The sequence below is a fragment of the Coregonus lavaretus genome, assembly GCF_964263955.1.
Source record: "Coregonus lavaretus genome assembly, chromosome: 13".
In the NCBI taxonomy this organism is placed as follows: Eukaryota; Metazoa; Chordata; class Actinopteri; order Salmoniformes; family Salmonidae; genus Coregonus; species Coregonus lavaretus.
Window position 1 is genome coordinate 27249059 of NC_140000.1, and position 144179 is coordinate 27393237.

A 144179-nucleotide genomic window follows, 5' to 3' on the forward strand; every position below is an offset into this window, starting at 1 on the left:
GATTAAGGCCACTCCAGGACCTTATTGTGCTTTTTCTTGAGCCACTCCTTTGTTGCCTTGGCCGTGTGTTTTGGGTCATTGTCATGCTGGAATACCCATCCACGACCCATTTTCAATGCCCTGGCTGAGGGAAGGAGGTTCTCACCCAAGATTTGACGGTACATGGCCCCGTCCATCGTCCCTTTGATGCGGTGAAGTTGTCCTGTCCCCTTAGCAGAAAAACACCCCCAAAGCATAATGTTTCCACCTCCATGTTTGACAGTGGGGATGGTGTTCTTGGGGTCATAGGCAGCATTCCTCCTCCTCCAAACACGGGGAGTTGAGTTGATGCCAAAGAGCTCGATTTTGGTCTCATCTGACCACAACACTTTCACCCAGTTCTCCTCTGAATCATTCAGATGTTCATTGGCAAACTTCAGACGGCCCTGTATATGTGCTTTCTTGAGCAGGGGGACCTTGCGGTGCTGCAGAATTTCAGTCCTTCACGGCGTAGTGTGTTACCAATTGTTTTCTTGGTGACTATGGTCCCAGCTGCCTTGAGATCATTGACAAGATTCTCCCGTGTAGTTCTGGGCTGATTCCTCACCGTTCTCATGATCATTGCAACTCCATGAGGTGAGATCTTGCATGGAGCCCCAGGCCGAGGGAGATTGACAGTCTTTTGTGTTTCTTCCAATTGCGAATAATCGCTGTCACCTTCTCACCAAGCTGCTTGGTGATGGTCTTGTAGCCCATTCCAGCCTTGTGTAGGTCTACAATCTTGTCCCTGACATCCTTGGGTCTTGGCCATGGTGGAGAGTTTGGAATCTGATTGATTGATTGCTTCTGTGGACAGGTGTCTTTTATACAGGTAACGAGCTGAGATTAGGAGCACTCCCTTTAAGAGTGTGCTCCTAATCTCAGCTCGTTACCTGTATAAAAGACACCTGGGAGCCAGAAATCTTTCTGATTGAGAGGGGGTCAAATGCTTATTTCCCTCATTAAAATGCTAATCAATTTATAACATGCGTTTTTCTGGATTTGTTTGTTGTTATTCTGTCTCTCACTGTTCAAATAAACCTACCATTAAAATTAAAGACTGATCATGTCTTTGTCAGTGGGCAAACGTACAAAATCAGCAGGGGATCAAATACTTTTTTCCCTCACTGTAGAAAGAATTTTCAGGTATTAATAACCTGATGTGAGCTTGTACTGACCCAAGCAAAGGATAATGTTTATATCTACCTCTCCTCACAAACAAAACAGCCAGCTGGAAAGGCCAGCGTTGTATTTTTCAAAAAGTGCAACCAGGAGACGATTGATGGTAAAATAAAGAGGTTATCTAAGAGAAATACAGTTCCTCATACGTTTCTCTTTGGTGTTTCATAACTTATCATCTTTCATATTATGTGAAGAGTACTTAATAGTTCCTTTGGGAGTTGAACTCTAAACCTTTCGTTCCAAATTTCTATTTTTCAGAGTGGGCATTTTGATGGGCTCATTTACCATATTCTCTGATCTGAGGCAAAAGGCAGCCTCTGAAAAAGATACAGCTTGACGGGGGAAAAAACTCAATTTCCTTTGAAGCAATGAAAACTTGTCAACTAATGTTTGAAGACTCTGATGGGACTAAACAAGGGGAACGGGTCAATTTTGGTATCTTTCACAACTCACTATCACCCCAATATTATCTCTTTCTTGGCAGTGGCTATCTTTTTTTCTAGTTCCGCACATTAGGTTCCGCTCAGATAAGGTGGACCAATTTAGCTTGCTCCATTGAAATATATGCTTGGCTCGTTGCTAATGAAGTTTTGCTCTGATCTGAAAGTTTGATTGAGGAGCAAGCTGGATCCTTTAACTCTGTTTCTCACACAGTTGCCTGATATGATGGCAAGACGCCATTAAACTTTGCCCATGAAAATATAATGCTAATGCTAATTAGCAATGCTAATGACAGTGTTATTTTGAATAGCAATTTGATGTCTTTCAACAACTACAAAAACAAACACACAGGATGTGAAGCCTCATCTCTGGTAGCCTATGGTTGGTAAGTTAATTAGGTTGTAACAATTTTTTGTTTACAAGCAAAATACATGTTCGAGTAATGTACGTGCATGCTCGCAACAAAAAGCCCTGTAGCAGATAGCTATACACTGATGTCGGGATCTTGAGAAACTTAGCAGTGAGTGAGTCATGACCATGAAAACACACAAGACTGATGTCTATAGATATGCTCAACATGTATATATTTTTTCTGGCTTTATCTAGCTCTATTTGTGATATTGTACCTTGCCTCGTTGGCTTGCTAGCTTGCTAGGTAATCAAGTCTCAAAAGACATTTGCAATGTTGTAATGTAGATGATAACCAACTGATTACGTGTTTGCTAACTTCCATGAGCTGCATCTGAATTTGGACGTGATCGTATTTACTTCCATGTAAACAAACCACTTTCTGATTCGGAACTGCGCTTGCAACTTTTCATGACGTAGCCGGGAAACAGGTCTATAGGCAGGCATGTACAGTGTGCTGACCTTGCAAAGCCTGTGTTTATAATTCTTATTAGCCCTAACAAGAATGTTTCACATGTACTACAATACTATGCACCACGCATGAAGTAGGGAAGGTTTTGCAGCACCCAAGATTAATTTTTACCCAGAGTGAACAGTAATTGATCTAATTGTCTTACACTGAGCAGCCTCTTCCTGCTTCCCCCACATCTGAGGCCCACACTTCGTCCCTGCGAACTCACATCCTCCAAATGACACTTCCTCCCATCACCCCCTTGCATTTGAATGAGGTCTTAATGGGTTTTTGATTAGAAAATGAATGTAAACAGCTGCCATGGCCGGCCGGAAATGATGGATCTTCTCAGAGTACTTTTGCGTCTATTAAGGTCTATTTCTGTTGCTTTTGCAAGTGTCTGAAAAGGTGAAAGCAACCTTTATTTGGAATACAGCTGGAGCAGTTTACTTGAGGAAGAGGAGGATGTTGAGTGCCATCTTGACAGTGGATGGGTGCCATATTGGAGAGAGTTGTAAAAGAGGGGAGTTGTAGGACCACTAACTCATTCATCAACATGGTCTCATTAGAATGTCCAAATAGTGGCATTTAACCATTGTCGCTATACAGTATGTCACCTAAGCTGACATATTAGTTATGTGTCACCTAAATTGGCATATCACTTGTATGTTACTACAGTGGTATGTTAATGACATTACTGACTGACTGATCACTGGTTTGTATGGTAAGGGGAACCAAATCCTCCATTACAACAGGAACTAATAAAGCTGGTCTCTTCAGCTGCTTTGTTCTGGCATTGTCAGTCCAGTTATTCTTAGTCAGACTGTCACTGGTGGTATATGATGAGAAGAGGGGGCTGGCAAGTCCAGCTTGCATTGTTTACTGATATGCCAGAGGCAGGTGTGGACAGTAAATGCTTATAAATAACCCCCCAACCTGACACACAAAGAGATGGCCTTGGATGAAGCCTCTTAGTGTCTTTTTAAACCTTATCACTCAGCATTGAACCATCTGAACACAAACACGCATACATGCTTGTGCACGCACAAACGCACAGACATGCACACACACTAGAGCTGGGACGATAAACCAAAAATGATCGACACCGACCATACCAATCACTTATTGCAGGCATTTTGCTGATATCGTTCATTATTTCAGTAGCCTATACTAGAGAAATGTGAAGTTTGAAATTAAATACGTTTGCTAATATGGGTGTTGTTAATGGTACAGTTGATGGCTACAACCATCAAGCTAGTAGTTAAAAGGATCATTTAAATAAAATCGTGGTGTACATTAATGTTAGAAATGTATCTTTCTATTTCTCGTTAACACACACACACTCTCTCTCTCTCTCTCTCTCTCTCTCTCTCTCTCTCTCTCTCTCTCTCTCTCTCTCTCTCTCTCTCTCTCTCTCTCTCTCTCTCCTCTCTCTCTCTCTCTCTCTCTCTCTCTCGCTGTCTCAGCCAGTCTGAGCTCCATGTTTAATGAGACAGAACAGTGGACAAGCTCCAGGGACTAATCAGAGATCACTGTAAAAGGTTACAGAGAAGAGGGGGGGAGTGAGGGAGGAGGGGAAGAAAGAGAGAAACTTGGATTAGGGGAGGGACAAAGTGTAGACAGTGAGTGGAGAGGGGAGGGAGATACAGGCAGAAGAGGGGGGTTGATAGACAAAGAAATTGACAGAAAAGTAGTGTGAGAGATAAAGGGAGAGGTTTGAAAGGAGGACTGGGATAGCTGGATCTCAGGTGCGCCCTTAATCATGACCTTATAACCCTTGTTCTTTGGGAGGGTGTTCAAGGCCAGTCTTTCAAAAGGAGAGACCCAGACTGTTTTATCTAGGCTCTTTCTTTACCCATCTCGTCCTTGGTCTCAATTATGAGACAAGGCCATTATGGGACCAGATGAAAAGGAACAAAGAGAATGGACTAGCCCCTACCCTGTGAATGTTCAACTAACAATACATTTAGGATAATCTGGTTATATAGACACATTCACTATAAAAAGTCAACCATATATTCACACTCATCCCAACATGACAGTTACTGATCAGACAGTTGGTGGAATACCCTAGGCATAATTTCCACTGTGGCCATTCCAGCTGTTGCTTTCAGCTGCCCAGATCATACAGTACAGTCCACTCAATCCTCAATCCTATTGTGTTGTTCTATTGTTGCTACTGTGGCATCCTTGGCCGCAGGTCTGTGCTGACTGTAAGTCTATCTGGCTGGATGGCATTGATCGGTGTGGGTGGGGGTTGGGGGTTGGGGGTTGGTGGTGGGGGCACCGAAGGGGACGTGTCAGTAGTCTATATTTAACACCTTGAGTGCATTGTGTTGGGCCACATTCTCTTCGTGAAGGACACTTTGTGTCCAGGGCCAGGTTCACCTTCACTGCTCATACAGGGAGAGGCAGAGTGAGGAGCATGGGAGAGACAGAATAGAGAGAGGTACTGTAAAGAGAGGTAAGATTAAGAGAACGTGAGACAGCAATTGAGAGGGACAGACAGTGAAAGGTGACAGGGGACATAGAGAGAGAGAGAGAGAGAGAGAGAGAGAGAGAGAGAGAGAGAGAGAGAGAGAGAGAGAGAGAGAGAGAGAGAGAGAGAGAGAGAGAGAGAGAGAGAGAGAGAGAGAGAGAGAGAGAGAGAGAGAGAGAGAGAGAGAGAGAGAGAGAGGTAAGGGAAAGAGAGGGAGGGAAAGAGAGGGAGGGAAAGAGAGGGAGAGAAAGAGAGGGAGAGAGAGAGAGAGAGAGAGAGAGAGAGAGAGAGGGAGAGAGAGAGAGAGAGAGAGAGAGAGAGAGATAGAGAGACGTGTGTCCTTCATGCTCATTTTGAAGGCCTGTGGAGTATAACCCTTTCTTCAAAGACAAACGTAAGTGGCTTTTTAATTCACCCTTGTGATACACCGTGATGTCATGATGTAATCACTTCCTGTTTTCTTTCCAACATAGTCTCATCCACAAGGACGTGTTACGGATACATTACAAGGGTCATAAACGTCACATGAATACCAATACCGGGAAAGTAACCCAATGGCAATTAGCATCTGGTGACTTAATAAGTAAATGAGAATGATGGACTTTTAATATAGCCGAAGGCATTGGTGTAAAGTACATTCCTAATGAAAATAATGTACTTTTTACTCCATGCATTTTCTCTGACACCAAAAGTACACGTTACATTTTGAATGCTTAGCAGGACAGGAAAATTGTCCAATTCACGCACTTATCAAGATAACTTCCCTGGTCATCTCTACTGTCTCTGATCTGGCAGACTCACTAAACACACATGCTTCATTTGTAAATGATGTCTGAGTGTTGGAGCGTGCCTCTGGCTATCCGTAAATTAAACAAAACAAGAAAATGGTGCGGTCTGGTTTGCTTAATATAAGGAATTTGAAATGATTTGTACTTTTACTTTTACTTTTGATACTTAAGTATATTTTAGCAATTACATTTACTTTTGATACTTAAGTATATTTAAAACCAAATCCTTTTAGACTTTTACTCAAATAATATTTTACTGGGTGACTTTCACTTTTACTTGAGTCATTTTCTATTAAGGTATCTTTACTTTTACTCAAGTATGACAATTGGGTACTTTTTCCACCACTGGCCAATGGGATGGCATATGTGTTTCTGATTTTTTTTTAACTATGTTTCAGTGTTTGTATTATTTCTACATTTTTCCTCAAATTCATGTGGTAGAACGTCCTCCTCTTCCTCCATGAAGTAGCCTCATCTGGCCTCTATATGCAAATAATGCATGTTACTATACTGCTGAGCTTTGCATACTCTAGGATATTTCCTTTTGTCTGCATGAGATAAGTCTTTCTTTGCTGGTTCCTCAAGTTGGTTGAGTGTCAAAAGAGTCTCTACTTTTGGCAGCCTTCATGGATATGAGTTGAAATTACTCTTTCAGGACGATCAGGTAAAGCTCTCATGTGGTGTTCAGACAATCCATGATCTACCAAATAACAAATAATTAATCCCCATGTTGCTTTATTGTCTTTTCTCATCAGAGAATTGGACTGTGCAGTCTACTTCAAGACATAGGGAAACTGCACTGTGAGCAGAAAGAACATTGCTCTCCACTCTCTCCACGGGGTCCGGGTATCCAGTCACACACCAGTTAAGACAGATACATTTTAATACGCTGGAGGTTGACCTTTTTACCACCTGTGTTCAAACAATCCTTTTGTCTTGCATGACAATGAGCCGTGAAGGGAAACCAATGGGGCTGCTAGCCTGTTGAAGCATTAGCCATTAGCCATTTGCTAACATCAGACCAGCAGGCTCACCGCAATGTAATTCAAAGCATTAAAGCGTTAGGCACTAGCCGCTCGCTAACGTTAGCCCAGGCCATCCATTGTAATTCGAACAGACCAGAAGGAAAAACAAAGGTGTTTATAATGCTAACATGCTAACACGGGTGATGGTTGCTTGTGGGAGTGGGTAAATTAACTTATCACTCAGGCTCTGGCCTGATTCTGTTGGTTGGGCGAGCTGCAGTGTCGGCCTCCCCAGAGCAGAGAGAGATTAATGACTGCAAGGGTGGCAGGCAGCGGCATGGTGGCAGACCTGAACTAATTAATAATAATTCGCTCAATGGCCCACAAAGAGACAGTTCATTTAACAGAGGCCTGAAGCACACCTTTCTCCATGCCAGCAACACCTGTCTTTACTTCAAACATAAACAACTCATTGGATTTTGTTGTTGTTGTGCTACTATGAAATGAGGAAATTAGAAGTCTTTCAGTTTCTCACTGGAACACTTGTAGCTCTGCCTACTATGATATTACATATTTTGGATGCATTTCCATTGACACCTGGCTATTTGAGATCCACCATGAGCACAATTACTATGGTCTTAAATTGACATATTCCTCACAATAAAAGTGAAAAGAGATCTCTGTAGCATTCCTTTCCGAGTCTCCATCAGGTCAACCCTCAGAGTGGTCCTACTGTGCAATGACAGATCCTCCATCCTACTCCCTTCATCCCTCCCTCATCTCTCCTACCTCCTTCCTCCACAGGTATTGGTCAGGGTTTCACCATGGCAACCAAGACACTGACGACACGGGTCCAGGAGCAGCAGTCCCACCAGATGTCCCACAGTATGGCGCTGGCCTCGCAGATCAAGAAGAAAACCTTCACCTCCAGGTAAAGGCATACTGGCACACACACCCTGCTTCGTCAACATACCATAGATCATGTTCATCCAAATAGATCATGTTCATCCAATGTTCACACGCACACACACACACACACACACACACACACACACACACACACACACACACACACACACTGACCTTGCCTCATCATAACATAGATCATGTTCATCCAATGCTTGTTATAAAAAATTTGATAGAATAAAGAATTTCCAGAAGATATCAAGTTACATATGGTGTTCTGTATATACACTATATATACTAAAGTATGTGGACACCCCTTCAAATTAGTAGATTCGGCTATTTCAGCCACACCTGTTGCTGACAGGTGTATAAAATCGAGCACACAGCCATGCAATCTCCATAGACAAGCATTGGCAGTAGAATGGCCTTACTGAAGAGCTCAGTGACTTTCAACGTGGCACCGTCATAGGATGCCACCTTTCCAACAAGTCAGTTCGTCAAATTTCTGCCCTGCTAGAGCTGCCCGGTCAACTGTAAGTGCTGTTATTGTGAAGGGAGCAACAACGGCTCAGCCGCGAAGTGGTAGGCCACACAACTCACAGAATGGAAGGGGAAGGCCCTTTCCTGTTTCAGTATGACAATGCCCCTGTGCACAAAGTAGGGTCCATACAGAAATGGTTTGTCGAGATCGGTGTGGAAGAACTTGACTGGCCTGCACAGAGCCCTGACCTCAATCCCATCGAACACCTTTGGAATGAATTGGAACGCCGACTGCGAGCCAGGCCTAATCGCCCAACATCAGTGCCCAATCTCACTAATGCTCTTGTGGCTGAATGGAAGCAAGTCCCCGCAGCAATGTTCCAACATCTAGTGGAAAGCCTTCCCAGAAGTGTCCTGCATTGGAGAAAAGTAGATGTTGACCATCCAAGTATTATGTTTTGATCACGTTCATCCATTCCTGGTTTTAGGTTTTAGTGGATGCAAATAGAATTCTAAAAACCCAGTTTCCTTAGCACACTATGTCCTGTAATGTATTCATCCACTTGAAAACTGCTTGCATGGGAGTAAAGTACAGTCGATGTTGACCATCCAAATATTACAGTATGTTACCGGATATGTGCATAGCTAGTCAGATGAAAAGTGCCCTGTATGTAATGGAGTCCTTGTTTGTTGTGGGTTGTGGGATGACATTACAGCTTTTTAAACAAGGACATGGAGTGGGTGGCAGTTATTCTGAGCTCATTGCGACACCAGAGCCGTGACGCAGTGTGTGTCCGAGAGCAGTGTGTGTGTGCGTGTGTTGAAGGGCAAAATTAGAGTTACACTTACGTTACAGTTTTTTCCATCTGCTTACACACGTTTTCAAAACTATGCCTCCTTTTTTCAAAACTCTACACACAATTCCCAAAACTGCACACACAAAATGCAAAATGCCTCACATCTCCTTCAAAATGTAACACGGCATTCAAAATGCCATAAACACATGTCAGAATGAAGCATTTGCATCAAATGGCTGTCACGCCCTGGCTCTGGGGACACTTGTATGTTGAGCCAGGGTGTGAGTTTCCATTAGTTTTCTAGATGTTGCATTTCTATGTTGGCCAGAGTGGTTCCCAATCAGAGGCAACGAGTGTCAGCTGTTGCTGGTTGTCTCTGATTGGGACACTTGTATGTTGTTTGGTTCGTATATTCATTAAAATAAAGTATGTTCACCTTCAACGCTGCGCCTTGGTCCTCCTCTGTTCCCGACGAGCGTGACAGAAGATCCCACCAAGACTGGACCAAGCAGCGGGTCCAGGAGCCATCGCCAGGGAAATCTCTGGCGGATATCCAGCGCCTCCTCGACTGGGTCAAGCCGGGTGAGCAAGAGAGGGGCTTGACGTGGAAGCAGAAGGGCGAAAGGCTGGCGAGAAGTATGGAGACCTGGTCCACGGGTAGGAGAGAAGCCCAGAATTTTTTTAGGGGGGGGCTAACGCCGTGGACGACGGGGCAGCAGGAGACCGCGGTTGAGCGGCCCAGCGGGTTGGCAGAGGAGGCCGCCAGGTTACGGGGGCCACTGGTCAAAGAGGTGAAGGGGGACGTGTTACCAGTCCGGTCCGGGGGTGTGTTACCAGTCCGGTCCGGCCCGTTCCTGATCCCGGCGTAAGGCCAGTGGTGTGTGTCCCCAGTACGGTCCGGTCTGTTCCTGTCCCTTGCACCGAGCCTATGGTGTGCGTCGCCAGCCCGGCCCGGCCTGTTCCTGCTCCCCGCACCAAGCCAATGGTGCGCGTCGCCAGCCCGGCCCGGCCCGGCCTGTTCCTGCTCCCCGCACCAAGCCAATGGTGCGCGTCGCCAGCCCGGTCCGGCCCGTTCCTGCTCCCCGCACCAAGCCAATGGTGCGCGTCGCCAGCCCGGTCCGGCCCGTTCCTGCTCCCCGCACCAAGCCAATGGTGCGCGTCGCCAGCCCGGCTTGGTCCGTTCCTGCTCCCCGCACCAAGCCAATGGTGCGCGTCGCCAGCCCGGCCTGGCCTGTTCCTGCTCCCCGCACCAAGCCAATGGTGCGCGTCGCCAGCCCGGTCCGGCCCGTTCCTGCTCCCCGCACCAAGTCAGTGGTGCGCTTCGTCAGCCCGGCTCGGTCCGTTCCTGCTCCCCACACCAAGCCAGTGGTGTGCGTCGTCAGTCCGGCACGGCCCGTGCCGGTTCCACCGGTGCCTGGTCCGGCACCGGTCAGCTGCTTCACGCCGGAGCTAAAGCAATCCGCTCCACCAGTGTTCAGTTCAGCTTCGGTCAGCAGGGCCAGACCGGACCAGGGGTACTTTGGGGGGTTAGAGAGGGAGTGGGGATCATGCCCGGGGCCGGATCTGCCGCCTAGGCGGGGGGGGGGGGGGGGGGGGGGGGTAGTCACCAGTGCTAAGCTACGCTTCATCTCTTCTCCGGGCTGGGTCTGGCCACAATACTTCGTCCACATCACAAGATAGGTTTTCTCTTGCCAAACATCGAGGGAAGTATCTCCTAGCATGGCATATCCAACCTTGGACAGAGGCAACCTCTATGTCCCCACATGCGTCCTCCATTGCCTGGAGAAGCGGCATGCGGGCATAGGGTTGGCGATCCTACACTTTCCAGCATCAGGCTGAGAAGAATTCCTCTATGGGATTTAGAAAAGGTGAATATGGGGGTAGGTACAAAACTACAAATTGTGGATGGGTGGCAAACCAGTTTTGGACCAGAACAGCCTGGTGAAAACTAACATTGTCCCATATAACCACAAATCTAGCAGGCTCCTGATCTGGATCAGGGATAAGCATTGTGTAAATTGGATCCAGAAAAGTGAGCATATGGCCGGTGTTGTACGGACCCAGTGTGGCATTGTGATGGAGGACCCCGTTTTGAGTGATGGCAGCACACATAGTTATATTACCCCCACGCTGTCCAGGGACATTGGTAATTGCCCTCTATCCTATTACATTTCTTCCACGGCGCCTGGTTTTGGTGAGGTTGAAGCCAACCTCATCCACATAAATAAATTCATGGCGAATTACATGGGCATCCATCTCCAATACTCTCTGTAACAGACAAAATGATATACAGATGAGTAAATATTGTATGTCTGAAGTACTGGAAGTCATGTCGCAGATTCTTGACTCTGTCAGAGTTTCTCTCAAATGGCACCTTGTAAAGTTGTTTCATCATCACTTGGTGCCGTTGGAGGATGCGTTGTATGGTCGACAGGCTTACAGCATTGATGTTGTTAAATATGGTGTCATTATTCAAGATATGCTCTCTTATCTCTTGAATCCTAATTGCATTGTTGGCCAAAACCATATTTATAATTGCAGTCTCTTGTACATCTGTAAACAAGCGTCCTTGTCCTCCATGATGTCTTTACCTTTCCACTCTGTACAGAATTCAAACACAGTATGTGTTCAGCATAGGAACTGTAAACAATGTACAAAAAAATGTAGTACAGCATGATAACCAACCTCATTCATTCAATGCAGTGCAGTAAATGGATGGCTTAGAGTTACAAATGTTTATGCAATACTATGCAGTCATACATATTTTACAGTACATTACTGTAATGCTAAAATAGTCATTAGATAGTTGCATACCTGTTCTCATTTCTGAAGGTTCGAATTATGAACGCCAATTAGTTTTTGCACATGTGAGGAGTGTGTGTGTGACCTAGTGAATAAGTGTAGCATTTTGATTGGTTGTGTTTGGAAAAGGAAAGCAAGTCACTTCCTGTTAGATTTTTGTGTTTTAGGTTTTATGCAATTGACAACTGAGTCAAAGGCTGAGAAATAGCTTATGGTTTTGGAGATTTGGTGTGTAGTTTTGCACTTTAAGTGAGAGGTTTCAAAAATCGTGTGACATGAAAAGATTTTGTGTGTAAGCAGTTGGAAAAAAATGTATACACATGCTGTACACACAAGTCCATGTGGATAAAGTAGCCTATAGATATTGCATTACACTCATATACTGTACATTCACACATCATTGAGACCCTCTCCAGAAAGAGAGACACATTGCTGCTTTTATTGAGTTGCCTCCGGATGAGCAGTCAACCTTGTCTGCCTCTCCCTGCCAAAGTCAGCCTTCAATCCCCAGAACAGCCCTGATTCACCACAGAGCTCACCCATGCTCATATAAACACCAACCAACCAACATTGACTCACAGACTGCCCACACACTCCGCACACAAATACTGCACACACATACAGATGACTCACCAATAGACAAACAAACACACACACACACACACCATACCATACAGATGTAACAGATGTTATCGTACTTCGAAACTCTCTTGTGTTGTGTTTTTGAAGAAAGAAATACCCAGCCACCGGTAACAGTTGATTGGTGTTTATTCTGATGATAGACATAAGGAAGCACATTAGATATGCAGGACAACAGTATGTTGATGGCTGTAGATTCGTGATTCGATGCTTGCATGTCAATATCAGACTGGATATTTTGTATTCAAACATCATAGCAATGACAAAAAATGTACAAAATACAATAAATGTAAGTACCTGACGATGAACACAAGGAAGCACATTAGATTTGCAGGCTGTAGATTCGTGATTCGTCTGTTAGCATGGAAATAACTGTGAATTAGCAGGGATCTAATGTGACCATTACAATTAGAGCATGCTAGCTAACTCGTTCTTATAACAATAACATACAAAAGCCCCCAATCTCTAACAGGTACCATACACATATACAATATATACACATCAGGACATGTACAGTGGGGAAAAAAGTATTTAGTCAGCCACCAATTGTGCAAGTTCTCCCACTTAAAAAGATGAGAGAGGCCTGTAATTTTCATCATAGGTACACATCAACTATGACAGACAAAATGAGAAAAAAAATTCCAGAAAATCACATTGTAGGATTTTTTATGAATTTATTTGCAAATTATGGTGGAAAATAAGTATTTGGTCAATAACAAAAGTTTCTCAATACTTTGTTATATACCCTTTGTTGGCAATGACACAGGTCAAACGTTTTCACACACTGTTGCTGGTATTTTGGCCCATTCCTCCATGCAGATCTCCTCTAGAGCAGTGATGTTTTGGGGCTGTCGCTGGGCAACACGGACTTTCAACTCCCTCCAAAGCTTTTCTATGGGGTTGAGATCTGGAGACTGGCTAGGCCACTCCAGGACCTTGAAATGCTTCTTACGAAGCCACTCCTTCGTTGCCCGGGCGGTGTGTTTGGGATCATTGTCATGCTGAAAGACCCAGCCACGTTTCATCTTCAATGCCCTTGCTGATGGAAGGAGGTTTTCACTCAAAATCTCACGAAACATGGCCCCATTCATTCTTTCCTTTACACGGATCAGTCATCCTGGTCCCTTTGCAGAAAAACAGCCCCAAAGCATGATGTTTCCACACCCATGCTTCACAGTAGGTATGGTGTTCTTTGGATGCAACTCAGCATTCTTTGTCCTCCAAACACGACGAGTTGAGTTTTTACCAAAAGTTCTATTTTGGTTTCATCTGACCATATGACATTCTCCCAATCCTCTTCTGGATCATCCAAATGCACTCTAGCAAACTTCAGACGGGCCTGGACATGTACTGGCTTATGCAGGGGGACACGTCTGGCACTGCAGGATTTGAGTCCCTGGCGGCGTAGTGTGTTACTGATGGTAGGCTTTGTTACTTTGGTCCCAGCTCTCTTCAGGTCATTCACTAGGTCCCCCCGTGTGGTTCTGGGATTTTTGCTCACCGTTCTTGTGATCATTTTGACCCCACGGGGTGAGATCTTGCGTGGAGCCCCAGATCGAGGGAGATTATCAGTGGTCTTGTATGTCTTCCATTTCCTAATAATTGCTCCCACAGTTGATTTCTTCAAACCAAGCTGCTTACCTATTGCAGATTCAGTCTTCCCAGCCTGGTGCAGGTCTACAATTTTGTTTCTGGTGTCCTTTGACAGCTCTTTGGTCTTGGCCATAGTGGAGTTTGGAGTGTGACTGTTTGAGGTTGTGGACAGGTGTATTTTATACTGATAACAAGTTCAAACAGGTGCCATTAATAAAGGTAACGAGTGGAGGACAGAGGAGCCTCTTAAAGAAGAAGTTACAGGTCTGTGAGAGCCAGAAATCTTGCTTGTTTGTAGGTGACCAAATACTTATTTTCCACCATAATTTGCAAATAAATTCATAAAAAATCCTACAATGTGATTTTCTGGATTTTTTTTCTCATTTTGTCTGTCATAGTTGACGTGTACCTATGATGAAAATTACAGGCCTCTCTCGTCTTTTTAAGTGGGAGAACTTGCACAATTGGTGGCTGACTAAATACTTTTTTTCCCCACTGTATATAGTGAACTCATACACATTGTTAATATGTAAATAGAATGCACAATTTCAGAACGTGACCTGACCTATCTGCAAGCGTAACTAATGGTATAACACCTTATGGTTCAACACCAACCAAGAGGAATACATAAACATTGAATACATATTTCTGCAGTGTCAAGCGGAAACATAACCAAACCTGTTACACAGACAACCCAAATACTGAACACCAATATAGCTCTCTCTCTCTATCTCACACACACATACACACACACACACACACACACTCCTCATAGGGTAAATCCATTTGATTTCAATCACTTTTTGACAGCATCCCTTTTGATTTTAACAAAACGGGTCCACTTTTTGGACCTGATTGCCAAAACATTTGGGAGATCGAGGTGCTAGAAGTTTTGCATACCCCACCACACCATGAGACATCTATGTCTTCATCACTGGAAAAGATAAACGGTTGAGTTTGATATAATTTAAAAGCTTACAAACAGGCTTGTTAAACTATTGTATAATTTTTTGATTTTTTTTTTTTTACCTATCTAAAAATGCTTAAAGCTGCAATATGTACTTTTCTGGGCGATCCGACCAAATTCACATAGATATTTCACTTATATATATGTTATTCTCATTGAAAGCAAGTCTAAGAAGCGGTATATCTGTTCTATGTGCGCTATATCTATGCTTCCCGTTGTTACAGTGGCTTGCAAAAGTATTCACCCCCTTGGCATTTTTCCTATTTTGTTGCCTTACAACCTGAAATTAAAATTGATTTTTGGGGGGTTTGTATCATTTCATTTACACAACATGCCTATCACTTTGAAGATGCAAAATATTTTTTATTGCGAAACAAACAAGAAACAAGACAAACAAAAAGAAAAAGCTCAATTTTAGTCTCATCTGACCAGAATACCTTCTTCCATATGTTTGGGGAGTCTCCCACATGCCTTTTGGTGAACACCAAACATGTTTGCTTATTTTTTTCTTTAAGCAATGGCTTTTTTCTGGCCACTCTTCCGTAAAGCCCAGCTCTGTGGAGTGTACGCCTTAAAGTGGTCCTAAGGACAGATACTCCAATCTCCGCTGTGGAGCTTTGCATCTCCTTCAGGGTTATCTTTGGTCTCTTTGCTGCCTCTCTGATTAATGCCCTCCTTGCCTGGTCCGTGAGTTTTGGTGGGCAGCCCTCTCTTGGCAGGTTTGTTGTGGTGCCATATTCTTTAAATTTTTTAATAATGGATTTAATGGTGCTCCGTGGGATGTTCAAAGTTTCAGATATTTTTTCATAACCCAACCCTGATCTGTACTTCTCCACAACTTTGTCCCTGACCTGTTTGGAGAGCTCCTTGGGCTTCATGGTGCCGCTTGCTTGGTGGTGCTCCTTGCTTAGTGGTGTTGAAGACTCTGGGGCCTTTCAGAACAGGTGTATATATACTGAGATCATGTGACAGATCATGTGACACTTAGATTGCACACAGGTGGACTTTATTTAACTAATTATGTGACTTCTGAAGGTAATTGGTTGCACCAGATCTTATTTAGGGGCTTCATAGCAAAGGGGGTGAATACATATGCACGCACCACTTTTCCGTTATTTGTTTTTTAGAATGTTTTGAAACAAGTTATTTTTTTCATTTCACTTCACCAATTTGGACTATTTTGTGTATGTCCATTACATGAAATCCAAATAAAAATCAATTTAAATTACAGGTTGTAATGCAACAAAATATGAAAAACGCCAAGGGGGATGAATACTTTTGCAAGGCCCTGTAAGACCAACAACAGACACCACATGCTCTTGAATATAGGGTGGGTAATTTCAATCATAGAAATATAATTCATAAAATGGACCTATCCCTTCAGACCACTGCAGTTTAGCTGGTACACCATTGAATTGAACATTTAACTTCTAATTACTACCACAAAGATGGCCACCGGTCCACCCACCATTAAATATCAACAAAAATGGTCATTTCTATTCTATTATCTGTATTTCTATGATTTCAATAGGTTTCCTATGAAGGATTGACACTATAATTTAAAACAACAGACATTCCCATTCAAGTCGACATTCTCTGTTGTGTGGACCTCCAACCATCTTTGTGGTACCATTTGAAAGTTGAAATGTAAATGTTATTCCCATTTTAGTGCATTTATCAGCCAAAACATGACACCCACCCTGTATTCAAGAGCATGTTGTCTCAACCGATGGCGGGCACAACACGAAAACCTTAGATTATGTCAAATAGGGTCTATGCTACAACATATGCGAGTTCACACGTTTTTGATAATTGATGTTTAAGGTAAAAAAATTACAACAAATGTTTTAAAGAAATTATAAAATAGTTTGACAACACTGTTTGTAAGCTTTAAATAATATCAATCTCAACCGTTTATCTTTACCAGTGATGAAGACATGGATAGCTCATGCTATGGTGGGGTATGCAAAATAGGTCAACTTTGAGCACTTTTATCTCCAAAAGGTAACTTTCTGAGCACTTCTACAATGGGCAAATATGTGTGGAATGTTAAGTTCAAATCAATTTACCCCATAGACAAAACACACTTACACATACTCACTAAGACAACCTAATTAAAGCATCAGCTGTCCTCTTAGACCAACAGTAAGGAGAACACTTGGCAAGTCGAGACAATAAAGTTGGAAGGCATCTTAAAGTAATAGGAGAGGTGCTAACTTTTGCTCCATTACACTTTAACAAGAGCAATTACAGCTGCATTCAGGAGATATTTTGAGAGTAAATGCTTGTATCAGGTCTTGTATGGGCTGCTTGGCCAATATTTGAGGTTTTGAATTCTCCCACTCCACAAAACAATTCTGAAAGTCAGAACTTATTTCCCCCCCAAGTGAATATAGCCAGCTAATATATGTAGCACTGCCATATTGCTTGAGGCACTCCTTTCAGAAAGACAGCCTACTTCTGATGACAATGCAAATTGTTGTAACTTCCCATTTTATTTTGTTTATTTGCTGGGACAGTTCCCCATTTCACAGAGCTCAGAGAGAGCAACTTCTGCTTTTTCTTTTGTTTAGTTCCTGGACCGTTCCGCAGCGTGCAGAGAGAGATTGATAGGGTGTCGTTAAATAATGTAGCATGGAGCCTAAGGCTGGACAATACCACTCTGGCTCCGGTCCACTCAGCACACACAGTAAATAGAGGCCTGCTGCATCTGAAGAAAGTGTGCTGGAATGTGTGGTTTCGATATTGATATCATTACTCCTCAAAATGTTGTTGAAAAACAACACGACGGGAGAAAATAGACTGGCAAAACTTTACAGAGTCATAGTATAAATTCATAGATTATATGTATTTCAAAGGGATCAATATTTATGCATCTCTTTCCAATATAGAACAAGACACATGGGCATCCTATGAGATACACTACATGACCAACATTTTGTGGACACCTGCTCGTCCAACATCTCATTCCAAAATCATGAGTATTAATATGGAGTTGGTCCCCCCTTTGCTACTATAACAGCCTCCGCACTTCTGGGAAGACATTCCACTAGATGTTGGAATATTGCTGCGGGGACTTGCTTCCATTCAGCCACAAGAGCATTAGTGAGGTCGGGCACTGATGTTGGGCACTTAGGCTTGGCTCGCAGTCGGCGTTCCAATTCATCCCAAAGCTGTTCGATGGGGTTGAGGTCAGGGCTCTGTGCTGACCAGTCAAGTTCTTCCACACCAACCTCGACAAACCATATCTGTATGGACCTCGCTTTGTGCACGGGGACATTGTCATGCTGAAACAGGAAAGGGCCTTCCCCAAACTGTTGCCACAAAGTTGGAAGCACAGTATCGTTTAGAATGTCATTGTATGCTGTAGCGTTACGATTTCCCTTCACTGGAACTAAGGGGCCTAGACCGAAAAATTAAAAACATTATTCCTTCTCCACCAAACTTTACAGTTAGCACTATGGTAGCATTTTTATGGCATCCGCCAATCCCAGATTCGTCCATCAGACTGCCAGATGGTGAAGCGTGATTCATCACTCAAGAGAACACGTTTCCACTGCTCCAATGGCGACGAGCTTTACACCTGATCTTAGGCTTGTGTGCAGCTGCTCGGCCATCTAAACCCATTTCATGAAGCTCCAGACGAACAGTTCTTGTGCTGACGTTGCTTCCAGAGGCAGTTTGGAACTCGGTAGTGAGTGTTGCAACCGAGGACAGACGATTTTTACACCTTACGTGCTTCAGCAGTTGGTGGTCCCATTCTGTGAGCTTGTGTGGCCTACCACTTCGCGGCTGAGCCATTGTTGCTTTTAGAAGTTTCCACTTCACAATAACAGCACTTACAGTTGACCGGGTCAGCTCTAGTAGGGCAGAAATAGTTGACGAACTGATTTGTTGGAAAGGTGGCATCCTATGACGGTGCCACGTTGAAAGTCACTGAGCTCTTCAGTAAGGCCATTCTACTGACAATGTTTGTCTATGGAGATTGCATGGCTGTGTGCTCGATTTTATACACCTGTCAGCAACGGGTGTAGCTGAAATAGCCGAATCCACTAATTTGAAGGGGTGTCCACATACTTTTGTATATATAGTATAGTGTATGTAAAAAATACAAGTAAAAAGCTATATTCATGTAAGTCTTTCCAACACAGAACAAGCCACAAGGACATCCTATTATGTAAAATATACCAGTAAAATATCTTAATTTGAGCCAGGTTGCTACAGCAGTAAAACAATCCTGCAGCAACAGGAAATGTGAATTATTATGTGGATTATAATTAATATACATTTTTTTGATACATTTCATCATTTTTGGGGGGGGAAATGATAAACTTTAGAAGCATTTTGAAACCTCAAATACTGTATATGGAGAAAGGCCTTACATGTGTTACTTAAAAGCAAAAGATAACATCTTCAAATCTTACATTGAACAGACTTACACAATGTGTCCGGAGGTGATCTCACAAATTGCACCATTTGAGAAACCATTCAATAGTGACTACTGACTAGTGAATAGAATGCTGCCTCTTCGTTCCCTCCCTTCCTTTATCCTGTAGCCAGTTGCTGTTCCAAATAAAGGCCTGTAGTCCGATCTAGGCTGTAGAGCTAGTCAGGTAGTTTGGCCAGCAACATTGACATCGTTATTCACAGAGGTTATCAGTCTCTATTGTCAGGCTCAACTTCAGCTCTATCTCAGCTGTTAATATTGCCCTTGTTTCTATTCAGCTGTTATTCTCAACAGCATGTTCTGTTGGTAAGTAATCTAACTCCAAATTAGTTTGACAATTTCTGAGTGTCACAGGAATAGGAAATAATAAAGGCAAATGTAAGCAATGTTTCCACATTTCATTTGAAATTTACATTTTAAAAGCCAAAAAATAAATATTTGAATAAAACAATGTGATTGGAATTTAGTTTTGTTCTTGAAAGGCAGCCTCTGAGCGGAACTCCCTCTGGTTGTGTGGCCTCCCCTGGTGATCAGATTCACAATAGCAGGACAGTTGTAACTACACTTGACTTGAAGCTTCTCATGATTAATTTGATCATTTATTTAATTTTCAGATTTCTACTTTAATTAAAATACCCAATTAATCTAATATGTTGTTGTTGTTTGTTCTATGTCCCTGTGATGCACCAGTGATGAGGAGGCTTCCTACTCTGAGTTCTATCCCATCATCCCTGGTGATGTGATGTCGGTCAAGGAGATCCTGAACATCGGCAAATTCCCACGCCACAGGACATGGTATGTTGAAAAGAGTTACAAAGGTTTTAGGGTGTAAGGTATATACAGTAACACAGTAAGCCTTGTCCGAACCAGAACGGCGCATAGGGCAGGATCCTATGTCCTGTTTCTGTAGCGTGAGGCAGCTTGATGTACAAGCACACCCCTCGTATAGGACGCTAGTCAATACAATACAATTGGTACAATTCCTGACAACTAAATTATGATTTTGAAATGCATTAATGCACCAGCAACTGCCCGTTGAAACAAGAGCACCCTGAGGTAAGATCAATGAATGAATGTATTAAGAAACAATGTGTCAAATTGGTGGCAAAGTCAGAGTTGAGGCGAAGTTCAAACTGAACCGTCTCAACCTGCAACACTTCAGCGAGCACAAAGCAAAGACATCTCTGCTGCATCTTCTCCTGACTAATTCATCCCTACCTGGCAGTGTTTCCAGGCTTATCTCTCCTCTGTAGAGCAGACCCAGAGTGAGGTGTGGGGTGGTCTAGCAGTCTAGATCGCTGCCTCCAGAATACATGTACCGGTGCTCACATGGGTTTGAATCTGACCGACTGCACACTCTCTTGTTCTACTTTTCCTGTTGCAATCACTTCTATATAATAGAGAATAGACTCAGAGCATGACTCTGCAGTCAGCACAATCTCTGACTCTCTGTGGACAACTATCTGTATGATTCATACCATAGCCCTCTAAGTTAGCAACGTCAGCTATAAAAATCAATGGGATGCCATGAAAAGCCAAAGCCAAAGCAATCTCTGCATTCTCCCGCTCCACCATCCATGAGAAAGATAAGCTCAAGTTCCACTGGCGCTGGGCCTTGAGTTCAAGGGCCGTCCTTTTGAAGCATCAGAGATTGACAATAAACCAAGATTCCATTAATGTCTTTTTTTCTCTTCACTCTTCTTCTTTGTCATTTAAAACTCCAGCTGCTCTATGACCTCATATACTGGCTCAATAATTTTATATGTGATGCCAATAAACTAAACAATAATCCCGGATGACAATTTAGTTGAGGGCTTATTAACGAACAAAGACGTTATAGAGGAGGGAGGGAAGAGAAATGAGCTGCGGAGGAGGTGAATGTGATGATGTAGGGTGCATCTTTCATTTAAAGATTACATCACAAGCTTGGGGATTTAATAACCAGCTGTCATGGTAGAGGATGTTATACATCTCAAAATAAATAGGGCTCCAGACTGGAAGGTTTAGGTCACAGTAAACAGGAAGGCAAGGGGGAACATGGCGTCTCATAACACGATTTGCTTGGCAGAAACCCTTATCCAGGGGCACCTTGCCATGTCCCTATTTTTCATGTGGCTGATAATGTGATTCAATGTGATTCAATATCAGACTCAGGCAACAGTTCATTTTGCAGGAGCAGAGGGTGTACTTTACTTCAGCTTGAAGCTGGGGTTTTGCTAAGCCCATTTAAAAGGATTAGATTTGGCATCTCCAAGTATAATGTAACTGTAGAAAATGGTTGAAACAAAAAATCAAGACCTTTTAGGCCCTTGAGGACCTCAACTCTAACAACCGGTCAGGCCATGCCATCACAGTACATTATTGAAAGTATGTTGACCAGTAAAAATGAATGAACTAATCTTTGATAAACAAAAAATATGCTTGTTTGATCTATTCAAGGTATGTCAAAGCAGTATGAACCACGAAAAGTAAACGCACTGAAGTGAACTCTCACACAGTGCTATGAACTCTGCTTCCTCTCTAACTAGAAAGCCAAGAAAGTTAAAGAAGCTATCTGGCAGTCACTTGCAGTGGTGAATAGACAGATCGAGTGAAGAGGACCTTTTCTCCTTTAGAAAAGAGGACGTGTTTGACAGCAGGAAGATAAAGATGCAGACTGAGAGGAAGTGTAAAAAAGAAAGGAAAGTTCACTTGCGAGTAAGCCCATGCATCTGACAACAGTACTAAACCTCAGCTGTGCAGACGTGTTCGCATTTCGTTGGCATCTGAGTGGCATGCTCTTTCATGCCCTCTCGTCCTGCCATCAAGTGGAGTGCCATCCAGACCTCAACCTGCTAACGTGCTTAGCTCTAATTCAAAGGCCCGGGCTCACCTTTTTATTTCTCTGCCTAGTAATCCCTTTTGCTCAGACATTAACAAGGTCTTTCTCCCTTCCGAAGTATATTTGCTGCATGGAAACCTAAAGCCGTTCCCCCCAGGAGAGGTGACGGATAGAAAGGGGATATTTTTGGGAGGAGAGAGTAAAGCCAGGAATTATGAAATCCTCCTTGGGTGAATTTGGAAGGATATGGGGATGGATTCTAAACCCCTTCATGGATTCGTTGAGTCTATTTCTGGGACACCTGAACGAACACCCCGGGATACGAGATTGGCATGACATTTGTTTTGATTCGATAACAATGCGAACACGATGCTCTCGCTCTCTCTCTAACCCCCAATTAGAGGTGTGAGAAGATGATTGACATGTTTACTCTTGTTTCACTTCTCTCTATTTCCCTCTCTCCCTCGCTCTTTCCTGCAACTCCCACCCTCCTGTCTGAGAGGAGAGTGTAAATTCAATACAGTATGTATATTCGCTGGATGACTCAAAGGACTTAGCTCTTTTGACTGGAGGTCAATACATTTCCAACACTGTGAAATGATCTTCAAATGTCCACTTGGATTAAATTAAGCCATAACACTGCAGTTTCAGATGGATGTATTTATTGCCCAGCCTCGACTGACATCCACACAGTCAGAGATAAAAAAGGTCTGGCTGTTTAAATCAGCCCTGCAGCACTGAGTGTTTGTGTGGCACGTGTGTGAGTGTGTCTGTGTGCGTGTGAAATACATGCATGCATGCGTGCTTGTGTGTGTGTGTACATGAGTGCGAGTGTGCATCTGTGTGAGAATGTGTGATCACAAGTACATACACTGACTGTACAAAACATTAGGAACACCTGCTTTTTCCATGACATAGACTGACCAGGTGAAAGCTATGATCCCTTATTGATGTCACTTAAATCCACTTGAATCAGTGTAGATGAAGGGAAGGAGACAGTTTAAAGAAGGAATGTTAAGCCTTGAGACAATTGAGACATGGATTGTGTGTGTGTGTGCCATTTAGAGGGTGAATGGGCAAGACAAAATATTTAAGTGCCTTTGAACGGGTTATGGTAGTAGGTGCCAGGCGCACTAGTTTGTGTCAAGAACTGCAACGCTGCTGGGTTTTTCACGCTCAACAGTTTCCCGTGTGTATCAAGAATGGTCAACCACCCAAAGGATATCCAGCCAACTGTGGGAAGCATTGGGTTTTTCACGCTCAACAGTTTCCCGTGTGTATCAAGAATGGTCCACCACCCAAAGGATATCCAGCCAACTTTGGGAAGCATTGGGTTTTTCACGCTGAACTGTTTCCCGTATGTATCAAGAATGGTCCACAACCCAAAGGACATCCATCCAACTGTGGGAAGCATTGGAGTCAACATGGGCCAGCATCGCTGTGGAACTCAATATTAGGAAGGTGTCCTTAAAACCTGTTAAGGATCGGACCCTTTTTTTCAATTTTCTCCTAAAATGACATACCCAAATCTAACTGCCTGTAGCTCAGGACCTGAAGCAAGGATATGCCTATTCTTGATACCATTTGAAAGAAAACACTTTGAAGTTTGTGGAAATGTGAAATTAATGTAGGAGAATATAACACATTACATCTGGTAAAAGATAATACAAACAAAAAAACTTATTTTAAACTATTTTTTTCATCTTTGAAATGCAAGAGAAAGACCACAATATCATATTGCAGGTTAGGCGCAATTTAGATTCTGGCCACTAGATGGCTGCAGTGTGTGTGCAAAGTTTCAGATTGATCCAGTGAAGCATTGCAATACTGGACTATTTTGTATCAAGTCTGCCCAAGTGTGCCGAATTGGTCAATTGGTACATTTTCAAGTACATAACTGCTCCTGTAAGTCGCTCTGGATAAGAGCGTCTGCTAAATGACTAAAATGTAAATGTAAATAACTATAGAGAACATATAAAAATTATATGGTAATACAAAATGTATGTTTACACACTACCAGGAATGTCATACATGATGGATAATTAGCTTATACACTAACTTTCATACATCTAGATGGCCGGGCGGGGTGGGTGTGGAGCCAGAGACAGCAGGGATTCAAACTGTAGAACCCATTTCCTACATTTGAATATAAAAATTGATTTTAACAAAACTATGCTACATTTTATATCTGGGACCCTTAGGATGACAAATCAGAGCAAGATTACTGAATTACATTACATTATTTACCTTCAGAGGTGAATGTATCAAACCAGTTGCCGTGATACATTTTCTGTTGTTGTGCACTCTCCTCAAACAATAGCATGGTATTTTTTCACTGTAATAGCTACTGTAAATTGAACAGTGCAGTTAGATTAACAAACATTTCAGCTTAAGAAATGTCTATGTCCTGGAAAGTTTGCTGTTACTTACAACAGTCATGCTAATCACAATAGCGCACGTTAGCTCAACCGTCCCGTATACGGGACACCGATCCCGTAGAGGTTAATGTTTGGTACACTCAGTGTATGTGCATGCATGCATAAATGACCACTTTTACAATCACGCATGTGAAAATGAGTAAATGAGTGTAACTGAAAATGTGTGTGTCGCAATGTGTGTGTGTGTTCACACTACCAATCTCAGAGGACTATCATTGTCGGTCAGTCAGGACACCAGGATCGACACCCCTCTGTAGATGAGAGAGCCTAGGAGTGTGTGATAAAAGACAGATGGAGACCTTGATCGGGGCATGTGTGGGGAGGGATGGGCCACCAATCAAAGTGAATAACTGAATATCAACATATCAACATTGCATAAGAACCAGGGCAATGACACAGCAGTCTTGACTATAATGTAGCACAGCTCAGTAGTGATTCTCTTGAAATAAAGCTATAGACCAATGAGGCTATACACTGATTGTACAAAACATTAAGAACACAACAATATTGAGTTGCACCCCCTTTTCCCCTCAGAACCGCCTCAATCCGTCTGGGCATGGACTCTACAAGGTGTCTAAAGCATTCCACATGGATTCTGGCCCATGGTGACTCCAGTGCTTCGCACAGTTGTGTCAAGTTGGCTAGATGTCCTTTGGGTGGTGGACCATTCTTGATACACATGGGAATCTGCTAAGCGTGAAAAACACATCAGCGTTGCAGTTCTTGACACAAACCGGTGCACCTGGCACCTACAAACATACCCCGTTCAAAGGCACTTAAATATTTTGTGTTGCCCATTCACCCTCTGAATGGCACACAAATACAATCCATGTCTCAATTGTCTCAAGGCTTAAACATCCTTCTTTAACCTGTCTCCTCCCCTTCATCTACACTGATTGAAGCAGATTTAACAAGTGACATCAATAAGGGATCATAGCTTTCACCTGGTCAGTATATGTCATGGAAAGAGCAAGTGTTCATAATGTTTTGTACACTCAGTGTACATCCAGCATATTGAGCATCATTTTCTCTCACCGAATCTCCAGGGACTGACATGTGCTATCTAAAAAAAACAGATCATAAGCAGATATACAGTATGTCAGATTGTTAGATTCCACCCCAGGAGATTTTCCTGGGCTAATGTTAGCTCATGTTGAGTCGCAACATGCTTTTGTAATACTTCTGCAATGCTGCATTTATCATTATTGCATTGCTGCTTTTGATTGTGTTTCATGTGTGTTCTGGGTTTCATTTGCATAGAGACCTGTAAATGAAGCCTGCAAGGCTATTAACCTCTTTAATGACTACAAATGACAATCCCAACAAGCTCTCACAATCTCACGTCACATTTAGACGTTCATCCATGTTTCTCAAAAGTCAAATATCGAAGTTGTTCCAAACGTCATAGTGTTTAAGTTTAAGTTTAGGCATTAACTCCGCAATTTTAAGGTTAGGGTTAAGTTTAGGCATTAACTCAAAATCTTAATGTTAGGCATTAACTCTGAATGGTTAAGGTAAGGGTTAGGTTTGGGATAGGCTTAAAATTTAAATCTGAAAAACAACTTTGTATCGCTGGATTCGAACATGCAACCTTAGGTACCAGAGGCAGATGCTTAAAACAAAAATCTCAAAAACTACTTTCAATTGCAGGATTCAAACAGGCAACCTTTGGCACCAGAGGCAGATGCTTATGCATATCAAACATTCCTGTCCACAATGCCTTAGCAAAACCAAAACCTATTTGAAGGTGATATATTGTATAGGCTGTATTCTTTGTGCTTTGTCCAATTTGTCCTTTCCTCCTTCTTCCTTCAATGACATCCTCACAGCTAAACTGTAATCTCAGAGAGGCTGCAGTGTTGCCTTGACAACAACATTTGTTGTTCATGGTCTTGTTTCTGCCCTTGGCTTTTTGGGGTGGCTTGATCAGTGCGTTTGTCAGCAGACAACAAGAAAAATATGTGTATTGAGTCTATATGAGTGCAACACAATATAACTACAGTATTGGCAAACCTACAGTACATGCACCAATACTACAATATCAGTGATCTATTATAAGATTGTGTATATGTAAGGTGTCCATATTAGGACCATATAAATATAATTATAAACTGGGTGGTTCGAGCCCTGAATGCTGATTGGCTGAAAGTCGTGGTATATCAGACCGTATACCATGGGTATGACAAAACATCTATCTTTACTGTTCTAATTACATTGGTAACCAGTTTATAATAGCAATAAGGCACCTCGGGGGTTTGTGGTATATGGCCAATATACCACGGCTAAGGGCTGTATCCAGGCACTCTGCGTTGTGTTGTGCATAAGAACAGCCCTTAGCTGTGGTATATTGGCCAGATACCACACCCCCTCATGCGTTATTGCTTTTTATATTTTTATGATTAGAACAGCGTGTCACAAGGAGTTGGTGTATGTACTGTATGTACGTTTGCCAATATACCTTTTCTCAGAGGTTTTCTAACAGAGAATGTCTTGGTGCTCTGGTCCAATAGGGATGTCCTGAAGGAGACCATGGCAGCGGATGAGCAGGGTCTGAGAACTGGAGAGAAGTGGACCCTGTTTGGAAATGAGGCTGAGAAGGTGGAGGTGGAGGTGCTCAGGGAACAGCATTATATCCGCCAACGCTGTGACCGCATGGCCTTGCGTAGGCAGGTAAGAGTCTGCTCTGATCTCATCACATACAGATATACACGGACACTCCGGACAGTGAATTATAGGCCTACATTATTGTGAATTCAGTAAGGCCAAATGCATAAAAACAGTTGCCCAGTTGAAAATCAACATGGTCTCATTTAACCTTTGTCGCTGACGCTGACATTCCTACATTTCCCCATGGCTTACTGAGATTTTGAAGTTTTTTTGCCTTATGTCAGTTGACCAGTAATTGGTAGTACTGTAAGTGCACTTGAATACCAGCTGTGTCTATCTGTGTTCCAGGCTGAGCAGAAGGCTTCCATCCATTTGAAGTATCTGGAGGACCTGAGTCAGAAAGCCCCAGACTTCCCTATCCCGCTGAGAGCCCACATGGTGTGGGAGAGCATGGGGGTCAAACTCTCCTGCACCGTCCAGGGATGCCCACCCCCACGGGTCACCTGGTGAGCACTCACATTGAAAATCTCTGAAGATGGATAGGTTATTATATAGCTACACAGGTTTTGTCATGTTAACCTTTGATTCCTGAATGGAATATTGCTCTGATATTTGTGGGTGAAATTACCTGATTTGCTTCAGTATTAGCCTTGGCAATGTGTGTAACTGTCACCCTTGATAAGTAGATGCACTAAAAGACTAGCTGATGAAAAGAATATGTGTTCAGTATTCATGACCTGAGCATAGTCAGAGCTGTGGATCAGATGACCTGCAGATCATTAGTTTAACAATCCCAGATGGGACACATGCATCCCAATGAGCTCCAAGAGTCTTGACTTGACTGAGACGAAGCTCAAGAAGAAATGTGAGATCAAAAGCCATGTATATGCTAAAGGTGTCATGTTAACTGATGCATAGCATATATTAGCATAATTAGCAACGGGCAGGAACATGGAAAGCATAACAGTGGTCATGTTTAAATTTCATTGGGATTTTTGTTAGTTTACACCTAGACACTGGGACTGTTATTAACTCTCTCCTTCCCAGGTACAAGGACGGGGAACCTCTGAGTGCCTATGGCCAGGCCTGGAACTATAGTCTGAAGCAGAAGTTTGGCCTCAACACGCTGGAAATCAGAAGGTAACTGAAAGGATTTGCAAATGTATGCGTTTAGCACCCTGCTGTTCATTACGTTGCAGTTACTTCCACTCCCCTCTTCCATTTCCTCCCCCTTCCTTCTGAGTGAACTATAGTGTCTTCAGAAAGTATTCACAACCCTTGACTTATTCCACATTTTGTTGTGTTACAACCTGAATTCAAAATGGATTAAATATTATTTTTTTCTCACCCATCTACACATAATACCTTGAGTACTTAATGCCTTGTTGCAAACAGGATGCATGTTTTGTAATATGTTTTATCCTGTACAGGCTTCCTTCTTTTCACTCTGTCAATTTGGTTAGTATTGTGGAGTAACTACAATATTGTTGATCCATCCTCAGTTTTGTCCTATCACAGCTACTAAACTCTGTAACTGTTTTAAATCACCATTGGCCTCATTGTGAAATTCCTGAGCAGTTTCCTTCCTCTCCGGCAACTGAGTTAGGAAGGACGCCTGCATCTTTGTAGTGACTGGGTGTATTGATACACCACCCAAAGTGTAATTAATAACTTCACCATGCTCAAAGGGATATTCAATATCTTTTTTTTTTTTTTTTACCCATCTACCAATAGGTGCCCTTCTTTGCGAGGCATTGGAAAACCTCCCTGGTCTTTGTGGTTGAATCTGTGTTTGAAATTCACTGCTCAACTGAGGGACCTTACAAATAATTGTATGTGTGGGGTACAGAGATTAGGTAGTCATTCAAAAATCATGTTAAACACTATTATTGCACACATGCAACTCTGTGCAACTTATAATGTGACTTGTTAAGCACATGTTTACTCCTGAACTCATTTAGACGTGCCATAACAATGGGGTTGAATACTTATTGACTCAAGACGTTTCAGCTTTTCATTTATAATCAATTTGTTCACATTTCTAAAAACATAATTCCACTTTGACATTACGGGGTATTATGTGTAGGCCAGTGACAAAACATCTACATTTAATCAATTTTAAATTCAGGCTGTAACACAACAAAATGTGGAAAGAGTCAAGGGGTGTGAATACTTTCTGAAGGCACTGTACATGAGAATGTTGAGAATGTGATTTAGCTTTGGGCTCAGCCTGGAGCCAAGATGGCGGCACAAACACATGAGTCATCATTCTTCCCCCTCCCCAGGTGCTCTGTTGAGGATGCTGGGGTGTACAAGGTGGTTGCCAAGAGTTCTCTGGGTGAAGCTACTACCATTGCCACTCTGGTGGTCAACTGTAAGTAGCTGCTGATTCTGACAACTTTCATGGACACATTATTCCTAATATGGACACCGTACATGCAGATTGCTCCTCTGCCTCAAATGGGTAACCATGTCACATTTTCCCCTTTGCTGCTCCATACTAGTCCATACTTGTTTTACTCATGTGAGACAACCTAAAGGGATGCTCATTCATACTTCTATGGGATCTAAATCACTATTCATCCTTACCAATTATTTCCAATTAATCTTGATCCAGTTTCCATCTGTACTGATGGTGTGCACCTAGAGGACTGGGGTTCTATACCATATCAATAGCCTACACCTTCAATCTAAACTAATTAGTGCAATACATAACATGTCATTATGAGTAATAAAACACGTGTAGCCTAGCGGTTAGCCCGTTGGGCCAGTAACCGGAAGGTTGCTGGTTTGAATACCTGAGCAGACAAGGTGAGAAATCTGTTGATTTGCCCTTGAGCAAGGCACTTAACCCTAATTTGCTCTGGGGGTGCTGTACTATTATGGCTGACCCTGTAAAACAACCCATTTCACTGCACCTGCAAAACATTGTATTATTAAGACCAAAAACCTACAGTGTCTGCAGTCTACTGCCCACATGAACAGAACTTTGGGCCATTTGCTACACCACCACAACAACACTGTTGACAGCAGGGATGTTAATAATATTACAAGATGAATTAATTAAACTATGAATCTTTTCCTCCAGCTTCTTAATGGCCTTTTCTTCCTAGAAACAGTGTGAGGGTGCCCTGACAATACCGGGCTACTCCTTCTCCTCGTAGATCAATTAAATGGCGAAGGAGTAATGAGACACTTCAAGGGGCAAAGCGCTTCTATTCACCTATCATCCATATTTCACATGCTCACATTCTCCTTCGATTGTTTAAAATAGGTTAAAGGGAATATTAGTTGTGACGTGTATAAAAGTGGCATTTGCCAGGATTGATTTGTCTCTCTTTCTCTCTCCTTTCCCTCTCTCTCTCCCTCTGCACTCTCCCCACCCCTCTCTCTCCTACTTGTTCCCCCACTCCACAATTCAGCATATCAAGGAGCCGAGGCCGCAATCGAAAAATCCTGGACCCCAAGTAAGTTTCATGAAGCGTCTAATGAAAAATGTCCTTTTAAATTTCTCTGCTACCTTTTGAAGTTCCCTCTCTTCTCCTACGCAAAGACTGAGCCTTTGAAAAGACTGACACAACTCTGAGGCTCTGCTGCATGTGCTCGGAAATGTTTTGGCTGACTGGATACAAAGATGGGTTGGATGGCAAGGGGATGCTTATGGTTCATCGGAGTGTGTGTGTGTGGGGCATGTGTGTGTGTATGTGCTTGTGTGCATGAGTGTGCATATGTGGGCCTGTATATAAAGGAGTTGTTGGGAGGGGTAGGTGAATGAATCGCTACATTTCAGCGCCAGTCAGAGTCATGTATATTTCAGCACAGAGAGAGAGTGTGCGATTTGTTCACTTTTGCTGGCAGCTTTGGCGCCCTATACATATTGGCTATGGCACTCTCCCACCAAGATATTTAGCTAGTAGAGAGGCTGGTTGCACCCACAGGGAGACCATGAGTAGTGATTAGACACTGACTAATAACCAACATAATATTCATCTAGATTGTTTAGCACTGCTGTTTTGCCTTAGTAAATGACTTGCTCTTCGTAGATTGTGTCAGCATCACACACAACTGGATAAAACTGTTATTGACAATTACAAACTCACTGTATCACACACTGTTTAAAGTGGTGTGCAAGTCACAATCAATGGACTCAGACAGTGGTGTCCACTGCATTTTTTTAAATGAAATAGCGAACGTTCTGAATGAAGCTTTATCAGCATGTAATGCCAACCATACCCACTTGCTGAGGAGAAAATGGGATTTGAATTGCAGAATGACATTAGCGTGGTGCTGAGACTTCATTATGCCATGTGGAGCAGGGAGATGGATACTATTATCCAATGTGGATTACCACCTAAAAAAAAGAGCAACCCCAGCACATTTATCAGAATCATAACGGGGACATGCAGGGAATGATGAAAAAGAGAGAAAGTTGGGGAGAGACGGGGAGTTATTAATTTGATGTGCATCCGAATGATTGCCCTGGTCTGTTATTTAGAAAAAATATCATTATGGAAACATGTCTGCGACCTTCCAGATCTGTCGGTGGGAATGGGATCTGACAAGGCCTTGTAGTTTTCAGTTTTATCTCACAATTAGGGATAGATGCTGTTTTGTTGACGGAAAAGGAGAGCTCTGGAAATGAAGAGTTTCATGTTGGTAAATTAGCTTTTAATGTTTAAAGAAATTAGGAAAGATATTGGTGTGTTATTTCACTATTTAATCTTGGCATGGGGTTGTTCAGTGACAGACATGTATTTGTTTAAAATCTATCACTTGATGGTTTCGTTTCAGAGAGACAAATAATCATGTTTTTTGCTAAATGCTATACTGTATATCCACCTCACTCTCAGATAAATAAGTAGTACTGATAGGTTTAACACAGCCATTTGTAACAAATAACTAAATTGTTTATAAATGACTGTACAAATGATACATACAATATTTAAACCATGTTTTTAAAAACATTATTCAAAACATTAATATGAGATCTGTATGTAAAACATTTTTATTTTACATTTTAGAAATTTAGAATATGCTCTTATCCAGAGTGACTTAGAGTAAGTGCATTCATCATAAGATAGCTAGGTGAGAAAACCACACATCACAGTCAAATATACAGGATACAAACATTCCATTCCAGCTAAACAATGGATATATAGTGTTTTGCGAAAAACACATTTTCATACGCATCTAAATTCTATGGATTAAAAAACTGTAATATTTTACACACACATGAAGGTACACGTAAGCAATCATTTATAATGAAAAAACACAAATGTGAAACATTTTGGGATATAGCGTTTTGGAAAAGAAACTCTTCATATAATGTCTCAGGAATAATGTACCTTTTCAGAAATTGTAAAATGTTTCTCTCAATCGCATGTCTCTCATTAATCCTTTGTTTATCCCCTTGTGAGGGAGGCCATTTCAGGACAAGGGTGCATGCGTGCGAGAGAGCGAGTGAGTGTGTGTCCGTCCTTCGTGCGTGTGTGCCTGTGTGCGTGCATGAGTTCCTGAAGATGGAACTTCCAGTTGGCGTATCTGGGCTTTCGTCCAGTTAATTAAGGTTCCTCTTTGCAACACTAGTGTCCTCCATAGCAATGAGATGGCAAACCTCAACTTCATCTGACATAACGTCATCATGAGACTGGAGATGTTGGGAAAAAGAGTTCTCATCCCTGTGGATTATTTCCCATCTATATGTTTGTTGTTGCCTGTCGCTTATTTCTCTTCTTCTTTTTCCTTCTCCTCCTCCTCTTTTCACCTAATGTTCCCACCTCCACCTCCTCCTTTTCCATCTCTTCCACCTCCTTTCATCTCCCTTTCCCTCTTCCTTTTCATCTTACCCTTCATCCTTCCCCCCACCCCTCCTCCTCCTCCTCTCCTCTTCCTCTGTAGTTGCAATGCTGGAGCGGGAGGCTCTGTTTGAGTTCAGCTTCCCTCCGACCTGGGTGAAAGAAGGGGACAACCTGACCGTGCAGTGTGCCTTCTCCTCGGCCCTGCTGCCCTTCCAACAGGACGTGGCCTGGTTCAGAGATGGTGAGTGGAAGTGTTTATTAGCTTGTTCCCAGATCTGTTTGTGCAGTCTTGTCAACTCCTATCGACAATGACCATAGGAATTGGCAAGACAGTACAAACAGCTCTAGGACCAGGCTAGTTTGAATCCTTCCCCAATGTCAACTAGTATTGGCATTGTTGGCTGTGTCGTCTGAACTGTTGAGAAAGCACGCAAGCCATCCCTGTGGAATACCTTCCTAATATTGAGTTGCACCCCCTTTCACCCTCAGAACACCCTCAATTTGTCGGAGAATGGACTCTACAAGGTGTCGAAAGCGTTCGACAGGGATGCTGGCCCATGTTGACTCCAATGCTTCCCACAGTTGTGTCAAGATGTCCTTTGGGTGGTGGACCATTCTTGCTACACATGGGAAACTGTTGAGCATGAAAAACCCAGCAGCGTTGCAGTTCTTGACACACTCAAATCGGTGCGCCTGGCAACTACTACCATATCCCATTCAAAGGCACTAAAATATTTTGTGTTGCCCATTCACTATCTGAATGGCACACACAATCCATGTCTCAGTTGTCTCAAGATTTAAAAATCTTTCTTTAACCTGTCTTCTCCCCTTCATCTACATTGATTGGAGTGGATTTAACAAATTACATCAATAAGGGATCATAGCTTTCACCTGGATTTACCTGGTCAGTCTATGTCATGGAAAGAGAAGGAGTTCCTAATGTTTTGTAAACTCAGTGTAAATTCAGGTTATATGATACTGTCTCAGCTAAGATTAATAAAAATGAGAAAACTAGTCAGGTGTTTTATTGCGACCATCATCATCCTCCTGTTAGGGTGTCGAGTTCATCTCCAAAATACATTCCTCACTGGGCAGAGACATCAATTCAACGTCTATTCCACGTTGGTTCAACAGAAATGACGTGGAAACAACATTGATTCAACAAGTGTGTGCCCAGTGGACTGTTGTTTGCTGCCTCAGCTTCTTTGTATTATTATGATGCACATCACTTGCTAGAGGGTGCTGGGCCCAAGACAACTTGTATAACCCGCACACACAAATGTTCCACCATATAACTAAACCAGGCTAGTACTGTAAGTGCACAACATTTTGATCCAAGAGTGGATCTTTGTTAGCATCTACAGTATCTCACTGAATATCTCTCCATCTCCCTTCCACAGGAGTCAAACTGTGCCAGTCCAGCAGGGTGGAGCTTCAGACTGCCCTTCGCTCCTCCTCCCTCACCCTGAAGGGCGTGCACAAGGAGCAGGAGGGCATGTACATGGTTCGTCTGCGTACCTGGGAGGGGGTCAAAGAGCATAAAGCTTACATTTTTGTCAGAGGTAGGGATGTTTCGTGTGTACTTGTGGGTCTGGTGTGAGATGGCATGTTCCCTATAACATTCAAAATGGAAACTCTGAGTTTAGAGTATTCATAGTTTTGCTGGTGAAAATGTGGCCACCATACCTTTGCTGGCAGCGGTGGGATTTCAGTGCCAGCAGGGGCACTATACAAACATTAAGGCAATAATAAGAAACCATAATGGCAAGAGCAAGGCAGCTGCCAGCTGACCTGTTATGATCTTCAAGCAACTAGCCAACACTACAATACAAGTAGCTTCTTCCTAAAGTTGCCTTGAGGCCTTGAGATAAGTCTGGGTCCCACAGGTGTCTGTGGTTGAGCTTAGCAGTAGTGCATTTGGAAACAAACCTAACAACTTCACAGTCACGTCCACTGACTGTTTCATGACTCCAGTCCCCCACACCTCTCCACCGCCTTATCCCTCCTCTCTCCCTCATCCCCACCACTGCAAACTCCCAGCCAGAGTAAAACCTCAATGTCACTAACAACCATTTCACTGCATTGTATTTTCTGTCTTATTAAATAATCTTCTGCCTTAACTCCTGCTAGAGTTAGAGTCATTAAGGAGTCTGGCTAACTCTGAGGCATTACAAATGGGAGGTAAGAGAGAAGAGACAGGGGCCGTGTTTGGTTTAGCCTTATAGCTTATCAGAGAGAGGGAGGGAAGGAGAGAGATAGAGAGAGAGAGAGAGAGAGAGAGAGAGAGAGAGAGAGAGAGAGAGAGAGAGAGAGAGAGAGAGAGAGAGAGAGAGACGCCACATGTAGGGACCTCTTCACCGCTGTGTACAGCCAAGTAAAATTACAGACTGAGGGTGTCTACTAGTTCAACATGGTGCATATCAGCTGACATAACTACAACGTTTATGTCACTATTTTGAGACTCTAGAATATGTCAAAATAGTGACATAAACATCGTAGTTATGTCAGCTTATATGCACCTGTGCTGATGTATTAGCTAGTTATCTGTGATAGAGCCATAACATAATATTTGGTGACATATAACTACAATGGTTAGATGTCAAACATTCTGACATTTAATGAGAGACATTTGACCGCAAGGACATTTATGAACAGTCATACTGATACCTAGGCAATTGGTCATGACTCATTGGCCTTAAAGCTGAGATCCGCGAAAGGTGAAACAGCTCCACTGGTCGCCCAAGGCGCATTTGTTATTGTTTTGTTTAACAAACGGAAGAGATTAGCATCCAGCGTCGTGATTAAAAAAATCGTAGTACATACTCTGCTGTTCTATGGCGCATGCAATGATGTGCAATGATGTCCGAGAAGAAAAAAAAACAGTGTTCGTTGTTTGAAGTAACGTCTTTTGTTGTTGTAATATCGCAAATGGACGTGGCAGTTTCACCTCAACGGATTTCAACTTTAATTTCTCACACTTGCAGCATAAACTGTAAGAAAGTTGGAAAGATATTTTGCCTGACATTTCTCTACTCTTTTGTTGGTGCAAAAGCAACAGTCCCTCAAGCCTTAGAGAATAGAAAACGGGTCTAAGACATGTCACATCTTATCTCTTTAATCCTCTTAACATAATTCCCTCATTCCTTCTCTCACTCCTATCTCTCTTTCTCTGTCTCTCTCTATCTCTCTCTGTCTGTCTGTCTGTCTCACTCTCGCTCTCTTTTTTCTGTCTCTGTTTATTGCTCTTCTTTATAACTAATGGAGATTTGATGACCTGTTAATCTTACCTCCAGACAATGCATCACCCTTCCCTGGCCTTGCATTCACATGGCTGCTCCAGACAGACTTCGTGGGAGGGTTTAATTGAACTTCTGTGGAGTACATTACCTTGATTGCTTTTAATCCTCCCTCTCTCCCTTTCCCCCTCTCGCCCCCTCTAATTTGTACACCTTCTCGCCCTCACTTTCTCTGTCTCTCTCTTTCTCCCTTTGTCCGTCCCTCTTTCCCTCTGCGTTTCTCTCCATATCCCTGTCACCCTCTCTTTCTTTCCATGTCCTCCCTCTCCACCCTTTCTCCCTCCCCCTCCCCCTCACCTTCTCCCTCCCTCCCCCTCCCTCTTCTCTTCTCTCCCGCCTTCCCCATTCCCTCGCCCTACTCAGATGCATCTGCAGTAGTGTCTGGTGGTCCAGGCTCTCCTCTGGCCCTGAAGGTTTCTGATGTACAAAAGGACTATGTCTTCCTCACCTGGGAGCCCCCCAGTGCTGATGGAGCCTACCAAGTGGAGGGTTACTTTGTGGAGAGGTGCTTTTCAACTGTAACACCAGTGTTTCACTAGTGTATACACCCTTATGTTTTGCTAGGGAAATTGTGTTTCCAATGTTAGGGCTGACAGTGAGGACAGAATCAACAACCACTGCATAATCAAAACAATTGCTTTGTGAGAAGGTGTTAAAGTTCACAGTTAGCCATTGTTATGTATATGAAATCTGAAAAGTACCAGTGGCCTGGCTTTGGCCCCAAGTGAGAGCAGGTCCACTAGAGCCATGGCCCAGTGAGAGATGGGTGCCGGCCCACGTAGATGGAAACAGAAAAGTCTGAGCCTTTTGGGTAAAACACTGGGGTAAATCCAGTATGGAAATGCTCCATTAAGAGGGGCCTTTAGGGCTTTGTATGGATACCGTTACCAAGGACATACTGTAGGTTGAGGACTCGGATAACCTTTTCACACTACTGAGCCAAGCTGGCCTGCTTACATGAAAAGAAAACATCCAGGCCAAAACAGTATGGTTTGCATTGGCACAATAGTGTGAAACATACGCCCTCAATATATCACGGATAATGAATAGATCAAATCAAATCAAATTTTATTGGTCACATGCGCCGAATACAACAGGTGCAGACATTACAGTGAAATGCTTACTTACAGCCCTTGACCAACAGTGCATTTATTTTTAACAAAGAAAGTAAAAATAAAACAACAACAAAAAAAGTGTTGAGAAAAAAAGAGCAGAAGTAAAATAAAATAACAGTAGGGAGGCTATATATACAGGGGGGTACCGGTGCAGAGTCAATGTGCGGGGGCACCGGCTAGTTGAGGTAGTTGAAGTAATATGTACATGTGGGTAGAGTTAAAGTGACTATGCATAAATAATTAACAGAGTAGCAGCAGCGTAAAAAGGATGGGGTGGGGGGGCAGTGCAAATAGTCCGGGTAGCCATGATTAGCTGTTCAGGAGTCTTATGGCTTGGGGTAGAAGCTGTTGAGAAGTCTTTTGGACCTAGACTTGGCACTCCGGTACTGCTTGCCGTGCGGTAGCAGAGAGAACAGTCTATGACTAGGGTGGCTGGAGTCTTTGACAATTTTGAGGGCCTTCCTCTGACACCGCCTGGTATAGAGGTCCTGGATGGCAGGAAGCTTGGCCCCAGTGATGTACTGGGCCGTACGCACTACCCTCTGTAGTGCCTTGCGGTCGGAGGCCAAGCAGTTGCCATACCAGGCGGTGATGCAACCAGTCAGGATGCTCTCGATGGTGCAGCTGTAGAATTTTTTGAGGATCTGAGGACCCATGCCAAATCTTTTCAGTCTCCTGAGGGGGAATAGGCTTTGTCGTGCCCTCTTCACGACTGTCTTGGTGTGTTTGGACCATGATAGTTCGTTGGTGATGTGGACACCAAGGAACTTGAAGCTCTCAACCTGTTCCACTACAGCCCCGTCGATGAGAATGGGGGCGTGCTCAGTCCTCTTTTTTTTCCTGTAGTCCACGATCATCTCCTTTGTCTTGGTCACGTTGAGGGAGAGGTTGTTGTCCTGGCACCACACGGCCAGGTCTCTGACCTCCTCCCTATAGGCTGTCTCATCATTGTCGGTGATCAGGCCTACCACTGTTGTGTCGTCGGCAAACTTAATGATGGTGTTGGAGTCGTGCCTGGCCATGCAGTCATGGGTGAACAGAGAGTACAGGAGGGGACTGAGCACGCACCCCTGAGGGGCCCCGTGTTGAGGATCAGTGTGGCAGATGTGTTGTTACCTACCCTTACCACCTGGGGGCGGCCCGTCAGGAAGTCCAGGATCCAGTTGCAGAGGGAGGTGTTTAGTCCCAGGATCCTTAGCTTAGTGATGAGCTTAGAGGACACTATGGTGTTGAATGCTGAGCTGTAGTCAATGAATAGCATTCTCACGTAGGTGTTCCTCTTGTCCAGGTGGGAAAGGGCAGTGTGGAGTGCAATAGAGATTGCATCATCTGTGGATCTGTTGGGGCGGTATGCAAATTGGAGTGGGTTTAGGGTTTCTGGGATAATGCTGTAGATGTGAGCCATGACCAGCCTTTCAAAGCACTTCATGGCTACAGACGTCAGTGCTACGGGTCGGTAGTCATTTAGGCAGGTTATCTTAGAGTCCTTGGGCACAGGGACTATGGTGGTCTGCTTGAAACATGTTGGTATTACAGACTCAGTCAGGGACATGTTGAAAATGTCAGTGAAGACACTTGCCAGTTGGTCAGCACATGCTCGGAGTACACGTCCTGGTAATCCGTCTGGCCCTGCGGCCTTGTGAATGTTGACCTGCTTAAAAGTCTTACTCACATCGGCTACGGAGAGCGTGATCACATAGTCATCCGGAACAGCTGGTGCTCTCATGCATGCTTCAGTGTTGCTTGCCTCGAAGCGAGCATATAAGTGGTTTAGCTCGTCTGGTAGGCTTGTGTCACTGGGCAGCTCGCGGCTGTGCTTCCCTTTGTAGTCTGTAATAGTTTTCAAGCCCTGCCACATCCGACGAGCGTCAGAGCCAGTACGATTCAATCTTAGTCCTGTATTGACTCTTTGCCTGTTTGATGGTTCGTCGGAGGGCATAGCGGGATTTCTTATAAGCGTCCGGGTTAGAGTCCCGTTCCTTGAAAGCGGCAGCTCTACCCTTTAGCTCAGTGCGGATGTTTCCTGTAATCCATGGCTTCTGGTTGGGGTACGTACGGTCACTGTGGGGACGACATCGTCGATGCACTTATTGATGAAGCCAGTGACTGATGTGGTGTACTCCTCAATGCTGTCTGAAGAATCCCGGAACATGTTCCAGTCTGTGCTAGCAAAACAGTCCTGTAGCTTACCATCTGCGTCATCTGACCACTTTTTTATTAACCGAGTCACTGGTGCTTCCTGCTTTAGTTTTTGCTTATAAGCAGGAATCAGGAGGATAGAGTTATGGTCAGATTTGCCAAATGGAGGGCGAGCTTTGTATGCGTCTCTGTGTGTGGAGTAAAGGTGGTCTAGAGTTTTTTTTCCTCTGGTTGCACATTTAACATGCTGGTAGAAATTAGGTAGAACGGATTTAAGTTTCCCTGCATTAAAGTCCCCGGCCACTAGGAGCGCTGCATCTGGATGAGCGTTTTCCTGTTGATTTATGGCCTTGTACAACTCATTCAGTGCAATCTTAATGCCAGAATTGGTTTGTGGTGGTAAATAGACAGCTATGGAAAATATAGATGAAAACTCTCTTGGTAAATAGTGTGGTCTACAGCTTATCATAAGATACTCTACCTCAGGCGAGCAAAGCCTCGAGATTTCCTTAGTATTTGATTTTGTGCACCAGCTGTTGTTTACAAATATACACAGACCGCCACCCCTTGTCTTACCGGAGTCAGCCGTTCTATCCTGCCGATGTAGCGTATAGCCCGCTAGCTGTATGTTATCCATGTCGTCGTTCAGCCACGACTCGGTGAAACATAAGATATTACAGTTTTTAATGTCACGTTGGTAGGATAACCGTAATCTTAGGTCATCCAATTTGTTATCCAATGATTGAAGATTGGCTAATAGGATTGATGGAAGAGGCAGTTTACTCGCTCGCCGTCGGATCCTTACAAGGCACCCCGATCTACGTCCACGATATCTCTGTCTCTTCCTCACGCGAATGACGGGGATTTGGGCCTTGTCGGGTGTCTGTATGATATCCTTCGCGGCCGCCTCGTTGAAGAAAAAATCTTCGTCCAATACGAGGTGAGTAATCGCTGTCCTGATATCCAGAAGCTCTTTTTGGTTATAAGAGACGATGGCAGAAACATTATGTACAAAATAAATTACAAATAACGCGGAAAAACACACATAATAGTACAGTTGGTTAGAGGGCTGTAAAACGGCAGCCATCTTCTCCGGCGCTGTTACTACTCAGGTGAACGTTCAATCTAAACGATAAGAGTTATCTTCGATAAAAGTTATCGTTGTTTACTCCATATCAACAACACACAGCAATAAACTTACTCTGCTGTGTCTGAGGAAATTGAAACGGGCAGATAAAACCCCAGCCAACTTTGATGTAATATCCATTTGGCAAAGCCCAAAGAAGATGGATGATATGCATGATAATAATTAAACATGGAACACAGTGTTAACAGCATCAAAGCCCTCTCATATTTAACAGGTGCTCACTAATCACTGAAGCTGATCAATGCGCGTACGTGCGCGCTCGTGTGTGTGTGTGTGTATGCATACTTTCATCATACTTAAACATCTTCTCTATTAAGCATGCAGAGGGCACATTAAAGACTAATGTTAGGTCTCTCTCTGATGTATTATATTATATAGAGTATATACAGTATATATATATATGTATATATACAGTACCAGTCAAAAGTTTGGACACACCTACTCATTCCAGGGTTTTTCTTTATATTTGCTATTTTCTACATTGTAGAATAATAGTGAAGACATCAAAACTATGAAATAACACATATGGAATCATGTAGTAACCAAAAAAGGGTTAAACAAATCAAAATATATTTTATATTTGAGATTCTTCAAAGTAGCCACCCTTTGCCTTGATGACAGCTTTGCACACTCTTGGCATTCTCTCAACCAGCTTCTTCATGAGGTAGTCACCTGGAATGCATTTCAATTAACAGGTGTGCCTTGTTAAAACTTAATTTGTGGAATTTATTTCCTTCTTAATGCGTTTGAGCCAATCAGTTGTGTTGTGACAATGTAGGGGTGGTATACAGAAGATAGCCCTATGTGGTAAAAGAACAAGTCCATATTATGGCAAGAACAGCTCAAATAAGCAAAGAGAAACGACAGTCCATCCTTACTTTAAGACATGAAGGTCAGTCAATACGGAACATTTCAAGAACTTTTAAAGTTTCTTCAAGTGCAGTCGCAAGAACCATCAAGCGCTATGATGAAACTGTCTCTCATGAGGACCGCCACAGGAAAGGAAGACCCAGAGTTACCTCTGCTGCAGAGGATAAGTTCATTAGAGTTAACTGAGATTGCAGCCCAAATAAATGCTTCACAGAGTTCAAGTAACAGACACATCTCAACATCAACTGTTCAGAGGAGACTGTGTGAATCAGGCCTTCATGGTCGAATTGCTGCAAAGAAACCACTACTAAAGGACACCAATAAGAAGAAGAGACTTGCTTGGACCAAGAAACACGAGCAATGGACATTAGACCGGTGGAAATCTGTCCTTTGGTCTGATGAGTCCAAATTTGAGATTTTTGGTTCCAACCGCCGTGTCTTTGCGATACGCAGAGTAGGTGAACGGATGATCTCTGCATGTGTGGTTCCCACCCTGAAGCATGGAGGAGGAGGTGTGATGGTGTGGGGGTGATTTTCTGGTGACACTGTCTGTGATTTATTTAGAATTCAAGACATACTTAACCAGCATGGCTACCACAGCATTCTGCAGTGATACGCCATCCCATCTAGTTTGCGCTTAGTGGGATTATCATTTATTTTTCAACTGGACAATGACCCAACACACCTCCAGGCTGTGTAAGGGCTAGTTGACCAAGCAGGGTGATGGAGTGCTGCATCAGATGACCTGGCCTCTACAATCACCCGACCTCAACCCAATTGAGATGGTTTGGGATGAGTTGGACCGCAGAGTGAAGGAAAAACAGCCAACAAGTGCTCAGCATATGTGGGAACTCCTTCAAGACTGTTGGAAAAGCATTCCAGGTGAAGCTGGTTGAGAGAATGCCAAGAGTGTGCAAAGCTGTCATCAAGGCAAAGGGTGGCTACTTTGAAGAATCTCAAATATAAAATATATTTTGATTTGTTTAACACTTATTTGGTTACTACATGAGTCCATATGTGTTATTTCATAGTTTTGATGTCTTCACTATTATTCTACAATTTAGAAAATTGTACAAATAAAGGAAAAAACCCTTGAATGAGTAAGTTTGTCCAAACTTTTGACTGGTACTGTATATATATATATATTATATGCATCAGAGAGACCTAACCTTCCAGTCGCCTAGCAACACATACACAGCTTAATTTTCTCTTATGCTATTTGCTTTCTTTGTTTGCTTTTCCAGGTGGCATTGCTTCATGATCAGTATTGATTTATTGGCATTCGACAGCTGCTTTTCTTCTTCACACTTTCTTATAAATGAGTTGTGAGACTTGTTATTTTGAGATTATGTATTTGGGTTGAAACATGATGGTCCTTTGTTGGCTGAAATCTGTTTTTCTTTTATGCAATCAAAAATGTTTACAACTGTATTTCATAATGACAAAATTGTGTTTCATGGAGATATAACACAACTAGGGAAAGTTGCAGAGTGCTAAAAACTATTTTGTAAGTCACAAAGTTCTGAATTAGATTTTTTGAAATCTCGGACCTTCTCCTATCCCTTCTCATATGGTCTCTTTCTCTCTCTCTCTCGCTATCCCTTGCTCTCTTTCACTCTCTCTCTCCCTCTTCCTAGGTGTGACATTGGTAGTGGGCAGTGGGTGCGTTGTAATGACACCATTCAGAAGGCATGTCACTACCCGGTGAGGGGTCTGAGTGACAGCACCATCTACCAGTTCAGGGTGTGTGCCGTCAACCAGGCAGGTGTAGGACGCCCCTCTAAGGCTACCGAGCCTGTCATCACCACCGACCCTTTAGAACACACCAGAACTATGGGTAATCTGCACACTCAGATCTACACACCGAACACACTCTGGGTAGAGGTCATTACATAGAGAGAGACATAACATTGGCTAAATAGAACACATACAGTATGTATAGTGTGTGTGTGTGTGTGTGTGTCTGTGTTTCTGTGTTTCTGTCTGTGTGTGTGTGTGTGTATGTGCTAAGTTCATGCACAAGAACATACAGTATGTGTGCGTGTGTGAGTACGTGCGTCCATGTGTGCGCTGTGGGTGGGGGCTATGAGAGAGTGAGAGGAGCGGAGAGGACAGATGGGTGCGCTGGTCAGATGCTGTGGATCATTAGGCACAGATGAAGGACGGCCAGAAGGTTGTCTTTCCTCTGACTGTTTCCCCCATCTCTCTCTCTACCTCTCTCTCTTCTGAGCCCTAGCATGCTGGCATTGTATGGACGGTTTCTTCCATGTTATCTACTCATTGTGCTATCATGCATTTCATTTCTTTATTTTTCTCTCTCTTTTTCTTCTCAATCAGTTATCAAGGTGGACAGAGGTAGAGAGATCACCATCACCAAAGACCAGCTGGAAAGTGAGAAAGCACATATATCATCATTGTAGTACTATTACTAATAGTGTTTGTAGCTATGGTACTACAGCATTTTCAATGGTATTCCCAAGCGACTTACCCTAGACCGAATAGTTACGCTACAGTATCACTGCATATTAAACACATGTTCTGCAATTCTATACAGGTTGACATCACTTATCATTCCTCTCTTGAGGGATATTATGTTTTGTGGGGGGGGGGGGGGGGGATATTTTGAAAACACAGTAGAAGTGGAAGTGGAAAGTGATTTTCCTTGTTTTGTTTTGGTAAAACCTAATTTTTTGGGGGGGGAAAACAGCTAACTTCAACACATTTTGCCACGGGGCAGAAAGAAAATGTTGCAGTTTAAAATTGTTAAATTTTTCTACTTCATATTCATCATCTCCAGCACCAATCTAAACATATGTGAAAATTGCGTGTTTCTATGTTTTGTAGTAAAAAATATAGAGAAAGATAAGTGTTTCCAATGAAAGGCAATGCCTACTAACAATTGGTCAAAATCACACGATGCACACCGGTGTCATTTGAAACACGTATCTTTTTTTCTATAAAACCCCCCGTGGCAATTTCGCCGATGGTATTTAGTATAACAACGTTATGTTTCTTCATATCTTTCATCATGTAATAGCGTTGTGGAGGCAATGTACTTTGCTAGGTGGACTATTCTCTATGGTGTCCTAGTAAATGCACATTATAGCCCAGGGTGACATGCCCCTGATGTACCTCAAAGAGAGAGGAGGAGGCAAACACCATGGAAACACCAGGGAATGGTGAACTATTATGATGAGAAATAAGGTACTATCTCAGCCTCATAGACTGCCATACTCTATTTTTCAAGGCACCCTGGTACAGCTTTAGGTTTCAATGAATCAATAACTGTGTGTGTGTGTGTGTGTGTGTGTGTGTCATGACACAGTCTGTGCATTTCTCATTTCAAGATATTTTATATCCGACCCTCTCCACTAATCTATTTATGCTTGGTCATGTGATCCAAAGCTCTGGGTCTTGTTTAGCAGGGTACACCGTAGCAAAACAATTTGCAAAGGAAAATGAAAATATGTGTTCCTATTGGACAAGTTCAGATAGTATACCTCCCCGTTTTAAAATGTTTTCTCCTTACTGAACATGACCCTGTTGTCTTTACTATCTTCTACACCCATCCTCCCTTCTTCCCTCTGACCTCAGGTCAGATGAAAGTCCCGTTCCCTCCCACTGGTGTCCATGCCTGTGAGGTGAGTGACAGCTACGCCGTGCTGAGCTGGACCGAGCCGGAGCCCAGAGGCAAAGAGCAACTTACCTTCTATGTGGAGCGGGTGAGTTAAGGCCTGTGCTCCTACTCATACACACACTACAGAGACACAGGTACACACACACACACACACACACACACACACACACACACACAGACCACCCAAACACTCATTAAAACGCAGGTCCAATGAACCCTCAACCCGGCCATCTTAGTGTGTGTAGTGTCAACCCCCAGATGCCCATTAATCTGTTTTACTGTTGTGGTTCTGTAGACCAACTTTAGAATCGGGGCCAAATTAATGAAGAGCTCTAACCACTATGCTAATTAAAGATTAAAGGGGAGGAAAATATTCCTTCAAAGTCCCACCAAGCATACACAGAACATGGTTGCCATGTTCTCAGAACATAAGATATGAATAGTTAAATGAGAACGTTGCAAGAATTAATTACACATCACGTATTGATGCCGAGCCAATCAAGGCACTGATTGGTGAACCGCTGATCCATTCATAGCTCTTTGTCTGTTGGCAAGGTTCAGGATACTTACACACAGGTGCTTTTAACATAGTGTTTTCAATTTATATATTTGACACACATGATTACATTGTGCATGTTCTTTTATACAGTAATTATTCTTCAACATGTCCTCACCTGGGATTTGAACTCACAACCTCTTGGTTCACGGTACCTCTATCTTCCTGATGCACCACCATGTCCACGTCAGGTGTCAGATAATCTGATTATTCTCTCATCATTGATTTTATTTACTTATTTCAGCAATTCAAAGGCTTTCTGTATAGTTGTCTAGTGTTGGTGGGGCATATTAACCTGTTTTAATTACCTGTTTTAATGATACCCCTGAATCACTTTGATCAATAAAATATTTTCTTGAGTGTACTTTTAACAGAGCTGAGATTTACTTCAAAGTGTATTCACTGAACCAGTTGTTTCAGATCTGCACAAGTGCCTAGGGAGGAGGGATTCAGGTTTCTTCTGGACAGGGCCTCTGGCCCAATAAGCACATGCCCTAGAGATATCAAAACGTTGATGGAATATTCTCCTAACCCACGAAAACTGAACGCATGAATGTTCTTGCAACGTCCCATAAAACACTTCTAGAACGTTAATGTTGTATAATCTGAGAACATTGTAACCACATTCTTGATAAGTTCTGTTTGACATTAAGGGAATGTTCTCCTAACTTTAACACCAAAACATGCTAAAAAGGTTCTCAGAAGGTTTTAGCTAACATAGATAGAATGTTCTCCTAACTAACGGAAAACTGGACTCTCAAACATCAGGGGAACATTACGTGTAACATTACAAAATGTTCTCTCTCACTAAAATTGTTAGCTGGGTCAAAGCTCTCTCTCTGGGTGATTAAAAGTATAACTCTTGGTTTTATAGGTTCACAGTTGTGAATTTGTTCTGGTTTAGTTTTAACGTCAAGGAGGTTTTGTGGGTGTGTTCGTACATGGCCACCAAACTATGCAGGACACAAGTGTTCCTATTTTGATGAATGTCTTACAATGACTAAAGTTTGTCAAAGTTGTGGTTTATCAAAATGGCCGCCCAGAAAATAAAACTTTTGCTAAAGAATTAAAGTGCTGGGAGGGATCATTCATTTTACATCTTCCCCAAAGTGCCCCAGTTCTTCAATATCAACCAGGACTATGTATGCTAGATGCCCAACAGCTTGCAGTTCCAATAATGAGAAGAAAAGTGGCAAACTGCCACAGGAAATTGCTTTTTATTGGACTTTTATAAGTAACTCTGTAATAAAACTGTCCAATCCATCAAAAGCATCTGAAATTACCAAGATCTCCTGCTTCTGTTCCACCCAGGAATATTCAAATATCCTCGGCTCGCCCTTGGGCTTGCTCTTTATAATCGCTGATCTCCATTCAAACACTGGGTTTTATTCCAATTTAAATTTAAAAAAGGACTAAAAGATATGGGAGCCAAGTTAATGGAGCAGAAGAAAAGAGAAATAAAAGAACATACAGGTGATAAAATAACAATTGCATGACAGTGAGAAACTATTTCATTAATAGAATTGAGTGATTCACTGTATGTCTGTCTGTCTGTCTTTCTGTCTACTTCTTTTCCATCTACCTCTCTGTGTCTCTTTTTGCCTGCATGCCTGTCTCTCTCTCTGTTCGTACTTCCTTCTGTCCATCAGTCCATTGCAGGGAAAAACAGTTGGCAGCTGGCCAGCATGGACATCACGGTGGGCTCTCCCAGGTTCCCCATGTTTAACCTACAGAAGGGGAAGTCCTACTGCTTCCGGGTGCGCTCCGTCAACAAGTTTGGCGTGAGCGAACCCTCAGAGCCGAGCCCTCCAATCTCACTGGGACAACCACAAGGTGAGGGAGAGGAACAAACATGTATTATTTCTTTAATGTTATACTAGTTACATTGATATGGATTGGTGTATACTCTGGTTCTTCAATTAACCCTTTTCATCCAGGATGGTTCTTCCTTCAGTACCTTCTCTATGGAAGAACGTTTTCTAAAACAGTTCTACCTGTAACCATAAAGGGTTCTCCTACAGGGATGGCTGTAGATAGAATGTTTTTATTTTCCCAAAAGTGTGGCAATCAGCTGAGCTCACTGTGTTTTTCGGTGTTATCCTGTTAGCTGCTCCTGCTCCAGCCACCTCCGTCTTGGCCATCCGAGACACAGATTCTGCTGTCCTGCTTCAGTGGCAGGAGCCCAAGGAGAAGGAGGGCATTCTGGGATACTACCTGTACTACAGCGAGGCTGGGAAGCAAGAGTGGAGGACAGTCAACAACAAACCAACCACCAACACCAAGTACAGTACTGAACGCACTGTGCCATTTAAATGAACTGAGCTCCTCTTTTTTGAGTACTGTTTCTATTGTGTGTTGGATAAATATTGTTGTTTGTTCTCTTGCCACTAATTCTACAACAGAACATGATAGGACCGTTTCCAGGACACAGATTAAGCCTAGTCCTGCTCCATTGACATTTCCAGTGAAATTGCTTTTTAGTCCAGGGAACCAGCACAATGTAGAAAGCAATGCTTAGGCATTAGGACTATATGAATAGTCAAATTTGACATTGCGTTGTTTTTCCTCTCAGATTTACAGTCCATGGTCTGAAGTCGAAGAAGGAGTATGTGTTCAGAGTGAAGTCTGTGGGGCGAGCTGGGAACAGTATCTACTCCAACGAATCTCCCCCTATCCTGGTCAAAGCAGCTCTCAGTGAGTACTAGACAAAAACTGCGGACTGACCCACAATGGTGGACATGCTCCTGGGACATATTCATTACGGCAAACTGAAATAATTTAACAAATAGTGTTTCAGATAGTCTCTCCCTTTTTTTCCGTCTGTTTTCCTCCATTTGGTGCCTGATGAACACGACCCTGCTATCATATCAAACAGTTATACCTGACAGGGACGCAGGGAACCATGTTTATAGTTGTGAATGCTTTCGTAGTGATCTCTTATTCACACTTTCACTGGCTAATTTGACGGGATAAGGAGGTGTAATGTGAAATATTAAGTGATCATGTAAATTAGTTGGGGTCCATTTTCTTTTTCAGTCAGTCTTCGTTAGTAGCCAAGGCTTGTTTCTCTGTATTCTCCGTTCTCTTCATCAATCTAGTCCTGATCTCAATTCACCATTAGTTCATAACAGCCTCATGAACCCATTACGTGATGACAGGTATTAGATCTAATGGGTAGGCTCATGATTTAGTATTTTGGTTTGGTTTGTCCACAAACACAGTGAAATAAATAGAGACTTGTGATGAGGCAGGCACCTGATGAATAACTACTGACCCCTCTCACTGCTGTCTCACCCTATAACAGCATGTCTGATGATAATAATAATGATAATATGCACTCTGCAGCCGGCTACATTGTAATGACCGCTCATTTTAGCTGCCACTCACAGTGATGCCAGATTCCGAATCTGGTCTCGGATCAGTTGATGATATGACTGAAATCCAATACTTTGTGTCTGAAACCCTGTGTGGCCTTACATTAACTGACCTGATACACGGATGTGGCCAGAATAGAATAGAATGGAATGGAATAGAGAAGAATAGAAGCTGATTTGCCATTTATTAGAAACACTATCCATCGAAACACTATCCATCTAAACTATCTATCTAAATGTAATACTTTTTTTGTTTGTCTCTGGGCAGGCTGAGGAAAAGTCTAGTATGCCCGAGCTTTGTTTTCCAATACATTTTCTTGGTAACATGCAAGTTTACAGAAGGGGAAATCTGACAGAACTCTCTAACTCACTTTTTCACATCTGCCCTTCCCAGTCGCCCCATCCCCTTCCTCTGCCATCGCCCTGCTGCTCTGCACTGGCTCTGAGATGATTCTCACCTGGAGAGCCCCTGCTAACAATGGAGGAGACCCTGTACGAGGCTACTACCTGGACCAGATGGACAAAGAGCTGGATTCCTGGAGAAAGGTCAACACCAAGCCTGCCAAGGAGAGGCAGCACAAGGTGAGGAAGGATCTGGTACCAGTACCCAGGCGTCACTGTCGTTAGAATGTTGGGTCAAACTTGACATGACAAAGGCCCTCTACCAGAGTAATGTTAAGTAAGGGATAAACGCTGATGCTCTGTATATTATCTTGTAAATAATTGTGTTAATTAGTTCCAAGATAATGTACAGAGTGGAGGCGTTTATCCCGCTTATACCACAGTTGCCAAAGAAAACAATACTGAAGCACATATTTACCAGTAGAAATTACATGTTTTAATTGATATTTTAATTTTGAGAAGTCAATTCATACTTTTTCATCCTCCCACCAAACCTGGTCGTTAGTTCTGTCGGTCAGGTAGCCAACATAGCAGGAGGAAGATAAACGTCTGAGCAGAGTTCCCACATCCGGTTTTCAGAACATCTGGTTGTTGGCAACTCCGCTAAGGCTAGGTTGCCACAAACATGACCCAGTTGTTAATTCTTCACGATTTTGCCTGGCATTGAAAAGTTGCTTTTTCCTTAAGGACGCGCTGTACATTACAGTAGAGGAGATCACATTGCATATCAAACAGTAGGCTAGAAGCTACTGTGGCTAAATAGTTTGTTGCTAGCAAATCTGCCAATATGACAAACAAATTCAACAATACCAGTTGCTGAAAACAGCTGGTCAAACTAGAAACATGTGGGAGGATTTGACAGCATAGCTCATACCTGCCAACCTTTCAAAAAACCTTGGAGTGAGATTTTGTCCTGGGTCCGCCTGGGTCCTGCAGTCGGTGAAAAGCAATTGCACTGCCTGCGTCTCAGAACTGTGGCCGCCTTGATCTCATGAGGTTATCGTTGCCCACATGACGTCAGAGAAAGTCGGGATCAAGTCGGACACAAATCTAACCAGCATGCATTGGGCGGTGATCGCCGGTGATCGATTCTGCGCAGACCTGGCTCATCTCAAATGAGCCTCTTGTCTATGATCTGTCGGCATGGTTATACTGGCCTGTGGCCTTCTTGGAGGCCTTGATGATATCGGAGGGGTGCTCCCATTTGAAACAGGGCTCCAGATTGGCCATCTTTATGGTCATTATTGAGGACAGGGTGCCATCCAATGCTAGGCTGTTTCTTCTCTTGGTTTTGTTCAGTCCCACAACTGAAAACACCCTCTCAGCATCTGCGTTTGCATGGGGCAACACCAGGACAAGCTTGGCGACGGCAGCAAGCCTCTCGAATTCTTTGGCTCCTGTCACCTATGGAAAATGCACCAAAACACAATGGAAAAACATACCTTGATTTTTGATTGATTAATGCTGTAAGTATACTGTAGGTTGATCCATTAACAAAGTTCAGATAAAAACATGCATAATTTGCAACATGCATGACACATATATGCATGCAACAATTTTAAGCAACAGATGTAGCCAAGCCACACCTGCCAAAAGGAAAGACAAAAAAGGAAAAACATTTTACCTTATGCTTCCGGGTTGCCATTTCAGCCCAGAAGCTTTTCATTTCAGTTTCGTCCTGCAGGGATATCATTGGCATGGTCTGATAATTTAGAAACTCCTCACCCAGAAGGTCATGCTCCTCTGGCCCATGGTATGGGAGGAGATGGGGAAACCTATTTATGAAAGTAGAGTTACTAGTTGTTACCTTTTAGGTATATAGTCATCAACCAGCAGCAGCTCATACACATCTTTGAGGAGAAGCCACATAAGAATATCTCATGTGCAGTTTAGGAGTGAACACACCTCATCATAAAACACAGGATATTTTAGCTAAGATGATAGACAATAATTAGAGAGAAAAAACTAACCTTTCAACAAAGTACAGGACATCTTCGATGTCACTTTCAGCCCTCTGCCGTACATCTACAAATTGTGCGTGCTTGATTAAGTGCATAGTCCACAGCACTTGTCAGGAAACACAACACAGCTTCATGGAATGAATCCACCTGCTGTGGTGTGATGTCACCCTCGTCGAGTAATCTGTTAAGTTTAGCCCTGGTTGTGAACCCAATGTTCAACTTTCTTCCTGTTACAGATACAGCATATCGGTATAAGGTACAAGGCTAAATATCACATATCACAGTGTTTGATCATAATAATAGTCAAATACTAACCTGGTAAATGGTTTGCCTTTTCTTTAAAGGCAATTTCACAAGGCTCCTCATGGCACTGCAGAGCTGCTGGAACTATAAACTTGGAACATAGCTTGCGTACGAATTTCACCATCTATAACAGACATTTACAAAAATAGTAGGTGAAACCTGTTTTAGAGGATCCCTGCAGATATCAGCAAGAAACACAGAATGGAAAAAAACAGCAAAATCCAATCCCACCTCATCATGTAACAAAAATATTGATGACTGCTCTCTCTGAAGCAGCAAGTTGAAAGAAGTGAAAGTTGGTACGGTGGCTTGGAAGAACAGCAGGTACACTTCTGTCATGGGGTCAGTGAATGTCTGCACAAGTCTCTTGAACCTGGCCTGATTTTCATCTTGAATCAATAAATAAATAACATAAAATAAGAGGTTGTCATTAATACAAGTATGTGACTAACAATCCATGTAGTTGCTGCATAATGAAATTGAAAATTGATGACCATACTAGCAGATTTGTAGTAGCTGGCCAGAGGTTCATACAGCCTCAGGATCCTGGTCACACAACGTTCAAGGCTTAGCCAATGGACCGAGACATGCAGGAGGACCTCCATGTACTCTGCTTCATGGAGCTCACAAAACTCTGTTTTAGACATTAAATCCATATCATATATTTTCTACAGCTCAGCATTTCAGTATTATCAAACATGCATACCTGTCAGGTATCCTTTCCGATTTGTGCTACCCTTGAACCAGTAACCGATGTCCACTACCATATCCTCCAAATCAAAACCGGACACCTGCAATGCATAAATCAATCATAACACATTCAGTCAATGCACGTAATTAGGATACAAATAAAAAGTTACATGTAAAGATAAATCAGGCCTTAACTCACTTTAAAAAATCCCACTCCTGCAGCTTTGGCGGTGTTATGTACCACATGACAAGGACAACCATGAATATAGGTGTTGGGATGCTTCTGGAGCACCCTAGAGGCAATGGAATTACGTGGTCCAATGTTCACAGCTGCATTGTCAACTGAGAGACCAATGCAGTTCTCCCAAGGGATGCCATGCTCCTCTATGGTGGAGTTAATTTTGGTGAAGATCTCACTTGCTGTCCCACAGCTCGTCCCACTTGTTGTGCACATATTTAAAAACTGGTGGACAACTTTTCTGCCCATGAAGACCCGGACAGTAAGCGGGTTCATCTTTTCCACTCCTATAATGACAAGTTAGAATCATACAGATGTTCATGTTATTAGATGTTTAAAAATACACAAAGCACATGTTTTGCAGAGGAGAAAAATCTCAAATAGTTTGTGAAATACCAGTGTCATTCGACCCATCCGTAACAAGGGTATACGGGGCTTTTTTCATCTCCTTCACAAGCTCCTGTGTGAAATATGGTGCGAGTGCTTCATTGGTAATGCAGGATGACTTAGTCCTGGCACACCTGTACTCCTGCGCTGTCTTCGAATCTCCGAAACATTCTTTTAGGAGAGGCCCCAGGTGGTCCGCAAAGGATAGGGGGACGTTGTGAACTACGAACCCAGCTGTCATTTTTACCTCAGCCCTTCTTGTCTGTAAGAAGAAGAAAAAAATATTAATCCTCCCAAAAGACCATAGTTTATTTAAAATAGACGCCTGCGATAATAGGGCACAGGTAAAAAACACATTCAGCAACTAAGATCTCAAATTAAGAAAACTGGACTGTACTACACTGAAATACAAACCACAAATTAGTCAAAACTATCAACCATGACTTTACCGTGATCAACTAGAACACAAAACTCTTGACTGAACCTTGACAGAATCATTACACATATCATACCTTAACCTCTTGTGCAGACATACCCCCAACAGATGGAACGGCCATTGCATATTGGGATATTGTGGCTGTGGACTGGAGAGCTCGTTGCTTATCTTGGTGGCCTTTGCTTTTTATATGGCGCACTACATCTTGCTTGCATGTTGCTGCTCCAGCCAGAGCACGACTCTTCTGGCCCTGCTGTTGGATTGGGGGGGTCTCTTCTGTCTGCCCCTCTGTGTCTACTTCCATCTGCCCTGTTGGTTGTTCTATTTGTCCTGTCTGTTGCTCCTCTGCATGTGCGTCAATCTGTCCTGTCTGTTGCTCCTCTGCTTGTTTGTCAGTCTGTCCTGTCTCCTGCTCTCTCTGTCCTTTGTGTTGCTCCTCTGTCTGTTGTCCTGTTGTTTCTATCAATCATTCTGGCTGTTCTGTCAGTGTGTTTGTCTGTCTTTTCTCACTTGGCTGGTTCTTTAAATAAAATAAAGGTTTCGCTTTTGTCCTGGCAAAGGTCTCTTACGGGACATCTTTGAAACCTTAAACAATTCAAATGGTCATGTTGGTTTAATAACTCTACTCTCAGTTACAAAAACATACCTACTTCTATTGCACACATTTCCTGTATTTATGTTAAATTCTTTGGAATACATCTTACCTGTTCAAAATCAGCTGAGTTTACATTCACCACACTAAATCATGTTCACACGCACAAACAAATAATTTCTTTCAAGATTTAAAGTTTAAGAGAGTGAGTACTCAATTGGACGACATTTCATTGTTACATACCTAGTCTCAGCTCAGCTTCTTATCAGACTTCTTGAGGTAGTGACCGTTTCTTCTCCTGTTGTCTTTCGCGGCAATGGTATGGTGATTCTGAAATTGCATTTTTGTCCTCCCCAGTTTTATAATTGGAATGTGATACAAAACAAGGCAACGGTGTGCTTTAGGACCATGCGGACGCCTCCGAGCGGCCGGGTAGGCTGTTTGGAGTGTTTATCTGACTGGATATAGTACAAAAAATAATTATTATGTCCCCCCCACTTCTAAAACCAAAGTTTCACCCCTGATAACCAATAATAATTATGTATGTAATAAGCCAGTAAAAAAACATTTAGCTCTGGAATACACCACATTAGAACTAAAAAATTATTAGTGGTGGTCAGAGAGCTGAACATAAGGCTCTGGTGGAGGTATACTGGAGGAAAAAAACACATTCCCTCTACTACCTTAGCTGTGTCACTAGGCAACGAGTGGTGGTGTCCATGGAGACTAATGGAAAGTTAAAATTGTCACCTGTCTCTTTTTGCAACAGAAATTACAAGTGTGCTGTAATTTTATGGCATGCAAAATAGTTATATTGTTGTTTTTAGACTCAACAGAACAAAGCAATTGAAAGTCTGCCATACTGCAAAATAGTTTAGAAGTGTGGAGCAAACCGTGCTTTTTCACTGACCAGGGTCTTGTTCAGGAGGCAGAAGAAAGTAGACTGAATCAGGGATGTAATGTCCAATAAGAAACGCTTGTTTTTGTTTTCCATTGCAAAACATATTGCTACGGTGTGCCCTAATGAACATGTCCAATGTATTTAACATATAAAGCCATTGATCTGCTTGCATGTATTTATGAAAACACAGTGGTCACAGTGGCCCCGTGTAGCTCAGTTGGTAGAGCATGGCGCTTGCAACGCCAGGGTTGTGGGTTCGTTTTCCAACGAGGGGCCAGTATGAGAAAGAAAATGTATGCACTCACTAACTGTAAGTCGCTCTGGATAAGAGCGTCTGCTAAATGACTAAAATGTAAAATGTAAATGTAAATGTCACATGCAGTGCCCTCTGTTGGGCGAAACCAGCCACTACAACTGCCCAGTCTCCTCCAATAACAGTGCCTCCCATCTCTGAGTTTGCTTTTTGCTCTTATTTTTACAAGCTGCTCACTTGCTGCCTCCATGTAAATGAGATTTATTAGAATATTGATCCAATGGAGGCTTCATGCTCGGGGCAATTTGGTCTTCCTTCTTGTGTAAGCCAATGTAAATGACTTTACCCCCTGAATCCTTTCCTTCCACAACCACCGGTTTAGCAGTCACCTATCCAGCCTTATTAGAAGAATGTCTGAGATGTGAACCCTTAGGATTTTTGGTTATCTCGCTTAATTTGGAATTCCACCTCCATCTCCACCGCAGTGCCTTTACTTCCACTGATTCAGAATCAGGTGAACTGATGTCATCTGGTGGCGATAAGTTGAATCGAAAGACACTTTGGGACAAACGCCCCTTCTCCCCTGCCCCCGCTATATTTCACTGCAGAGCTCCAAGCAGCACTGTTTAGATATTGATTTGATAAAGAGGCTTTGTTGTCCCTAGGTATGGCTAGCCTAGTGACCAATCTATAAATATAAGAGGCATAGTCTTTCGATGGTGTGATTTCTATCACACTTAAATAAGCCCATCAGGTTTGTCTATTGATAGCCATTGTCCATTGGCTCAGTCCCCCTAAAGCAGAATAACTTCATACGCGATAAGGACCTTAAAGGCTAAGTGACTGTGAATTAAAGTGGCTGGGATCGATGATCTGAATCCCCTTCCTAAAGCCAGCCTCTATGGGGCTTTTCCAAACTACACCGGTATAATGTATACTTTGCTTTACAGTATGTGGCTCAGTTAGGATTAGCTGAGGTTTTCTTAGCTGCACAATGTACAGTGTAGTTGAGTGGAGACGAGAGTGTGTGGACTGTATCTCTGACTACATCGAGTCGCTGTCAGTCGATACTTCTAAAAATGTAAATACTTAAACCCTTACCGTGTACCTATGTTTGTCTTCTGTAGCTGCGTGCCTTTCTTTATTTGGTGAAATCCTTCATTTTTAATAAAACGTTAATAAATTACAACCACCGACTGTTTCCTCGTCTCGACTGACAGCGTCTCGATGTAGTCGGAGGTACACTCCTTCCACAGTCGTCGCAACCCAATTCCACTGACATGTCCATATGTGTGGATTTGAGAAACCCAGCTAAATTGGGATGTGAGTGCACGAGTGCCTGGAGTGCACGAGGTAATCTAGATACTGTGTTGAATTATCCTTCAAAGGTATCTTTTTTGTTTTGTCCACGGTTTGTTCATGTAAGAACTGACATACTGAAACTCAGAACTAGCTGACCCTTGTTTTCTCAATGACCAGGGTATTGTTCAGTAGGCACCGAACAGAAGAAAACTTGACCAATAAGAAATGCTCATTTCTGTTGTAAAATGATTTGAAACGTTTTTCTACGGTATGCCCTAATGAACACAACCTTGGTTATAATTTGTTCAGTAACTGTATTAATTTTGTGTTGTCTTATTTACAGGTCTGTAACCTGGATGGGGGGCATTACTATCAGTTCCGTGTTTTTGCTGCCAACGTGGTTGGGGTTGGTAAACCCTCTGAGCCCAGTGAGGCTTTCCTGTGTGAGGAGTGGACCATGCCTGAGCCAGGTGAGGATGATGCAATCATCATACACACACACACACACACACACACACACACACACAGACGCACACACGCACACACATGGTCACTGTACACACACACAAAGAGTAAGCACACACACACGTTTACTCTCTAAAACACACATTCTCTCTCTCTACTCACTCTGTCATTCGGTAATGGAGCAGTTCAGTGGACAGCCGTGGCCAGCTGTGTTGGCTCCATGGTCTTTCTCATATAATGGCTGCCTGTTGTGATATTCATATTGGAAATGGAGCGAGCCACACACCATTTATCCCGCACAGCCCATTAATCCAGCTGAATCCAGCCGGCTCTCCCCGTGTCGTAAATAACTTAAATGCGACTGAAAATCGTTAAGCAAATTAACTACCGTGCACTGGCACTAAGAATGAAGGGATAGATTAAGCAAAGTCACTTTACTTGTTTTTTTAATTGTATTATTATTGTTTGTTCATTTCTTTATGATGGCCTGTTCTGTCACGGACAACTTGGCTGTTTATAGGTGATTAAAGAAGGCGGGAAAAGGATAAAGATCAATATTTTAGCCTGATTTAAAATAATTTCAAATACTTTATCTGTGCTTGATTAAGCATGCATGTTGCAATGTAACCAATAGAAAAATCCAAAACGTGCAGACCATGCCCACCTGGCACTCCAGTGAGGATGAACCAAACACTGATTTCAAATAGTACTTGAACCCAGGTCTGGTTGGTATATTTCTAACACAGTAGACACTTATCAATCCATGTACTGTATAGAATGAAACACTGTATGGGTTGATACAGAGAAACCAATGTGGTTTCTTTTCTCCATATTTCTCTCTTTGTGTTATGCTAACCACACTCATACCCCAGGCTGCCCTTATGACCTGGAATTCAGGGAGGTGAGGCATAACTCTCTGGTCCTCCTGTGGGCGGTGCCTCTCTACGAAGGACAGCAGGGACCAATCACAGGGTACCTGGTGGAGCTGAGCAGGGGCGACCAATCACAGAGCTGGACTGCTGTGAATGAAGAGCCAATCACAGACACCTTTTTCAAGGTTGGTGAGATTTACTTGTTTTATGTAATAAGGACATAGATAAATTGAAATAGAGTTAATATGTTTTGATTAAATGGATCAAATATTTAATTTAGGTATGTTTGTGTTCCCAGGTATCAGGTCTCCAGGCAGGTCAGACCTATCGTCTCAGAGTGTGTGCCTTCAACAAGGCTGGAGTGGGCATCCCTTCTCTGCCCTCTGAGCTTATCAGAGCCCAGACCCAACCAGGTGAGTCATTTTAAGGTTTTAGTTAGCCTGGTTCCAGGTCTGTTTGTGTTTGGCATAACAATGACCATAGGAGTTGGCAAGAGAGCACAAACAGGTCTGGGACCAGGCTTGATTTTAGCAATACAGGTCCCTGATGGACAATATCACCAGAATGACTTATGATTCATGTTCTTTCTCCATCAGGTACCAGAGACATAGAGATCGGTGTGGACAATGATGGCTTCATCTTCCTGGCCTTTGAGGCCACTGAAATTACGGAGAACAGCAAGTTTGTCTGGAGCAAGAACTACAAAGGGGCTATTGAAGCTGGGAGAGCCAGGGTACTGTGGGATAACAATAGGTACTGCACTGTGTGTGTATGTGTATTTGTATGTGTGTGTGTGTGTGTGTGTGTGTGTGTGTGTGTCTGTTACAGAGAGAAAAAAAAAGTGACCTGTAGAGTTGTGAGAGGGCATGTAACCCATGAAAGACTTGTTGAATGTTAAGAGGTCAGCAAAGGGTCAGACTCAGTGGAGATTCTTCCTCACTTGACACTATGATGCAAAATGTCATTCCTTTTCACTGAGCACTACTGAGTCCCCTGGTCTGTCCTTTAAGCCCACTGTCCTTCTGTCCATCCTTTTAGCTAGCTGTCCCTTCTTCTGTCCATCCCCAGGTCCATCCTAACCTTTACAAACGCCACTAAAGAGGACCTGGGCCTGTACACAGTAGAGATGAGTGACAACCCAGACATCTCTTCCAGTTTCACCTTTACTGCGGAAGGTACTTTATACTCAAAGCTACAGAAGACTTGAACAAAATATTGCTGCTCCCTACAATTCTCCCTCTCTTTCTTTTTCCATAGATCTGGAGAGACTGACCGAGCTCGGCTGGCACATCTGCCACCCATGTAAGTAAGACTCAGTTACTGTAATAATGCAAGTCTCTATCGAGCTAACAAAAAATGTATAGTATTCCTTTTCAAATAGAAACAGACATTATAATATAGAGTTCACCATCACAATTTCAACAACGTATTCCCGCTGATGTTTTTCTTGGGGAAGCCCTATTTTTCGATTCCTGTCATTGTTGTTGAGCACCCCTCCTAGTTTATTTTGTTTGCTGAAGCTTGGAGGCCTACCTGAATGCATAACCTATTCCCTATTCATTGTTCTCTCCCCCTACAGTGATAGCCCTGCGCTCCAAGTGGCAGGTGGAGGTGTCAGAGAAAGGGAACGTGCGTCTCTGGATGCAGACTGAGAGCCTGAGCAACGCTGCAGAGCTCCACCTCATTCTCAATGACAGAGAGATCTCGAGTACTGCAGTAAGCAGCACTTCAAAATACAGGCAATATGTTCTAATCTCAGAACCCAGAACCAAATATTGTGTGTACTAGTCTGTCACGAGAGACCATATACAGTGAGGGAAAAAAGTATTTGATCCCCTGCTGATTTTGTACATTTGCCCACTGACAAAGAAATGATCAGTCTATAATTTTAATGGTAGGTTTATTTTAACAGTGAGAGACAGAATAACAACAACAAAATCCAGAAAAATGCATGTCAAAAATGTTATAAATTGATTTGCATTTTAATGAAGGAAATAAGTATTTGACCCCCTCTCAATCAGAAAGATTTCTGGCTCCCAGGTGTCTTTTATACAGGTAACAAGCTGAGATTAGGAGCACACTCTTAAAGGGAGTGCTCCTAATCTCAGTTTGTTACCTGTATAAAAGACACCTGTCCACAGAAGCAATCAATCAATCAGATTCCAAACTCTCCACCATGGCCAAGACCAAAGGGCTCTCCAATGATGTCAGGGACAAGATTGTAGACCTACACAAGGCTGGAATGGGCTACAAGACCATCGCCAAGCAGCTTGGTGAGAAGGTGACAACAGTTGGTGCAATTATTCGCAAATGGAAGAAACACAAAATAACTGTCATTCTCCCTCGGCCTGCGGCTCCATGCAAGATCTCACCTCGTGAAGTTGCAATGATGATGAGAACGGTGAGGAATCAGCCCAGAACTACACGGGAGGATCTTGTCAATGATCTCAAGGCAGCTGGGACCATAGTCACCAAAAAACAATTGGTAACACACTACGCCGTGAAGGACTGAAATCCTGCAGTGCCCGCATGGTCCCCCTGCTCAAGAAAGCACATATACAGGGCTGTCTGAAGTTTGCCAATGAACATCTGAATGATTCAGAGGAGAACTGGGTGAAAGTGTTGTGGTCAGATGAAACCAAAATGAAGCTCTTTGGCATCAACTCAACTCGCCGTGTTTGGAGGAGGAGGAATGCTGCCTATGACCCCAAGAACACCATCCCCACCGTCAAACATGGAGGTGGAAACATTATGCTTTGGGGGTGTTTTTCTGCTAAGGGGACAGGACAACTTCACCGCATCAAAGGGACGATGGACGGGGCCATGTACCGTCAAATCTTGGGTGAGAACCTCCTTCCCTCAGCCAGGGCATTGAAAATGGGTCAGGGATGGGTATTCCAGCATGACAATGACCCAAAACACACGGCCAAGGCAACAAAGGAGTGGCTCAAGAAGAAGCACATTAAGGTCCTGGAGTAGCCTAGCCAGTCTCCAGACCTTAATCCCATAGAAAATCTGTGGAGGGAGCTGGTTTGAGTTGCCAAACGTCAGCCTCGAAACCTTAATGACTTGGAGAAGATCTGCAAAGAGGTGTGTTACAAAATCCCTCCTGAGATGTGTGCAAACCTGGTGGCCAACTACAAGAAACGTCTGACCTCTGTGATTGCCAACAAGGGTTTTGCCACCAAGTACTAAGTCATGTTTGCAGAGGGGTCAAATACTTATTTCCCTCACTGTATGTGTCTATATGCTTAAGAGTGTGTATGTCTCAAATGCATACTATAACTAGCTTGGGTGTCAGAATGTTCCTGCTTTAGTCGATGGTGCAGTGTTGTATGAATGGGAAGATGACGACAAGTTGGCTGAAACAGAAATAGACTGGCATCCAGGCAAGTTATAGCATATCTCCCAGAGGTGTGTATAACTCATAAGATACTGCATTTTGCATACACACATTTATTTTTGAATATATGCAGATGGTTATGTGTTCCCGAATGCATTTCCATTTCCAGTGAAGATCTCCATAAAACAACGAAATGTAGATGTGCCACAAAATAGCAAAATGTTACATATTTTCTCATCCAAGTTTGCATTAGTAAGAGTTATTGACTGTATAGAAAGAGAAAGTAATCACAAAAAATGTCACAATCTTTTTTTTTGTACCCTCACCATCATATTTGCAATTTAATTTAAACACAAATCACCTTACTAAAGATTTTCACAAGAATATACGTAGCAATATGTTAGCAATGTTGATTTGTTATTAAATCAACCTAAAAATAACCACAGGTTGGAAGACAGGTCGGCAGAGGTTGTTGCACCAGATGTGGATTTTCCATGGGGGAAAACTAATATTATGCATGTTTTGGACTCAGTGTCTTGCATGGGTTACTCGGTATGGAATAGCATGACTGCATGCATGCATGTGTGTATACATGTGTTTGTCAACAGTGCTAAGGGTTTATTACAAAATGACAACAGATAAGGATTTTGTGAATAAACCAAACCCCATTTCCCCCATTTTAGCCCCTTGCCTTGATTAGCTCAAATCAACATGCAAGTCACACTTATAGAAGTTATTGTAAAAACGTGGTTTCTGTAAGGTGTGCGTGCCTGAGTGTGTGTGCACATGTATGTACATACGTGTGCATTCATGTGCTTGTGTGTGTCCTCTCTCTTCTCTCTCCCTAGGCCCATAAGATTAACTTTGACAAGGCCAGTGGGCTGATAGAGATCCTGTTTGACCAGCTGTCTAAGGAGGACGAGGGTTCCTACACAGCTCAGCTCTGCGACGGCCGCGCCAAGAACCAGTTCACCCTGGTGTTCGTTGACGAGAGTGAGTCCATCTGGTCACCCCAACTCATTACCGGGATTTTCACACTACCGAACCGAACCGAGCTGTGCTAAACCAAGCTGTGATGAGCTGGCCTGGTTACGCATCCACCATAGTTGCTGGAAGTGCTGAGCAAGCACAGTTTGCTTCAGATCGGCACAATAGTGTGAAAAGGGTGGCTTAATATTGCTGTGAACTCTAAAGAGTAGTAAATGTTTGGCTTGGCTTGATATATAGATTTGTTGCAATCAATTTGGTTATTACATTCAATGTTACTGTCTTATTATTGGTAGTGTACTGTATATCCTCAGTGTGCTAGTAGGGATGTGATCCTGTGGTTGTGTCTTTGGCAGTGTTCCGTCAGACACTGGCTCAGTCCATAGCCAACAGAATGGACTACAAGAGAAAGTCAGGTGAGTGTTCCCCTATTGGCCCCTGGTTCACCTCTGACCTCTGGGCTGGATCCCTAAGCACTGTGATTGGTCCACAGTGTTCCTGCCAGGGCCAACAAGAGTTTCTCCCATCCGGCTGACCAAAGTCCATATAGGACGTGTTTTTATCTACTGCCAACAGTAGATAAAGATCTAATTTCAGTGTAAAATGCTCCTGCCAAATAGGTCCCAAATGTGCTGAAACAGATTCAGTAAGCCTCAACGCCCTAGTTTCCTATTTGTCACTAACTGTTAGTCCCTTTCCTTAGCTTTGTGGCTAGTGGCAAAACATACCTATCTACAGTTTATGGAGTGTTGAACAGGCAGTTATAACATATAGTGCTGACACACCAGAATATAGCAAGTTTCATTGATTGACTGTAAGCAAAGATGGCCGCTGTATCTCTGATCCAGTGTGCGCAGTTAATCATTCGCTCTGTTTTCCAAGGACCCTATTTTCTGGAATTTGTGTCATGGACCGTGACAGAGGACTGTGAGTTTATCATCAAATGCAAGGTAATTTATAGATATCCAATATCTTGTTATCTTTGTTATGAAATAATCACATGGATTCTGTATTCTAATATGCATGTGTGTTGTTATGAATGTATTCAGTGCACAGTGTAACTGTATCATTAGTATCCTCTCTCATTCTGGGTCCAGGTGACCAACATAAACAAGGATACGACTCTGAAGTGGTTCAAGGACGGTGTGGAGACTCCAGGAGTGTATGACCAGCAGACTGGAGTCAGCACCATGACTGTGCAACAGGTACACACATCACATCCAGTACTCATAGGGCTGGTTTCCTGAACCCAGATTAAATTTAATCCTGGACTAAAACACACTTTCAGTGGAGATTCTCTATTGAGAATGATTTTAATCCAGTACTAGGCTGAATCTAGGTCCAGGGAACTAGCCCATAATGTCACATATCACTTTGCTCAACCCCACTATTTAGCGCCCACCTGGAGATTTGACCTGGCAACCTTCCGGCTACAGGTCCACCTCTCTAACCATTAAGCTACCTACCACCTCATATTTGCAGTATAGTAATGGATATATCAAGTAATGTACAGTAGTACTGGATGTACAGTAATGGGATGGTGGCAGAGGAGGGAATAAGGTTAAACTCAGTAGAACACACATCATCAGTGATCATCGTGCACACATACACATGCAGAATCTGGATCAGAGTTTTTCTACAGTATGTATGAGTATTTATAGATCATTGCATAATTACCCACTGGGCACACACTGTTTGAATCAATGTTGTTTCTACGTCATTTCAATGAAATTACGTTGAACCAATGTGGAAAATACGTTGAATTGAAATCTGTGCCCAGTGGGTAGGATTATCTGTGTACAGAAAGTCAAATGTGTTTGGGCATTCTCAAACCCTATGTGTATGTGTGTGTTATACTGATTGACTGTTTTCTCTCAGGTGACTAAGAAGGAGGCAGGCCACTACGAAGCTGTGGTGTCTGATGGTAGAGGACAGGATGTGAGCACACTGGAGTTACTAAATGAAGGTGAGCCATCATGGCACTGTCATGGACAACCACAGACATGGGCCCATATTCACAAAGTGATCAATTTTGCGTCATAGATCCTAATGAATATGATGACTTGGACTGGGGGGACCTGATCCTAGATCAGCACTCCTACTCTGAGACGCTTTATGAATATGGGCCCCGGTCTAGCCTAAATATCGCTGAAATGTTACAGTATGTTGTCTCTCAAGTTATATTGTTATGAGGCAATTTCAAAGTACATTATTGTTTTATGTCTGATGATCATTCTGAAGATGCATAGACTGAGACTGCACATTATGTAATATTATCCTTCATGTATTATGCATAGAGGTTAATGAACATTATAAACTGGGTGGTTTGAGCCCTGAAAGCTGATTGGGTGAAAGCCGTAGTATATCAGACCATATATCACGGGTATGACAAAAAATGACTTCTTACTGTTCTAATTACGTTGGTAACCAGTTTATAATAGCAATAAGGCACCTTGGGTATTTGTGGCATATGGCCAATATACCACTGCTAATGGCTGTATCCAGGCGTTCATAGAATGTACTATATGGACTTTGGTCAGCTGGATGGGAGAGACTCTTGTTGACTCTTGTTGGCCCTGGCAGGAACACTGTGGACCAATCACAGCGCTTAGTGACCCAGCCAAGCGATCAGAGGTGAACCAGGGGCCAATAGGGGAAAACTGACGCGTTGCATCATGCATAAGAACAGCCCTTAGCTGTGGTATATGTGCCATGTACCACACCTACTCAGACCTTATTGCTTAAATAGAGCCCACTGTCTGGAGACATAATTATTCTGTCTTTATTTACAGAGTATGACAAGCTCCTCCAACTCCTGAGCAAACAGTGTGGTAAGTTCAGCATGGATTTCCTAATATTATTACGCCAACATTTCAGTACCGAAACATGAGTGACTTCTCAAGCATTCTATGAACGATTTTTGGATTGGGACAACTTAAGATGAAGTTATTCACTTCTTAAGTAACGACAAAACCCACATCCTGACTGCAGGTTAGAATCAAAATATAAAATGTATTGGACCTAGACTTCAGTTTAGATAGCATGCCCTGTCACCTGTCAATATCCCAACAATGACATTCTGTCACAGAGTATCATCTCTCAGAGTTTGACTTTTTCCTCTCTCTGTGGCACAGCGCTGTCTGCAGGACCAGTGAGGATCCAATGCACTGCTGTGGGCTTCAAGCTCTACTGCTCTCTCAAATACTATATCAGCTACATGAAGACCAGCTGGCACTTCAAGTGAGTTCCCTGGCCTGGCCTGGCCTCTGTACTCTGCCCTGCCACCGGGGCTGTGCTCCTGGCCCACTGGTTCTACTTGGCATACATTATACAGTCAGCCTATGTGGAGTAGGATGAAGTTTCCCCTAGGCGCTGATCTTGGGTCAGTTTAGCATTTTCCCCACTAATTGTTAAGGTTAGGATTGGGGTAGGGAAAGTTGATCCTAAATCTGTACCTAAGGGAAACTTCACAACAGATGATGGTACACACAGGGAACATGGACTGGACTTTTATCGCCACCTGCTGGCAGCTTTTATGGTTAGAACCAACCACCAACCCTGGTTCTACAGAGTTACAGGGCTTGCAGGTTTTTGTTCTAGTCCAGCATTAACACACCTGATTCAACTAATAGACTAATCATTAAGACTTTGATTAGTTGAATCAGCTGTGTTGGTGCCTGTCTGGAGCAAGAGCCTGCACATCCTATACCTCTCCCTTACGGCGGCAGGTAGCTTAGTGGTTAAGAGCGTTGTGCCGGTAACCAGAAGGTTGCTGGTTCTAATCCCTGAGCCGACTAGGTGAAAAATCTGTCGATATGCCCTTGAGCGAGGCACTTAACCCTAATTGCTCTGGATAAGCGCGTCTGCTAAATTACCGATTTATTTATTACGAGAGCTGGTGATAACCCAACGTGGAAAAAACACATTAATTTCACATGTGAACACACGTGAAGTGTTCCAAAAACACGTTTTCATGTGATCACGTGAAGTTAATGTGATAACATGTCACAACATGTAACACAACATGTGATAATATGAAACTACACGTGAAAATGTGAAATTTCATGTGAAATCGTAAGTCGCTCTGGATAAGAGCATCTGCTAAATGACTAAAATGTCAATGTAAATCACGCGATTTTTCACGTGAAGTCATGTGGTTTTTCTGTAAGGGCAGTTGTTGCTGTAGCAACATGGTTTGTTGTCTAATTTAAACTCAGAGTTGCTTTAGCGTTTGTCTTTTTCTTCACATCACCCCACAGCTTCCTTAGTGAGACAGTCTGAGCCTTTAATCCCAAATCCATCTCATCAGATTGAAAAATACCAAATGTAAAGGCTTTTACAAAGAAACTTAAAACTTAACAAGTAAAGCCCTCAGACATACAGTTGAAGTCGGAAGTTTACATACACCTTAGCCAAATACATTTAAACTCAGTTCTTCACAATTCCTGACATTTAATCCTAGTAAATATTCCCTGTATTAGGTCAGTTAAGATCACCACTTTATTTTAAGAATGTGACATTTCAGAATAATAGTAGAGAGGATTATTTATTTCAGCTTTTATTTCTTTCATCACATTCCCAGTGGGTCAGAAGTTTACATACACTCAATTAGTATTTGGTAGCATTGCCTTTAAATTGTTTAACTTGGGTCAAACATTTCAGGTAGCCTTCCACACAATAAATTGGGTGAATTTTTGCCCATTCCTCCTGACAGAGCTGGTGTAACTGAGTCAGGTTTGTAGGCCTCCTTGCTCGCACATGCTTTTTCAGTTCTGCCCACACATTTTCTATAGGATTGAGGTCAGGGCTTTGTGATGGCCACTCCAATACCTTGACTTTGTTGTCCTTAAGCCATTTTGCCACAACTTTGGAAGTATGCTTGGGGTCATTGTCCATTTGGAGGACCCATTTGCGGCCAAGCTTTAACTTCCTGACTGATGTCTTGAGATTGCTTCAATATATCCACATAATTTTCCTTCCTCATGATGCCATCTATTTTGTGAAGTGCACCAGTCCCTCCTGCAGCAAAGCACCCCCACAGCACGATGATGCCACCCCTGTGCTTAACGGTAGGGATGGTGTTCTTCGGCTTGCAAGCATCCCCCTTTTTCCGCCAAACATAAAGATGGTCATTATGGCCAAACAGTTCTATTTTTGTTTCATCAGACCAGAGGACATTCCTCCAAAAAGTACGATCTTTGTCCCCATGTGCAGTTGCAAACCGTAGTCTGGCTTTTTTTATGGCGGTTTTGGAGCAGTGGCTTCTTTTTTGCTGAGCAGCCTTTCAGGTTATGTCGATATAGGACTAGTTTTTATTGTGGATATAGATAATTTTTACCTGTTTCCTCCAGCATCTTCACAAGGTCCTTTGCTGTTGTTCTGGGATTGATTTGCACTTTTCACACCAAAGTACGTTCATCTCTAGGAGACAGAACGCATCTCCTTCCTGAGCGGTATGACGGCTGCGTGGTCCCATGATGTTTATACTTGCGTACTATTGTTTGTACAGATGAGCGTGGTACCTTCAGGCGTTTGGAAATTGCTCCCAAGGATGAACCATACTTGTGGAGGTCTACCATTTCTTTTCTGAGGTCTTGGCTGATTTATTTGGATTTTCCCATGATGTCAAGCAAAGAGGCACTGAGTTTGAAGGTAGGCCTTGAAATACATCCACAGGTACACCTCCAACTGACTAAAATGATGTAAATTAGCCTATCAGAAGTTTCTAAAGCCATGACATCATTTTCTGGAATTTTCCAAGCTGTTTATAGGCAAAGTCAACTTAATGTATGTAAACTTCTGACTCACTGGAAGTGGTTGAAAAACGAGTTTTAATGACTCCAACCTAAGTGTTTGTAAACTTCCGCTTCAACTGTAAATAGTTATGGCCTTGTATGGAAGTATATTTTGTTGGATTTTGGGAAAAATATATTATATTCTATTGAATTGTATTATCATATTGTATTTAATTGTGCACCAGGGAGAGTAGGATTGACCAGTTGGAGAGGTGTAAGCCTGGCAGCAGTATGCAGAAGTTGTGGGTCGAGGTCTTTGCGCCCACAGAGAACGATAAGGGGAAGTACACCCTGGAGATGTTCGATGGTCAAGAAAAGCACACACGCTCACTAGACCTATCTGGACAAGGTTAGTCTGACCAGTCTGACTCACTCAAAAAGCAGTATGGTCTCAAAGCAGTTAAAAGAAATAGGCTTCATACAGGGATTTTGCTGCTTCAGATTCATGTCAATGTCTTCACAGCTAGAATGTAAGCTTCAGAATTCTACTATTATAACTCAATTATAATTTAATTTGTCTGCAATCTTCATCTACATTCATATCTTCCAAGACAGGCAGTTAATGAATATTACATTCTTCATTTAATTATCTCTCTCTCTCTCTCTCTCTCTCTCTCTCTCTCTCTCTTTAAAAGTCTTTGCTGATGCTCTGTTGGAATACCAGAGGTTGAAGTAAGTGCAGTACCATATTGATGGTGCGCGCCCAGCATGGCTTGCAGTGGTAAACACTAACACAAACAATTCCAGGTACTATTTTCTATCACTATTGTCACATGGACAAATAGTATGGTGATGGATATGAAACAATTTGCAAATGTATTTACCGGTTTTACCCTTACTTTTTACTACAAAGGCAAGTGGCGGTTGCTGAGAAAAGTGAGTAGCCTACTCTTTCATTGTTTCTTAATTATTTTATTTATGTACACTGGAATGATTGAATGAGCTTCCTATGGCTGATTCAAGGGAGTAAATGTCCTTCTCATTGCTTTAGATCGGGCCAGGGTGACCAAGGGCCTACCAGATGTGGTGGCTATCATGGAGAATAAGGTAGGTGAACTATGGGAAATAACACTGATCTATTATCTGGTTTATCATGTTCCCTAGTACTTCATTATCCTTTTGCTATGTTAGTATTACGTCCGTTTTTTCAAGTGTACTGTTAGACCGAAGTCTCAGAGTAGAAGTGCTGATCTAGGATCAGTTTAGCCCATTAGATCATATTGAATACGATTAAATGGATGGGGGGAACTGATCTTAAATCAGCACCTTCTCTGATACGTTTTTTTAAAATAGCCTGCCTGCCCAAGTCAACAGTGATATTTTGTCATTGTTCATATAAACATTGACTGTTGTGAATCATGTCATCTTAATCTTCCTCTCCTCCCCAGTCTCTGTGCCTGACCTGCTTTACTGACGGTGACCCCGCCCCAGAGATGTTCTGGCTGAGGAACGACAAAGGCATCGTCTCGGGGGGCCAGTTCAACATCGCCAATGAGAATAAGTCCAGCACTTTGACCGTCAACAATGTGACTAGCGAGGACTCGGGCAACTACAGCATCTTTGTGCGCAACCAGTACGGCACTCAGACGGTCAAAGTGACCGTGAGCGTGTACAAGCACGGCGAGAAGCCCCCGCCCGATGCAGTGGAGATGTAAGGAAGGAAGGAGTGTTGGTTTTGTTGCACCAAGAGAGGATTTCAACTGGGCACAGACCTCAATTCAATGTCTATACCACGTTGTTGATTCTATTGAATATAACGTTGATTCAACTAGTGTGTGCCCAGTCGGTTGTGTTTGTGTGGTGGTTGAGCCAGTTAGTTTTCATGGGGTTAAATTAGAGTTAATGGGGAGTGAACTGCAATAAGTGGTTCATTTGTGGCATTGGGATGTAGCAATGATTAAGTTACTTGTACAAGAGTGAATGTAGTCAATTGATGTCAATTTGAGGTCCAGTCCAAACTGCAACAACCTGTATTCTTGTGTCATTCGACTACCAATAAATATCCCAAGAGTGTCAGCTACAATTTTATGACGTCGCCCCTTCCTTTCTGGTACAATTTAATAATAGGACATGTGAGCAGGGCTCTGAAGTAGGGTTCATCGGCCAAGGCGAGCGCGTTAAATGTTCATTTCATGTCTTGACAGCAGCAGACTTGATCCAAATTCCAATTATCTCCCATGTTGTATTTAATTAGAGATGTCACGTTAGTCATGCACATGGAGCAGATTACATGGGTGCACGACACGTCAAGTGTGTTTTTTTCTATATCAACCTAATTTATGCACTGACCTCCCTGTAATAATGCAGTAATCTCACTCACTCAGAGTCTGCACCTGCAGCTCAAGCAGGTCTATTAGCCTGCTAGCGCTCCACATACAGTATCTGTCATATCATGTGTCTCTGCAATCGCTTGTGTGCTGCTAATAAAGTAATTTGATCTTGGTGGCTTGACACGGTTTCATTCACCTCAACGTTGTTGCTCACCTCAACGTTGTTGCTAATGTTGTTATAGTGTGCACTGTTTGAGATGTCTGCTAAAGGGACTCGTCATTCAATGATTATTAGAAATATCTCATAAAAGTGTGGGAAATTATTAGGCAACCAAAGAGTAGCTACAATACAGTATATCTTCTGATAGAAGAGCTTTTGTCCAATGTGTCATTCACCCATTGCCTGGTTAAACAGTGGAGTAGATTTGAACACTGTTTTTAGGAAGATTCCACAGGACATCAGACCTGGGTTCGAATACTATTCAAACAGTTTCAGAGTTTGCTTTAGCCTGCCCGGAGTGCCATATGGCCCAGTTTGCACTTTTGAAACGATTTTATCGGTTGTATTGCGCTAGGCAAGCTCGATAAAGCCCATCTAAAGTATTCAAAATGTCAAATAGCAATTTAACCCAGGTCTGCATTTAGGACAGTATTGCAATACGTGCCTAGAAAGAAACTTGAGATCTGCGTGTCAGAAGTCTCAGAAGCCAATCTATTGGGATGAGTAAAACCCATTCATATTTCATGCATCTGCATGCGAGTCCACCAATAAGAGGTGATTTTATGTCTATACGATAGCACAGCTCAGACGTAACGCACTCTCCCCATCCCAAGATAACTGGAAGTTGGGGTCATGCCAGACAGAGATGTAAGCGAACTCTGGGTTGTTCAAACAATGGGGGACATTACTTCAGAGGCTGTGTTACTGATTAGACACAGAGGCACAGAGTGGAGCCCCCTCTACCTGCTGATATAAGTAGCTGTGGGGGATGCAGTGCCCTCTCTACATTTGTGTTGAGCTTCGCACAGCTGTCTCAGGCTCTTATTGCCCATCTTGGTGAAGGAGGAGAAACCGGACCGGTACAGACAACATGGCCTTCAGTGGAACATGGCAGGTGTACGCTCAGGAGAACTACGAGGAGTTCCTCAGGGCCATCTGTGAGTTTCCTACAGATCAGTTACATTGCATGTATAGGGTTGTTTAGGGGTGAATCTAAAATGTATTTGCTTGATTCCTCGTGTCGTCTTTCTTCAACTCTTTCTCAAAACGCATTGGAGGAGAGAAGATTAATGGTTCCTCCCCTCTGACCTTCTCATCCAATGAGTTTTGAAAAGGAGAGAGGATGTAAGGAATCAAGGAAATACAAGAGATTCAACTATAGATTCCCAACTATGACCCAAAATGAAAAGGTAGGGTTTGCCTCCATGGCTCTAATCATAAGCTAATGAGTCATCCTCCTGCCCATCCATCAGCACTCCCAGAAGATGTTATCAAGCTGGCCAAGGACATCAAGCCCGTCACTGAGATCCAGCAGAACGGCAATGACTTTGTCATCACCTCCAAAACTCCCGGCAAGTCTATCACCAATTCCTTCACCATCGGCAAAGAGGCCGACATCACCACCATGGACGGCAAGAAACTCAAGGTAGGCAATCTCAATCTACCTGTTTGTGGTGAATCAATACTTATTTAAGTATTGATTGATTGACTGACATATTGTTAAATCAACAGGTTTCATCTTTGAATTGAAGAACCAAAAACTATAAGTGGCGAGCTCAGCATCACCATGAACCTCTTAACATTATCCAAGCTAGTCCAGTAATGCTTGGCAGTTTAAAAGTTCTGTATTACGGATGTCTGACATGAAATAATGGGGGGGGGGGGGGGGGCAGTCTTGTATCTGCAGTTAGTATATGTCTTGTTTAGTCTTCCAAGTTTCTTAGCTCATCTGTCCTCACTCGTTATTGCTACAAATTACTGATCACCGCTCTCTTCTCTGGCCCCCACAGTGCACTGTCAGACTGGAGGGAGGAAAGCTGATATGCAACACAGATAAATTCTCCAGCGTCCAGGAGCTCAAGGGAGGAGAGATGGTTGAGGTAATTTGACCTACTGTTGGTAATAATGAACAATAACATACTACACATCTGTCAATACAGTGTGTCAAATATAAGCATAAACAGTTGTGAAATATGGGGCACAGGTCAAACAAGCTGGCTATTTCTACCTTGTGGTTTTATTTGTAGAATAGTGACCTGACACAGTAACAAAACACTTTTCACTACCTCCCCCATTTCAGACACTGACAGTGGGCTCTACGTCACTCATCAGGAGGAGCAAAAAGATGTGAACCTGGAATGGTAGCAGGCAGGGGAGTGTCCTTGGCTATTTAAATAAACTTGTTGCTTGACATAAAATGTGTGGTTTGTTATATGTGCTGTGAACATGCTGCTGTGCATCGTCTAATAAACAGTGAACATTGACTGAATAATAGAAAAGTATTAAATATACAGTACCAGTCAAAAGTTGACACACACACACACACACACCCTTACTCATTCCAGGGTTTTTCTTTATTTTTACTATTTTATCCATTTTAGAATAATAGTGAAGACATCAAAACTATGAAATAACACATATGGAATCATGTAGTAACCAAAAAAAGTGTTAAACAAATCAAAATATATTTTATATTTGAGATTCTTCAAAGTAGCCACCCTTTGCCTTGATGACAGCTTTGCACAATCTTGGCATTCTCTTAACCAGCTTCATGAGGAAGTCACCAGGAATGCATTTCAATTAACAGGTGTGCCTTGTTAAAAGTTAATTTGTGCAATTTCTTTCCTTCTTAATACGTTTGAGCCAATCAGTTGTGTTGTGACAAGGTAGGGGTGGTATACAGAAGATAGCCCTATTTGGTAAAAGACCAAGTCCATATTATGGCAAGAACAGCTCAAATAAGCAAAGAGAAACGACAGTCCATCATTACTTTAAGACATGAAGGTCAGTCAATCTGGAAAATTTCAAGAACTTTGAAAGTTTCTTCAAGTGCAGTCGCAAAAACCATCAAGCGCTATGATGGAACTGGCTCTCATGAGGACCGCCACAGAAAAGGAAGACCCAGAGTTACCTCTGCTGCAGAGGATAAGTTCATTAGAGTTACCAGCCTCAGAAATTTCAGCCCAAATAAATGCTTCACAGAGTTCAAGTAACAGACACATCTCAACATCAACTGTTCAGCGGGGACTGTGTGAATCAGGCCTTCATAGTCAAATTGCTGCAAAGAAACCACTACTAAAGGACACCAATAAGAAGTAGAGATTTGCTTGGGCCAAGAAACACGAGCAATGGTTAATAGATCGGTGGAAATGTGTCCTTTGGTCTGGAGTCCAAATTGGAGATTTTTGGTTCCAACCGCCGTGTCTTTGGGAGATGCGGTGTGGGTGAACGGATGATCTCCACATGTGTAGTTCCCACCGTAAAGAATGGAGGAGGTGTTATGGTGTGGGGGTTCTTTGTTGGTAACACTGTCTGTGATTTATTTAGAATTTAAGGCACACTTAACCAGCATGGCTACCACAGCATTCTGCAGCAATACGCCATCCCATCTGGTATGGGCTTAGTGGGACTATCATTTGTTTTTCAACAGGACAATGACCCAACACACCTCCAGGAGTGATGGAGTGCTGCATCAGATGACCTGGCCTCAACCAAATTGAGATGGTTTGGGATGAGTCGGACCGCAGAGTGAAGGAAAATGATCCAACAAGTGCTCAGCATATGTGGGAACTCCTTCAAGACTGTTGGAATAGCATTCCAGGTGAAGCTGGTTGAGAGAATGCCAAGAGTGTGCAAAGCTGTCCTCAAGGCAAAGGGTGGCTATTTGAAGAATCTCAAATATAAAATATTTTGATTTGTTTAACACTTTTTAAAAAAGAAAAACCTGTATCCTGATTCAAATGAATGTGTGTACACGTTCATTTAAATTCAAGATGACAGACAATGAAGTAAAAACTATTTTGACAAGGATAGATTGTTGAGTAATGTCAACAATGTAAAGACTGGACACTAGTCAGGCCCCCAATGGCTGTAGTAATGGCCATATCATTACAAACAGGTCCAGTTTCCATGTCTGCATCCAGCAATATTGACTCGTCTTGGTACAACCTCAGAGGAACACCAGAGATGTGGGGCCAGTGGACCTTGAAGACATCTGGACGCCTGAAGCCATGACCTGTTGAGAACACATTAAAAGAGGATACTTGTCATCAATTATCAATTTGTGATTCTCCAATGAAAGAGCACACCATGAAGTCTTCAATATAAAATATACACTGAACAAAAAAAGAAACGCAACAATTTCTAAGATTTTCCTGAATTACAGTTCATATAACGAAAATCAAACTGAAATAAATTCATTAGGTGCTAATCTATGGATTTCACATGACTGGGAATACAGACATGCATCTGTTGGTTACAGATACAGTGGATATAAAAAGTCTACACACCCCTGTTAAAATGCCAGGTTTTTGTGATGTAAAAGAATGAAACAAAGATAAATCATGTCAGAACTTTTTCCACTGTTAATGTGACCTATGATGTGAACAATTCAATTGAAAAACAAGCGGACATCTTTGAGGGGGAGAATTTTTAAATATAAACCTTACAATAACCTGGTTGCATAAGTGTGCACACCCTCTTATAACTGGGGATGTGGCTGTGTTCAGAATTAACCAATCACATTCAAACTCATGTTAAATAGAAGTCATTACACACCTGCCATCATTTAAAGTGACTCTGATTAATCACAAATAAAGTTCAGCTGTTCTAGTAGGATATTCCTGACATTTTTTAGTTGCATCTCAGAGCAAAAGCCATGGTCCGCAGAGAGCTTCCAAAGCATCAGAGGGATCTCATTGTTGAAAGATATCAGTCAGGAGAAGGGTACAAAATAATTTCCAAAGCATTACATATACCATGGAACACAGTGAAGACAGTCATCATCAAGTGGAGAAAATATGGCACAACAGAGACATTACCAAGAACTGGACGTCCCTCAAAATTTATGAAAAGACGAGAAGAAAACTGGTCAGGGAGGCTTCCAAGAGGCCTACAGCAACATTAAAGGAACTGCAGGAATTTCTGGCAAGTACTGGCTGTGTGCTACATGTGACAACAATATCCCGTATTCTTCATATGAATGGGCTATGGGGTAGGGTGGCAAGACGGAAGCCTTTTCTTACAAAGAAAAACATCCAAGCCCGGCTGAAGTTTGCAAAAACAAACATAAAGTCCCCCAAAAGCACGTAGGAAAATGTGTTATGGTCTGATGAAACCAAGGTTGAACTTTTTGGCCATAATTCCAAAAGGTATGTTTGGCGCAAAAACAACACTGCACATCACCCAAAGAATACCAAACCCACAGTGAAGCATGGTGGTGGCAGCATCATGCTTTGGGGCTGTTTTTCTTCAGCTGGAACCAGGGCCTTAGTCAGGGTGCAGGGAATTATGAACAGTTCCAATTACCAGGCAATTTTGGCACAAAACCTTCAGGCGTCCGTTAGAAAGCTGAAGATGAAGTTCACCTTTCAGCACGACAACGACCCAAAGTACACATCCAAATCCACAAAAGCATGGCTTCACCAGAAGAAGATTAACGTTTTGGAATGGCCCAGCCAGAGCCCAGACCTGAATCCAATTGAACATCTCTGGGGTGATCTGAAGAGGGCTGTGCACAGGAGATGTCCTCGCAATCTGACAGATTTGGAGCGCTTTTGCAAAGAAGAGTGGGCAAATATTGCCACGTCAAGATGTGCCATGCTAATAGACTCCTACCCAAAAAGACTGAGTGCTGTAATAAAATCAAAAGGTGCTTCAACAAAGTATTAGTTTAAGGGTGTGCACACTTATGCAACCAGGTTATTGTGAGTTTTTTTATTTTTCCCCCTTTGTTTTTCAATTGAATTGTTCACGTTATAGGTCACATTAATGGTGGAAAAAGTTCTGACATGATTTATCTTTGTCTCATTCTTTTACATCACAAAAACCTGGTATTTTAACAGGGGTGTGTAGACTTTTTATATCCACTGTACCTTTAAAAAAGTGGATCAGAAAACCAGTCAGTATCTGGTGTGACCACCATTTGCCTCATGCAGCACAACACATATCCTTCACATAGAGTTGATCATGCTGTTGATTGTGGCCTGTGAAATGTTGTCATACTCCTTTTCAATGGCTGTGCGAAGTTGCTGGATATTGGCGGAAACTGGAACACGCGGTCATACGTCTATCCAGAACATCCCAAACATGCTCAAAAAGTGACATGTCTGGTGAGTATGCAGGGCATGGAAGAACTGGGACATTTTCAGCTTCCAGGAATTGTGTACAGATCCTTGTGACATGAGGCTGTGCGTTATCATGCTGAAACATGAGGTGATGGCGGCGGATGAATGGCACAACAATGGGCCAAGGATCTTTGTTGTGTGACAAAACGGCACATTTTAGAGTGGCCTTTTATTTTCCCCAGCACAAGGTGCACCTGTGTAATAATCATGCTGTTTAATCAGCTTCTTGATATGCTACACCTGTCATCTTGGCAAAGTAGAAATGCTCACTAACAGGCATGTAAAGAAATTTGTGCACAAATGTTGAGATAAAAAAATTGTGCATATGGAACATTTCTGGGATCTTTTATTTCAGTTCATGAAACATGGGACCAACACTTTACAAGTTGCGTTTATATTTTTGTTCAGTGTAATTTATTCCACTGTATGGATGAATTATTTAGCTGAAACCTTCCTCAGCGTACATGGTAATTACTAAATACACAGGTGGCCAAAGGTTTGTGTTCAGACTGATTGGCCAGTAAAAAGTAAGCAGGGGATACTGTTAAGCAACTATTTGAAGTTGTGATTCTCACCTGATGACTTCAGGACAGGCTGATCTTTCCAATGAGCTACTCCAGTGAGCTTGCTTCGGGAAGTACGCCGGATGGCCCCACAGGGTAGAGACATCAATTCAACGTCTATTCCACGTTGGTTCATCGTTATTTCATTGAAATGACGTGGAAACAATGTTGATTCAACCAGTGTGCGCCCAGTGGGGCTGGTCTTGGGGAGGAGTCTAGGGATGAAAATACATATTAAATACACAAGTTAGCTTTTCTGAAACCTTGTATGACAGCTCACTGCATTCCAATTGTGGGTACTCTCCCCCCTTTTTGCATTCTATGGCCAGTGTAGCCTACCTGGACATCTTCTGGATACATGCTGCGCTGGTGGCTCACTAGGGGCAGTCTCTGCATACCAGTAGATTATAGCTGGGGAGGTTCCCTCTGACATCCACTGTGATGAAAGTGGAGATGACTATGGAAACATTGGAAAGAGAAACACATTTACTCCCATGGCAATTAATGAAGTGGAATTTGAAATCCAGAAGACAAATGCCTTTTTGGGATTCAAAACTTCTTGAGCACATCGAATGTAGAAAATGTGCACCGAGTGATATTGAAGATTGATAAAAGGCTTTAGTCAGCGATTGCAGGAAACAAATATTTACAACGCTACCACAGAATGAGCTAAACTAATTTGCATAGATCCCTTTCCTGCAGTCATTGACCAAAAGCGCCCTCTTTGGCCTCAGGGGTGGAATGTTATGAAATTATGAAAAATATTAATAAAGATTATTTAAACACAATGAAAATCCGGTGTTTCTATGTCAAACAGTTTAGCTATATTTCCGTCTTCTGTGATGTATATAAAGTGTAATATTGGGATGCAAACTGAAATTTGAATCCATTTCAACTCTATAGCTGACATGGTACAGGTGTCTTCGTCTTTTTAATCACATAACTATGTGTGTGAGGTGTATACTTTTGTTTTAAAGTAGATTTGTTTAAGATTACCAAGAATAACTCTGTGTGACCCTGACTAAAAGGCTAAACCAAACTGCAGTTCTATTCAGATGCAAATAGGAGCATGAAGCTGATATTCACATCAGCACCAACGCCCAACACCCCAGAGTTACAACGGAGCACACTGATAAGAAGCCAAACGCAAATCCAAGTCATAGCAAAACCCACTGTAAATGTTCCATTTACATTTGAGTCGTTCTTATTCAGAGTGATTACAGTTAGTGCACTCATCTTAAGATAGCTAGGTGGGACATCCACATATCACAGGCATACATTTTTCCTCAATAAACGTAGCTGTCAGTAGAGTCAGAGCTAGAAGGGGGGTGGGGGTAGGGGGGTTCAAGTGCAGGTTAAGTGTTTTTGTGTGTGTGGGGTGGGGGGGGGGGGGGGGTTCGAGGTGAGGATTATTGTTTGAAGAGGTAGGGTTTCAGATGTTTTCGGAAGATGAGCAGGGACTCTGCTGTCCTAGCTTCAGGGGGAAGCTGGTTCCACCATTGGGGTGCCAGGACAGAGAAGAACTTGGACTGGACTGAGCTGGGGGGGTGGGAGGGCCAAGAGACCGGAGGTGGCAGAACAGAGTGCTCGGGTTGGGGTGTAGGGTTTGAGCATAGCCTGAAGGTAGGGAGGGCCAGTTCCTCTTTCTGTTCCGTAGGTAAGCACCATGGTCTTGTAGTGGATGCGAGCTTTAACTGGAAGCCAGTGGAGTGTGCGGAGGAGCGGGGTGACATGAGAGAACTTGGGAAGGTTGAAAACCAGGCGGGCTGCTGCGTTCTGGATAAGTTGCAGGGGCTTGATGGCACAAGCGGGGAGCCCAGCCAACAGCGAGTTGCAGTAGTCCAGACGGGAGAGGAGAAGTGCCTGGATTAGGACCTGCGCCGCTTCTATCCACAAGTGCACTGCAGACAACTGCCATAGTTGGAACCCATCCAGAAACAACCCCTGTTCCAAGAAACTATGCAACAGTTGCAGACAGGTTGCAGAAGACAAGCATTCAAATCAGCAAACTCTACAGATCCACAAGCATTAGACCAAGGAGAAACTGCTTATGCAGCAGAGCAAAAGCCAAAGCAACAAACCCCACAGCCAAGCATTAAACAGCTGCAGCAAAGTAATGAGCTGCACGTAACACGCCTATAGCCAGGCACTTCCAAACTGAAGGAACCCCAATTCTACCTGGAATAGAATATTCAGCCAAACCTTTAAAAGCTTCAGTCAAGCTGGACTGAATATTGTTGGGATCCTCGCTAATGAGTCACGTTACTATTCCCACCAACTGGGTAGAGTAACCCTATTGGCACAATGCATCATGTTTGCCTTTTACACGAGTGACCCGGGATCTCGGCCCTGTCCCTCCGCTATATTGGTGTCAGAAGGTCTGAACCCATCGGAACGCACGGCGGACATGCAAAGGGGCTTAAGTGTCAAAGTACAGGGACGGGCCTTCCCGTTCGGAGGGGGCAGGGTAGTGATACTCTAGCCATGTGACAATTCCCACCAAGTGGGTTAACCTTATTGGAGCAATGCATAGCGTGTTTGCCTTTCACACGAGCAACCCAGGTTCACGGACCTGTCCCTCCGTTCGCTATAATAGAAACCTTGCCCCACCTGGTATTGAGTCCCACTCAGTAGGACCCCATTACTTGAAGACCTAAAAAGACAACAACCTATTAGTACAACCTATTCAACTAATTACATTTTTTAACGTTAAATATTTTTGGGACAAAGTACTTCACTTCCAAAATTAGAACTTCAGTTCCTGTTTACAAAGCTTGGAGTTTAAAGAACAACTTTCACCAACAACCAACAAGGGGAGTGAAAGACCTAAACTGAAGGACGTTCAACAGTCTTATTCAGAAATGTGTTGGTCATGCTCACCGAATGATGAGTCTTCACCCATGCTGGTGTCCATTTCCTGGTGTCGGTAACCTTCACCTCAGCTGGTGTCGGTCCGTGTCCTTATGGTGCTTTCAAGACAACTGGGAACACACACAAAGAATAGACATGCAAATTTCAGATAGTTCATGTGGCCATTGCAAGACTGATACAGAACAAATATACAACATTACATTCATCATTACCAACCTCAAAACATGACTATTTTCAGTAATTATGAGGCATTTAGTTAATATAAGCCTACTTTTACTAATACAGAACAATTGTACAAACTGTTAGACTTATTACTGTATTGATAGACTAACTCCTTCGACTCTGTAGAAGTACCAGGACTTGCACTTAAACATACAGAGCAGTCGGAAAGAATTCAGACCTCTCTACTTTGTTACATTACAGCATTATTATAAAATTGATAAAATTATGTTTTTTCCTCAATCTACACACAATACCCCATAATGACAAAGCAAAATCAGATTTTTTGAAATGTTTGCAAATTTATGAAAAAAAACAAAAAACAGAAATACCTTATTTACATAAGTATGAGACTCGAAATTGAGCTCAGGTGCATCCTGTTTCCATTGATCATCCTTGAGCTGTTTCTACAACTTGATTGGAGTCCACCTGTGGTAAATGTAATTGATTGGAAATTATTTGGAAAGGCACACACACCGGTCTATATAAAGGTCCCACAGTTGACAGTGCATGTCAGAGCAAAAACCAAGCCATGGGAAGGAATTGTCCGTACAGCTCCGAAACAAGATTTTGTCGAGGCACCGCTCTGATGAAGGGTACCAAAAAAAGATTATGCAGCATTGAAGGTCCCCAAGAACACAGTGGCCTCCATCATTCTTAAATAGAAGTTTGGGACCACCAAGACTCTTCCTAGAGTTGGCCGCCCGGTCAAACTGAGCAATCGGGGGAGAAGGGCCTTGGTCAGGGAGGTGACCAAGAACCCGATAGTCACTCTGACAGAGCTCCAGAGTTCCTCTGTGGAGATGGGAGAACCTTCCAGAAGGACAACCATCTCTGCAGCACTCCACCAAATCAGGCCTTTATGGTAATCGCCAGACGGAAGCCACTCCTCAGTAAAAGGCATGACAGCCTGCTTGGAGTTTGCCAAAAGGCACCTGAAGGACTCTCAGACCATGAGAAACAAGATTCTCTGAAACCAAGATTGAACTCCTTGGCCTGATTGCCAAGCGTCACTTCTGGAAGGAACAAGGCACCGCTCATCACCTGGCCAATTCCATCCCTACAGTGAAGCATGGTGGTGGCAGCATCATGCTGTGGGGATGTTTTTCAGCGGCAGGGACTGGGAGACTAGTCAGGATCGAGGGAAAGATGAACGGAGCAAAGTACAGAGATCCTTGATGAAAACCTGCTCCAGAGCGCTCAGGATCTCAGACTGGGGCGACGGTTCACCTTCCAACAGGACAACAACCCTAAGCACACAGCGAAGACAACGCAGGAGTGGCTTCGGGACAAGTCTCTGAATGTCCTTGAGTGGCCCAGCCAGAGCCTGGACTTTAACCCAATCGAACATCTCTAGAGAGACCTGAAAATAGCTGTGCAGCAATGCTCCCCAGCCAACCTGACAGAGCTTGAGGATCTGCAAAGAAGAATGGGAGAAACTCCCCAAATACAGGTGTGCCAAGCTTGTAGCGTCATACCCAAGAAAGCAAGGCTGTATTCGCTGCCAAAGGTGCTTCAACAAAGTACTGAGTAAAGGGTCTGAATACTTATGTAAATGTATTATTGCAGGTTTTTTTGTCGTTGCTAAAAACCTATTTTTGCTTTGTCATTATGGGGTATTGTGTGTAGATTGATGGGGGAAAAAACTATTTAATCCATTTTAGAATAAGGCTTTAACGTAACAAAATGTGGAAAAAGTGAAGGGGTCTGAATAGTTTCCGAATGCACTTTACCTAGTATCAGGCATCATTACATGTGGCCACTGACCAATTTTATAACATGACTGCAAAATAGTTGGTGATTAAAATAATCAAAACTGGGGTCTATTTATTAAGTCTTTCAACGGAAACCGTTTACCGTTTTAAGAACCAAAAGGATGCAAACAGAACGAAATGGGGATGGACCTCCCTGAATTTGTCCAATACAAAACCTTTTTTTTGTTGGAAAACGTATTTCGTTTGGAGTAAACGGTTTCTGTTGCAAAACGTTTTGCAACAGACAAAATTATTTGCAACAGAATCGACGTAATGAATAAACCCCAGGTGTCATCAATGAAGTTTCACTTGCCATCTTCCATTTTGTGCTTCCGATCTTCTTCCTTTTGCATATTAGTTCGACTAATCTACAATGATTGATCATTTACTGTATGTGATTGCGAAGGAGAATGGGCACAAGCCAAGGTAGAGCGACTGCTAGGGAACCACATGCCTTGATAACTGATCTTCCCCCCACTAAGGCTGCGTTTAGACAGGCAGCCCAATTCTGATCTTTTTCCCACTAATTCAGGGGTGTCCAACTCAATCCATGGAGGGCCTAGTGTCTGCTGGTTTTTGTTTTTTCCTTTCAATTAAGACCTAGACAACCAGGTGAGGGACTTCCTAACTAATCAGTGACCTTAATTCATCAATCAAGTACAGGAGGAGCGAAAATCCGCAGACACTTGGCCCTCCGTGGAATGAGTGACGTGCACTAATTGGTCTTTTGACCAATCACATCAGATCTTTTCACATCAGATCTTCTTCAGAGCTGATCTGATTGGTCAAAAGACCAGAATCGGGCGGCCTGTCTAAACGCAGCCTAAGGTGTGCTGAAGGTCAACAAACACTGTAGCAGGAGAGCGTAAGAGGCAGGCAAGTAATGCAAGTAATCTGAGTTATTGGCCAAACATTCTTAGCCAGGTTTTGGACTGAAAAATCATATGTAGAATAAAAAGTATAACCATTCAGTAGTTATAAAACCCAGTCAGTAGCATTTCATTTGTATAACATTGAAACAATGAAGGGCACCTAGTTCAACTGCACTGGGACAGACATTTTTTGCATTTTATGCCAAATCCCATATTATACAGTATATATTATAGAATGAGCAGTTTTTTGCCCCCTCCCCAAAAAATACATCGCAAAAATGCATGAAGTAAGGATCCCATTTTAGAAACCATGCATATTTACACAAGTCATTCCAGTAAAACAGACCACTGAACCCTTAAACAATGTATAAAATACATTTAAACATTTTGGGTGCACACCCACTAACAATATCATAACAAAATAAAAACCTTGCAAAAAAAGGGAGGGGTAGAGTATCCACAATCAAATACTTGACAGAACATGTACATACAACTAAAGGAAAAGCTGTATTCTGATTCAAATGAATGTGTGCACTCATTCAATTCAAGATGGCAGACAATGAAGGGGAGATTAATACAATTAATGCTTACACATCTGAAATGACTACTTAGATTTGCGGTTCTTAAAGTCCAACTTTCACTAACAACCAACAAGGGAGTGAAAGACCTAACAGTTGGGTTTCAATACCACCTTTGAGTGACTTCGCATAGGCATACCTAACTGAAACACAAACAGGCAAGTTGTGAAATGGTACAATTCAAATGGATGAAACTTGTCAAAAAATGTCTAAACCATTGATTTACATATCAATTTGATCTGCATAAAAAAAAAAAAAATACGGGTTAGTTTGAAGACACACACACCAAAACCTAACATGCACAGGCCCAGCACAGATACGCTCGCTAGGCCTACACAAAACACTTATTCAGTATCATGGCATATACAAAACATTTTGTGCATGCCGCCACCTACTGTGCGTTGGTGTATCACATTACATTTTGATACAAACAGAAAAATGCACCACCAACCAACCCTACACCTATATACCACTATTTCATGAAAAATCTCAAAACATCTTATAACTCTTCTGCAGTAAAATCTCGTACTTCTCTGCAGCTGCCACCCACACACAATTGTTTTTAAACACTACCCCATTCCACTACTTTGACCTTGTGTGTGTTTGCACCATGTCAACGGCCTGGGAGGACGGGACATCTCCACTCAACAAACCCTGTAACTCTTCTGAAGTCAAATTTCATATATCCAAATACTTCTCTGCAGCTGCCACCACATCTATTTTCTGTGATTTACGACACCTTCTGCACTACTCCGACTCTTCAACCTGCCTCTCTCGCACCGGACACTTCCGATCTCTCTCGCACCGCACCCTTCCGATCCCCAGCAACATGGGCACCCCTACAGTTGACGCACAACTTTATCCACCGAAACTACACAATCCGCATTCACACTTCCCACATCTTGGAATCTCCCTCCTACACACTGCTGCAACATGACCAATTAACATTACATCTGAAACAGCGCAATAGATTCGGCACAAAAGCTCTAACAGGATAACTGATATATCCTAACATGACTGTCGGGTAGGGACTGACAGTGACTCCTCTGTTTCACCACGCTCCCTACCAGGTCTGCGTCGCACAAAACGGCAGGCGTCACAAACACCAGGAATTTTCAACTTCAATTGCCCCACCTCCACACTTAACGCAACCCCAGAAATCACTCCTTTCAAATGGTGCCCTGTTCCTAAGAGCAAAGCACCAAACAGGTCTTGACTGAAGTTGCGTGGTCAGAAGAAATACAAATATCACAAGTCCACTACAGGTTACCTTCACTGATTCAACTGCACCCAACTCCTTTTCCAGCCACCCTGAAACCCCCAATGGATCCGCCAAAAGGCAAGGGTCCACTTTCTCCAAAGATGTCCCTCCTATTGGACCAGATTATTTTTTATGTCCAACGATGCCAAGCTCAGGTTCCATGCTTCCACCTCACTTAACTCACCTTCATTCACTTCCATTGCTCCTCTAGAATTCGGTCTGGCGCACAGCTCACTCAGTTTGCACTTGACACCAATCTTCTTCGACACCCCATCTCCATTTTTATCGCCATCTTCCTCAGATTCAAATCCAACCTCTGCTTTCAACCTCTTCCTCCGCCTCCATTCCTCCTCAGTAATCCAAGTTTCTGTGTCCCTGTCCCAATATTCCTGTTCTTGTTCCATGATTCCTCTTCAGATTCATATGGTCGCTGAAAGCTCCAAGCAGTTGGTTTCTTTCATCCTCTACTGCCAGCACAATCCATCGACCGATATGATTCGCACCCAACTACACAAAACACTGATTGCATTTGCCCCATTTTAACTGCTACAGCAGTTTATGTACATAATTGAACCTGTTGAAAAATATAACAACATTTGAGATACCCTCATCATCATGCAGGTGAAACACCATTGTCTGGGAAGAAAACAAAATTACACCACCATACATATCAAATGTAATTTACTAGGAGTAAAAAAGCTCTATAATTGAGCTGCAAATGTAAACCTCAGAGCAGATTGGCACTTTTGAAGCAGATACATTTAATTTTACAGAGACGCTTTGTGGAAATGGTATGTTGACATACCGATTGGTCAGGAATTCAGATCACGCAGAAAATGTATCACCTTAGCAGGGCCCTGCTGAAATGTTTCGTAGCCTATAGGCTACTTTTCAAGCTCACCCATGTGGGAGAAGTAAAATGATTAAGACAGGTATTCACCCAGCAGTCTGTCAACCAAAATGCCCAAATTACCTTTCTTCTTCACAATCTAAATCAAAATTAGGATATGCCTACAGCACATGCCAAACTCATTCCACGGGGGGGGGGGGGGGGGGGGGAGTGTCTGCAGGTTTTCGCTCCTCCCTTGTACTTGAATGATGAATTAACTGCCGAAATGCTCTGTCTAAATGCAAATACGTCTCGCATGCATACAGTTTTGGAAACACTTGGAACATAACTTTCATACAGTGCATTCGGAAAGTATTCAGACCCCTTTACTTTTTCCACATTTTGTTAAGTTACAGTCTTTTGGTGTTTAGCAAATGGTAGGCTTACCACATACAGTACCTATTTTTCAACATTCGGAAAATACCACTTTTCAACGTCCTGGAATTGTTTTATTTTAAACATACGGAAGAACGGCAAGGCTGGCCCTGCGAGTAACCAGTTGTGTTCAGCACATTGCAATACATCAGGGTATATATATCAAGCACACTGGTAAAACACTGGTGTTGCAGTAATGAACATTTGCCAACAGATGGCATCAACGTGCCATTGTACACCCATAACAAGGGCTGGTCCATTTTCTGTCCAGTGGGCCTGTCAAACGTAGGTTTTCTGCCTGTCGAAGTTGCATTATTTGGCTAATAATAGGTAGCGTCATACGAACCATCCCGATCTTGCGAGTTTACATTCTGTTTCACTACACGGATATCAGTATAGAAAAACAGAATGTAAGCTCGAACGAGATCAGAATGGTTCGTACACGGCTAAATAAGATGGGCTGGTGACTTCGAGGAAAAAAATGGTCCGGTGTGTTAGAAATGGAAGGGTCGATTTCTGGTTCCAGTCTGCCCCTGCTGCATACCTCTCCAGACCACTGGAGACCAGGGGCCATCACTAGTTAACACAGCCACAAAGTCATAAACACCGCCTATTTCTAAAACAATTCTTCTTAAAATCTGATTTTAAACTTAACCCTAATATTAACAATAAAAAGCATATTTTTGTTTTCATAAATGTTTACGATATAGCCAATTTTGACTTGTTCTGGCTGTGTTATCTAGTGGAAACCGATCACCTTTGTGCCAAAAATATCCATGGAATGTTTCCAGTAATTGTCTTCAAGGCTGATTTGTTCCATCACTCACAGCCGAAGATATGAACATTTAATATTCATCCAATGTCTGCCATGCTTCTGGATGACGTTGTCGATGCTTGCGCTTGGTCCAGTGTGCACTGAGTGCGAAGGTGTTATTGACTCTGTAAAGCAGATAGCAGCGACCACGAAACGGCATATGCGAAAGTGAGTAGATTACGTTGAAAACAACGGTCGGCCATGTTGGACAATGTCTCCAGTTCATATATACCTCAGGGCTCGAGACCCTTCCACACAACTCTCCAAAACTAGGCCTACCCCAAACATGCAAAATGTAAACATTTTTTGGGCGTAATATTTTTTTTCTTGGATGATTTATATATTTTTCAAATCCAGATAGTATATAAATAATTTCAGCAGTGGCCCTAGCTCTCGAGAACCCAAGGGTGCCCAAGGTGACTTACAGCCGACCCCGTCTTGGGTTCTCAGTTGATGGTATGGAGGACAGCTTGCTACATGTGAACTATCAACGCTCTGTTGTAACGTTTATAAACATTAATTCTCCCTAGCGATACAGTTTTGGAAACCTCTGGAACTTAACTTTCCTATACAGTGCATTCGGAAAGTATTCAGACCCCTTGACTTTTTCCACATTTTGTTACGTTACAGCCTTATTCTAAAATGGATTAAATGTTTTTTCCCCTCATCAATCTACACACAATACCCCATAACGACAAAGCAAAAACTGGTTGTGGTCAGAACGCTCAGATCAACTCTACTCCTCGGCCAGAGCGTCCAGTGTGTGCTTTGAACACTCTGAGAGCGAAATGCTCAGAATTTATGAATGGACAATCTGAATTTATGAACGCCCAGAGCACACTCTGAGCCACTCTGGATTTATTTTACGAGCACACCCTATGTGAGGTTATGTGCGGTTTTATGTGTTGTTTTTGGAGGTGAGTCTTGGTCAGTTTAGCTCAGAAAATGAGCGGGCCGGCCGTAGTTACTCATCATTTAACATCTAAACAGCCCTTGCCCAAAATGCCAGATGGCCACGCCACCCCTGGTGGGCAGGGCTAAAGAATTATTTGACCCTGCGCGTTAGCCTCTGTTTGCCGACAGATGAGACCGCCTCGCTGCTTTTTGCTACAGCTAGAAGAAGTCGTATAATTTATTGATATTAAATTATATCAGAAATTTCAACCGGAGCAATAATATTTTACAATGGCTAGGTACATGAGGCCCCCTAACCCCTCACTCTTCATTAGAAACATCTCCGACGAATCCAGGTAGCTATGATTGAATCCTTCGCTTCGGGCGTGCGAAGTACAGTAGCTAGCTAGCTAGCTAGCTAATGTATGCTAGCGAGCAACATTAGCTAGGTGGCTAAACTGTGTTGTTGTTTACTGATTTTTGCTAGCTAGCATTTACAATTAAAACTTGTAGCTAAATGTTGTCAGCTGCTAGTTGTCTTTGTCTATGATGAGAAACGTTAACGTTAGTTGGATAGCTAACTAGCAGTAGCTAGCTATCTGAAAAAGTTAGCTACCTAAGCTTTGTATCAAAGCTACAGGCAGCTAAGCAGAAACGTTAGCATGTCTGCTAGGCTGCATGCCATGAGTTTGCACCAAATAACGTTTGTCTACAGTGGCGTGTACAAAAACAGGAGAGTTGTTTGAACTAACTGTGAATAACCTAACTTAGCTGGCCATCTATCTACTTGCCCGTCTGTTTCTGCTCTTTTGCCAACTCCATATCATGGAACTGGCTGAACCAGTACCTGGCTTGTGGTGCATGAAATAGTTATTTTCCAATGTCACATTTTATACCCCCATTTCTATGGTAAGTATTAAGCCAATTTAGTTTAATCTGAAGGTTCTCTTATTGGCCACAGTTGCAGGTTTGAACTTTGAATCATACTGATCTAATATTAGCCTAAAAGGGGTGTACTTTGCTGGCCTTTAGATGAAATGTCCTGTCATTTCACGACACTTTAGGCCAGAGGAACTACGCCGTGAATTTGGTCGTTATGGGCCTATTGTAGATGTCTACATTCCACTTGACTTCTCTACAAGGCGACCAAGAGGATTTGCTTACATTCAATATCCTTTATACTCATGTAATGTATTAATGAACATGTCTTCTCGTTCGGTGCTTTATTATTATTCACACATGGGGTCATATTGACAATGTCACAGGTCTTGAGTTTGCCTACTGTTTTGAAGTATTTATTGTATATTTGTCATAAAAGTAGGCTATACTGGTTTATGGGAGGGGAACATTAACAACATTCAAACACAGTAAAATGTGTACAGGCATTAATCAACATCTCCTCTCCTAACTAAAATTGCTTCTGTTACCCTAGAAATGTTAAAGACATACAGTTCTGGAGAAACCACAACAAAGAATGTAAAGACTGGTGTAGAGTAGTTTCAAGCCCAAGGGACCATAATGATTTCAGGCGACACGAAATAGTGGGAAAAGAACACAAAGAGCAAAGTTAAAGCATGAAGATACAAGGAGGAGAATAGAGGGCACGAAGGCTTCCATTTGTCTACCAAAGAGGACAATTAAAGGATGTATTGGGTGAAGACAAGCCGGAAATCTCAAGTTCTTCTGCCAAGCAGTTAAAGAGCGTAAAAGTCAAGCTGAAGATCAAAGGTCAAGCATGTTAAAGGTGACAAGCTTAATGTTTTGTATCCTACCAAATAGAACCCTTGCTCTTCACCTCCAAATATTTTGCTCTGTGTGTTCTCTGTACAAAAGGGCAAGAAAATCATATCAATTGTATGATAACTTTTTAATTATATACTAGATTACTGAAATAAGATTTAAATTATGCATTTGTATAGCCTTATTTGTGGTTACCTCCCCAAAATTTCAACAGAAGTTTCATCTTCATGTTTTTAATCTTTTAGCTTACTATTATCCCATGTTGGCACACAATTGACTTACCAATTGAAGCTTCTAGCCTCTATACTTAATTGTTTTAATACTTTTGTAGTTGTATGTGTGCAAACATGTCTCCCCATTCCCACACCCCCTCCACAAGTGTAAGTAAAAAGCCTTAACAGTCTGTAGCACATTCGAGGACGTGCGAGATGCAGAGGATGCCCTCCACAACCTGGACCGCAAATGGGTGTGTGGCCGACAGATCGAGATCCAGTTTGCACAGGGTGACCGAAAAAGTAAGACTGGGTTTTATTTAGGTGCCCTGTATGAGTGCACTATTTACTGTCTACCAATCAATTCAACATGAAGAATTTCAAGTTTCACTGTCGGAACCGTTTACCCAAGAATATAAGTAGGAAAGTCTAACTAGGCCTACATCTTCACTTTTAGCAGCAATATTTTGACTCGGGTCTCTCAGACTAGTGAGATCATTGCCAACCTGCATGCAAAAGTATTTTTAAAGCCCTTGTTGCTCAACTATCCTTGTGCCCAGTATTTAATTTTAATGACTCTTGTCCCTTCAGCCCCCAACCAGATGAAGACGAAGGAGAGCTCTCCTCGCAGAGGGTCCCGCAGCAGCTCCTTCTCCCGCTACGACGACTACGAACGCGGTGATGGCCGACGCAGACGCTCTCGCAGTCGCAGCTACGAAAGGCGCCGGTCACGCAGCCCTTCCTGCGACCGCCGTCCTCGGAGGTCGGAGAGCCCTAGAGAGTGAGTTCCTCTGTGACACATGAAACTAAACCACCGTTTCACTTGTCAAGTAATCCTCCCAAGGGGCTTTCATTGCAGACCGAAATGCCTTTGTATACAGACTGGTTCTTACTTTCACTTTTCTCTCTACAGCTCTCGATCATATGGCAGGCACAGGCGAAGCAGAAGCCATGAGAATGACAGGTAGACCAATATATATACGACTCAGTATTCTGACTTACCTAACATTGCACAGTGCAATAAGATTGCGTTTATACTGCATAGGCCTGTGTGGTTTCAAAACACTTTACAATTGTCAAGTCAGTGTATTCATTAATGTGTTGACTGATTCTTCTGTTCATATCCCATCGTCCTTTTTTTCTCCAGGTACAGGGGCCCTCCACGTGAACACAACAGGATGCACCATGCACCCCTGTCTCGTAACCGCTCCGCCTCCCACTCCCCCTCTCCTCCCAGATCCAGGCCCAAAGACACAAAGTCCCAGTCCAAATCACCCAGCCCCGTCAAGGACTTCCACCCCTCTTCTGGCACCCAGAAACAGGCCTGTGGACGCTCCTACTCCAGATCCTTGTCCCGATCGCGCTCTCACTCCAGATCCTAGGACCTCACACCCTCAAACCCTGTTACTCTGTCGCTAAATATGTTTATGTTCAACACTATAACATATGAATATGGAGGCTAGTGAGTGGTTATTACACAATACCACCTCAGTTCATTAGTTGAGTTATCATGATATCTATGGGCTGATGCCATACAACAGGAGAGCTGGTTGTCCCTACAGATGGATAGTAATTGTTAATGTTAGTTCAGTTTCATTTACCTCTGAAGAACATTGTCTGTTTAATTTACCTTCATATTGGTTTAATTCTATTAATTGAACCCAATGGAATTAAGTTCAGCACATTAGAATTGGTCAACTGTATAAAATATGAAGGTACTGCTTTTTTGGGGCTAACAGGTATTCTTCACCTCTGGCTACAGAACAGGTTGAGAGTGCAAAAAGACGAAGTTATAAATCTGGAGTTTGCAGTGATATCTAGTCAAGTTTACTGTTATTATTTTTTTTACATTTGATGTAGCTAAAATGTCCAGCATTTTTTTTTTTTTTTTAGATCAATTGTTTTTATTAAATATCCTGTATTATTGATACTTGTTTATTATTAATTTTAACTTTTCTTAATCATTTGGGTTGTACAAAGATATTGCTCCCTTGAAAGTAGGGTCGAGACACCGGACAGTTTGTTAGGTACATTTATCATTTATGTCCAGCATTTTTTTAGATCAATTGTTTTGATTAAATATCCTGTATTATTGATACTCGTTTATTATTAATTTTAACTTTTCTTAATCATTTGGGTTGTACAAAGATATTGCTCCCTTGAAAGTAGGGTCGAGACACCGGACAGGTTGTTAGGTACATTTATCTATTACCGGGTCAGACCCCCCTCCCTTGCCTCCAGAACAGCCGGTATTCTTCGGGGCATTCTACAAAGTGTCGTAAATGTTCCACAGGAATGTTGGACCATGCTGACGCAATGGCATTACGCAGATTGGACGGCGGGCGGTACATTCATGCTGTGAACAGCCCGTTCCATCTCATCCCAAAGATGCTCTTAAGTAAACTGAACTCGCTGTCATGTTCCAGGCGATGTTTTTCCACTCCTCAGTTGTCCAATGTTGGTGATCGCATGCCCACTGGAGCCGCTTCTTCTTGTTTTTAGCTTATAGGAGTGGAACCCGGTGTGTGGTTGTCTACTGCAATAGCCCATCAGCGACAAGCATTAACGAGTTGTGTGTTCTGCGATGCCATTCTGCTTTCACACCACTGTTGTACTACGCCGTTATTTGTCTGTGGCCCACCTGTTAGCTTGCACGATTCTTGCCATTCACCTTCGACCTCTCATCGAGTTGTTTTCGCTGACAGGACTGCTGCTGACTGGATGTTTTTTGTTTGTTGCACCATTCTTGGTAACCCCTAGACACTGTTGTGTGTGTGTGTGTGTGTGTGTGAAAATCCGCTTGGGTCGCATAGGTCACTCGTTTTGTCCATTCTCATGTTCAATCGAACAATAACTGAATGTCTCGATGCCTGTTTGCATGCTTTATATAGCAAGCCACAGTTACGTGACTCACGGTTTGGAGGAGTGATCTATTTTTGTGAAAGGGATGGTGTACCTAATAAACTGGCCGGTGAGTATTGTTAAACAGTATTAAACCTATGTCTACATCTGACTTTTTACCTTTAAACTTTTAAAATGTACATTATTGGAAGATTGCTGCGGGGACTTGCTTTCATTCAGCTACGAGCATTAGTGAGGTCGGGCACTGATGTTGGGCGATTAGGTCTGGCTCGCAGTCACCGTTCCAATTCTTCCAAAAGGTGTTCGATGGGGTTGAGGTCAGGGCTCTGTGCAGGCCAGTCAAGTTCTTCCACACCGATCTCGACAAACCGTTTCTGTATGGACCTCGCTTTGTGCACGGGGGCGTTGTCATGCTGAAACAGGAAAGGGCCTTCCCCAAACTGTTACCACAAAGTTGGAAGCACAGAATCGTCTAGAATGTCATTGGGCGGCAGGTAGCTTATTGGGTAAGAGCGTTGTGCCAGTAACCGAGAGGTCGCTGGTTCTAATCCCCGAGCCGACTAGGTGAAAAATCTGTCGATGTGCCCTTAAGCATGGCACTTAACCCTAATTGCTCCTGTAAGTCGCTCTGGATAAGAGCGTCTGCTAAATGACAAAATGTAAAAAAAATTGTAGCGTTAAGATTTCCCTTCACTGGAACTAAGGGGCCTAGCCCGAACCATTATTCCTCCTCCACCAAACTTTACAGTTGGCACTATGCATTCGGGCAGTTAGCATCTCCTGGCATCCGCCAAACCCAGATTTGTCTGTCGGACTGCCAGATGGTGAAGTGATTCATCACTCCAGAGAACTCATTTCCACTGCTCCATAGTCCAATGGCGGCGAGCTTTACACCACTTCAGCAGACGCTTGGCATTGTGCATGGTGATCTTAGGCTTGTGTGCGGCTGCTCGGCCATGGAAACCCATTTCATGAAGCTCCCAATGAACAGTTATTGTGTGGTCCTCTGTAGCTCAGCTGGTAGAGCACGGCGCTTGTAACGCTAAGGTAGTGGGTTCGATCCCCGGGACCACCCATACACAAAAAAATATATATTATGCACGCATGACTAAGTCGCTTTGGATAAAAGCGTCTGCTAAATGGCTTATTATTATTATTATTATTATTATTATTATTGTGCCGATGTTGCTTCCAGAGGCATTTTGGAACTCTGTAGTGAGTGTTGCAACGGAGGACAGCACTTGGCGGTCCCGTTCTGTGAGCTTGTGTGGCCTACCACTGGCTGAGCCATTGTTGCTCCTACACGTTTCCACTTCACAATAACAGCACTTAAAGTTGACCAGGGAAGCTCTAGCAGGGCAGAAATTTGACGAACTGACTTGTTGGAAAGGTGGCATCCAATGACGGTGCCGCGTTGAAAGTCACTGAGCCCTTCAGTAAGGCCATTCTACTGCCAATGTTTGTGTATGGAGATTGCATGGCTGTGTGCTCGATTTTATACACCTGTACGCAACAGATGTGGCTGAAATAGCCGAATCCACATACTTTTGTGTGTGTGTGTGTGTATATATAGTGTATTTATTAAGAATATTGTAACTGGCGAACAAATCAAATGTTTTGTCACGAGCCGAATACATCAGGTGTAGACCTTACAGTGAAATGCTTACTTACAAGCCCTTAACCAACAATGCTGTTTTAAGAAAGAATAATAAACAAATAAAATGTAAAAATTAAAGAGCAGCAGTAAAATAACAATAGTAAAATAACTTTTCTGATGGGCACCATTATGGAAAATCTATCAGTTGCAGTTTTTCATTTGATATCGGTTTGTATAAAATACATTGCAATTTGCAACTGAGTGAATGTTAACTATTCTGTTCACTTCCACGGCTCTGTGAAGTCCAGACAACTGCTTGTTTGGGCCACGTGTGAATGTTCTAGCATAAACCTACCTAACCAGTTAGAATACAATGGGAAATCACATCCAGTTGATGGCCCATCAGCAGGCTGCTAAGAGAGCGTCTGTGAGGGTATTGTGCCTGCAAGAACAGTCGTGTGCTTTTTTACATAATCGTGTAGGTTAACAGGAAGAATAACCCGACTTAATAAGCCTAGCTGGTATCGATATTAAACGATACAAATATCATTAGAAATTATTAATGATGGTGCCGGCCCACCACTAACTGTTCGTTTGGAACGTCTAAAACACTTACAGTTTAGTTGAAAATGCGATGGAAACACATTGAACGTTAGATTTTTATTCGGTACATGAAAATATAAGTGAAAAAGTATATTGTGTGTGCACTAGGTCATCACCCACTGATTTTTATACGCAACAAATCCATTTGGTGGAAATATAGCACTTGTGTGAAAATGATGCGCATATTTGCTTTATGCGGATTCTACAATATTCGCATGAAAATCTTTCGCCAATTTGATGGAAACCTAGTTACTGGGGGTGGATAGGAAAGACAGTAAGATACAGTAAGATTTTACCAAACATGGTATCAAGAAAAATATTAAACTAGCTGAAACAAGTCACCTACGATTCCCCACATGGCAGCTTCTAGTCATTGTTGCTAGCTATCTGGCCATCCAGAATCACAACACATGCACATCGTTTTTGACGACGTCAGCTAACCCGTCGATAACGGGGCTGACCTCACCTTTAGTCCTAATGTCATGAACTCGGCATCATCATTTCCATGTCTACCCCACAGGGTAATAAGGACTATATCCAGCAAAATCTGGAATGGTTCTGCTATTCCTTGTTTGTCCATATTTATATGCGATTTTATTATAGCATTTGACATGAACCAATAAACAACTATTTAAATCAAAATAGCATTTTGTCACATAAACTGAATACAACTGGTGTAGACTTTACCGTGAAATGCTTGCTTAAGAGCCCTTCCCAACAATGAATTAAACAATAAAATAGGTAACACAAGGAATAATGGAGCCATACAGGGTGTACCAGTACCAGATCAACAGCTGAAGTCGGAAGTTTACATCCACTTAGGTTGGAGTCATTAAAACTTGTTTTTCAACCACTCCACACATTTCTTTTTAACAAACTATAGTTTTGGCAAGTCGGTTAGGATATCTACTTTGTGCATGACACTAGTCATTTTTCTAACAATTGTTTACAGACAGATTATTTCACTTATAATTCACTCTATCACAATGCCAGTGGGTCAGAAGTGTACATACACTAAGTTGATTGTGCCTTTAAACAGCTTGGAAAAATCCAGAAAATTATGTAATGGCTTTAGAAGCTTCTGATAGGCTAATTGACATCATTTGAGTCAATTGGAGGTGTACCTGTGGATGTATTTCAAGGCCTACCTTCAAACTCTGCCTCTTTGCTTGACATCATGGGAAAATCAAAAGAAATCAGCCAAGACCTCAGAAAAAATGGTAGACCTCCACAAGTCTGGTTCATCCTTGGGAGCAATTTCCAAACGCCTGAAGGTACCACGTTCATCTGTACAAACAATAGTTCACAAGTATAAACACCATGGGACTACGCAGCCGTCATACCGCTCAGGAAGGAGACGCGTTCTGTCTCCTAGAGATGAACATACTTTGGTGCGAAAAGTGCAAATCAATCCCAGAACAACAGCAAAATACCTTGTGAAGAAGCTGGAGGAAACAGGTACATAAGTATCAGACCAGAGGACATTTCTCCAAAAAGTACGATCTTTGTCCTATATCGACATAACCTGAAAAGCCGCTCAGCAAGGAAGAAGCCACTGCTCCAAAACCGCCATAAAAAAGCCATTCTACGGTTTGCAACTGCACATGGGGACAAAGATCGTACTTTTTGGAGAAATGTCCTCTGGTCTGATGAAACAAAAATAGAACTGTTTGGCTATAATGACCATCGTTATGTTTGGAGGAAAAAGGGGAAAGCTTGCAAGCCGAAGAACACCATCCCAAACGTGATGCACAGGGGTGGCAGCATCATGCTGTGGGGGTGCTTTTCTGCAGGAGGGACTGGTGCACTTCACAAAATAGATGGCATCATGAGGAAGGAATATTATGTGGATATATTGAAGCAACATCTCAAGACATCAGTCAGGAAGTTAAAGCTTGGTCGCAAATGGGTCTTCCAAATGGACAATAACCCCAAGCATACAGTCGTGGTCAAAAGTTTTGAGAATAACACAAGTATTGGTCTTCACAAAGTTAGCTGCTTCAGTGTTATGATATATTTTTGTCAGATGTTACTATGGTATACTGAAGTATAATTACAAGCATTCCATAAGTGTCAAAGGCTTTTATTGACAATTACATTAAGTTTATGCATAGAGTCAATATTTGCAGTGTTGACCCTTCTTTTTCAAGATCTCTGCAATCCGCCCTGGCATGCTGTCAATTAACTTCTGGGCCACATCCTGACTGATGGCAGCCAATTCTTGCATAATCAATGCTTGGAGTTTGTCAGAATTTGTGGGTTTTTGTTTGTCCACCCGACAAACAAGTTCTCAATGGGATTAAGGTCTGGGGAATTTCCTGGCCATGGACCCAAAATTTCGATGTTTTGTTCCCCGAGCCACTTAGTTATCACTTTTGCCTTATGGCAAGATGCTCCATCATGCTGGAAAAGGCATTGGTCGTCACCAAACTTTTCTTGGACGGTTGGGAGAAGTTGCTCTCGGAGGATGTGTTGGTACCATTCTTTATTCAACAACATTTAACAACAACCTCTCCCTCAACGTGACCAAGACAAAGGAGATGATTGTGGACTACAGGAAAAAAAAGAGGACTGAGCACGCCCCCATTCTCATCGACGGGGCTGTAGTGGAACAGGTTGAGAGCTTCAAGTTCCTTGGTGTCCACATCACCAACGAACTATCATGGTCCAAACACACCAAGACAGTCGTGAAGAGGGCACGACAAAGCCTATTCCCCCTCAGGAGACTGAAAAGATTTGGCATGGGTCCTCAGATCCTCAAAAAATTCTACAGCTGCACCATCGAGAGCATCCTGACTGGTTGCATCACCGCCTGGTATGGCAACTGCTTGGCCTCCGACCGCAAGGCACTACAGAGAGTAGTGCTTACGGCCCAGTACATCACTGGGGCCAAGCTTCCTGCCATCCAGGACCTCTATACCAGGCGGTGTCAGAGGAAGGCCCTCAAAATTGTCAAAGACTCCAGCCATCCTAGTCATAGACTGTTCTCTCTGCTACCGCACGGCAAGCGGTACCGGAGTGCCAAGTCTAGGTCCAAAAGACTTCTCAACAGCTTCTACCCACAAGCCATAAGACTCCTGAACAGCTAATCATGGCTACCCGGACTATTTGCACTGCCCCCCCACCCCATCCTTTTTACGCTGCTGCTACTCTGTTAATTATTTATGCATAGTCACTTTAACTCTACCCACATGTACATATTACTTCAACTACCTCAACTAGCCGGTGCCCCCGCACATTGACTCTGCACCGGTACCCCCCTGTGTATATATACAGTGGGGAAAAAAAGTATTTAGTCAGCCACCAATTGTGCAAGTTCTCCCACTTAAAAAGATGAGAGAGGCCTGTAATTTTCATCATAGGTACACGTCAACTATGACAGACAAATTGAGAAAAAAAAATCCAGAAAATCCCATTGTAGGATTTTTAATGAATTTATTTGCAAATTATGGTGGAAAATAAGTATTTGGTCACCTACAAACAAGCAAGATTTCTGGCTCTCACAGACCTGTAACTTCTTCTTTAAGAGGCTCCTCTGTCCTCCACTCGTTACCTGTATTAATGGCACCTGTTTGAACTTGTTATCAGTATAAAAGACACCTGTCCACAACCTCAAACAGTCACACTCCAAATTTCACAATGGCCAAGACCAAAGAGCTGTCAAAGGACACCAGAAACTAAATTGTAGACCTGCACCAGGCTGGGAAGACTGAATCTGCAATAGGTAAGCAGCTTGGTTTGAAGAAATCAACTGTGGGAGCAATTATTAGGAAATGGAAGACATACAAGACCACTGATAATCTCCCTCGATCTGGGGCTCCACGCAAGATCTCACCCCTTGGGGTCAAAATGATCACCAGAACGGTGAGCAAAAATCCCAGAACCACACGGGGGGACCTAGTGAATGACCTGCAGAGAGCTGGGACCAAAGTAACAAAGCCAACCATCAGTAACACACTACGCCGCCAGGGACTCAAATCCTGCAATGCGAGACGTGTCCCCCTGCTTAAGCCAGTACATGTCCAGGCCCGTCTGAAGTGCATTTGGATGATCCAGAAGAGGATTGGGAGAATGTCATATGGTCAGATGAAACCAAAATATAACTTTTTGGTAAAAACTCAACTCGTCATGTTTGGAGGACAAAGAATGCTGAGTTGCATCCAAAGAACACCATACCTACTGTGAAGCATGGGGTTGGAAACATCATGCTTTGGGGCTGTTTTTCTGCAAAGGGACCAGGACGACTGATCCATGTAAAGGAAAGAATGAATGGGGCCATGTATCGTGAGATTTTGAGTGAAAACCTCCTTCCATCAGCAAGGGCATTGAAGATGAAACGTGGCTGGGTCTTTCAGCATGACAATGATCCCAAACACACCGCCCGGGCAACGAAGGAGTGGCTTCGTAAGAAGCATTTCAAGGTCCTGGAGTGGCCTAGCCAGTCTCCAGATCTCAACCCCATAGAAAATCTTTGGAGGGAGTTGAAAGTCTGTGTTGCCCAGCGACAGCCCCAAAACATCACTGCTCTAGAGGAGATCTACATGGAGGAATGGGCCAAAATACCAGCAACGGTGTGTGAAAACCTTGTGAAGACTTACAGAAAACGTTTGACCTGTGTCATTGCCAACAAACGGTATATAACAAAGTATTGAGAAACTTTTGTTATTGACCAAATACTTATTTTCCACCATCATATGCCAATAAATTCATAAAAAATCCTACAATGTGATTTTCTGATTTTTTTTTTCTCATTTTGTCTGTCATAGTTGACGTGTACCTATGATGAAAATTACAGGCCTCTCTCATCTTTTTAAGTGGGAGAACTTGCACAATTGGTGGCTGACTAAATACTTTTTTTCCCCACTGTAGCCTCTGTACTGTTATTTTATTTTACTTCTGCTCTTTTTTCTCTCAACACTTTTTTTGTTGTTGTTTTATTTTTGCACTGTTGGTTAAGGGCTGTAAGTAAGCATTTCACTGTAATGTCTGCACCTGTTGTATTCGGCGCATGTGACCAATACAATTTGATTTGATTATTCATGGCTGTGTTCTTAGGCAAAATTGTGAGTGAGCCCACTCCCTTGGCTGAGATGCAACCCCACACATGAATGGTCTCAGGATGCTTTACTGTTGGCATGACACAGGACTGATGGTAGCTCTCACCTTGTCTTCTCCGGACAAGGTGTTTTCCGGATGCCCCAAACAATCTGAAAGGGGATTCATCAGAGAAAATGACTTTACCCCAGTCCTCAGCAGTCCAATCCCTGTACCTTTTGCAGAATATCAGTCTGTCCCTGATGTTTTTCCTGGAGAGAAGTGGCTTCTTTGCTGCCCTTCTTGACACCAGGCCATCCTCCAAAAGTCTTTGCCTCACTGTGCGTGCAGATGCACTCACACCTGCCTGCTGCCATTCCTGAGCAAGCTCTGCACTGGTGGTGCCCCGATCCCGCAGCTGAATCAACTTTAGGAGACGGTCCTGGCGCTTGCTGGACTTTCTTGGGCGCCCTGACGCCTTCTTCACAACAATTGAACCTCTCTCCTTGAAGTTCTTGATGATCCGATAAATGGTTGATTTAGGTGCAATCTAACTAGCAGCAATATCCTTGCCTGTGAAGCCCTTTTTGTGCAAAGCAATGATGACGGCACATTTCCTTGCAGGTAACCATGGTTAACAGAGGAAGAACAATGATTTCAAGCACCACCCTCCTTTTAACGCTTCCAGTCTGTTATTCTAACTCAATCAGCATGACAGAGTGATCTCCAGCCTTGTCCTCGTCAACACTCTCACCTGTGTTAACGAGAGAATCACTGACATGATGTCAGCTGGTCCTTTTGTGGCAGGGCTGAAATGCAGTGGAAATGTTTTTTGGGGATAAGTTCATTTTCATGGCAAAGAGAGACTTTGCAATTAATTGCAATTCATCTGATCACTCTTCATGACATTCTGGAGTATATGCAAATTGCCATCATCAAAACTGAGGCAGCAGACTTTGTGAAAATTAGTATTTGTGTCATTCTCAAAACTTTTGACCATGCCTGTACTTCCAAAGTTGTGGCAAAATGGCTTAAGGACAACAAAGTCAAGGTATTGGAGTGGCCATCACAAAGCCCTGACCTCAATCCTATAGAAAATGTGTGGGGAGAACTGAAAAAGCATGTGCGAGCAAGGAGGCCTACAAACCTGACTCAGTTACACCAGCTCTGTCAGGAGGAATGGGCCAAAATTCACCCAACTTATTGTGGGAAGCTTGTGGAAGGCTACCCGAAACGTTTGACCCAAGTTAAATAATTTAAAGGCAATGCTACCAAATACTAATTGAGTGTATGTAAACTTCTGAACCACTGGGAATGTGATGAAATAAATAAAAGCTGAAATAAATCATTCTCTCTACTATTATTCTGACATTTCACATTCTTAAAATAAAGTGGTGATCCTAACTGACCTAAGACAGGGAATTTTTACTAGGATTAATTGTCAGGAATTGTGAAAAACTGAGTTTAAATGTTTTTGGCTAAGGTGTATGTAAACTTCCGACTTCAACTGTATAACAATACACATCTAAAATAAAAATAATGGAAGTAAGACATTTTAGGACGAGCACTGTTGGAGTCCGGAGTTTGTGTGTATATGTATGTGTGTATATACAATGGGGAGAACAAGTATTTGATACACTGCCGATTTTGCAGGTTTTCCTACTTACAAAGCATGTAGAGGTCTGTAAAATCCAGAAAATCACATTGTATGATTTTTAAGTAATTAATTTGCATTTTATTGCATGACATAAGTATTTGATACATCAGAAAAGCAGAACTTAATATTTGGTACAGAAACCTTTGTTTGCAATTACAGAGATAATTCGTTTCCTGTAGGTCTTGACCAGGTTTGCACACACTGCAGCAGGGATTTTGGCCCACTCCTCCATACAGACCTTCTCCAGATCCTTCAGGTTTCGGGGCTGTCACTGGGCAATACGGACTTTCAGCTCCCTCCAAAGATTTTCTATTGGGTTCAGGTCTGGAGACTGGCTAGGCCACTCCAGGACCTTGAGATGCTTCTTACGGAGCCACTCCTTAGTTGCACTGGCTGTGTGCTGAATGCTGTCACATTCAAGCTTAACATCCTTGTCATTTATCGCCCTCCGGGTTCCCTTGGAGAGTTCATCAATGAGCTTGACGCCTTGATAAATTCCTTTCCTGAGGATGGCTCACCCCTCACAGTTCTGGGTGACTTTAACCTCCTTACGTCTACCTTTGACTCATTTCTCTCTGCCTCCTTCTTTCCACTCCTTTCCTCTTTTGACCTCACCCTCTCACCGTCCCCCCTACTCACAAGGCAGGCAATACGCTTGACCTCATCTTTACTAGATGCTTTTCTTCTACTAATCTCACTGCAACTCCCCTCCAAGTCTCCAACCACTACTTTGTATCCTTTTCTCTCTCGCTCTCCTCCAACACTACTCACTCTGCCCCTACTCAGATGGTAATGTGCCGTCGCAACCTTCACTCTCTCTCTCCCGCTACTCTCTCCTCTTCCATCCTATCATCTCTTCCCTCTGCTAAATCCTTCTCCCTCCGATCTCCTGATTCTGCCTCCTCAACCCTCCTCTCCTACCTTTCTGCATCTTTTGACTATGTCCCCTGTCCTCCCGGCCTGCTCGGTCCTCCCCTCCTGCTCCGTGACTTGACGACTCATTGTGAGCTCACAGAAGAGGGCTCCGGGCAGCCGAGCGGAAATGGAGGAAAACTAGACTCCCTGCGGACCTGTCATCTTTTCACTCCCTCCTCTCTACATTATCTTCCTCTGTTTCTGCTGCTAACGCCACTTTCTACCACTCTAAATTTCAAGCCTCTGCCTCTAACCCTAAGAAGCTCTTTGCCACCTTCTCCTCCCTGCTGAATCCTCCTTCTCCTCCCCCTCCCTCTCTGTGGATGACTTCGTCAACCATTTTGAAAAGAAGGTTGACGACATCCGATCCTCATTTATTAAGTCAAATGACACCACTGGTCCTGCTCACACTGCCCTACCCTATGCTTTGACATCTTTCTCCCCTCTCTCTCCAGATGAAATCTTGCGACTCGTGACGGCCGCCCAACAACCTGCCCGCTTGACCCTATCCTCTCCTCTCTTACCTCACCTCGCTCATCAACTCATCCTTGACCGCTGGCCATGTCCCTTCCTTCTTCAAGAGAGCGAGAGTTGCACCCCTCCTCAAAAAACCTACACTCGATCCCTCCGATGTCAACAACTACAGACCAGTATCCCTTCTTTCTTTCTCTCCAAAACTCTTGAGCGTGCCGTCCCTAGCCAGCATTTACATTACATCTACGTCACACAATTAATTTTCTCCTTTCCCCCTTCTGATAACCAGGTGGCGAATCGCATCCCTGCATGTCTGGCAGACATATCAGTGTGGATGTCGGATCACCACCTCAAGCTGAACCTGGATTTTTGTTTTAGATTCCGTCTCTCACAGTTGAAGTGTACCTATGATAAAAATTACAGACCTCTACATGCTTTGTAAGTAGGAAAACCTGCAAAATCGGCAGTGTATCAAATACTTGTTCTCCCCACTGTAGCTGTTTTTCAGTCTCTCGGGTTCAGCTTTGATGCACCTGTATGGACCTCGTCTTCTGGATGATGGCGGTGTGAACAGGCCGTGGCTCGGGTGGCTGAGGTCCTTGTTGATCTTCCTGTGACATAGGGTGCTGTAGATGTCCTGGAGGGCATGCAGTGTGCCCCCCGGGAGTCGTTGGGCAGACCGCATCACCCTCTGGAGAGCCCTGCGGTTGTGGACGGTGCAGTTGCCGTACCGTGATACAGCCTGACATGATGCTCCAGTCTCTGTGGGCAGACCATTTCAGATTGTCAGTGATGTGTACGCCGAGGAACTTGGAAGCTTTCACCTTCTCCACGGCTGCCTCGTTGATGCGGGCGTGTTCCGTCTGCTGTCCATGATCAGCTCCTTCGTTTTGTAGACGTTATTTTCCTGGCACCACACTACCAGAGCCCTCACCTCCTCCCTGTAGGCTGTCTCGTCATTGTTGGTAATCAGGCCTACCACTTGTGTCGTCTGCAAACTTGATTGAGTCGGAGGCGTGCATGGCCACGCTGTCATGGGTGAACAGGAAGTACAGGAGGGGTCTGAGCAGGCACCCTTGTGGGGCCCGATCAGCATAGTGGAGTTGTTGCCTACCTTCACCATCTGGGCCCTGAGCGTGGAGGGTACTATGGCATTGAAGGCTGAGCTGTAGCCAATTAAATACAATAAAAACATTCTTATATAGGTATTCCTCATCCAGATGGATCTATTGGGGCTGTATGCAAATCGCAGTGGGTCTAGGGTGACGTGATCCTTAACTAGCCTATCAAAGCACTTCATGATGACAGGAGTGCTAGTTACCTTCGCTTTCTTGCTGTGGATATCAATGTTCTATGAGTATGTGCAATTATCAATATAACCATGGCTAACTGTTTCTAACGAATACAGGATGCTGTACTAAATGTAGGAAATGGTTTGGAATAATGAGTGCATTCAGGAAAAGACAGACACAAAGTAGGGGGGAAAGGGAAGGGATTTTAATTGTTGGGGTTACTTTTTGTTTAGACCAATTAAAGCAGTGCTTTGGAGTTCTTTTTTTTTTTTATAAAGTCGAATTCAATCAAGTCTGGACATGTGGCATAATTTCATATTCATTGGTGACAGTAACACATGGGACAAATTTAAAGCCAATTTGTTTTGAAAGCCTTGAGACTTCTACATGTATGAATCATTAGCAAAAACCAACAGGACACATTTCTGTAAACAAAACAAAAAAAAATATGGCAATACATAACTCGCAGAATATCAAAATAAAAGCAGATGAAAACAGTTTCACAATAACATGGGGCCAAATTCAATTATTTTCTGGCGGAAGAACAGCAGATAATTGAAGGTGGTTTGAAGATATACATTTTTGGTCAAACATTACCTAATCAAAAAATATAAATCAATGTTGGTTCAACAACAGAATTTTTCAATGTTGGGTTAAAATGTAGTCACAATCAAGTTGACAAACTCAAAATTCAGGGCACGTTTTCCAGACACAGATCATAAGTAGTCCTGGATTAAAAAACGAAATTCAATGGAGATTATCTTTTGAAATAGTTGTTTTAATCCAGGTACGGGTCAATCTGTATATGGGAAACCAGCCCCCAGTGGTTGTCTCAGTAAATACATTTCAGGCTGTAGCGCATCTGGAAATTAAAACAATTCATACATATCGAAGTCTCCTCAGAAAGGTCAAATTTAAGTTGAATTTTTTGCACACTGCATTTTTTTACCCTACACTGTGCATAATACAAAATAAAATAAAAAAATATGTGCAACATCACTGGCAATATTACACAGTGCAGGGGTATTGACAAATGCTATAGGCAGATTTCTTTTCTACAAAAATATTCAGTATTTGAAGTCAAGACATGTCCTTAGCATGACTTATACATTCAGTGTATTACTAAAAAATACTTTATCAAGCAGGTTTAAAGTCACCCTGCAAAATGTACATATGCTACAAGTATTTTTATACATTTCATTATATACATGGCTCTTTTTCTTTAACTGATTTCAAGCTCGTGAGCTCCCTTTTGTCGTCTCTAAGATGGCCATTACAGTTCCCATTCTGCAAAGAAAATAAAAGACCGCCTCCCCTCAAATTAGAACCTAGAGGGAGATAGTCAATTAACCACCCACTGATAAAAGGGCATCTCAGCCTGTAACTTATGAAAACAATTTTGATTGCAGTTTAAGAAGAGTAGGGTGCAGGAGGCAGTGAGTATCTGGAGATTGCTGCTGGAGACATTTTAAATGTAAACAGATCCACTGGCCTTGCGCCTACAGTCCTCTGCCACGTGACGCACTTCTCTCAACTTTGCACCCCCTCATAAGAAACTGCCACACAGCAAACAGGGCCATGACATAGGAGATAGAGGTTGTGAAACTATTACAGTCCCAGTTGAATGGCCCTCTTCCGCATTGTTTACCACGTGGGGCTTCAGTAGGTAAGGAGATAGTTTGAAAGTGGCTAATAACAGTACTGATTGCATTGAAAAAGTGACCCAGAGGACCAAATTCCCTGTGCCACTCAAGCCAACGTGGTTGATATGGCACTGATAACCACGTCAGAGAGGCAAGGGAGATATGGCGAAAAATCACAGCTAAATACATTGCTTTGGTTAAGACAAAACTGACTCAATGTTTGATCAACTACATCACAAATAGACAAAATAATGGTATGATAGAGCTGCAGGCCTTGGACCAGCACAACTCCCATAGTGCAGTGCGCACAGCGCAATAAAAAAGTACAGGAGTTGAACGTTCAAGGCCTGTGTGCCATGGCCTCATATTACACTGCAGTTTGAGGTTATACTTGTGACCTGTACTCACTACTACAGCGGATTCCCTCCTGAAAGATAGCTCTGGTTTCCCTGCAGCACATAGAGTGGCTTTTAAATCCCTCAAAAACCAGAGGTAAAATAATAAGTCAAACCAAAGAAATCCTACAATTGTAGGTTGTGCTTCAGGCAGCACCAGGTTGTCAGAGGTGAACTCCTTAATAATTAACAGAACTTAACGTGCCAAAGTAAGAATTACCTGTCCACAGAAATGGACTGTAAATGACACTGCATTAAGTGTATACTAACAGTAGTCAACCCTACAGTTTGGGAAGAAAAGCCCACAGACTTGCTATAATGGCCAACCAAAAAAAACTTTAAAAAAAGAACAGAGCATGAATACGAAGGATATCCAGTTCATCGTTAGTGACAGAAAACAGACTCCAATGAGAGCATTCTCCCCCACCGACAAGGCTACAGCGCTGTAATATATGGTTTCCAAAATTTTAAACAAATAAAGGGTGACTAACATTTGCAGCAGAGATCTACCTGCAACATGCCTCCCACCCTTCGAAGACCTCTATCTAAAAAATAGCTAAAAGTGTATTACAGCGCTGGGGCGTTCCAGGCAGGCAGGAGCCTTCAGAGGGGCATTCGTTCACACGTTGGCCTTGAAAGGTCAGGTTATGGGAGTCCATCTCTAGGCATGTACCTTGAGGAGGCTCTTCAGCTGGAAGGCCATCATCTCCCTGCTGTCACGGGTACCCATGGGGACCCAGTGGCTGGGGGGCTTGGGCAGCACGCTGGGGGAGGGTGGCTCGCTGAACTTGGCCCCGGCATAGCTCGGGCCGCCACACTGGGCGGCTAGAAGTGTGTTCAGGTGGGACACAGCGCCCTCCCAATTCTGATCGTAGGCGTTGGCAAAACGGACAGAAGCGTTATTCTTCTCAGCCGACGCGGCCAGCCGCGCCTCTGGAAACCAGGGGTAGGCTACGCCCTTGCGGTGGCCATGTTGGTGAGGACCTCCCGCCGCCCCTGAGGATGGTACTGTTGTCACTCCATTCTGATCGCGTACAACTCTCTGCTTAGCCCGGCCCAGCTGATGGTTCTTCTTGGGCAATGGGCGCTCTGGGTGGGACACTGGAATGTTGTACCTCTCTCCGCCTCCCATGCTGTACTTTTCACACTGTGTGTCACCTGAAGGAGGAAGACATTTAAATTAACAAACCTAAGAACATTGAAGCAATTAATTTCTAACATTTACATTAGTGTCATTTTGCAGACACTCTTATCCAGAACTGACAAGTGCCTTGCTCAAGGGCACATACCGATTTTTCCCCTAGTCCGCTCAGGGATTTGAACCAGAGACCTTTGTTACTTGCCCAACGCTCTTAATGCTAGGCTAACGTCACCTGCCGCCTCACAATTCAAATGACAAGTGTCCCCCGCTGACAAACCCGTTTTAACAGTATGGCTCAAAAAAAAAAATATATGTATATGCTCAATACTTAAGACGGGCAAAATATAATTAACAGAACTGCTGGAACAAATGTGCATATCTGAATCTACTTCAATGATCTCAATTGGGCTACGTGCAAAAGCTCAGCCCTTCCCCCACCTGATAGCAAAAACAGTGTAGCAGCCATTGCCTACCTCTTTGTTGTTAGAAAGTTGAATGTGCAGAGATGTTTCCTTCTTAATTTCTCCTTTCCAATTGGGCTCCAGGTCCTCGAAGTAGTCTTCGGTCTACTTCTCGCTGCACTTTTAGGTCCAGCAAGATCTGGAGTTGTCATGTGCCAATGAGCGTCGTTTTCCCGTGAAGCCGAGTAGAACATCAATTCACCTCAGCGCACGAAAATGCTCCAAGAAGCCGATCTATAATATATAAATACATTTTTAAAAATGGTTATACTCCAGGTACAATAGCACAATACTGCTCGCGTAGAGTGTTCGATAACAAGTATGTAAACTGTTGCTACAAACAGAGAATGGTGGCCAGCTTTCGTGTGACAAATATGCATCGTCACAAAGCCAGCTAATGTTAGCCAGCGAGATAACTACATTCAGGCAGCAACTGTCTGGTAAAATTCATATAACTGGTAGTAAAACAATGAATATTCGTTTACTGAAAAATAAAGCAAGTAGTTAGCTAGCGTCAATGTTTAGCTATGTAAAGCCACCACGTAAACAGCGAATAATCTATTTTTTTCACAGGCGTCGAAGAATGCTAACGTCGTTAACTAGCTTGGTGAAGAAAACGCGGTCGATTAGCTGCAGAAATTGGTAAAATACGCCTAGGTTAACCGTAAATTGTGCTTGTTAACATTACTCTACTAAAGTTAGATGTATTCAGGGTTCTTATTCTCATTGTAGGTAAATAGCGGTCTATCTAGGTCACTCCTCTGGCAACAAAACAAAGAACATCACTCATATGGCGTCACAAATTCTAGCTACATTAATTTAGCTAAAAACTCCGGCTCTTACCGACTTCCTCAGGCTTGGTTGGTAAAAGCCCTTTGTCAGAGATTGTTGAATTGACGTCTGAAATCTCTGGATGGAGAATGTATAAATTGCTATATCTACAAATGTGTGGACCTCATACGGTGTAAAAGATGAGTCTTTACCTCTCGACTGTCTGATTTGCAACAAAATGGAAGCTCGAGCAGGTATATGTAGCTCTGCTAGCTGAGTTCTGACCAATCACACAATAGCGCTGTGACCGAAGGACCAATCGGAGAGGCGATACACAGACGCATTCATGTCTGTTGCCAGACTGTTGACGTCAAAAGACAAACCTCCCGCCCTATGCTTCCTTTGTTGAGGGTATTTCCATGAAGAAGTGGTAAAAACAACAAGAAAACCACACTTTAGATTCAAATAAAACAAATCGACATGTATTTGTCCTTCAAAGCTGACATTCAATAGCTGCTGCTTCGGCAAAAGCTAATGCTGGGTTTCCGAATGAACAATTTACAAAATATTTCATGATATGTAGACCTGTAGGGATAATAATTTGAGTAGCGTACTACACTAAGCAGGTTTCCATCCAACCTTTTTATGCGAGTATAGAGCTGTTGGCTAGAGTGCACGTGCCACGACCAGAGTGGGCACATTCGCTATATAAAGCAAAATGTGTTGTGACAAAACCATCAGTAAAGTTGGAAATGCGATGGAAATCCATTTAAATAGTATTTAACAGCAAAAGTTATTTTTATGTGCATTACGACATCACGCACAGCCTTTTATCAAAAAGTTAATTTGATGGAAACACAACTCGTGGGAAAATCCACATATTGTTTATATTGGTATTTGAGAATATTCGCATGAAAATCTGTTGCCAATTGGATGGAAACCTAGTTTGTGAGAGAAAATCAGTCAGAGAGATGAATTCCTGCTGAGATTATGATATGCTTTGCTACTCAATGGTTCAGTATTATGTAATCTCAGATGTCATCACAATACCAACTCGGTAGCAGCCATGATATGTGTAAGGTCTATTCCTGAATATAACAGCATTTCTTAATATATTTATAGTGGCTTGTGTGTATATATATATATATATATATATATATATATATATATATATATATATATTTTTTATATATATTTTTTTACGGATATAATATGGCTGATCTCTTATTTGAAAAAAAGAAACAACATTTTACCGGATTTCCTGTAGTAGTGGGTGGGTGGTGATTCATGTGGAAGGAAGAGAGCAGCTGCAACAGGCTTTCGCAAGTTTCGGCAAATGACTATCAGCAGTTACTTGCTAACAAAGGGCCCACGTATCACCATCCCCCTCTCCCCTCCCAAATCCTCAGGTTTCACGCTGTGTGACAATACATAGATCAAAACCTGCAGGCCGAGTTGTTGAAATTGGGGTCAATCGTGAGAACAGCAGGAAGAGTGTCCATTCCTGACCCACCCATGAAACTATGATTGGGGACGGGGCCATCACCACACCATCACCACGCACACATTGTTGTTTTGGCCATTCGTTTCCCTCTCTGGTCAAAGAGAGTCGCCATTCTGGACTTCTTGATTGCTGGCTTGGTTCCTTCTGCCTGCTGGGTAATTCGCTCCACAGGCGGTTGGGGGAGAAAGGGAAGGCTGTAGTTTGGACAGCTGTTATGTGTTAAAATTAACAACTCACACAGTTACAGTGCAAGGTTAAAAGGGCCTCTACTCATAACCCAAGGCTGTAAATTGTGAAAAATACAGTTTAATCTTACTAGAGAGTATTTAGTTTATTGTATGTGTATTGCAGGCCTCTCCAGCCAGTGTCGTTATATGAATAAATTGTGTGCTGTAGTTATTTCTCACATATGTGCTCAAGATGGTAAAAAGGTCCCTATAGCTTATTCCCTTTATATATTTGTTGTGGTATATTTAGGGTTCAGGATTATTGACCATAGATCATAAAGTGAAATACCTTTTACTTTATTGCATTAAATAACTTTGCACTCTCAATAAACCCCATCCCTAACTGGGTCACTGTGGTGGCCCATATGTAAATATGATTTGTTTTGTTTTGGGGCACTTTAGTCAGCCACTGTCAAGATGTAGGTCTGTTATTAACAGTATTTTCTCACTCAGTATCTATGTGTTTCATGTTGTCTCTGTTGTTTGATAAGATACTCAAATGACATGCCCCTAAACCTGACCTAATTTTACCATTGCAAATGTTACCTAATGTTAACTTGGCTGTGAACATAGAACAACAATAGTGCAAGTCCTAACATATTACACTAGAAACCACAAAGACCGGATTTATAAACCATTTCCTGCTATCATACCACTAGGTGTCAATGTGCTGCATCCTTTCTGATCATGGGCTCTCCATTTGTACACAGTGTCTGGGTCGTTTGGAGTAATTGCATTTGCCATTGCCATGGAGCTCTCTCCAAGCCGTCTGACAGTGGCAGTTTATTTCAGGACACGTAAGGAGATCTGCCCTCATTTTACACAATTATAGGAGTATATCTTCTGTTTTCAGAGACGAGAGCAGCACCTCAGACCAGACCTCAAACAACAAACCTTTATGAGGACAATAAATAAGTCTCGCCTGTGTCTGATTTCAGCTTCCATGTTTTACATCAGAGCATGATTATAATATGTGGTAATAGTACAGTTATAACAGTATACACTGTGAGTCTGTGACTTATTATAGAACCTCTTGTTCTAGATTTTGAAGGCTGGGTTTAAGTGTTACATATTTATAGCAGGTCCAAGTCTACGGGACAAAACAATTGTATAATGGTTACAAGGGATGAATTCCAATAACTGTGCTCACCTACGTATGACACTCATCTGTGTCTCTCACTGTAAAAGAGGGTTGTTGCAACATTTTGCCTGTCTATCAACCCATATACCTTGAGTGAGTACCCAGTGTCTACTATACACCCGTGTGACAAGTCCTTGCAAGGGTTGGGCCTCCTCAGGCCAGAAGCTATGTATGGAAATCAGGTCATTGGGAGGCTCTTCTAGGTCACACAGGAGTATGTAGGAGGTACACGTAGGACGTCACATAAGCCAAATTGTCAAACTCTCCTGACATGGGAACACACGCTATCCCTCTCACACTCACCCTATTTTGGGCAAGAGGTTGGGTGTGTTTGTGTAGAATTAATGATGACTACAAATGTATTGTTTAGTGATGCATACAAAGAGCTGAAAGGAAAACCAACAGGCTGTTGCAATTGCGTTTTACATTAGGTAATCTGTTGTAAGCAAATCTACAACTGTAACACAATGACTGTGATTTTGTTCCATTCATCTGAAAGGAGAGAATAGGACACAGTCAGACTACACTTTAAGTGAGGGGTTGTATCAGTGCCTTTTTTCTCTCTTTAAGAGAGGCGGTGGGGGGGGGGAATTTGATCTTGAGGAGACAGCACTCAACATTATGGCTATAAAAGTATGAAACCTGGCCTGAAGCTCTTTCTCATTGAATGTATAAGGAGAATATACTTTTTTTTATTTGGTTCTGGGTTCGGAGACTAATGTTTATTTAGCTTATTGTATAACATTTAAAATCATTCAATTAATAACCATAAAAAGTATAGTAGGTGCCAAATGCTGAGCTTGTGCACCTGTTGAGACAATGCCAGAAATGAGAAAGTGGAGGAGCTTAGCTGCCTGCTTGTAATCAGATTTCCTCCCTCTGCCCCGCCAAATCTGTCAGGTCACTGACAGGGCAGTGAAGAGGAGGATAGTTTACTGCCTCTACATCAGGCATGGTCAAATCTAGTGAGTGGGTCAATGCTGGACCAGACCATCTTTTTCAGTCCAAATGTGTTCAATGTTTTGTATAACTTACTTTTCTGTTTCCAAATGTGTTCAGTGTATTGTATAACATACTTCTATATTTGTTGTAAAGCTAAAATAGTCTAACATGAATTATTTCAGATTGCCTATGGGTAAATTAGCTCTTATAACCTGATTAGAATATATTAACATATTATTGAATTAATATGTCCTAAATTACATTTTCTTAATTTAGATAGGCTAATAAAGTATTGTAATTTTCTTCCCTGTGGGATTTCTTTAATTGATTATTTCTAGGCAACAGTACGCAACAAACTTCTGCTTGTCTCAATCATACCACTTCCCCTACAAACTTTTACAATTCTTGAGTTACTCCAATAGGTACAGTAGTTGTTACAGATGTAGGTTATTTTTTTCACTAACTGATTGTTAGTTAGTGTCGCCCCCTCTTGCTTAAAAACAACATTACATTCTGGTTGTCTCATTGTGCATGGCCATAATTCAGTTGAGGTTGTCACAGCAAAAACTCAGTGTAACTGTGAAAATAATTTCTGTATTGAGCAATATGCAGGAAATACAACTTTTGCACAATGAGGGAATCTTGACACAATCATGCCACAATGGAAGAGCATAAAGAACATATCATATTCAATTGGGGTTTCAAGCTCTCAGTTGCATCAAGCTCTGAATTGTGGACTACAGGAAAAAGAAGAGGACCGAGCACATCCCCATTCTCATCGACGGGGCTGTAGTGGAGCAGGTTGAGAGCTTCAAGTTCCTTGGTGTCCACATCACCAAAAAACTAACATGGTCCAAGCACACCAAGACAGTCGTGAAGAGGGCACGACAAAACCTATTCCCCCTAAGCAGACTGAAAAGATTTGGCATGGGTCCTCAGATCCTCAAAAGGTTCTACAGCTGCACAATCGAGAGCATCCTGACTGGTTGCATCACTGCCTGGTATGGCAACTGCTCGGCCTCTGACCGCAAGGCACTACAGAGGGTAGTGCGCACGGCCCAGTACACCACTGGGGCCAAGCTTCCTGCCATCCAGGACCTCTATACCAGGTGGTGTCAGAGGAAGGCCCTAAAAATTGTGAAAGACTCCAGCCACCCTAGTCATAGACTGTTCTCTCTGCTACCGCACAGCAAGCGGTACCGGAGCGCCAAGTCTAGGTCCAAGAGGCTTCTAAACAACTTCTACCCCCAAGCCATAAGACTCCTGAACATCTAATCAAATGGCTACCCAGACTATTTGCATTGCCACCCCACCCCTCTTTTACGCTGCTGCTACTCTCTGTTTATTATCTATGCATATTCACTTTAATAACTCTATCTACATGTACATATTACCCCAATTACCTCGACTAACCGGTTCCCCCACACATTGATTCGGTACCGGTACCCCCTGTATATAGCCTCGCTATTGTTATTTTTACTGCTGCTCTTTAATTATTTGTTACTTTTATTTTGTATTATTTTATATTGTCTTTTTTTGTGTAGTATTTGTCAAATAGTATTTGATCCCCTGATGATTTTGTACGTTTGCCCACTGACAAAGAAATGATCAGTCTATAATTTTAATGGTAGGTTTATTTGAACAGTGAGAGACATTTAAGTGTCCCCAGAGCCAGGGCGTGACAGATTAGGAGCACACTCTTAAAGGGAGTGCTCCTAATCTCAGTTTGTTACCTGTATAAAAGACACCTGTCCACAGAAGCAATCAATCAATCAGATTCCAAACTCTCCACCATGGCCAAGACCAAAGAGCTCTCCAAGGATGTCAGGGACAAGATTGTAGACCTACACAAGGCTGGAATGGGCTACAAGACCATCGCCAAGCAGCTTGGTGAGAAGGTGACAACAGTTGGTGCGATTATTCGCAAATGGAAGAAACACAAAATAACTGTCAATCTCCCTCGATCTGGGGCTCCATGCAAGATCTCACCTCGTGGAGTTGCAATGATCATGAGAACGGTGAGGAATCAGCCCAGAACTACACAGGAGGATCTTGTCAATGATCTCAAGGCAGCTGGGACCATAGTCACCAAGAAAACGATTGGTAACACACTTCGCCGTGAAGGACTGAAATCCTGCAGCGCCCGCAAGGTCCCCCTGCTCAAGAAAGCACATATACATCCCCTTCTGAAGTTTGCCAATGAACATCTGAATGAGTCAGAGGAGAACTGGGTGAAAGTGGTGTGGTCAGAAGAGACCAAAATGGAGCTCTTTGGCATCAACTCAACTCGCCGTGTTTGGAGGAGGAGGAATGCTGCCTATACCCCAAGAACACCATCCCCACCGTCAAACATGGAGGTAGAAACATTATGCTTTGGAGGTGTTTTTCTGCTAAGGGGACAGGACAACTTCACCGCATCAAAGGGATGATGGACGGGGCCATGTACCGTCAAATCTTTGGTGAGAACCTGCTTCCCTCAGCCAGGGCATTGAAAATGGGTCGTGGATGGGTATTCCAGCATGACAATGACCCAAAACACACGGCCAAGGCAACAAAGGAGTGGCTGAAGAAGAAAACATTAAGGTCCTGGAGTGGCCTAGCCAGTCTCCAGACCTTAATCCCATAGAACATCTGTGGAGGGAGCTGAAGGTTTGAGTTGCCAAACGTCAGCCTCGAAACCTTAATGACTTGGAGAAGATCTGCAAAGAGGAGTGTGACAAAATCCCTCCTGAGATGTGTGCAAACCTGGTGGCCAACTACAAGAAACGTCTGACGTCTGTGATTGCCAACAAGGGTTTTGCCACCAAGTACTAAGTCATGTTTTGTAGAGGGGTCAAATACTTATTTCCCTCATTAAAATGCAAATCAATTTATAACATTTTTGACATGCTTTTTTCTGGATTTTTTTGTTGTTATTCTGTCTCTCACTGTTCAAATAAACATACCATTAAAATTATAGACTGATCATTTCTTTGTCAGTGGGCAAACGTACAAAATCAGCTGGGGATCAAATACTTTTTTCCCTCACTGTAAGTAAGCATTTCATTGTAAGGTCTACACCTGTTGTATTCGACGCATGTGACAAATACAATTTGATTTGATTTGATCAAAAAACAATGGTACCATACTGAATAAAGGCTGCAGTACTTTAGAATCAGTGAAAAGGTTATTGTTATCAACCCCTGTGGAGTAAACACAATATTTCATTGCACTTAAGAGGCAATTTCTGCATCACTATTGGCTGCTTTATGGGTAGCCTGAGGTCACAGTCTCTGTCTTTTCTGTTCTTTAACCTTGTTTCTTCACACGTCCTGAAACACAGCTCACTCTCACAGTCTCCTCCCTAGGCACCATTTAAACTCTTAATGCGCAAATGGAATTGACAAAAGGCAGAAAGCATGAACATGTTAGTACTTCAGGGACTGAAAACAGTCTCTTTTACTGCACATTGGGGAAATGAATAAATTTATAAATATATTGGAGAAATGGAAATGTGAGGTTGGAGAGAGAGGTGTTAGGAGGACATTATTTAGGACATTACAGAGCGATGGGCCGCCCTGAAATAAATAATCTCTTATGACCTTTAATCATGACCTGTACGACTTTAGAACCTGTAGAATTTGTAAACGTAAACATGGATAATACAATGTAATGCTCTACTCCTAAATGTATAGTCTCACTCAGGTGACATAAATGTATGGCTTCCCTTTCTGTTTTACTTCATCCTTCCCCAAGCAGTATTCAGTATATTCTCATCGTAGACCAGTGTCTCTCTCTCTCTCTCTCACTCTCTCACTCACTCACTGACTGGTCCTGGGGAGCGGAAATAGGTGGAACTCACTGGAGCTGCTGTGGCTGATGTAGCTGAGGTCATCAGTTTGGTCTGTCTTCCTCCTACACCACAGCAGAACTGACAGAAAAGCATCCACACAAGGTAAGCACATGCCTTTATTCTTGTATTATTTTAGACTATGATGAGTCCTTTCAAATCAAAATCAATTCAAAATCAAATGAAATGTTATTGGTCACATGCACATATTTAGCAGATGTTATTGCGGGTGTAGTGAAATGCTTGTGTTTCTAGCTCCAACAGTGCAGTAATATCTAACAATTCACAACAATACACACAGATCCACCTCTACGCAGACGACACCATTTTGTATACATCTGGCCCTTCATTGGACACTGTGTTAACAAACCTCCAAACGAGCTTCAATGCCATACAACACTCCTTCAGTAGCCTCCAACTGCTCTTAAACACTAGTAAAACTAAATGCATGCTTTTCAATCGAACGCTGCTGGCACCCGCCCACCCGACTAGAATCACCACTCTTGACGGGTCTGACCTAGAGTATGTGGACAACTACAAATACCTAGGTGTCTGGTTAGACTGTAAACTCTCCTTCCAGACTCACATAAAGAATCTCCAATCCAAAGTTAAATCTAGAATCGGCTTCCTATTTTGCAACAAAGCCTCCTTCACTCATGCTGCCAAACATGCCCTCGTAAAACTGACTATCCTACCGATCCTTGACTTCGGCGATGTCATTTACAAAATAGCCTCCAACACTCTACTCAGCAAATTGGATGTAGTCTATCACAGTGCCATCCGTTTTGTCTCCAAAGCCCCATACGCTACCCACCACTGTGACCTATACGCTCTTGTTGGCTGGTCCTCACTACATGTTCGTCGTCAAACCCACTGGCTCCAGGCCATCTATAAATCACTGCTAGGCAAATCCCCGCCTTATCTTAGCTCATTGGTCACCATAGCAGCACCCACCCGCAGTCTGCGCTCCAGCAGGTATATTTCACTGGTCATTCCCAAAGCCAACACCTCCTTTGGCCGCCATTCCTTCCAGTTCTCTGCTGCCAATGACTGGAAGGAATTGCAAAAATCTCTGAAGCTGGAGACTCTTATCTCCCTCACTAACTTTAAGCATCAGTTGTCAGAGCACCTTACCGATCACTGCACCTGTACACAGCCCATCTGAAATTAGCCCACCCAACTACCTCATCCCTATATTGTTATTTATTTTGCTCTTTTGCACCCCAGTATCTCTATTTGCACATAATCTCTTGCACATCTAGCATTCCAGTGTTAATACTATTGTAATTATTTTGCACTATATCCTATTTATTGCCTTACCTCCATAACTTGCTACATTTGCACACACTGTATATATATTTTCTGTTGTATTTTTGACTTTATGTTTTTTACCCCATATGTAACTCTGTGTTGTTGTTTTTATCGCACTGCTTTGCTTTATCTTGGCCAGGTCGCAGTTGTAAATGAGAACTTGTTCTCAACTGGCTTACCTGGTTAAATAAAGGTGAAATAACAAAATAAAATAAAATAAAAAGATCTAAAAGTAAAATAATGGAATTAAGAAATATATAAATATTAGGATGAGCAATGTCGGAGTGGCATAGACCAAAATACAGTAGAATAGAATACAGTATATACATATGAGATGAGTAAAGTAAAAATATGTAAACATTATTAAAGTGACTAGTGTTCCATTATTAAAGTGGGCAGTGATTCCAAGTCTATGTATATAGGGCAGCAGCCTCTAAGGTGCAGGGTTACGTAACCGGGTGGAGGCTGCCTAGTGATGGCTATTTAACAGTCTGATGGCCTTGAGATAGAAGCTGTTTTTCAGTCTCTCGATCCCAGCTTTGATGCACCTGTACTGACCTCGCCTTCTGGATGATAGCGGGGTGAACAGGCAGTGGCTTGGGTGGTTGTTGTCCTTGATGATCTTTTTGGCCTTCCTGTGACATCGGGTGCTGTAGGTGTCCTGGAGGGCAGGTAGTTTGCCCCCGGTGATGCGTTGGGCAGACCGCACCACCCTCTAGAGACCCCTGCGGTTGCGGGCGGTGCAGTTGCCGTACCAGGCGGTGATACAGCCCGACAGGATGCTCTCAATTGTGCATCTGTAAAAGTTTGTGAGGGTTTTAGGTGCCAAGACAAATGTATTCAGCCTCCTGAGGTTGAAGAGGCGCTGTTGTGCCTTCTTCACCCCACTGTCTGTGTGGGTGGACCATTTCAGATCGAACTTTAAGCTTTCCACCTTCTCCACTGTGGTCCCGTTGATGTGGATAGGGGCGTGCTCCCACTGCTGTTTCCTGAAGTTCATGATCAGCTCCTTTGTTTTGTTGACGTTGAGTGAGAGGTTATTTTCCTGGCACCACACTCCCAGGGCCCTCACCTCCTCCCTGTAGGCTGTCTCGTCATTGTTGGTAATCAGGCATACTATTGTTGTGTCATCTGCAAACTTGATGATAAAGTTGGAGGCGTGTGTGGCCACGCAGTCATGGGTGAACAGGGAGTACAGGAGGGGGCTGAGCATGCACCCTTGTGGGGCCACTGTGTTGAGGATCAGCGACGTGGAGGTGTTGTTTCCTACCTTCACCACCTGGGGGCGGCCGGTCAGGAAATCCAGGACCCACTTGCACTGGGCGGGGTTCAGACCCAGGGCCCCGAGCTTAATGATGAGCTTGGAGGGTACTATGGTGTTGAGTGCTGAGCTATAGTCAATGAACAGCATTCTTACATAGGTATTCCTCTTGTCCAGATGGATAAGGGCAGTGTGCAGTGCGATGGCGATTGCATCGTCTGTGGATCTATTGGGGTGGTAAGCAAATTGAAGTGGGTCTAGGGCAGGGTTCTTCAATTCCGGTCCTGGAGGGCCGAAACACCTCTGTTTTTCATCCTCTCCTTCTAATCAGGGGCTAATTCAGACCTGGGACACCAGGTGAGTGCAATTAACTACCAGGTAGAAATAAAAAACAGAACTGTTTCGGCCCTCCAGGACCGGAATTGAAGAACCCTGGTCTAGGGTGTCAGTTAAGGTAGAAGTGATATGATCCTTCCTTTCCCAACAATACAGAGTTAAAAAGTACGAAACATTTGCTAAGTAAAAAATAATAGTAACACAATAAAATAACAATAACGAGGCTATATACAAGAAATACCGGTACACAGTCAATGTGATGGGGTACAAGGTAGTTGAGGTAAGTGAGGTGTGTGACCGTACAGTGCATTCGGAAAGTATTCAGACCCCTTCCCATTTTCCACATTTTGTTACGTTACAGCCTTATTCTAAAATTGATTAAAAAATAAAATGTCCTCATCAATCTACACACAATACCCTATAATGACAAAGCGAAAACAGGTTTTTAGAAATACCTTATTTAGATAAGTATTTAGACCCTTTGCTATGAGACTCAAAATTGAGCTCAGGTGCATCCTGTTTTCATTGATCCTCCTTGATATGTTTCTACAACTTGATTGGAGTCCAACTGTGGTAAATTCAATTGATTGGACATGATTTGGAAAGGCACACACCGGTCTATATAAGGTCCCACAGTTGACAGTGCATGTCAGAGCAAAAACCAAGCCATGAGGTCGAAGGAATTGTCCGTAGAGCTCCGAGACAGGATTGTGTTGAGGCATAGATCTGGGGAAGGCTACCAAAAATGTTCTGCAGCATTGAAGGTCCCCAAGAACACTATCAGGCGGAAGCCACTCCTCAGTAAAAGGCACATGACAGCCTACTTGGAGTTTGCCAAAAGGCACCTAAAGGACTCTCAGACCATGAGAAACAAGATTCTCTGGTCTGATGAAACCAAGATTGAACTCTTTGGCCTGAATGCCAAGCATCACGTCTGGAGGAAACCTGGCACCATCCCTACGGTGAAGCGTGGTGGTGGCAGCATCATGCTGTGGGGAAAGATGAACAGAGCAAAGTACAGAGAGATCCTTGATAAAAACCTGCTCCAGAGCGCTCAGGACCTCAGACTGGGGCGAAGGTTCACCTTCCTACAGGACAACGACCCTAAGTACACAGCCAAGATAACACAGGAGTGGCTTCGGGACAAATCTTTCAATGTACTTGAGTGGCTCAGCCAGAACCCAGAATTGAACCCGATCAAACATCTCTAGAGAGACCTGAAAATAGCTGTGCAGCGACGCTCCCCATCCAACCTGACAGAGCTTGAGAGGATCTGCAGAAATGAATGGGAGAGACTCCCCAAATACAGGTGTGCCAAGCTTGTAGCGTCATACCGAAGAAGACTCTAGGCTCTAATCGCTGCCAAAGGTGCTTCAACAAAGTACTGAGTAAAGGGTCTGAATACTTATGGAAATGTGATATGTGATATAAAAACCTGTTTCTGCTTTGTCATTATGGGGTATTGTGTGTAGATTGATGAAAGAAAAAGTCAATGGGTCTGAATACCTTCCGAATGCTCTGTATATAGGGGTTAGATGATGCTGTCTGATTTTCAGTCTAACCAATGTGTTATTTTTTAAATAGCATTTATGAATTGGTATCTCGTTGCATGTTTTAAAGTGACTGTTTAGAACGCATCAGTCTGTGAAAGTTTTGTGCAGTGTCACAACTCTGTTGGCACAGTATGTTTCAACATTTGTGTTGACACTTATGCCAATGTCTCTGTGGGCCAGTGGAGGCTGGTGGGAGGAGCTATAGGAGTACGGGCTGGTATGGAATAAATAGAACGGAGTCAAACATGTGGTTTCCATATGTTTGATGTATATGATACCGTTCCATTTATTCCATTCCAGCCATTACAATGAGCCCAAAAGTACTTCAGGGACTGCAAACGGTCAGACATGTCTCTCTCTCTCTCTCTCTTTCTCTCACACTCTCTCTCTCTCTCTCTCTCTCTCTCTCTCTCTCACTATCACTCTCACTCTTACTCTCTCTCACTTTCACTCTTTCTCACTCAGTCACCGACTGGTTCTGGTGAGCGGAGTTAGGTAGAACTCAGTGACGCTGTAGCTGAGGTCATCAGTTTGGTCTATCTTCCTCCTACACCACAACAGAACTGACAGAAAAGCATCCACACAAGGTAAGCACCTGCCTTTATTCTTGTATCATTTTATACTACGATACAGTACACCCCTACAGGGCAAAAAACTTCTGAGCATCATAGAGCAAATCATTATTTGCACAATATGTTTGAAACCTGTTATGAGGGAAATGCTGAACGTGAGAGCATGATTGTTAGGGTCTGAAGCACAAAGCATGCTCTCCTTAGGATTTTGCATGTATATAGATGTTAGATGATGCTGTCTGATTTTCAGTCTATGACCCAGATCAGTCTGTGACCCTTCTTTTTTTAATAGCATTTATGAATTGGTACCTCATTGCATGTTTTACAGAGACTGTTTAGAACACATCAGTCTGTGTAAGTCTTCTTACCTTGTTGCAGTGTCACAACTCAGTTGACACAGTATGTTTCAACATTTGTGCTGACACTTAACCCAATGTCTCTGTGGTCATTCTGTAAATCTAAGATATCACCCATGAGTCCTTACTCAGTAATAGGTGTTGTGTACTTTGCATGAATTAAGATATGTATGAGTGGTCAAAGTACCTTGAGGGACAGAAAAGTAGCCTACTGTGACCTGTCAATCAAAAAATATTTCAGGTCCACCCAGAGGAGAAAGGAAGCCTGAGGTGGTGTAATAAGCAGAGCATATACTCGGCTGTCATCTCCCACAAGCAGATTTAGAAATATTGTTACTCAAGTCAATAAGGGTCTCTGTGAAAAGTAATTTACTTCCTATTTCTCCAGCCCCCATATTCCAAAATATACTTTCATAAAGCAGATATTTGTGATGAAAAAATAATAATGATAATTATTCAGAACCGGATAAAATTAAAACAAAATGAAAGCAAAAAGTAGGGCACAGGTGCAATACTGAAAAAAAGTGACCTATTTGTCTTGTTATGAGTCCTATTCCTATAGACACCACAGGGCAGTAACTGGAGTTTGAGTTTTAGTGAGGTCCTTATTGAAAGTTGAAGCTCATTGACTGCATTTCTATATAATTTGAAAACGTTAAAATGCTATTTGGAGAACAGAAAAAAACAAGCAGAAATGACCCCAGCCATTATCACCTTGGCTGATGTAGGTTCATTCACCTCAGTCGATCTACAAAAAACACAAATCCAACATTTACTTAGAGCTAACTCTGCAAATAGCACTTCTGGGTGATTTAATAAGTCATAGTCAATCAATCAATAATATAAAAATATTCTTAGCAAAAGTGATTATCTTTCATTTACAATCTGTAGAAACTATCAGAATAGAAAGGTTCAGAACTTTTGTGAAACATCACAGCACAGTGGAAAAGTATATGGCAGCTAGAAATCAAAACTGGATAGTCTTTAGAGATAGATGGGAGGGGTTGAGGGTAGCTGAAGGCTGGGACTAAAAACAAACAAAAGATAACTCACGTAAAATATACTGTCTGTGAAATATATGTAGTATGTGCATTCGGAAAGTATTCAGACCCTTTGACTTTTTTTTTACGTTACAGCCTTATTCTAAAATTGATAAAATCATTTTTTTCCCCTCAACAGTCTACACACAATACCCATAATGACAAAGGAAAAACATGTTTTTAGAATTTTTTGCAAATGTATAAAACCCCCCCCCCCCGGAAATATTACCTTTACATAAGTATTCAGACCTTTTACTCAGTACTTTGTTGAAGCACCTTGGCAGAGATTACAGCCTCAAGTCTTCTTGGGTATGACACTACAAGCTTAGCACATGTAGTCTATCGCGTCGATGCTGGTACTTATTGCTGTCAAACAAAGAGTCCGCTTAGGCTGCACTTTGATTACAAGTTTTATTTATATCACAAGATGTCAGCATAAGTTACAGACCCTGCAGGGCTGGAGAAACAGTGTCCCAAAATAATCTGTCTGTTTCTAACCCCCTCTTTGTCTAGCCCATACTTATAAACAATGCAAAAATATGGGTTGCTCCCTCTGCTGTCCAATCACCTGTCTCCCCTGGGGCGTCACCCTACAAATGGTTATATTTGAACTAAGATAAACATCCCCTCTTTGTTCCTCTAGAATAGTCATAATCTTAATACACTACATTCCCCCCTTCGAGACGAACTAAAAGTCTCGAAAACAAAAAGAACAGGATTATGACAAGTAACAATTTATCTTATTGAGTATCTTTAACATTAAACCAAAAAAACATTTCCCTCTAGAGTGTAAATACCTTTCTATGAAATATGAATAACTGTTTATGAAGTGTGAATACATTACTATGAAATATGAACAAATCTTTATGGAGTGTGAGAGCGAAAAACTGTCTGGCAGCCATCGTTCCAGATATCCATCCATCAATCAAGACAGTAAAATTCTCTCATGGTCCCTCTGCCCCAGGCAACCACCTAGGTACTCCAGATAAACTCATAAATCCTTATCAATGCATTTGAAACTATGATGCAATTAAATACACATGTAAGCCCCTGCAAACAAAATACTATCCAAAATGTCCACTCTAAGGCTGGTCAACCCATCGGACCCTACCGTGGACCTCTATCCCTGCCTAGACTCCCTGTCCCTAAGCATTCACGAAATAAACAAAAACATCTAAGATCCCCACATGTATCCAATAACATCAAATATCATTCTACAAAAATTAATACCTAAGAATATGACACAAATTATGTATTTACACATGCAAATATGTCTATATTTCATTGCAGACACTGGAATGTAGTCCACTACACTTCATCTCCCCCGTAGTCTCCTCTTCCAATGCATCATTGATGATGGAATGGGAACCTTTCCACACCTTCCTTGTTCCATCTCCTCCAGTCATTCTCCTTTCATATTGTCCCTTCATATTGTCCTTGTTTGAGTATTTCAATCTTTACATTTTCCCCCAAACGCTTCTGGAAGAAAAGAAAAGACCAAACAGTATCTTTTGCAAAACAAACACTTTCAAATTAAAACATCAAGATCAACTAAGAATATAAAAATGATATATAAATGATGTATGAATCACATTATCCCATTTCCCCCCTTTGATTCATAACATCATACTAAAATCACACTAATATTGAAAAAAAAAAAAAGAAAAATTATCAAATAATCAAAAAGGATATTTATCCATTAATACTCCATCCAGACCCCCTTGTCCATCTTCATCCAGATCAGGAACAGTCAACAACGGCATCTGAGTGTTGTCTCCAGGCATCACAACTCCAACCCATCTTAATATCATAGCTTTCGCAAAGGTCAGTAACAAAGTACAAAAGCAAAACATCACACACAGCGCTATCAGAGCTGCAACTAAAATCTGAACCATCACTGCTCCTACTGGGCCTAACTGATCTTGCAACCAAGTCTTCGCTGACCATCCAGCTCCTTCAGATCTACCAAACGCATCCCTTATATTCTTCAACGCATCTATAACACTCGTGATATTATCGGAACTATCTGGGATCAAAGTATAACAATCATCCCCCGTCAGATTCATAGCCAAACATAAGCCACCTTGTTTTGCTAAAATATAGTCAAGAGCCATGTCATGTTTCAACAGCGTCAGTCTGTGACTTCTTTGAGTATTTGACAGAAGGTTAAACCCTCTTATTGTTTCATTCGCAAACCCCTGCAAAGTATAGGTAATATTATCAATATGATCTGCCAAAAATGTTACACCATACCATGGAAAAAGTCCCAGTCCCCACTTCTCTCCTAGACTTATCCTCCAATGGTAGGCTTCAAGACTATGACATGTCGCCATGTCCCTTTTCACCCTACTTCCAAACCTAGATTCAGATTTATCTGTGTCCGGTGCTACCCCTCTTTTAATGGTAAAAGCCTCATATGGAAGCTTCAACGTTGACATGTAACAACATCCTGTCCATCCATAGGGTAAGAATATATACGCTTTATCACCACAAACCCTCCAAATATCTCTAAAATTCCCAATAGTCACATTGCCAGGCAAAAGCTAATCTTTTAACCATCAAAGTCCTGCTCTTCTTACTAACTGGAACATAAAAAGTAACATTATATTTCTCATTACTACCCTTAAGGTCATGCTTACCCAAAGTCATCATATAATCATCCCAATCTGATATTCCCATAAACATACCCCTTACATCATATGTTTTATTAGAACAAAAACAACTTTTAGCCCTCACTGGTTTCACCTCCAATGCTTCAGGGTTCGCTGTTACCTGATTTTCCTTCCCATCTAACAAATTCCCATAGGGTAATTCACTTAACCCAATAACACCTAAACCTAGGCTTAAACAAATGTTTTGACAACGACATTATTTTATCTGTTCTGGAATTCTCAACAGACATGGACCCTCAAGATTCCTCACTGATCTTACAGAATGAGCTAGCTGCTGGAACCAAATATTCCTACCTGCCCATCCATCTTTAATTTTCACAACAGAAGAATCAAACCATATGCCTTCCATTTAGTTTCTCTCTTCCCTAACGAGCGGTACTGATCAGATACCTCTCCTTGTCTGTCATTAAAATCAAAGACCTCATCCTGTACCTCCATGATAGTATCCTTCACTATTTCAGATGAATCTATATTGTTCTCTACCACTATCTGCTCTCCTATTTTAACCCTAATAACAGTATTTTCCTCTAAAATTGCTGCTGGAGCTATTGGTTCCCTTGTAATCAAATGCGATATATTTATGGCTTTAATAACTATCAATGTTGAAAGAGTTAAATTGCTTCTCACTGTTGTTATAATAGACTGAAGTGTTGATGTCCTTATTGTTACTTCATCTAGTTTCCCCAAAGCTTTTGATTATAAAAATACACCTACAATTACCTTGATCTTCCTGCTGGGAACTGTAAATATAGATACTCAATCACCCTCAATCTTCTCTTATCATTCAGCAACGCATACTTTCTCAATGCATCTGCTCCTAACAGATCTAAACTCCTACCATATCTATCTTCCCACTAAACTCTAAAATGTCCTTCACCACTGTTCTCTCTCTCTTACTACTAACTAACATTGAAACTTAGCTTACTGTCTTAGAGTTCCTTCAACCCTAGTTCTCCTAACTTTTTTAATCTAATCTTTTCTCCTAACCTTTAAAAACCTTTTCCACTGATTTATTCACAAAATCCCTTTACCACCAATTTTTAGAATATGTGATTGGGAAGTCCCCACCTGCTTCTGACTTCTTCACACACAGACTTGGCAAACGACTAAACATATTTTAGCCTAGTTTGAAATCCCTTGGTGTAGGAATGTAACCAAGAATAACAGTCACCCCTTTTAACTTTATTTTCCAGACAGATTGTCTAATAGGCAGTCTAATAGATTCCCAAAAACCCTACTCTTTTAAAATATTCTACCAGACAGCCGTTTAGTGTACATCTTATTGTACAGTTCAATTTACACAATGCATCTCTTCCCAACAATGCAATAGGTATATGTTCTAATATTAGTATGTCTATTTTAATTTCTCTTTGATTTTTATAGCAGAGCTCAATTGGTTCCTTAAGAGTAATTAACTGTTTTACTACCTCCAATCCCTATCCTAATTAGTTAATTTTACATAGTGAGATGTTTAACCTCTTTAGGCTGAACACAGAAAAGTTTTTCCACTATTCACCTCTCCTAGTCCTTTGTTTTCACTTCAATTGTTGGATATTTTCTCTTCTTCTCTAAATCGGTGCTATCAGCTGACACCCCCCTTCGTATCTTCTAGGCACTCTAGAATCCTTTAAGGGTTCACCTAGAGAACAGGTAATCTTCACTTGCTCCTTTTTCTTCCTCAGAAATTTCCTCTGTTGTTTCCTCCTGGCGCATTGCACTCACAGGTAAAGTGACCAACCTGTCCACAATTATAACACTCTTCTGAAAGTTGCTGGAAGTGTAGCTGAAATCTTCCTCCTCCTTCTAAGCCTTCTCGTCCTCTTCCTCTCCAATTCTGTGTCTGTCCAGAAACTGGCTGTGGATATGAAACAACTGGTACCCCCATTGGTGGCTGGTACAATTGCGGTTGGAACTGGTCCTGTTGAAGCTGTGGCAGTGATTGTTGATTTGGTGCACTCTGATTCTTCATAACCAAAGCTTCTCTTCTCCTTCTTCTTCTCCACCAGTTGTAAGTTGTATTTGATTGAGTTTTCTGAGAGTTTCTTCTGTCCTCGAAATATCGTCTTCCATCATCTTCTTACTAGTGGCCTTTTTCCTTGGCCTCACTGTATTCTTCTCTTAGTTTCCAGACATCTCGGTTTTTCTTACTTCTGGAGTTTTGGATTCATCTTTCTGGTCGTTTCTGCTTGTCCTCTATCTATTATTCGTTCATCTTCATCTCTGATGCAATAATCACCCTCCTGGATGATCACTGGAAGCTGAGGATAAACATCCCTAAGCTCTACTTCCTTCTCATAAGGTGGGGGTCTTTTTGCTGAATCCGTATGTGAGAAAGGTGTACTAACTTCTGCCATTAGTTTTTCTGTCGCCTTCTCTTCCTTTAGCCTTTTCTCTATACCTTTGTTTATCTTATCGCTGGAATCTTTTATCAGTTTTTGTTTGAGAATGAAGGGCAACTTTTGTTTCATTTGCCGGATAACCTAGCAATACTTTAGTTAAAGGATTACTATTTTGTACTATATCAACAGGTGTAATTACCTTCATAGCCTTGCTGTCCTTTCTCCCCATTGTAACAACCCTTTTATATTCCTTTATTGTGAATTATTTTATTTTAGACTATATAGCCTATGGCTTCCCCCCTTTAATTATTAATATAAACTAAACAACAACAAAAAACAATTTTTTTTTTTACATCAATCAACAAAAATATAAATATTAAAAAATTATATTTAAAAAAGTTATTCAAAAAAACATTTAATTAAAATAAATAAAAAATCAATTAAAAATTATGAATAATTAAAACCATTTTTTTTATTTCTATACCCTATCTTACCAATTTATCAATTAGTGGCTATCTTACCACAACCCATCAGGAAAGTAAATGCAAGTAGTCAACTTCACAGCAATCCTTTTGACTCGATCCTCTAACCCTACACTCACTACAATACCCATAAACCCCCTTGCTCTATAAGCACCTAATTATCTTAATTTTACAGAATAATGTCAGTACTTGATTTCCAACACAACCTTAATCAACCCAAGTGATGCACAGAAACTCCAAAATGCAATTTTTTATGAATCAGTATTTGCCAAGCCTCTGTGAAATTGTCATAACATCAAATATCCTGTAGGGGAAGATTTTGTAAACAGAACCAGCCTGATATGACTCGATCCTCTGTCGCGTCACACCTTTCCCGTGATGTATACGTCAGCACTTCCTGTATCTCTTCCTCTTTCTCTCCTCTCGTCCTATCGTTCCTCTCATATGACAAAAGAGCATAGAAACAGAAAAATAATTTAGCAGTTTATGCAATCACTGAGTTATTTCCAGCATTCAATATTCCCCCACTCACATTCGCTCTAAGACTTAACTCAGGACTAAATAGCTCAATAAAATTTTTATTTATTTTAATCCGTCATTTAATTTAATTTATTATAATCCGTCAACATATATCTAATTTATAAATTCACTAGATCTCAACAAATAGTTTCATTTTCAAACAACAGCCGCTTTAACAACTAGAAGATTCGTGTCCAAATCTCTTCTCTTTGTCTGTGTCTGTTTCTCTGTCTCCCCCTGCAGCACAGTCCAACAGAAGTATGACCCATTTACCCAAAATCCCCCGTGTTGTAGTTTTAGTAAACAACGTGTTGTAGTCTAGTGCCGTAAAACAAACGTGTCATAATCTCGTGCCGTAAACTCCCCCGTTTTGTAGTGTAGTGTCGTAAAATCAAACGCATGAGCAATACATTCAACGATACGATTTCCAGACAATAGAACGTTAGCATTCTGCCACAGCTCCCTCTCTTTTACCCCTTATAGTCAAACAATAACACTTAACAGAGCTCACAACGTATAGAACTTGAATTCTACACACACAAACATAATTTAAGAGGCTTTATTCCATCGCAATGGCCCTCTAAGGTCACACGTTAGCATGTAGCATGCAACACAATTAGCATTAGCATTTAGCATTAGCCTTTATGTACAATGTGGCATGAAACACAATCAGCATTTAGCATTAGCATTTATCATGTGGCGTGCAACATGTAACAAGAACCTGCATTGTGCCTAAATTATTTTTCCTTTACCACTAACTTTATGCTGCCGTGAGTTCATGGATATCCTATGAGAGGTTACATAAAACAAAATGCTTCGTCAACCACCCGCTGAGCGGTAACATGCAATTGAATATATTCCAAAAACCCCAGTCTCAGACTGACCTCCAACACCTAATGCGTTAGAGGATTTTATGGCCCATCCTATGATGGCCTCGTTTCGAGGTCTTTTCAGATTCACAATGCCCTAATTGTATACGTATATCTGCCTTTAATATCTGCCTTTATTCACTGCATTTTAATGTAGGCCTATGAGGAAAGATAGGCCATGTGGAGATGTTCATATTGAAACATCTGGTTTTCTTAAGTTCCTAACTTGTTTGAGAAGATTAGTAAAGCTTTTCTCAGGGGACCCCACATGGGGCCCCGACCCCACGTTTGGGAACCACCATACTAACCGCTCTCTCTGCTTGCTTCTGCTCTCTCTCCGTCTCCGGCTCCGGTTGAGGTTGAGGTTTAACGTTAGCTTCTTACTTCATCCTTATAGCTGGCTAAGTAATACTAACCAGAGCCATTCAACGTTACTGCAATAGAAGTCTCTGCCGGCAGATAGCCACCTGACTGACACACTACATGACCAAAAGTATGTGGACACCTGCTTGTCGAACATCTCATTCCAAAATCATAATTATTGCTGCCTTTCGCAGGTCGGAGTGCGGATTGCACATTTTGGTCACAAACAAAAAAGGAAAATGGCAATGGGAAAATCTTGAATTGCATCACCATCTAACCCTGCACCTATACACTATCCCCCAAAACCCACCACCCTATACCACTGCTTTGTCCCTAAATGATCGTACACCATTGACCTGGGAGGATGGAACCCCTTCTCTCAAAACTTTCTGTAGATCTTCTGCACTAAAATCTTTCACCCAAATATTGATCTGCTCCTGCAACTACTACATCTATCTTCATCAGCGCAGTGCAGTTGATCACAATGGCTAGGGGCGCAACTTTGGTTTTAGAAGTGGGGGTGACATATATACAGTACCAGTCAAATATTTGGACACACCTACTAATTTCTTTATTTTTACTATTTTCTACATTGTAGAATAATAGTGAAGACATCAAAACTTTAACTCATAAAATAACTCATATGGAATCATGTTGTAACCAAAAATGTGTTAAACAAATCAAAATATATGTTATATTTGAGATTCTTCAAAGTAGCCACCCTTTGCCTAGATGACAGCTTTGCACACACTTGTCATTCTCTCAACCAGCTTCATGAGGTAGTCACCTGGAACGCATTTCAATTAACAGGTGTGCCATGTTAAAAGTTAATTTGTGGAATTTATTTCCTTCTTAATGTGTTTGAGCCAATCAGTTGTGATGTGACAAGGTAGGGGTGGTATACAGAAGATAGCCTTATTTGGTAAAAGACCAAGTTCATATTATGGCAAGAACAGCTCAAATAAGCAAAGAGAATTGAAAGTCCATCATTACTTTAAGACATGAAGGTCAGTCAATACGGAAAATGTCAAGAACTTTGAAAGTTTCTTCAAGTGCAGTCGCAAAAAACATAAAGCGCTATGATGAGACTGGCTCTCATGAGGACCGCCACAGGAAAGGAAGACCCAGAGTTACCTCTGCTGCAGAGAATAAGTTCATTAGAATTAACTGCACCTCAGATTGCAGCCCAAATAAATGCTTCACAGAGTTCAAGTAACAGACACATCTCAACATCAACTGTTCAGAGGAGACTGCGTGAATCAGGCCTTCATGGTCGAATTGCTGCAAAGAAACTACTAAAGGACGCCAATAACAAGAAGAGACTTGCTTGGGCCAAGAAACACGAACAATGGACATTAGACCGGTGGAAATTTGGTCTGATGAGTCCAAATGGGAGATTTTTGGTTCCAACCGCTGTGTCTTTGTGAGACACAGAGTAGGTGAACGAATGATCTCCGCATGTGTGGTCCCACCGTGAAGAGTGGAGGAGGAGGTGTGATGGTGTGGGGGTGCTTTGCTGGTGACACTGTCAGTGATTTATTTAGAATTCAAGGCACACTTAACCAGCATGGCTACCACAGCATTCTGCAGCGATACGCCATCCCATCTGGTTTGCGCTTAGTGGGACCATCATTTGTTTTTCAACAGGACAATGACCCAAAACACACCTCCAGGCTGTGTAAGGGCTATTTGACCAAGATGAGTGATGGAGTGCTGCATCTGTTGACCTGGTCTCCACAATCACCCGACCTCAACCCAATTGAGATGGTTTGGGATGAGTTGGACCGCAGTGTGGAAAAGCAGCCAACATGTGCTCAGCATATGTGGGAACTCCTTCAAGACTGTTGGAAAAGCATTACAGGTGAAGCTGTCATCAAGGCAAACGGTGGCTACTTTGAAGAATCTAAAATATAACATATATTTTGATTTATTTAACACTGTTTTGGTTACTACATGATTCCATATATGTTATTTCATAGTGTTGATGTCTTCACTATTATTCTACAATGTAGAAAATAGTAAAAATAAAGGAAAACCCTAGAATGAGTAGGTGTGTCCAAACTTTTGACTGGTACTGCATATATATACTTTTGTTGTTTTTTGTTGTGGGGTTGCAAATTGACTAGTTGATGAGAGTGTAGGCTATAGTATATGGAGACCAATAATTTATTTTATCCCTTCAGTTGTTCATCCTTATTTTAATATCCTTGAAATTGACTATCCTGGTTGGTTCAATGCAATAATACTGGGCTATCTATCTTATTCAAACATGCTATTTTGCCGTTTTGATTGAAAATGCCCCTTCGTGTTGTTAGTTTGTTTAAATAGCCTAATAGTTCATGTTTCAACTTCTTATGTAAAAGAAACAGTGCACCGTGGAATCCTGGTCCTCATTTATGGTTGGGTACCCATTGCTATGGACATTTCATCCATTAACTTGATCTAATCTCCACACATCAGTTTATCTCACACTTTTCACTATAACCGTTTAATATAGGTGCATTAACACAGTTTTTTGTTGTTGTTTTTTTTACTAACGACTTGTCATTTTTCAGAATGCTTCCTCTTAATTCCAAAAGGGGGCAGACTTCATCCTGCCAACTATTGAGTACCACGGTATAAAACCTGGAAATGGTTCCAATCGTTTTTTCACCATTCATTATTCCATCTGAGATTTTAGAACTACTTCATATAAGGTCTCTGTTTCATGTAGGCTTACTCTGGCGTGACATTTTGATAACTGCGCAAATCTCTCTTGGAAGAGGTAAGTTTCATAAATAATTAGCATAGCACATTTTTTTGGAGTAAATTGAGGTGAATATATTGATAAAACTCACCTTGTCTGAGAGAGAATTATGCCCCTTATGAAAAAAGAATGCAGTCAGAGTGCAATATAACTGCAGTACAGTAAGACTGCAGTTAGAATGCAGTATAACTGCAGTATGCAGCAAATACTGCAACCAAAATAACACAGTTTTCTTTACTGCAGTAATTTTGCAGTGTAACTGCAGTTAGAGTGCAGTAAAACTGCAGTTCAACTGCAGTACACTGCAGTTATTCTGCAATTACTGCGTCCAAAATACCACAGTCGACTGCAGTTACTGCACATTTACTGCAGTTTCAAAACTGCAATCTTTTTTGTAAGGGGTGGCTATCATAACGTCACGCCAAGGTCAGCCTCCACCAAACACACAATTAATTAGATTTCTTTGTCAAATTCACAATGTGAAAAATGAATGGAGGAGAAACCATTGGAACCATTTCTGTGTTTTTATGGGTATTATGACTTGTCCACTGTGCCGGACTATAGCAGCCTGGTCTACACCATAATTGGTTTACCTCTCCTCATCTGTAAAAAGTAGTGACAGTGATTGAATACACACAAGACACAATAGTCTATCAAACTACCGGTACACCGGATATTTGAGATTTCGTTCCACAGGGATGCTGGCCCATGTTGACTCCAATGCTTCCCACAGTGTGTCAAGTTGGCTGGATGTCCTTTGGGGGGCCATTCTTGATACACACAGAAAACTGTTGAGCGTGAAAAACCCAGCAGTGTTGCAATTCTTGACACACTCAAACCGGTGCGCCTAGTACCTACTACCATACCCATTTCAAAAGAACTGAAATATTTTGTCTTGCCCATTCACCCTCTGAATGTCACTCAGTCTAACTCATGGAAAGAGCAGGGGTTCCTAGTGTTTTGTATACTCAGTGTATGTGATCGTATCCCAATGTAATCAAGGTTTGAAATTATTATATTTGTGTCAAATTTGCAGTGTACAAATTATTTATAATTATGTTTCGGCCCCCCGACCATCCGCTCAAGAAGAAAATCGGCCCACGGCTTAATGTAATTGGGGACCCTTGCTATAGCGCATAGAGAGGATGAGGATATGCCTTCCATGCTCAGTCTGACTGTACTAGACCTTAATGACCGTGGTCTGGTGAGGCCCAACTCAACACTGTCTTTCTAGCCTAATGTACTTCCATCAACAGCTGGTAATGCACGGCTCTTTCTACCAAGCCCCCTCATGTGGTTTACTATGACTCACATCGTTGTCTCCTTTAATGATAAAAAGTGTATATTTTTTATTTCTCAGGGAGTCACCACCCTATTCATTCACTTCAAGTGAGAGCCTCAAGGTCAAAATGAGAGATATCTAGAGGTAGCTTTATGTCTATTGATGATATGTTTGTTTTAACCGTGCCTCTTGCGGTGGGCTTGAAGGGATCGATTTTTCTCTGCTGTAAATAGACAGAGTATTGTTTTGAGGTGATAAAATAGGTCCCCGTGTTTAAATGGTTATGTTTCCACAGAATGTCTGAAGCTTGTTTTTGGTGGATTTTATTTTCTGCTAATAGGAATATATTTGAACACAGGGACATGTTTCATCACCTCAAAACAATACTCTATCTATTTACAGCAGAGAGAAAAAATATAAAAGATAATAAAAAATAGGACAGTAATTGGTTTTGAATTAACACATTCACAAGCCAATTATTAGCACATTTTCACCATGAAGAGACCCTGCAAGGATTCAGGAAGGAGGCAATTAGGAGGCAACTTCTTCTCACAACGCATTGGAGGAAAGGGTCAGAGGTTCCTCCCCTTGGACCTTCTCCTCCGATGCATTTTGAGAAGGAAGCGAGGAACGTGAATGTGAAAAGTCAAGGAAGTACAGTTTGAGATGCACCATTCAGGAAGTTCTGTTTAAACTGAGATAATGTCTCCATCCAGTGGTCACATTTGATACTGTTTGATGACTTCTGACCCATCTGAATTTCTCTGGGTACATACAGTATGAGAACAATGTTCATACATTTCCCCTCTGCACCTCTAAGTAGATCTCAGAGCTAACCCCTGACCTATAAGAGATGGATGGATGGAAGGAGCCTGTAAGGTCCTCTGTAGGGGCCATGATGTCCAAAGACAATGGCAGCACCACCACAACATCACCTCTGGGTATGTATATTAGAATATTATGTCTCATCATATTTTAAATAGAATAACTTTGTAATAGAGACACATTAAATATTATGATGATGATGATTGGTAATGTGAGTTCACATTGGCTGCCATGCAACATAAGCCAATCACTGATGTCTGAATTGTATTCCTGTGTCAACAGTCAACCAGTCCTGTGAGGAGCTGAAGCGCTATATGGTCCTGATCGAGGTGGAGAAGAGAGCCATCGGCTCCATCTGTTTCCTGGCCGGACCCTTCACTTTCCTGGAGAATGTGTTGGTCCTGGGTGTGATCGCCGCCACCGCCACCCTGCGCCAGCGCCCCTCCTACCTCTTCATCGGCAGCCTGGCCCTGGCCGACGTCTTTGCCAGCTGCTTCTTCACCGCAAGCTTCCTGGACTTCCACCTGTTCCACCGCTGTGACAGCCCCATCGCCTACCTCTTCAAGCTGGGTGGGGTGACGATGGCTTTCACCGGCTCGGTGGGTAGTCTTCTGCTGACTGCTCTAGACCGCTATCTGTGTATACATCAGGCGTCGAGGTATAAAGTGGTGTTGACGCGCCGCAGGGCCCTGTTGGCTCTCCTGGCCCTGTGGAGCGCCACCATCCTCATCTCTTTCCTCCCTCTGATGGGCTGGAGGTGCCCCACAGGGCTCAGCCCGCCCTGCTCGCTCCTCTTCCCATACATCGACCACCGCTACCTGGCCTGCTGGGTCGTCTTCATCCTGGTGCTGCTGTCACTCATCCTGGGCGCCTACGCCCTGATCCTGTGGAGGGCCAATCGGCATGAGGCCTCCATGACGGGCCTCCAGGGGGCGCCTACCGGTGGTCAGGCCCGCATGCGGATGGACATCCGGTTGGCACGTACCCTGGGCCTGATTCTGCTCATCATGGTGGGCTGCTGGCTGCCAACCCTCTCCTTCATGCTGGCAGACGTCTCGGTGCAGCTCACACACGCCCAGCAGAGGGCCTTTGCTTTCTGCAGCACCATGTGCCTGGTCAACTCAGCCGTCAACCCACTGCTGTATGCCCTGCGCTGCCGGGAGCTGAGGGTGGCATTGATGCGGCTATTGGGAGGCCTGAGTGAGAGGCTGGGGTGCTGCCAGAGGCACGTAGGGGGAGATACAACCTCTGCACTTCCCTTAAGCAAGGGCAACAGCTGTAGCGCACACTCCGAGGGTGAGGCGCCCAGACTCACTAGCTGCCTACAGAACACAGTCTCAGAAATGGTGGACAAGCAGCAGCTGGATATTACTGGGAAATAAGAAGGGAGGAGAGGCTTACTGTATATCAGGGTTATAGCAGTGGAGTGTTGTGAACTTGTGTTTATTCTGTTGTGTTCATAGCGATAAGGAGGTAATGTCTCTCAAATGAACTGGGATAACAGGGACCAAAACAAAGATATCAACCATGTTAGCATAAATTGGGTTGACCCACCTACGAGCCAAGTCACTCAGAGATAATATTATTTCATAATTTGTCCAAGGGACATGATAGATTTTTTTTTTTTTTTTACAAACCAGTAGAAATTAGGGGAATTATCCCAAATTAACACCTTTGGGAAAACAACAGCAAGGTTGGTGTTGGCAGTGTAAAGGTAGATAGCTATGTGTATCCTATGCTTGTTTTCGCTTGAGTGTTTGTCCTTTAGCGTCCAGAAGAGGATCCTGTCGGGTTCCCATCTGCACATAAATATCTGTCCTGAACAGAGGCCCTGTGGATTGTAAACAATGTCCTCCACATGTGACTGCAAGCAGTGTCGAGATCAGGGGCGTAGGCAAGGATGGGGTGGGTCCACTCAGAAAAAAAAGTGGTCCACTCAGATTTTGTATTATTTATAAAAAAAAAAAAAATTATGCTCTTTACTTGTCAGTGTTCCAAATGGGACATTATTTGTCTTTTTACCTAAATATGCAAACACTGCACTAGGTTAGTCAGATTTGATTAAATATAATGGAACAGATTACCTGGAATGACATAACTTCACTTCACACCCCCAATGAGCCACGAATATGACTGCATTGAGGCATATGTCACTGTGCTTCTATGGCTATATGCACCATGCCACTGCCTATTTCATTTGTTCATTTAGCAAACAAGACAGCTCAAATCCAATGCCTTTATCACAGTCAACACATCTATATTTTAGCTGTAATTAGCATTAAAAATGCTACATTTTCTCTGAGCTTCATGGCAAAATGTGTAGAATAGCAGGAAATGTGCTTTAAAACAGCAACATTTTCTCTCAGCAACATGGCAAAATGTGTAGAATAGCATGAGATTAGCTATAAACTGCACATTTATCTCTGTTCCATGGCAACATTTCTGCAGGCCCACCCACAAATTTCGGCCTACGCCACTGGTCGAGAGAAGTGGGGCACAGGTCAGAAAGATAGAGAGTCACCCAACACAGAGACAAGAACACTATTTTCTATAGAACAATACAAATGGCAACTATAGTTCACAAGTCATTTTAGTAGATCGATCACAAAACAATCAAACACAAAGGTAGATGTTTTGTCTTGTAGATAGTCTAAGTCAAATCAAATCAAAATAACATTTTATTTGTCACATGCTTCTTAAACAACAGGTGTACACTAACAGTGAAATGCTTAATTGCGGGTCCTTTTCCAACAATGCAGAGTTAAAGATAAAACATAGAAATAGTGGTATGAGGAATAAATGCACAGTGAATAACGAATAACAATAACGAGTTACAATAACATGGCTATATACAGGAAGTACCAGTACCGAGTCGATGTGCAGGGGTACTAGTCTAAGCTCTAAGCCATTAAAAGTAATGCCAGGCTGTATACACATGAAAGAAAAAAAAATTATATCCCTTAATTAGTGTTAAGTTGCGTCAATTCAAATCTGGTATTGGGAACAAAAGAGGTCAATACACGTCTTCTAAAATAGACTTCAATGGTAAATATGATGTTCGTATATACGGGTCCACTGAAATTCCACGCAGGGCAGACAGAGAACTGATCCATTGTTCTAAGTTCTTCCCTAAATACTCTGACAGAGATAGTTCCCGCTCCCTGCTGGCCTATCAGAGTAGAGACTGAGCGTGGTTTAGACTTACTCAGCCTATCGTTGGCGCACAGGCTGGTCCCAGCCCCTTGGTGCTTCACTGTTGCCAGGTGTTGGTTGTTTTGCAACTTGTCCAGAAAGTCAGCCCCCATAGACACAGTTCCCCGGTACTTTCCCACCCTAACTATACTCTTTGTACCTACGTCCTTGGATGGTTCACAAAGAGGCAGTGTTCGTGTATGTGAGACACAAGTTCTTATCTCCCCCTACTCCCTAACAGCTCCTCACATTAATCACAGCTTGTTAGGTTAAACAATTTATATCAGTACAGTACAAACCTTTTATGTTTAATCATTAATGCATTCTTTCTAAGCTAGGCATCACATCTAGTTATAAGAAAATAATTTCCCACATTAGTCAATTGATTTCTTCTCTTCAGCTCCCAGTCTCCTGTTAAAGTGACAAACTGCACTGCTGCTAAGACAATTTGGTGTCTCCTCTGCAGCCTTTGAAAGAAAGTGTTGTGTGTTTATAGTCCCCCCTCCCTACCAGATAAAATCAAGAGGACAATCCTTCTGAACACAGATGACAGTCTGGAGACAGGGAGTCTGCCATTTCAGGTCAGAGAACAGTGGGGGAAAAAGACAGACAGCATGGTTTCTGTGAAGGGGTGAGGTGGCAGAAACTATATATATAGAGAGACTGAGTCTCAATTAAGTACCTTACTGTGATTGTTTTCAATTAAAATGGTCAAAAAGAAACAAAAATAGTTTCTTAGCAAAGAGCAGTGTCTGGGAGTCGTCTGAGTGGGGAGGGGCAAACTGAAAACTAGCTGTTAATGGCAGAGAGGTGTCAGAACGGCGACAGTGAAATGCGGTAGGCGAAGTCACACACAGGACACAGAGCTACTGGAAACCGTACTTTAATAAAAGTCGCCAGTGAAATAAACAGTCTCCAAACAACGGAGAAAACTAACAACCCGCACACTGCCGATGACACAAACAATAACACACAACACACAATGCACGACAGAGGGTTAAATAGGGAATACAATACAACATAATGGGGAACAGGTGTACACAATCAGACACAACAAGTCAAACACCGAAACATAGATCGGTGGTAGCTAGTACTCCGGGGACGACGAACGCCGAAGCCTGCCCGAGCAGGGAGGAGGAGCAGCCTCGGCTGAATCCGTGACAGTACCCCCCCCTTGACACGCAGCTCCAGCTGTGCGCCGACCCCGGCCTCGGGGACGGCCAGGAGGACGCGGAGCAGGGCGAGTCGGATGACTCCGGTGGAAGTCCCTCAACAAGGAGGGATCTAGAATGTCCCTCCTGGGGACCCAGCACCGTTCCTCCGGACCGTACCCCTCCCACTCCATGAGATACTGCAGGCCCCCCGTCCGACGCCTCGAATCCAAGATGGACCGGACTGAGTACGCTGGAGCCCCCTCGATGTCTAGCGGGGGTGGAGGAGCCTCTCGTACCTCATTCTCCTGGAGTGGACCAGCCACCACGGCCTGAGGAGAGACACATGGAACGAGTGGTTAATGCGATAATACCTGGGCAGTTGTAACCTATAACATACCTCGTTCAATCTCCTCAGGACTTTAAAGGGCCCCACAAATCGCCGACCCAGCTTCCGGCAGGGCAGGCGAAGGGGCAGGTTTCGGGTCGAGAGCCAGACCCGGTCTCCTGGTGCATACACCGGAGCCTCACTGCGGTGGCGATCGGCGCTCGCCTTTTGCCGCCTGATGGCACACTGCAAATGGACGTGCGCAGCATTCCAAGTTTCCTCCGAGCGCCGAAACCACTCGTCCACCGCAGGGGCCTCGATCTGGCTCTGATGCCAAGGTGCCAGAACCGGCTGGTAACCTAACACACACTGGAAAGGTGTCAGGTTAGTAGACGAATGACGTAGGGAGTTTTGGGCTATCTCTGCCCAGGGAATATATCCCGACCACTCCCCCTGCCGGTCCTGGCAATATGACCTCAGAAACCTACCCACATCCTGGTTAACTCTCTCCACCTGCCCATTACTTTTGGGGTGAAAACCTGAGGTAAGGCTAATCGAGACCCCCAGACGTTCCATAAATGCCCTCCAGACCCTAGAGGTGAACTGGGGACCCCGATCAGACACTATATCCTCAGGCATCCCATAGTGCCGGAAGACGTGTGTAAACAGGGCCTGAGCAGTTTGTAGGGCAGTAGGGAGACCTGGCAGGGGAATGAGGCGGCAGGCTTTGGAAAACCGATCCAATATCGTAGTGTTTCCCTGAGAGGGGGGAAGGTCCGTCACAAAATCCACCGATAGGTGAGACCACGGCCGTTGTGGAACGGGTAGGGGTTGTAACTTCCCCCTGGGCAGGTGTCTAGGCGCCTTACACTGGGCGCACACCGAGCAGGAGGAAACATAAACCCTCACGTCCTTGGCTAAGGTTGGCCACCAGTATTTCTCACTAAGGCAGTTCACTGTCCGACCAATACCTGGATGACCAGAGGAGGGTGACGTGTGAGCCCAGTATATCAACCGGTCGCGAACCTCGAGCGGCACGTACCTCCGACCCTCTGGACACTGTGGAGGAGTAGGGTCGGAACGTAACGCCCGCTCGATTTCCACATCCACCTCCCACACCACCGGTGCCACTAAACAAGACTCCGGGAGTATGGGAGTGGGCTCAATGGACCTCTCCTCGGTGTCATATAGTCGGGACAGGGCGTCTGCCTTAGTGTTCTGGGACCCTGGTATATATGTGAGCTTAAATACAAAGCGGGAAAGGAACATTGACCACCTTGCCTGGCGAGGATTCAACCTCCTCGCTGCCCGGATGTACTCCAGGTTACGATGGTCAGTCAGAATGAGAAAAGGGTTTTTAGCCCCCTCAAGCCAATGTCTCCACACCTTCAGGGCTTGAACCACAGCCAGCAGCTCCCTATCCCCCACGTCATAATTGCGCTCCGCCGGACTGAGCTTCTTAGAATAGAAAGCACAGGGGCGGAGTTTAGGTGGCGTACCCGAGCGCTGAGACAGCACAGCGCCGATCCCAGCCTCAGAAGCGTCCACCTCCACCTGGAATGCCAAAGAGGGATCCGGATGCGCCAGCACCGGAGCCGAGGTAAACAGGTCCTTCAAGCGTTTAAACGCCATATCAGCGTCAGCTGACCACTGCAGGCGCACCGGACCACCCTTTAGCAGAGAGGTAATGGGAGCCGCTACCTGTCCAAAGCCCCGGATAAACCTCCGGTAGTAATTGGCAAAACCCAAGAAGCGCTGCACCTCCTTTACCGTGGTCGGGGTCTGCCAATTACGCACGGCAGAAATGCGGTCAACCTCCATCTCTACCCCTGACGCGGACAACCGATGTCCCAGGAAGGAGATGGACTCCTGGAAGAACAGACATTTCTCCGCCTTCGCATACAGGTCATGTTCCAACAGTCTACCAAGCACTCGACGCACCAGGGACACATGCTCGGCTCGTGTAGCGGAATATATTAGGATGTCATCAATATATACCACAACACCCTGTCCATGCAAGTCCCGGAAAATCTCGTCCACAAATGATTGGAAGACTGAAGGAGCATTCATTAACCCGTATGGCATGACGAGGTACTCATAGTGACCCGAGGTGGTACTAAATGCTGTCTTCCACTCATCTCCCTCCCTAATGCGCATCAGATTGTACGCGCTCCTGAGATCTAATTTTGTGAAGAATCGCGCCCCGTGTAATGACTCCGTCATGCTAGCAATCAGAGGCAGAGGATTGCTGTATTTGATGGTGATCTGATTTAGACCACGGTAATCAATACACGGGTGTAAACCCCCATCCTTCTTCTTCACAAAAAAGAAACTTGAGGAAGCAGGGGAAGTAGTCGGCCGTATGTAACCCTGTCTCAAAGATTCGGTGACGTAGTTTTCCATAGCGGCCGTCTCCTCCTGAGATAGAGGATACACGTGACTACGTGGAAGCGCAGCGCCTACCTGGAGGTCTATCGCACAATCCCCCTGTCGATGAGGTGGTAATTGAGTCGCCTTCCTCTTACTGAAGGCGAGAGCCAAATCGGCGTACTCAGGTGGAATATGCAAGGCGGGAACTTGGTTCGGGCTTTCCACCGTCGTTGCCCCTATGGAAACGCCTAAACACCGCCCAGTACACTGATCAGACCATCCCTGGAGAGCTCTCTGCTGCCATGAAATGTTGGGGTCATGAGCTGTTAACCAGGGAAGCCCCAAAACCATGGGAAACGCAGGAGAATCAATCAAATACAACCGTACTATCTCCTCATGACCCTCCTGCGTTTTCATCCGGAGAGGCGCTGTGACCTCCCTAATCAACCCAGACCCCAACGGGCGGCTATCTAGGGCATGAATGGGGAAGGGCACATAAACAGGCACGATAGGAATCCCTAACTTATAGGTGAACTGACGATCAATGAAATTCCCAGCTGCGCCTGAATCTACTAGCGCCTTATGCTGGGAGTGAGGAGAAACCTCGGGAAACACCACTTTAATACACATATGATCAGCAGAGAGCTCTGGGTGAGTTGGGTGCCTACTCACCGGGAAAGACTAATCAGTGCGTCGCCCACTGCCCCGATTCCTAGGAGACCTTCCCCAGCACCGACCAGCAGTGTGTCCTCTGCGGTCACAGTTGGTGCAGGGGACAGCCTCCCTCCTGGTCTCCCTACTAGTCTCCCTAGCACCAGCACCCCCGAGCTCCATAGGGGTCGGCTCGGAAGTGCTGGGGGATGGAATGGACGGCCCCGAATCCGGACGTCCGCGGGTAGCCAACAGGGTATCCAGGCGAATCGACATGTCCACCAGTTGGTCAAAGCTGAGGTTGGTGTCCCTGCAGGCTAATTCCCGACGCACGTCCTCCCTCAGGCTGCATCTGAAGTGGTCGATGAGGGCCCTCTCATTCCATCCCGTGTTGGCGGCTAGCGTCCGGAAGTCCAGCGCGAACTCCTGCGCGCTCCTCCTCCCCTGTCTAAGGTGGAATAGACGCTCACCCGCCGCTTTACCCTCTGGGGGATGATCGAATGAATACTGCCCGGAAGCGGCGGGTGAACTCCGTCTATCCCACCCCATTCGGCGTTGGCCCAATCCAGCGCCTTGCCGGACAGACAGGAGATGAGGGCGGACACGCTCTCGTATCCCGAGGGCGCCGGGTGAATGGTGGCGAGGTAGAGTTCAACCTGGAGTAGGAACCCCTGACACCCGGCCGCGGTGCCATCATAAGCCCTCGGGAGCGAGAGCCGAATCCCACTGGACTCCGGAGATGGACCGATGGGTATGGCTGATGGTGGTGGCATCGTAGGAGGAGGTGTGGGCAAACCTCCCCTCTCCCATCGCCTCAAAGTGTCCATCACTTCTTGCATGGTGGTACCCAGGTGCTGGATCCTGGCCTCTTGGAGGATTACGCGCTCCTCCAGTGATCCCCTAGGCACAACCGATCCTGCTGACTCCATGGTGGTGTGTTATTCTGTCAGAACGGCGACAGTGAAATGCGGTAGGCGAAGTCACACGCAGGACACAGAGCTACTGGAAACCGTACTTTAATAAAAGTCGCCAGTGAAATAAACAGTCTCCAAACAACGGAGAAAACTAACAACCCGCACACTGCCGATGACACAAACAATAACACACAACACACAATGCACGACAGAGGGTGTACAATACAACATAATGGGGAACAGGTGTACACAATCAGACACAACAAGTCAAACACCGAAACATAGATCGGTGGCAGCTAGTACTCTGGGGACGACGAACGCCGAAGCCTGCCCGAGCAGGGAGGAGGAGCAGCCTCGGCTGAATCCGTGACAAGAGGTTTGGAACTCTTTCTTATAGACGGGTTGTCTGACAATATCACGAAAATGATGTGCAGGCATCGATGTGGCCGGAACGAATGTGTGATCTCACTCTCCGCTGCAGATACGACTGCAGCTCTCCGTAGGCCTCTGGGCCAGACGGAATACCAGGACGCGTACTTAGTGCATGCGCTGACCAGCTGGCAAGTGTCTTCACAGATATTTTCAACCTATCCCTGACCCGGTCTGTAATACCAACTTGTTTCAAGCAGACCACCATAGTCCTTTTGCCCAAGAACGCCGACGAAACCTACCTAAATGACTATCGCCCACGTAGCACTCACAGCTATATCCATGAAATACTTTGAAAGGCTGGTTTTGGCTCACATCAACACCATGGACCCACTCCAATTCGCATACCGCCCCAACAGATCCACAGATGACGCAATCTCTATTG

At 43.0% G+C, this 144179-nt stretch overlaps 5 protein-coding genes and 1 long non-coding RNA gene across 6 annotated transcripts; 4 read left to right on the forward strand and 2 right to left on the reverse strand.

Moving 5' to 3' along the window:
* Window positions 1-7556: 7556 nt before the first annotated feature.
* On the forward strand, window positions 7557-70530 carry LOC311139869 (myomesin-3-like; the record flags this gene model as incomplete). Its single annotated transcript, XM_084174859.1, has 36 exons — window positions 7557-7663; window positions 20054-20158; window positions 27133-27292; window positions 27578-27735; window positions 28277-28369; window positions 29515-29603; window positions 30652-30696; window positions 33128-33268; window positions 34428-34589; window positions 36687-36828; window positions 43232-43431; window positions 43932-43985; window positions 45189-45316; window positions 47437-47620; window positions 47895-48069; window positions 48360-48481; window positions 49556-49743; window positions 56970-57096; window positions 57964-58148; window positions 58262-58376; window positions 58560-58716; window positions 59032-59138; window positions 59221-59265; window positions 59543-59679; window positions 62155-62299; window positions 62650-62709; window positions 63176-63243; window positions 63391-63498; window positions 64172-64259; window positions 65086-65124; window positions 65428-65533; window positions 68274-68437; window positions 68724-68760; window positions 68942-68964; window positions 69080-69135; window positions 69477-70530. The coding sequence occupies 36 exons, from the start codon at window positions 7557-7559 to the stop codon at window positions 69741-69743; spliced, it is 4287 nt and encodes a 1428-aa protein (XP_084030985.1). The 3' UTR covers window positions 69744-70530.
* A 799-nt stretch (window positions 70531-71329) lies between these two features.
* LOC311139443 (fatty acid-binding protein 10-A, liver basic) lies at window positions 71330-72842 on the forward strand. Its single transcript, XM_084174319.1, has 4 exons — window positions 71330-71516; window positions 71832-72004; window positions 72369-72458; window positions 72659-72842. The coding sequence occupies exons 1-4, from the start codon at window positions 71450-71452 to the stop codon at window positions 72707-72709; spliced, it is 381 nt and encodes a 126-aa protein (XP_084030445.1). The 5' UTR covers window positions 71330-71449; the 3' UTR covers window positions 72710-72842.
* Window positions 72843-74289: 1447 nt separating this feature from the next.
* On the reverse strand, window positions 74290-77740 carry LOC311139776. The gene is made up of 3 exons (XR_014614105.1): window positions 77606-77740; window positions 77279-77481; window positions 74290-74593 (listed from the first exon to the last, which is right to left on the reverse strand). It is a non-coding gene; the product is annotated as an uncharacterized lncRNA (long non-coding RNA).
* Window positions 77741-87990: 10250 nt separating this feature from the next.
* LOC311139201 (uncharacterized protein) lies at window positions 87991-91841 on the forward strand. Its single transcript, XM_084174098.1, has 6 exons — window positions 87991-88149; window positions 88858-88962; window positions 89945-90048; window positions 90337-90526; window positions 90659-90709; window positions 90893-91841. The coding sequence occupies exons 1-6, from the start codon at window positions 88085-88087 to the stop codon at window positions 91125-91127; spliced, it is 750 nt and encodes a 249-aa protein (XP_084030224.1). The 5' UTR covers window positions 87991-88084; the 3' UTR covers window positions 91128-91841.
* Window positions 91842-104362: 12521 nt separating this feature from the next.
* Window positions 104363-108822, reverse strand: LOC311139870 (proline-rich nuclear receptor coactivator 2). Its single transcript, XM_084174860.1, has 3 exons — window positions 108663-108822; window positions 107832-108053; window positions 104363-107375 (listed from the first exon to the last, which is right to left on the reverse strand). The coding sequence occupies exon 3, from the start codon at window positions 107347-107349 to the stop codon at window positions 106879-106881; it is 471 nt and encodes a 156-aa protein (XP_084030986.1). The 5' UTR covers window positions 107350-107375; window positions 107832-108053; window positions 108663-108822; the 3' UTR covers window positions 104363-106878.
* A 12341-nt stretch (window positions 108823-121163) lies between these two features.
* On the forward strand, window positions 121164-136820 carry LOC311139609 (cannabinoid receptor 2-like). Its single transcript, XM_084174520.1, has 3 exons — window positions 121164-121281; window positions 134758-134875; window positions 135042-136820. Exons 2-3 carry the CDS (start codon window positions 134788-134790, stop codon window positions 136139-136141), a joined length of 1188 nt encoding a protein of 395 aa, XP_084030646.1. The 5' UTR covers window positions 121164-121281; window positions 134758-134787; the 3' UTR covers window positions 136142-136820.
* The last annotated feature ends 7359 nt before the right edge of the window (window positions 136821-144179 follow it).

Bases quoted from the DNA above. Each gene is read 5' to 3' on its own strand.
- LOC311139609 (XM_084174520.1), top strand. From the start codon at position 134,788: ATGGATGGATGGAAGGAGCCTGTAAGGTCCTCTGTAGGGGCCATGATG. The intron at 134,876-135,041 runs GTATGTATATTA...CTGTGTCAACAG, and splicing joins CACCACAACATCACCTCTGG to TCAACCAGTCCTGTGAGGAG.
- LOC311139870 (XM_084174860.1), bottom strand. From the start codon at position 107,349: ATGGGAGGCGGAGAGAGGTACAACATTCCAGTGTCCCACCCAGAGCGC.
- LOC311139443 (XM_084174319.1), top strand. From the start codon at position 71,450: ATGGCCTTCAGTGGAACATGGCAGGTGTACGCTCAGGAGAACTACGAG. The intron at 71,517-71,831 runs GTGAGTTTCCTA...CCCATCCATCAG, and splicing joins GGAGTTCCTCAGGGCCATCT to CACTCCCAGAAGATGTTATC. The intron at 72,005-72,368 runs GTAGGCAATCTC...TGGCCCCCACAG, and splicing joins TGGACGGCAAGAAACTCAAG to TGCACTGTCAGACTGGAGGG.
- LOC311139201 (XM_084174098.1), top strand. From the start codon at position 88,085: ATGGCTAGGTACATGAGGCCCCCTAACCCCTCACTCTTCATTAGAAAC. The intron at 90,049-90,336 runs GTAAGACTGGGT...TTGTCCCTTCAG, and splicing joins TGCACAGGGTGACCGAAAAA to CCCCCAACCAGATGAAGACG. The intron at 90,710-90,892 runs GTAGACCAATAT...TTTTTTCTCCAG, and splicing joins AGAAGCCATGAGAATGACAG to GTACAGGGGCCCTCCACGTG.